This window comes from Aythya fuligula, chromosome 3 (assembly GCF_009819795.1).
Source record: "Aythya fuligula isolate bAytFul2 chromosome 3, bAytFul2.pri, whole genome shotgun sequence".
NCBI lineage: Eukaryota > Metazoa > Chordata > Aves > Anseriformes > Anatidae > Aythya > Aythya fuligula.
The window spans coordinates 21204954-21346540 of NC_045561.1; the positions used below are offsets into that span (position 1 = coordinate 21204954).

At 44.8% G+C, this 141587-nt stretch overlaps 4 protein-coding genes across 7 annotated transcripts; all 4 read left to right on the forward strand.

Annotated features, from left to right (window-relative positions):
* Positions 1–18632: 18632 nt before the first annotated feature.
* MARK1 (microtubule affinity regulating kinase 1) lies at positions 18633–74093 on the forward strand. Of its 4 annotated transcripts, none has more exons than XM_032184074.1 (18): positions 18633–18751; positions 39012–39215; positions 39913–39966; positions 47656–47704; positions 48823–48888; positions 49871–49941; positions 50954–51010; positions 54704–54940; positions 55031–55150; positions 58327–58426; positions 59007–59119; positions 60371–60524; positions 61479–61672; positions 64856–64956; positions 67100–67261; positions 68062–68316; positions 71122–71166; positions 73278–74093. In XM_032184074.1, exons 1-18 carry the CDS (start codon positions 18701–18703, stop codon positions 73630–73632), a joined length of 2388 nt encoding a protein of 795 aa, XP_032039965.1. In that variant the 5' UTR covers positions 18633–18700; the 3' UTR covers positions 73633–74093. The 4 variants fall into 4 exon arrangements, with proteins under 4 accessions (XP_032039965.1, XP_032039966.1, XP_032039967.1 ...); XM_032184075.1 differs by having other exon boundaries at positions 68065–68316; XM_032184076.1 differs by lacking the exon at positions 71122–71166.
* Positions 74094–78536: 4443 nt separating this feature from the next.
* C3H1orf115 (chromosome 3 C1orf115 homolog) lies at positions 78537–81776 on the forward strand. The gene is made up of 2 exons (XM_032183745.1): positions 78537–78812; positions 80567–81776. The coding sequence occupies exons 1-2, from the start codon at positions 78537–78539 to the stop codon at positions 80684–80686; spliced, it is 396 nt and encodes a 131-aa protein (XP_032039636.1). The 3' UTR covers positions 80687–81776.
* A 7974-nt stretch (positions 81777–89750) lies between these two features.
* On the forward strand, positions 89751–98118 carry LOC116487131 (mitochondrial amidoxime reducing component 2-like). The gene is made up of 7 exons (XM_032183753.1): positions 89751–90028; positions 90111–90284; positions 92926–93088; positions 94452–94592; positions 95597–95658; positions 95747–95818; positions 96346–98118. The coding sequence occupies exons 1-7, from the start codon at positions 89751–89753 to the stop codon at positions 96470–96472; spliced, it is 1017 nt and encodes a 338-aa protein (XP_032039644.1). The 3' UTR covers positions 96473–98118.
* A 30394-nt stretch (positions 98119–128512) lies between these two features.
* On the forward strand, positions 128513–131469 carry HLX (H2.0 like homeobox). Its single transcript, XM_032183754.1, has 4 exons — positions 128513–129098; positions 129569–129748; positions 130189–130373; positions 131131–131469. Exons 1-4 carry the CDS (start codon positions 128513–128515, stop codon positions 131467–131469), a joined length of 1290 nt encoding a protein of 429 aa, XP_032039645.1.
* The last annotated feature ends 10118 nt before the right edge of the window (positions 131470–141587 follow it).

The window sequence follows — 141587 nt, forward strand, 5'->3', positions numbered from 1 at the left end:
TCTATAAATGAATGATTATTTTTTTTAAAGAATGGTAAAGGGAAGCAGATTTAATCCAGAAAATCCACAATGGAATACCTTTTGAACCCAACTTTTCTACTTTTATAGGTAGTAGTTATAGAACTTTACATTACTTGGAGTACCCTGCAGAATTCTGACATATTATAAAGATCTTAACTTTTGAGCTTACAGGGGACTTAGATACCTGAAATACATCATAGAATGTCAGGGGTTGCCTTGCCTTGCCTTGCCTTGCCTTGCCTTGCCTTGCCTTGCCTTGCCTTGCCTTGCCTTGCCTTGCCTTGCCTTGCCTTGCCTTGCCTTGCCTTGCCTTGCCTTGCCTTGCCTTGCCTTGCCTTGCCTTGCCTTGCCTTGCCTTGCCTTGCCTTGCCTTGCCTTGCCTTGCCTTGCCTTGCCTTGCCTTGCCTTGCCTTGCCTTGCCTTGCCTTGCCTTGCCTTGCCTTGCCTTGCCTTGCCTTGCCTTGCCTTGCCTTGCCTTGCCTTGCCTTGCCTTGCCTTGCCTTGCCTTGCCTTGCCTTGCCTTGCCTTGCCTTGCCTTGCCTTGCCTTGCCTTGCCTTGCCTTGCCTTGCCTTGCCTTGCCTTGCCTTGCCTTGCCTTGCCTTGCCTTGCCTTGCCTTGCCTTGCCTTGCCTTGCCTTGCCTTGCCTTGCCTTGCCTTGCCTTGCCTTGCCTTGCCTTGCCTTGCCTTGCCTTGCCTTGCCTTGCCTTGCCTTGCCTTGCCTTGCCTTGCCTTGCCTTGCCTTGCCTTGCCTTGCCTTGCCTTGCCTTGCCTTGCCTTGCCTTGCCTTGCCTTGCCTTGCCTTGCCTTGCCTTGCCTTGCCTTGCCTTGCCTTGCCTTGCCTTGCCTTGCCTTGCCTTGCCTTGCCTTGCCTTGCCTTGCCTTGCCTTGCCTTGCCTTGCCTTGCCTTGCCTTGCCTTGCCTTGCCTTGCCTTGCCTTGCCTTGCCTTGCCTTGCCTTGCCTTGCCTTGCCTTGCCTTGCCTTGCCTTGCCTTGCCTTGCCTTGCCTTGCCTTGCCTTGCCTTGCCTTGCCTTGCCTTGCCTTGCCTTGCCTTGCCTTGCCTTGCCTTGCCTTGCCTTGCCTTGCCTTGCCTTGCCTTGCCTTGCCTTGCCTTGCCTTGCCTTGCCTTGCCTTGCCTTGCCTTGCCTTGCCTTGCCTTGCCTTGCCTTGCCTTGCCTTGCCTTGCCTTGCCTTGCCTTGCCTTGCCTTGCCTTGCCTTGCCTTGCCTTGCCTTGCCTTGCCTTGCCTTGCCTTGCCTTGCCTTGCCTTGCCTTGCCTTGCCTTGCCTTGCCTTGCCTTGCCTTGCCTTGCCTTGCCTTGCCTTGCCTTGCCTTGCCTTGCCTTGCCTTGCCTTGCCTTGCCTTGCCTTGCCTTGCCTTGCCTTGCCTTGCCTTGCCTTGCCTTGCCTTGCCTTGCCTTGCCTTGCCTTGCCTTGCCTTGCCTTGCCTTGCCTTGCCTTGCCTTGCCTTGCCTTGCCTTGCCTTGCCTTGCCTTGCCTTGCCTTGCCTTGCCTTGCCTTGCCTTGCCTTGCCTTGCCTTGCCTTGCCTTGCCTTGCCTTGCCTTGCCTTGCCTTGCCTTGCCTTGCCTTGCCTTGCCTTGCCTTGCCTTGCCTTGCCTTGCCTTGCCTTGCCTTGCCTTGCCTTGCCTTGCCTTGCCTTGCCTTGCCTTGCCTTGCCTTGCCTTGCCTTGCCTTGCCTTGCCTTGCCTTGCCTTGCCTTGCCTTGCCTTGCCTTGCCTTGCCTTGCCTTGCCTTGCCTTGCCTTGCCTTGCCTTGCCTTGCCTTGCCTTGCCTTGCCTTGCCTTGCCTTGCCTTGCCTTGCCTTGCCTTGCCTTGCCTTGCCTTGCCTTGCCTTGCCTTGCCTTGCCTTGCCTTGCCTTGCCTTGCCTTGCCTTGCCTTGCCTTGCCTTGCCTTGCCTTGCCTTGCCTTGCCTTGCCTTGCCTTGCCTTGCCTTGCCTTGCCTTGCCTTGCCTTGCCTTGCCTTGCCTTGCCTTGCCTTGCCTTGCCTTGCCTTGCCTTGCCTTGCCTTGCCTTGCCTTGCCTTGCCTTGCCTTGCCTTGCCTTGCCTTGCCTTGCCTTGCCTTGCCTTGCCTTGCCTTGCCTTGCCTTGCCTTGCCTTGCCTTGCCTTGCCTTGCCTTGCCTTGCCTTGCCTTGCCTTGCCTTGCCTTGCCTTGCCTTGCCTTGCCTTGCCTTGCCTTGCCTTGCCTTGCCTTGCCTTGCCTTGCCTTGCCTTGCCTTGCCTTGCCTTGCCTTGCCTTGCCTTGCCTTGCCTTGCCTTGCCTTGCCTTGCCTTGCCTTGCCTTGCCTTGCCTTGCCTTGCCTTGCCTTGCCTTGCCTTGCCTTGCCTTGCCTTGCCTTGCCTTGCCTTGCCTTGCCTTGCCTTGCCTTGCCTTGCCTTGCCTTGCCTTGCCTTGCCTTGCCTTGCCTTGCCTTGCCTTGCCTTGCCTTGCCTTGCCTTGCCTTGCCTTGCCTTGCCTTGCCTTGCCTTGCCTTGCCTTGCCTTGCCTTGCCTTGCCTTGCCTTGCCTTGCCTTGCCTTGCCTTGCCTTGCCTTGCCTTGCCTTGCCTTGCCTTGCCTTGCCTTGCCTTGCCTTGCCTTGCCTTGCCTTGCCTTGCCTTGCCTTGCCTTGCCTTGCCTTGCCTTGCCTTGCCTTGCCTTGCCTTGCCTTGCCTTGCCTTGCCTTGCCTTGCCTTGCCTTGCCTTGCCTTGCCTTGCCTTGCCTTGCCTTGCCTTGCCTTGCCTTGCCTTGCCTTGCCTTGCCTTGCCTTGCCTTGCCTTGCCTTGCCTTGCCTTGCCTTGCCTTGCCTTGCCTTGCCTTGCCTTGCCTTGCCTTGCCTTGCCTTGCCTTGCCTTGCCTTGCCTTGCCTTGCCTTGCCTTGCCTTGCCTTGCCTTGCCTTGCCTTGCCTTGCCTTGCCTTGCCTTGCCTTGCCTTGCCTTGCCTTGCCTTGCCTTGCCTTGCCTTGCCTTGCCTTGCCTTGCCTTGCCTTGCCTTGCCTTGCCTTGCCTTGCCTTGCCTTGCCTTGCCTTGCCTTGCCTTGCCTTGCCTTGCCTTGCCTTGCCTTGCCTTGCCTTGCCTTGCCTTGCCTTGCCTTGCCTTGCCTTGCCTTGCCTTGCCTTGCCTTGCCTTGCCTTGCCTTGCCTTGCCTTGCCTTGCCTTGCCTTGCCTTGCCTTGCCTTGCCTTGCCTTGCCTTGCCTTGCCTTGCCTTGCCTTGCCTTGCCTTGCCTTGCCTTGCCTTGCCTTGCCTTGCCTTGCCTTGCCTTGCCTTGCCTTGCCTTGCCTTGCCTTGCCTTGCCTTGCCTTGCCTTGCCTTGCCTTGCCTTGCCTTGCCTTGCCTTGCCTTGCCTTGCCTTGCCTTGCCTTGCCTTGCCTTGCCTTGCCTTGCCTTGCCTTGCCTTGCCTTGCCTTGCCTTGCCTTGCCTTGCCTTGCCTTGCCTTGCCTTGCCTTGCCTTGCCTTGCCTTGCCTTGCCTTGCCTTGCCTTGCCTTGCCTTGCCTTGCCTTGCCTTGCCTTGCCTTGCCTTGCCTTGCCTTGCCTTGCCTTGCCTTGCCTTGCCTTGCCTTGCCTTGCCTTGCCTTGCCTTGCCTTGCCTTGCCTTGCCTTGCCTTGCCTTGCCTTGCCTTGCCTTGCCTTGCCTTGCCTTGCCTTGCCTTGCCTTGCCTTGCCTTGCCTTGCCTTGCCTTGCCTTGCCTTGCCTTGCCTTGCCTTGCCTTGCCTTGCCTTGCCTTGCCTTGCCTTGCCTTGCCTTGCCTTGCCTTGCCTTGCCTTGCCTTGCCTTGCCTTGCCTTGCCTTGCCTTGCCTTGCCTTGCCTTGCCTTGCCTTGCCTTGCCTTGCCTTGCCTTGCCTTGCCTTGCCTTGCCTTGCCTTGCCTTGCCTTGCCTTGCCTTGCCTTGCCTTGCCTTGCCTTGCCTTGCCTTGCCTTGCCTTGCCTTGCCTTGCCTTGCCTTGCCTTGCCTTGCCTTGCCTTGCCTTGCCTTGCCTTGCCTTGCCTTGCCTTGCCTTGCCTTGCCTTGCCTTGCCTTGCCTTGCCTTGCCTTGCCTTGCCTTGCCTTGCCTTGCCTTGCCTTGCCTTGCCTTGCCTTGCCTTGCCTTGCCTTGCCTTGCCTTGCCTTGCCTTGCCTTGCCTTGCCTTGCCTTGCCTTGCCTTGCCTTGCCTTGCCTTGCCTTGCCTTGCCTTGCCTTGCCTTGCCTTGCCTTGCCTTGCCTTGCCTTGCCTTGCCTTGCCTTGCCTTGCCTTGCCTTGCCTTGCCTTGCCTTGCCTTGCCTTGCCTTGCCTTGCCTTGCCTTGCCTTGCCTTGCCTTGCCTTGCCTTGCCTTGCCTTGCCTTGCCTTGCCTTGCCTTGCCTTGCCTTGCCTTGCCTTGCCTTGCCTTGCCTTGCCTTGCCTTGCCTTGCCTTGCCTTGCCTTGCCTTGCCTTGCCTTGCCTTGCCTTGCCTTGCCTTGCCTTGCCTTGCCTTGCCTTGCCTTGCCTTGCCTTGCCTTGCCTTGCCTTGCCTTGCCTTGCCTTGCCTTGCCTTGCCTTGCCTTGCCTTGCCTTGCCTTGCCTTGCCTTGCCTTGCCTTGCCTTGCCTTGCCTTGCCTTGCCTTGCCTTGCCTTGCCTTGCCTTGCCTTGCCTTGCCTTGCCTTGCCTTGCCTTGCCTTGCCTTGCCTTGCCTTGCCTTGCCTTGCCTTGCCTTGCCTTGCCTTGCCTTGCCTTGCCTTGCCTTGCCTTGCCTTGCCTTGCCTTGCCTTGCCTTGCCTTGCCTTGCCTTGCCTTGCCTTGCCTTGCCTTGCCTTGCCTTGCCTTGCCTTGCCTTGCCTTGCCTTGCCTTGCCTTGCCTTGCCTTGCCTTGCCTTGCCTTGCCTTGCCTTGCCTTGCCTTGCCTTGCCTTGCCTTGCCTTGCCTTGCCTTGCCTTGCCTTGCCTTGCCTTGCCTTGCCTTGCCTTGCCTTGCCTTGCCTTGCCTTGCCTTGCCTTGCCTTGCCTTGCCTTGCCTTGCCTTGCCTTGCCTTGCCTTGCCTTGCCTTGCCTTGCCTTGCCTTGCCTTGCCTTGCCTTGCCTTGCCTTGCCTTGCCTTGCCTTGCCTTGCCTTGCCTTGCCTTGCCTTGCCTTGCCTTGCCTTGCCTTGCCTTGCCTTGCCTTGCCTTGCCTTGCCTTGCCTTGCCTTGCCTTGCCTTGCCTTGCCTTGCCTTGCCTTGCCTTGCCTTGCCTTGCCTTGCCTTGCCTTGCCTTGCCTTGCCTTGCCTTGCCTTGCCTTGCCTTGCCTTGCCTTGCCTTGCCTTGCCTTGCCTTGCCTTGCCTTGCCTTGCCTTGCCTTGCCTTGCCTTGCCTTGCCTTGCCTTGCCTTGCCTTGCCTTGCCTTGCCTTGCCTTGCCTTGCCTTGCCTTGCCTTGCCTTGCCTTGCCTTGCCTTGCCTTGCCTTGCCTTGCCTTGCCTTGCCTTGCCTTGCCTTGCCTTGCCTTGCCTTGCCTTGCCTTGCCTTGCCTTGCCTTGCCTTGCCTTGCCTTGCCTTGCCTTGCCTTGCCTTGCCTTGCCTTGCCTTGCCTTGCCTTGCCTTGCCTTGCCTTGCCTTGCCTTGCCTTGCCTTGCCTTGCCTTGCCTTGCCTTGCCTTGCCTTGCCTTGCCTTGCCTTGCCTTGCCTTGCCTTGCCTTGCCTTGCCTTGCCTTGCCTTGCCTTGCCTTGCCTTGCCTTGCCTTGCCTTGCCTTGCCTTGCCTTGCCTTGCCTTGCCTTGCCTTGCCTTGCCTTGCCTTGCCTTGCCTTGCCTTGCCTTGCCTTGCCTTGCCTTGCCTTGCCTTGCCTTGCCTTGCCTTGCCTTGCCTTGCCTTGCCTTGCCTTGCCTTGCCTTGCCTTGCCTTGCCTTGCCTTGCCTTGCCTTGCCTTGCCTTGCCTTGCCTTGCCTTGCCTTGCCTTGCCTTGCCTTGCCTTGCCTTGCCTTGCCTTGCCTTGCCTTGCCTTGCCTTGCCTTGCCTTGCCTTGCCTTGCCTTGCCTTGCCTTGCCTTGCCTTGCCTTGCCTTGCCTTGCCTTGCCTTGCCTTGCCTTGCCTTGCCTTGCCTTGCCTTGCCTTGCCTTGCCTTGCCTTGCCTTGCCTTGCCTTGCCTTGCCTTGCCTTGCCTTGCCTTGCCTTGCCTTGCCTTGCCTTGCCTTGCCTTGCCTTGCCTTGCCTTGCCTTGCCTTGCCTTGCCTTGCCTTGCCTTGCCTTGCCTTGCCTTGCCTTGCCTTGCCTTGCCTTGCCTTGCCTTGCCTTGCCTTGCCTTGCCTTGCCTTGCCTTGCCTTGCCTTGCCTTGCCTTGCCTTGCCTTGCCTTGCCTTGCCTTGCCTTGCCTTGCCTTGCCTTGCCTTGCCTTGCCTTGCCTTGCCTTGCCTTGCCTTGCCTTGCCTTGCCTTGCCTTGCCTTGCCTTGCCTTGCCTTGCCTTGCCTTGCCTTGCCTTGCCTTGCCTTGCCTTGCCTTGCCTTGCCTTGCCTTGCCTTGCCTTGCCTTGCCTTGCCTTGCCTTGCCTTGCCTTGCCTTGCCTTGCCTTGCCTTGCCTTGCCTTGCCTTGCCTTGCCTTGCCTTGCCTTGCCTTGCCTTGCCTTGCCTTGCCTTGCCTTGCCTTGCCTTGCCTTGCCTTGCCTTGCCTTGCCTTGCCTTGCCTTGCCTTGCCTTGCCTTGCCTTGCCTTGCCTTGCCTTGCCTTGCCTTGCCTTGCCTTGCCTTGCCTTGCCTTGCCTTGCCTTGCCTTGCCTTGCCTTGCCTTGCCTTGCCTTGCCTTGCCTTGCCTTGCCTTGCCTTGCCTTGCCTTGCCTTGCCTTGCCTTGCCTTGCCTTGCCTTGCCTTGCCTTGCCTTGCCTTGCCTTGCCTTGCCTTGCCTTGCCTTGCCTTGCCTTGCCTTGCCTTGCCTTGCCTTGCCTTGCCTTGCCTTGCCTTGCCTTGCCTTGCCTTGCCTTGCCTTGCCTTGCCTTGCCTTGCCTTGCCTTGCCTTGCCTTGCCTTGCCTTGCCTTGCCTTGCCTTGCCTTGCCTTGCCTTGCCTTGCCTTGCCTTGCCTTGCCTTGCCTTGCCTTGCCTTGCCTTGCCTTGCCTTGCCTTGCCTTGCCTTGCCTTGCCTTGCCTTGCCTTGCCTTGCCTTGCCTTGCCTTGCCTTGCCTTGCCTTGCCTTGCCTTGCCTTGCCTTGCCTTGCCTTGCCTTGCCTTGCCTTGCCTTGCCTTGCCTTGCCTTGCCTTGCCTTGCCTTGCCTTGCCTTGCCTTGCCTTGCCTTGCCTTGCCTTGCCTTGCCTTGCCTTGCCTTGCCTTGCCTTGCCTTGCCTTGCCTTGCCTTGCCTTGCCTTGCCTTGCCTTGCCTTGCCTTGCCTTGCCTTGCCTTGCCTTGCCTTGCCTTGCCTTGCCTTGCCTTGCCTTGCCTTGCCTTGCCTTGCCTTGCCTTGCCTTGCCTTGCCTTGCCTTGCCTTGCCTTGCCTTGCCTTGCCTTGCCTTGCCTTGCCTTGCCTTGCCTTGCCTTGCCTTGCCTTGCCTTGCCTTGCCTTGCCTTGCCTTGCCTTGCCTTGCCTTGCCTTGCCTTGCCTTGCCTTGCCTTGCCTTGCCTTGCCTTGCCTTGCCTTGCCTTGCCTTGCCTTGCCTTGCCTTGCCTTGCCTTGCCTTGCCTTGCCTTGCCTTGCCTTGCCTTGCCTTGCCTTGCCTTGCCTTGCCTTGCCTTGCCTTGCCTTGCCTTGCCTTGCCTTGCCTTGCCTTGCCTTGCCTTGCCTTGCCTTGCCTTGCCTTGCCTTGCCTTGCCTTGCCTTGCCTTGCCTTGCCTTGCCTTGCCTTGCCTTGCCTTGCCTTGCCTTGCCTTGCCTTGCCTTGCCTTGCCTTGCCTTGCCTTGCCTTGCCTTGCCTTGCCTTGCCTTGCCTTGCCTTGCCTTGCCTTGCCTTGCCTTGCCTTGCCTTGCCTTGCCTTGCCTTGCCTTGCCTTGCCTTGCCTTGCCTTGCCTTGCCTTGCCTTGCCTTGCCTTGCCTTGCCTTGCCTTGCCTTGCCTTGCCTTGCCTTGCCTTGCCTTGCCTTGCCTTGCCTTGCCTTGCCTTGCCTTGCCTTGCCTTGCCTTGCCTTGCCTTGCCTTGCCTTGCCTTGCCTTGCCTTGCCTTGCCTTGCCTTGCCTTGCCTTGCCTTGCCTTGCCTTGCCTTGCCTTGCCTTGCCTTGCCTTGCCTTGCCTTGCCTTGCCTTGCCTTGCCTTGCCTTGCCTTGCCTTGCCTTGCCTTGCCTTGCCTTGCCTTGCCTTGCCTTGCCTTGCCTTGCCTTGCCTTGCCTTGCCTTGCCTTGCCTTGCCTTGCCTTGCCTTGCCTTGCCTTGCCTTGCCTTGCCTTGCCTTGCCTTGCCTTGCCTTGCCTTGCCTTGCCTTGCCTTGCCTTGCCTTGCCTTGCCTTGCCTTGCCTTGCCTTGCCTTGCCTTGCCTTGCCTTGCCTTGCCTTGCCTTGCCTTGCCTTGCCTTGCCTTGCCTTGCCTTGCCTTGCCTTGCCTTGCCTTGCCTTGCCTTGCCTTGCCTTGCCTTGCCTTGCCTTGCCTTGCCTTGCCTTGCCTTGAGAATGCAACCATAAACCACCCAGTCTTCAGTAATCCATGAGGGCTGTGCCAGCCACAGCAGCCTTTCTCCCCAGGGGTTACTGCTGCTCTGGGCCTGATCTAAAGCATGAGACCTGAGGACTGTTACAGAGAAAACAGTCAGGTACCAATGTAAAAGTAGTTGTGTAAGTCCTTGGACAGGATTATATGTTTTCTCACCTCACTAGGGCATTTCCATATTCTTTGATAACATTATTCTGAACCTAAATTAAGGAATAGCCATTTTCCAGTCATTAACATTTTTCTTGTTGCTGGCCACAGTAAATGAGCCTACAGGAAGCAAGTGATTGTTAAATATTAGTTCATGTTGTTGGATCATCCTCCCTAAACTGAACAACCTTTTATTTGGCTTTGTGCCTTTGTATTTCATCTTCTCCCTGTTACTTGCTATGCCCATTTATTGCATCATTTGCATTTTAGACTGTCCTTCCCTTTGTCCTTCACTTCTTGGCATGCTGTGTACTGGTGATAATAATAACCAAGATCTAGATTCTGAGCCTGTTAGCAGAAGAATAAATCCGAAGCATCTGTGTTGGCCTCAGCTAAGGTTTACAGAGCTTGCAAGGACCAAGATCTTGACACTGAAGTTGCAAACATATAGTGCTGTAGCATCAAAGCTTTTGTTTGTACGCAACCTTAAAAACACTAGGCTCCTGATCTCTAAGTGTTAAAACTAATGAGTGTTATAAAGAATTATCAGCACTCCTAATTAGTAACATAGCTACAATGAGAGTGGAACCTATCACCATGCACCACTTTATTATTATTACTGGGAATTAATGCTTGCTTTGGCCTGTAAAATGAGTCACACCAAGGTCTGTCTGCATTAGGGATGACGGGGAGCAGATTGCCTTCTGGTATATACTGGGACAGCCCCACTGGGGTCAACAGAGAGGAGCTGTCTCACAGCCCCAGGGGTGATTGCCTTAGGGACTCTGCCATCAGCCTCACTGGGAGCAGGCTGAAGTCTCCAGCGTGTTTTTCCAAGAGTGAAACAAAATGAATAGCTAACTAGGAACGAAAACTAGGGCAAGAAAAAAAAACACTTCCACAAATGTGCGGTTCACTTTCAGTGATTCAAGTTTACTGTACATGCTACATCAAAACAAACCTTTGCAATTAAATTTTTCTTGGGGGAAGGGAGGTAGTTTTTTCTGAACTCCTACACCCTTGTTAAAAGCTTAAAACAGGCCAAGTTGTGCAAGGATCTGTTGAGACTGATGCGGCAGGAAAGTGCGCTGTGACCACTCCCATCCGTGTGAAAGAAGAAAGGACCAGCTCCTGAAGTGAAGTCTGCCCTTGCGCAGCTTCATCTTCCTCCCACATGCTCGTGTCAGCAGTCCTGATGCGGGAGCAGGAGCCCTATCCAGCCCTTACTCAGCAACAACTGCTATGGAAATCAGAGGGAAGGGCGCGTGCTCAGCTGCTTTTTATCCATCAGGATTAAACTACAGCGAGTTTTGTTTCCAGTAAGAGCTCTGTAACAAATGACCAGAAGGCCTTAAGATTTGGTCGGGTGGACTTGTAATGTGCTGCTGTGGGGCAAAATCAGCAATGCAGTAAAAATGCCAAACATTAGGCTTGAGACACAAATCTAACCTGAAAAATGTGTATACCTTTTTTGCAGCTGGAACAAACTCTGGTGTTCTCAAAGCTGGGCTTGCAGACCTTACCGGAAAATTGGTTTAGCACTCCAGTGAGATCTTCTGACCCATGCTTCATGCCAAGCATATCAGATCTCTGTTAAACAAACAAACAAACAAAACTATTTTCTTAGGCAAACCATTAGTTTACTAAACTTACTCTCTTCTATTTTAGTTATTTTTTTTAGCGCTCATAAGATGTGCTGGACTTTATGATACTTCAGCTGGGTGTCTTTCATTTATTTTACATCACTATCACTAGCACTGCTTAGCTGTGTTTTGAACAGGATATTCCAGAACAAAGACTGGCATTTTCCTCCACCCGTGTGATCACTGGCATCACCCCACAGCATTTTCCTGGGGTCTGAATGGAGCTGATGAGTTACAGAGGGGACAACTTCTTCTGTAGCAGCAGGGGCATACTGGGTGTCAGATAGTAATGACTGGCCATGCTCAACCCTGACGGATTTGAGTCGTGACCTAGATGTGGGAAGCAGCAGATCACCTAACAACATGAAATACAAACATAATCCATTACCTTTATTAAATACAGTGTTGCATTTCTTCCTACTACAGATATATAATGACCGTGCTGTGGGCAAAGATGAAAATAGAATGCTTGACATTATGCATTTATATAATACATAATAATGCTTAGCATACATATAGCACTGTTCATTTTCAAAACCCACAAAATCATTGAAAATTAAAAAAAAAAAAAAGCAAGATATATCAGTATATTGGTTCATAATTAATTTCCCTCCCCCCTCCCCCCCACTAAAACTCACATGTAAATGCATCACATGAAGGAGTAATAGATCTATGGCCAGATTCTGATCAAATTTTTTTGGTGAAAGTATTAAGCATCTTTGAAGTCAATGGAAAACTCCCAGCAATATAACCAAAATCTGAATCTGGATCCTATTTCTACATGCCATAAAGCTGAGCTGTTATTGGATAGCATGGCACATCTAAAAATAAACTTTTAGGTTTATTTTTAGCTCATTCTGGAATTGTGTTGACATTCTTTCTTTCTTTCTTCTCTGGCTAATTTAAAATGTTAAATCCAATGCTGTGCTTCTTTTCTTGCCTTTCATGTTCTTGTATATGTTTCCATACAGCCTCCCTTCCGAGACTGGGTGAGCAAGATGATGTGTCTGTGCAAGACGATGGCACTGGTTGCAGACTAAAGCCCTGCAGGGTCACTTATCACATCTCAGGGGGGACATTTTAATATGATATTTAATGCACCCTGAAAATGCACAAGATGAGACCTTAAAGTACTTCTGGGCAACAAGGCTCAAGCTAGCAGTACGGTTGCTCGCTAAATGTTGTAAGCTCTTTGAAGGAGACCTCTGGAACCTTTCCTCCTTTATAACCATCACTAAAGCCATGACAGGCAAGGATATTACCAGCTCCGGCTCAGCTGCTGCTACAGGATGTCTGATGGCCTTTCTCTACTCCCGATAACCTCAGAGAAGACTGTACAAATTTCAGTCCAGCCTTCAGTCTGCTGTGAGACGCACTCAGTACAGTTCATGGCAGTAAGCAGTTGTTTGCCATTTTGTTCCCCAATCAAGTTCTGGGAGGGATAAAATTTACTTTCTCTTGTGGGAGTACCTCATTCATTTCAACAGGCCATTGTGGTTTAACTGTTAAAAAGTCCAAGAATGCCTGAGTCAGATATTTCCTTCCAACATTTTATTCCATCCTGTCATTTTGTCAATTATCTTTACAGCTATTCTGCCAATTTAATGCCGTCAGCATAAAACAAAACAGGAGCACTGCAATTTTTTCAGGGGGAGGTAGAAAAAAAAGTACCCAACTTCCCAAGACATTTGAAAATGGCAGAATGACTCAGTAAAAAATTAAACCCAGTCCACTCAGCAAGGTATCTTAACCAAATAAGATATTATAAAAATAAGTAATAATAGTAAAATAAAAGTTCTCCTGAATAGGTAAATAAATAAATTCACTCATGCAGACACACATGCTTAAATCTTTCAGTCAGAAGTTTAGCTAAAACCTTAAAGCAAGAAATAATCTTAAAATCTTCACCTGTGGCACCTCCTTTGGTCAGCTTATAATGGGAGAGAAAAGACTGCTGGAAGTGACACCGGACTCACTGGAGATTGTATAGGGTTTTTGCAGTAGTTAAAGACTTCCCTGCATCAGAATAATTCATTAGATTAATTCTTCCCAAACCCTGAAATTATTCGTAGATAATAATCCATTCTAGTTTGGATCTGAATACACAATGCTACTGCAGGATAGTTTTACACCTTTCTGCATCAACAAGCTCTCGTTGCACTACCACAACATGCATCTTTGGAAAAATCAGATCCTGACAGGGACAGCAGCTCCATTTAGCAGAGTTTCTGTTTCCACAGAAACCACACCACTGATGTCTGCAAAGGGCAGATGCAGAGTGAGAACATCTGTGACCACTTAGGTTAATTGCCTTTCCCAACTCTTCCCCCACTTTCGGTCTCTGATGGCCCTCTGAAGATCAATGGCAGATCACAAGGCTTCTTGTTGCAGGCATTCTGCCATCCTGCCCCATCTCCTGGGGTTATCTAAATCTGGTTTTAAATCTGTATCCTGAGGGTCTCAGAGGACTACTTATAGTCTGCTGTCTCCTTTGTCCCTGGCTTCCTCTCTGCTTGTCAGACCTACAGCTGTAGCAACAGCTAGAGAAGCTTCCCTGATTCACAAGACTAATGCACATTATGTCATATGTGGCAGGCTCAGGCACAGCTTTGATACGAATCACGCAAGTACCTGCTTTAAATAGTTATTTTACTCTTTAACTTACTTTCGTAGCAAATAAATATTTTTAAGATAAAGACACAACAAAGTGTTGCCTTATGTTACAGATGTTTCAAATGCACTATATTACCTAAATTTATCTTTTCATTGTTATTACTTGCTAGATTATGTTGTAGTTTTTTCAAAGAATGTTTAAAAAAAAAGAAAAAAGATATAGACAGTGATGATGCATGGAAATGATTCAAGCTTTACCTCCTCTACCATTATACTTAATCTAAATCCAAGCTACTAAAAGAAAAGAAAATGAAACTTCTAAGAAGTGAGTTTGAAACCACCATTGAAACCCACAACAGTCAAAAAAGGGAGAGGAAAATGAAAACAAGTGCTTACATTCGTGCAGTTGTCATTGCCCCGGGTTTTGTTGTGGTTCTACCTCAGTGCTATGGTGGCTTGCTAGCTTCCTTTTTGAAACTCTTCAGATGTGGTAAGAAGTTGGCTGTGGCTGTAGAGACTGGGGGAGTCAAAAGAAAGATGAGATATCAAAGCTGAAGAAAACAATTTCAACTACTTACTTTTAGCAATGATTATTAAGACCCAGTACAAAGCTCTTTAGCAATGCAGGACCCATTTACAACCCTTTTCTGTTTTTCAGAGAAAACTGTTTTTCTGTTCATCAGAGGCACGCCCAGGGACAAGGGGAACCTCTTTACTAATGGTAGGTCCTTCAGACCATTGGCAATGAACTAGGACTGCCCTCACGGCTTGTTCCTCAAGGGTGCAGCTCATTTTTAGGTGCTCTTCCTTCTGTGAAACAGATTTGGTAACACTGTTTTAGAAGCTTTGGAGACTTACAAGTGCAAGAAAGCTCTGTAAATACAAAGTGCTTTTAGGATGTTATTGTATTCCTCACAGCAATCCAGAGCAACCTGTGATAAATGCTGTTTTTATTTACTGTTTTCACATTAAGTTCTTACATGGACATTCTTATAGCAGTTCCTTATAATGGTATGGAAACAATAAAATCTTCAGTTACCTAGAAAATGTGAAGAGACAAACTTAACTATAGTCAAATTTCAGTACAATTGACCTTGAGATGAGTTTTGGCCTGTTAAATCTGTGTAAACTTCTATTTGCATACACACAACAAAATATTTACAATAGGTATGTATTCCTATTAAACTCAAAACTAATCTTTTTTTTTTTTTTTTTTTTTTTTAATTTAATTTATATATACATATTTAAGATTTGTTTGGAGGCTTAAAGTATTAGGGGCAAGTTAAAGTATAACTTTTCACCAACACTGTACTTCCTAATGATTCTTGTGGCAAAAACAGAATCTTGACTGCAACTAATAATGTATTTACAAAGCCTACGTACATATAATTGTCGTCTTTCATGAAAGTAAACAATCCATGGAGCCTTGTATCTGTACTTGGTAAATGACCTCAGGAGTTAATCCTATTGCAGACTTATTACATAAAGATAGAAATATATTACTTCTTACAAATTTTATCATAGAATGATTTGGGTTGGAATAGATCTTTAAAGATGATCTAGTCCAACCCCCCTGCCATGGGCAGGGACACCTCCTACTAGACCAGGTTGCTCAAAGCCCCATCCAACCTGGTCTTGAGCACTTACATGGATGGGGCATCCACAGCTTCTATGCGTAACCTGTGCCAGTGCCTCAACATCCTCATAAGCAAGATTTTCTTCCTCATATCTAATCTAAACCTACTTTCTTTTAGTTTAAAACCATTGTCCCTTGTATTAACTCTACACTCCCTCATAAAAAGTCCCTCCCCAGCTTTAATGTAGGTCCCCTTTCAATACTGGAAAGCCACTATAAGGTCCCCCAGAACCTTCCCTTCTCTAGGCTAAATTAACCCAGCTCTCTCAGCTGTCTTCATAGGAGAGGTGCTCCAGCCCTCTGATCACCCTCATGGCCTTTCTCTGGACTTGCTCCAACAGGTCTGTCTTTCTTGTGCTGGGGGCTCTGGAGTTGAATGCAGAACTCCAGGTGGGGTCTCACAAGATCGGAGTAGAGGGGGAGAATCACTTCAATATCTACCTGGATATTGAGCCTTCAAGCATGACTGTAAGAAAGTGCGACCATCCAGCTAATTCCTTACCCACCAAGCGGTCCATCCATCAAATCCATGTCTCTCCAAGTTAGAGGCAACAATGTCGTGCAGGACAGTGTCAAATGCTTTGCACAAGTCCACATAGCTGGACTATGTATGTCAGTTGCTCTTCCCCTATTCACCAATGCTGTAACCCCATCATAGAAGACCTCCAGGCATGATCTGCCCTTAGTGAAGCCATGTTGGCTGTCACCAATCACCTCCTTATTTTCTGTGTGCTTTTGTACAGTTTCCTAGAGGAACTGTTTCATGCTCTTGCTGGGCACAGAGGTGACACTGACTGGCCTGTATAGTTCGCTGGGTCTTCCTTTTTTCCCTTTTTAAAAATGGGGGCAATGTTTCCCCTCTTCCACTCAATGGGAACTTCACTGGACTGCCATGACGTCTCAGATACGATGGACAGTGACTTAGCAACTTCACCTGACAATTCCCTCAGGACCTTCCTTTTTCAGGTCTTTCATTTTATTTTTCACTATATAGTAGATGTTCCGGTATAATGAAAGGCAATAAAGACCAAGATTTAGGTCTATTTTGTTCACATTCAAGCGGTCACACAATCACTGTGTTATTTCTGAGCCTCACCCACTTGATATTGAGAATCAGATTTGGAAAATTTGGGGGGAAAAAAAAGTTCATTCAGGTTAGTGCCTGAAATTGCTAGTACAGTTGTGGATAATACTCAGGGTTAAGGTGGTGGAACATCCACCCTCCAACCCTGAAGTTCAACCCAGTTACCTAATGCATTGTAAAAGGCTCCAGGCCATCCCAGGCAGATCCCAAGGCAGTAGGCTCATGCTGGGGAGACATTTCTGTGCTTGCGCTTGCCTGTACGTGGCTCCCAGCCGGCACATCCCTGAGAACACAAAGTAAAGTGGGCCTCAGAAGCAGCCAGCTGGCTTCTTGAAGGACAAGACATTTGGGCTTTGCTTCAACAAGACACAAGGCAATGAGTCCATTTGCCTATAAGCCAAGAAGCTGAAGCTGACTCACTGCTGGAGCTCCCCTTGGGATGGACAAGTGCCTACAGAGCCAACTGACACCTTAATTTCCTTACTAAACAAAGTTGTCTGGTCATAAATAAATGTGATATTTCTGGGAAAAATGTGGAGAATTAGCACTTTTCAGACTAATAACGGTGTAGGAGCTTACATCTTGTACTCTGCCTCCTCTCCCTTTGCCTAACAAGCAGCCAGGAATAAAACAAAAACAGGTACTCACCCAGGCTCGAGTAGGGGCCTATGCAAGTTTCTTAGAGCTTGGGCTAAAAGTTGAGATCCATCCCAAATCTGCCTATTTACACGAGTGTGTTCCTCTCACTTGTGATGAGAGAAGTAAAGACTTCCTCCAGCCTCTCAAAACACGGATCCTAAGAGCAACACTCCTGCTGCCTTCCCACCTTCTCCAAATGATAGCTTTGGGCTTGCAGCGTGCTGCTCGCAGCCCTCCGTCCCTGCAGAGGCTGAGTGCGGAGCTCTGCTGTTGCTGGCATCCCAGCCCTGCCTGCGCTTTGTGACTCACGCTGGGCATGGAGTGGGAGTTAATGCTGCTTGGAGCAGCAATAACTTTCTGCATATTTTAGGGCAGGTCTCTGACAGTTCAGAGCATCCTTCTTGCAGGCTATTTTTGTGCTCAGCCCATTGCCCATGTGGAGCTTTGTCTCTCCAGAGAGCAGGTGAGGGATGGCAGCATTACCTCTGTAGCTGCTTGCTCCTCCATACAGCTCCTCAGCTGCCCTCTCTGCATTTTCTCACTGGAGGGTGGAAAGGCCTGTAATAATAACCAAAAAAAATTAGACCAAGCTTTTAAACAAATGGGTGACCTTATTACTGTGAAAGACGCAGGTGATAAGAGTAACAACCATGGCCAAAACAACTGCAAAGCAGGTCTGCAGGTAACAGGAATTATTATGTATTTTTAATTTCTGATGAACCAACATGTTCATATGTCTTACTGGCTGAAACATTCAAGCTGCAAGGCAGGAAGTCTTTCGAAGCTTTCCCTTAGCCAGTGGTGCCATTAAATACATTTAGAAAACATTTGAGTTTACACTGCTTTCTTCGCTGACCACAAGCACACAGACAAATCCATACCACGGCGGGCTGGCATCGGGGGGAGCAGTGACCAAGGAAGGGTTGCAGAGCCAGGCCCCACACACAGCCCTAGACACAGCCTTGTACTTATTTGGGATAAAAGTGAGCGCATTTTGATGAGCTAAGCAACCAAACTGGGTTAATATCCAGTTTGTCAACAAACTTGTTTTGGCTTGCTGGTGAGACCACGGTTGTTTACCCCGAGTAAACCCAATCTTGGCTTATTTTGTTCCCATAAAAATGAAGGGTTGTGAAAGTCTCCTCGCAGTCAGTAGTGCCAGCAATGATCTAGGAGCTTGCTGAGGCGCTCACCAAGATTTCAGAGGCTTTGAGCTGAGGACCAGCTGGGAAGCTCTGCCTTTCCAGACAGACAAATCATGCATGCTCAGAGCAACGTGATGCTGAGTGTGCAAAGAAAGACTGGGCTAACACGGAGATGTCCTCTGTGTGTGCGTGTGTCAGCAGCAGAGGAAGGGCTGTTCTCCCAAACATCTGGAAAACTGGTGTCGGCTGAGCAGTTGCTGAGGCTGTTTTTAGGCTTGGGGTACCTCCTGAATGACACCAGAGGTAAATCAGCCAGAACTAAACACATTTATAGGTAAAAAATAACAAAGTACCTCCTTTCACAAGTGTGTAAGGGCTTCCTGGAGACAGGTGTGCAGTGTATCAAGTGCACTCTGGAATATTTTGTAAATAGTTTTTGAGACTAAGGATTGTTTGCTGAGTTTATTAACACGTTTACAAACTCGGCTATGAAAACCCTGAGTCGTCGCAATGGAAATTCAGGCACACTGTCTTCCTTTTGGTTCTGGCGGTGGGGCGCTTTTTCATTTTCCCGGATTATTTTTAGAGGGGGCTGGCCGGTTTCGTACCAAACGCTGTTGCCGCGTAAACACCACCAACTTCTCCAGGGACCAAAACAAAAACAAAAACAAAAACAAACAAAAAAAAAAAGCGTGCGTGTTTCTAATTTCAAGCCCATGAGCTCACCAGCTGAGCCTCCGAGGGCCCGGCCAGGAGCGGGTGGGCGGATGGCGGCCGGGGGGCACACACACGCCTAGATGCGGGCAGGTGCTGCCAGCCTCCTCGAGGCCGAGGCCGGGCAGCAGGAGGAGGAGGAGGAGGAGAAGGAGGAGGGACGGGGAAGGCCGCGGCGGGAGGAGGAGGAGGAGGAGGAGGAGCCGCTGCCGGATGCTGCGAGGAGGCGCCGTGGCCGCCCTGCGCTGCCGGCCGCTCACCTGAGCGGGCAGCGGGCGGGGAAGGAGGGGCCGTGCGGCCGAGCTGCGCGGAGCCCGGAGCCCGGAGCCCGGTGGCTGCGGCGGTGAAGGGGGCGGGAGGGCGGGCGCGGCCATGGCGCCGGGCGCCTAGCGGGGCCGGCGGGCGGCAGGAGGCCCGGCCCGCCCGGAGCGCCCGGCTGCCGGCGGGGCTGCGCGGCCTAAGCTGAGCGGGCGGCCCCACCGCCCCCTCCCGGCTCGCAAGATGTCCACCCGCACGCCGCTGCCCACCGTCAACGAGCGGGACGCGGAGAACGTGAGTCCACCCCCACCCCCCGGACCCTGCCCCTGCCCCTGCCCCCAGCCGCACCGGGGAGAGGCCTCCCCGCCCGGCTGCGCTGCGCCGCCCTTTGTTTGGGGCGCACCTTGGCGGTGGGCTGCTGCCGGCCTGTTGCTGCCGGCCTGCCGCTGCCTGGCTTTGTGTGGCGCCGTGGGGAGGCCGTGTGCCGTGTGCCCGGCCCCGCTCCCTGCCCGCCGGCTTGTTTGGTGCCTGCCTTTGTGCTCGGCTGCACCGTCCCTGCGCCCTCTCTCCGCGCCGCGGTGGGGTGGCGGGCGCTTTGTGGCGGGGTTCCTGCGGGGAACGGCCCCGCTGCCTCGGAGCAGAGCGCCCGAGAAATCCCCCAAAGTCCCGGACTTTGTCTGGCCCTGGCCGCCCGGTGCGATCGCTTACCCAGGCGGTGGGATGGGAGGTGTGAAATGTTCCTCTTAGGTGAGGGAACCGAGATTAAACGAGGTATGCTCGGCATGCGCCCTCGATATCGTTAGTTGCCTTCGGGAAAAGTGGCAGGAGCAGTCATATGAAATTTCACGCAGGCAATTTTACCCGGCCTGTAGGTTGACGGAAAGCGATCGGTGAGGAGCGCGGGGAGGCGGGCAGGTGGGTCGCAGCAGAGCGGTCCTGCCAGGGCTGCGGGCTCCAGCCAGCGCCAGGGCCTGGTTGTGTGCAAGGCGAAGAGGCAGCGTCTGCTGAGTAGGTCACTGAATTAGGAGAAATGAAGAGTAAATAGGAGCAGAGACATTAGGAGGTGAAGGTACCAGGAATATAGTTAAAGGAACGAAGGCTTCAGTTTCAGTTGCTCAGTTTAAGTGTAATTGACGAGGCCGTGGCTGTGTGGTTCCCAGTTAAAGCTTAAAGCGAGCAGATAGATCCATTTGGTCTGTCCTTTCTATTCATTCATGGACTGATGAGTCCTCTATTAGTGTCAGAATGGAAGCAAGTCCTTGAGATGAAAATGAATATTTAGATTTAATTAAATGACAAGGCCCAAGTTTGAGTGATGCGTGTTACTTAGGAGTTTCCATTTCAAATGTATATAGGAATGTAGACAAGGGGTAGATGACAGGAAGAGATAAGAAATATTTATGCATGTATCCAGTAATACAGTGCATAAGACTTGCAAAGTGCGTTTACAGAAGGCAAATGGAAATATTTTCAAACATCATCAACTTCTGTAGAATGAAAACTTCAATTAAACTGTTGGTAGTTCATTTAGAAAATGTGCCGGTTTTGAATGCTCTATTTTGACAACCAGATGTAAGTAAGGATATTTTTTTTATTTATTTTAGAGAAGGCAAGGGTGTCTAAAAATCAGGTGTGTACAGGATATCAAAGTCCACAAAATTACACATTTGCTACTGAAAATCTTGCTGTAAGTCTGTAACCTAATACTAACAAATATAATACTCGGTCAGACAGACTGTAAAGAGCTGTGCAGCAGTATGTTCCCAAATCTGCACAAAGTGATTCTTGTGCTGCTGTTAGCAGGGTGTCTGCTGGGTTTTGGGGCAGGGTTCCTCAAGGCTTTTGTCACCTCTGCCCTCTGGGCATTGGGGAAGCCCCCTTGGGTACTGCTGGTTGCCCTTGCCCAAGAGCTTTGGCTAAAGTGGCAGGTGTGGGAAGAAGGAGCTGGCCTGTTGTTGACTTCGGGGACAGCATAATTCCTTGGTTTAAAATGGACTCTGTCAGGGTGAGGTGAGACGCTTAATTTACTCTTAATGTGCTTCCTCCTGTTAATAAGCACTAATGGACGGGCAGAGTGTTTGTGCTGATGGGCCTTGATGCTCAGAGGTTAGCTGGTGAGCTCTGGTAGCTGGGGTGGCAAGGCACTGCATCTGCCGGGAGAAGTTACTTAAAAGAGAGGGGCTGGGAAAGCAGGAGTTAAATTAGAGCAGGGTAAGTCTGAGTGTTCTTGGCCTGGTGAACTGACTCCCTCTTTGTAGTGCATATCTGCAATTCCCAAGCACATATATTAGCGAAGCTCTCAGAAGTTGTGCAGTTAATGGTGATCTTCTGGGTAGCAATCTTTTCTTCCTTCCTTGTGGCCATCTCTCAGAAATGTTGCTCCATTGTGTGACTCTCAAGGGATAGATTGTAGCTCTGCATCCCGGAGAGAGCTGATTGATGGGTCTGAGTACAAATCTACGTCCGCGTCCAGCTGTGCTTTGCACATGGTGTGAGATCGTTGCATGAAATCATTGGGAGCTACCCTACCACTGCCACCCCCGGGCTCTTGGCAGCTGCTTTCCCTGTTCTGTTTTTTTTTTCTTGTTCTTAAGAAGAAAAGAAAAAGTTATGTGTATTTTTGTATATATTTCAATGTAAACTGTTCTCAATAAGTATGCAAGCGTGTGTTCTGTCATTTGAACGAAATAATAAAATTGGACAGAGCACCTGTCATAAGAATATACTCCCCTTGAAGAATTATGAGAGTTCCTGGCTGGATGTGTGAAAACAGCGCACGGTTCCGTAACTGGTTGTGCCTTTTACACCGCAGTGCCCTTTGACAGTAGTCCAGAAGGGGTAGGGTCATGCAGCAGGTTACCTGATAAATTCTTATCAGCCAGCTTGAGTGAAAGGAAGGAGGACCAATGACAATGGACAAACAACAGGTGGAGGGGAGCAGTCATCATGAAACAGTCAGTATGTGTATAACTGATAGGCCTGCATTATACAAATTCACACCCAATCTTTTTTTCCTTTTTGCTGTTCTTTTCATCTCCCAGTGCGATGTTTAATTTTTCTAACGCATGTGCCCCTCAGTGTTTTGCGCTGGAAATTTTACTTCTCTTTCACCATAGCTATGTTTAAGGAAACAAAATATGGTATGATTGTCAAACATTTTTTCTTATTGAATGGTTTATTGGGAAAGCTGAGGAAAATTGATGGGTAGAGGCAGTGCATTAAACATTATTTTCATGCCTATTACCGGTTTTTTTTTTTTTTGAAAGGAGGGGTAAGAGTAGTATTGAAAGTAAACACTTTCCTGCGATTTGATTTCGTATGTGTAACTATGGTTTCCTCTTGATAGTGATGTGTAGGCTGCTGTAGGTAATGTTTCAGGGCATTCAGACAGTTGGAGTTGGGGTTAGTTTGGGTGAATGGAGCTTCCCATCTCTGCTGAGGCTGGAGGAGGAGAGGGATAAGAATCTAAAGCTCTGAGCTTGTTGTAGCTCTTTTGTTTTCATTGAGTTCCTATTGAGGCTTTTGTGTTTTCTCCTTCATATTGTACTGTATGAAGTGCTTAAATTGGGGAACATTCTTCATGAATTACAGTAAGAGAAAAGAAGGGTGCAGGTAATACATGATCTTGAATGCTTTCTGAGAGTTCTGTATAAGGAAAGACACGTGGAATTGCAGTGGTAGGCTGTATGCCACTTGCTTTTTAAAATTAATAAAAATGAGAAGGCTGTATTTTGCTTCTTCTGACATAAAGGCCTTGTAGGCTGGTGTATTATTTTTTTTATTTATTTAAATTTGTTGATAAATGTCATTCAATCTTTTGAAGCTCTTACTCTTACTTGTGGAAGTGTGCCGGGACTCTCTTTGTGCTGTGGCGTCACCACTCCCAGCGAAGGCCCAGGGAACTGTTTTGCCTTGTACTTTTCAGGCACGCAGAAGTTGGTACATCCTGCTCCGGAGATGGCGCGTGTTTACTGGAGGAGAAGGAACAAACAAGGCGGGAGAGCCAGCTGATAAGGCTGGCTGGAGCTGAGGAGGAACGTAGGAACTGCAGCGTGCCTTACCCAGCCAGTGCCCTGTCGGAGTGATTCAGAGATGTCATGGCAGGGGGGGGTTAAGGCATGATAACACAGCGACTTACAGTCATGCGATCAACTACATTATCATAGAACTAATTGTGATAATTCTGACACACGCACACCCCGCTGCAGGCTAGCGAGGGCAGGGTGATGTCTGAGATGCCAGCTAAAGCAGGTGTGGTGAAGGATGGCTCGCTGATAGCGGAGGCTGGGAGACAGCTGCATTTTTAGAGGGAAACAAATTGAACGGGGCAAGAGATAAGAGGATGGAATGAAGTGGTGAGGTCAGGGAAATAATAATTATACCATGTTTAATTTTTTTTTTGCCTGGATTTGCTTTTGCACAATAAGAACACATGGTTTTGATTTGGACGGAGGGGGCGTGGGAGAAAGTATCTGACAAGAATTCTTTCTTTCAGTGCCTTAAGCAGAAGAATGGCCTAATTTCCAGGCCTTGTGGGTTCAAGAGTACAGCTGTATCTTTCTTATCCACAAGAGATGGGCTTTAGCAAAGTGGAGAATGTCTGTGTTTTTTCCATGCAAGATGAGTTTTCTTGATCATAAGAACTCCATTAGGCCATATGTTTGTTTGAATGGTAAGAACAGGGCATGCTCTCCTAATCTCACTTTGAAGGTTTGTGTTTTCTTTCTGCTTTTATTTTTTTTTTTTGGTTCAAGTCTTGAGCAAGCTCCTACGTTGTGGGGGAAAACACATGTTTAGCTCCAGCAGTAAGCACAAAGGAGAGAGCAAGGTTCATTTTGTTACAAAGTGTGTTAACCGCTTCGCATTTAACCTTCTGCAGGAATCGCAGCTGGGACAGGTGGTGCACGTGTTTAGTGTCCTTCTTCTCCCTTCCTGTAAAGGCACATATTTTGGAACAGATCGGCCTGTGTACAATCTCATTTCATGCTTCAGTGTTCTTCCTAGGTGTCATAACAGAACGTGCTGTTGCAGTTTAGAAAGAGTTAATGCAGTTTGATTGTACTGCTGATGTCATTTCATACTTCATGGGTTTTTGGAGGTTCATAGGTAAACATAACATTGGATTGTTTGTGGCTGGTCTTCTGAAAGCTGGACTTACATGGGCAGGGGAGTGAAATGCGTAACAAGAACAATGAGGTTAAGATCCCCGTAGCCTTGGGAAGGGTGCCTCTGCCATCATCCTTTCTTCATCCTGCAGACTTACTGTGTGTTAGTACAGCTTTTTATTTTCCATCTCTGCACTTAAAATGTTTTAATGATCAGTAAAGACAGGATTTTTTTTTTAATAGTACACAATTCTGTTTGGAAATTAATGTTTTTACTATATATGTGGTACACTGCAACTACATGACAGTTGCTGCTATCGAGCTGAAGGAGCTCCTGCTACATCCTGATACCAATAGCTTAAACCCAAGAAAAGTAGTATTTCATTTTTATTTTAAGTGCATGTTCTTGATCAGTGACTTTTATTTGCACTTGCAGGTTTCTTGTTCTCAGAATTTAGTGTAGATCTACTCTTGAAATCTTACTGATATTTGAGAGAACTTCTAAAACTTTTTCAGCAGAGCAGATTTAATGAGAAACTATTGTGTAATTAGGACAGAGATTACTGTTAACGTGGAGCTAGAAATCTGTTTCAGGACTTTATTTGCACCACAAATTGCACTGCTAACAACTTGAGAGGTTGAGCAAACCTTTCAAATGTTTAGTGATATCACAGAGAAAGCATTTTATCACTGGTGTTTAGATATTATCTATTAGTAGCTATGACTCTTTTTCCCCTCTTTTTAAATATACGTTTATGCTCTATGCTGCCCTCCAGGTTAAATATGCTGCGACTAAGTTGCTGCAGACAGTGGTGTGTTTCAAACTTTGCTTATTTGTATTGTGGTCATGATGTGATCTGTTGATTTCTGTTGTTGGAAACAATGCTTGCTTTTTGTATATGATTTTTATCTTTCTGGAATTTCATAATCACCATTTTTTTTTAATGACTTCAGTAATTCTTGGTCTTTAGTCTTGAATGTTTGCTCCTCTTTAGGTAGTGGTAAATTAAGAAGAAATGGTGTCCAGTCGAATATTTTTGAAAACAACAAAGAAAGCAGGAAAGTTCCATCGAAACATTCATATCCCGCAGCATAATGAACATAATGCAACTGAATCTGAATCTTAATAATAAGCTCTTTCTCCACAGTTACTAGCAAGCCTTTGCTTGTTAACATTTTTTCACTTTTTTCAGATTGTAAATCAACATTTTTATGTTCTTTCTGCTCAGTTCTGAACTGTGAATTTTAAATGCAGAAGGTAATATTTCATCTAAGAAAGAAGTTTCCTTGCTTTTTTTTTTTTTTCTGTGACTTAATAGAATAAATAGCTAAAAAAAAAAAAAAAGTGACATTGAAGGATTGCTGAGATCTGTGTCAGTTTACAGCTCATTGGTGATGATGCAGTTTAGGCAAAGTTCCGGTGGGCATCCTAGTGAAGCTATGGGTAAAAATTCCAATTTCATTTCCAAATTTCATCTTGTTTTACCCAAGTAGTGACCAAACTTGCTTTAACAATCATGGTAAAATAGTTTAAGGCAGGAGCATTGGCAAGTACTCTCTCTGCTTCTTTGTGAACTGACATGATAGTAGAAAAACACACTTTTTTCAGGTGAGCATTTAGTCAGGGGTTTCTTTATGTAAGCTTTCATGGGAAACACCCACTTAGGCTGAAAAATGTGTGTTTACATTCGTAGTAAGGCATCCGCACAGTTAAAAATCAGCCGGGTTACAATTAATCTTTAAGGCAATGGGCTGGACGTGCTCGTGGAGCAGTGCCATGGGTTAGATTGTAATGAGCGATCAATAGAGTGTACTTATGTAAAACCCCAAAGTGCAGGTTTTCTGTGCATCTGTGGAGAACATAGGATCATTGTTATTCTAAAATTCTTCATTTTAACAGGACAGCTGATCTACCAGCACTTCTACATTCACTTAAATCGTTGGTAAGCAGGCTTTCTGTTCTGCTGAAATAAAGGTGGTGTCTGTGTGTTCACGTCTCTTTTGTTTTTTCTTTGCTGTTTTATTTGGATCCAGTAAAAGTCATTTTGCTTCTTTTATCTTGCCATTCCTGTGCTTGTGGAACACTTTAGGTGTAGGCTGTGGGTGAAACCATCAGAAGTGGCCTGCGCTCTGCTTACCTTGTTGGCGTTAATGTGGTTTTCCATCAAAATGACTTCTGTGAAGACTCCTGAGCAGATCAAGATACAAGGGCTCAGTATCCCTGTCTCCTGACCCTTTGTGTGCCAGCTGTTTCAAGTTCATGACATTTTGCAAAAAATGGAGGATGTTACAGAAACCTGTACTCATAATAAAACAATCCAATGTGCCAATGTGCTTTGGAAAACAAAAAGGAGGGGGGCTATGTTTTCAGTTCCAAGGTGTATATCAAATCCAAAGAAGCACATACAAAAATGAGCAGTAAACCTTTCTTTAAATTAAGTCGTTTTACATGTCCAGTAGCTATATTAGCTGGATACGTGTAGTCACAGTCCCGAGGATTTCTCAGGTAAAGATAGATCAGCAAGGTTGACTTGCACTGAGGAGAGAAGGGAAACCCTTCCACAAAACATATTATAGATTCAGCATGAGGAGCTTTTCCTAGTTGTGTTGCAGTACTGTATTTTAAACAAATATAGTTGTAAGGTCGATGGCTTGAAAAATTAGAGGTTACAACTTCTTCGCCTCTGACGGAAAGCGCTGTTGAGCTTACGGAGTTACTGGGTAGCCTATGGCAGTCCTTTGCGAGAGCAGATAATGCTGATATCACTGGTGACAGCCTAATTGTTTTTGTATTATAAAGTAATAGCAGTGCATGATAACTTTAAAATCTCAAGTAGAGACAAAATTAGTCGAGGTTGTTAGGTGCTATCTTGTATTAGCTAGATGTGGTTGGAGAAACCAGATGAGCTTTTGGATAGACGGGGCTCCAGCAGGGCTTGCAGGAAAGGCTCCTGCCCCAGGCTAACCTCGTGGCAGAACCTGTAGTGCTGCTGCCCTTCTGGGGGAGGACCCACGCCTTGCTGGTGGTGCACTGAACACACACACACACACACACCTTCAGAGTGAAGACGCAGCCTGAGTCACAGTGGTTGAGGGCTATTTTCAGCTGCCGTGGAGCCTTTCCTCCTGGCTTCCTCCTTTTGGTAATGTTGGGTCGCATCTTTTCCATCTCAGCCGTGTACTTAGCAAGAGAGTGAAATAAAAATAAAGAAAAATGCTTTTTACTTGCATTTAAGCAGCTACCTTTTTCAGAGTGGAGAAGGCCTCTTAATTGTCTTCTTAAGGGTTATTACTTGGAGCAGTTTTATTATTTAGTCCCTCAAATATTTGATCAGGGTCATTTTAAACCTAGTGATAGTTGCTAACCTGCTGTCACAGCCCCTTTTTCATGACATATTTCCCAATATCCATCTTTCTGAGATTCCGTCAATCCGTGTTCATTAAGCTGCTGGCCACTTAATACCTGTAATTTCCTATTTTTATCACCTTTTCCCCTCCCCTCTTTGTTTTTCCCTACATTTTGCTTACTTAAGTGCTTTTGTGCTGGAGCTTGCATAGCTGTTGCCAACTTCCTTGTGCTTCTCACTCTGGGACCTTTTCCAGTTTTGCTCGTGACATAACCAAAATCAATAGAGCTTTACTAAAGCCGTGTAGTGTATCTCCTGGTTATTCTTTGAGCAGCGTCCTTTTGTTTGGATCTCAAGGAGTATGGGAGTGATCTGAGTCGCAAAGTTAAAGGGAGTGAAGAAATGCTTTGCCTTGGGTTGGTTGGGGGGAGTTGGCTTTGTTTTGGGGGCAATTTCTGAAGGTACTAGCAAAACAGATTGTTACAGCTTTAAATATTTGCCTCTTAGAGGTACTGTATGTTTCCCACTTTACATTTCCTTTTGCCCCCCAGTAGAGTTACTGTGCTTTATTCTCTTAGGTGACAGCTGAGAGTAACCAAGGTTTTGTAATGATAAGTCAGGAAGGATGTACAATTTTATAATGTCCTCTGTGGAGGGAGGTTTCCATTGTGAACTCAGATGATATGTCAGGAATGTATTGTGAGAGAAGTGCAGAGCTAGGGGAGCTAAGTGTAGGAGATACTGCACTATGTGTAGCAGCAGCGTAAATTACTTGCGCTTAAACAGTAAATATCTGAAATTCCTTTCGAGAGTGCATGCTTGGCCTCAGTTGTATATAAGTATCTTTCTAATTCTTAGATGTTTCTGTCATTACTTAAAATAAGCAGAGGCATAGTTCAAAAACTCAGAGACCCTTGCACATTAAGAAGAGTCTGATTTGTGCCATGGAAATTACGGGACTGTGTTAAATGCTATGTTGAGTTTTTACAGAGGATATGGTAGTTTTCCTCAAATGGATTGCATGTGCAATGTACATGTATTTGCTCGTCTCTATTTCAGATAGTAGTATTGATTGAAGGCAATAGAATTCTCTACAGCACTTGGGTTTTTATTTAGAATTATTTATTTTTTTTTCTAACAGTAATCAGGTTTTCTTCCTCATGCAATTACTGTAGTAGGGACTGTCTACTGGTGGTTAAAAAAAAAAAATCAGGAAAATATTGTTACTTGATGGAGTTAAAATAACATTTTCTCCATAAGATCAGACTCTAGAAGGAGCGGCAATTGTAGTCATTAAACACAATGAAATTTATACAAAAATTATTAGCAATACTGTCTCCGAGCAGTCTTAACCATGTGTACATACATACAGTAGCTTTTCAAATTTGTTTCTCTTAATTCGGTATTAAACAAGGCTGCCTTCTTTTTAGAGTTCTGTCTTCCAGTGATGGACCATAAGATGCATATAGAAAGTATACAAGAGCACTTCACAATGAAACTCTTGCTCCGTCTGCTGCATAGTCCAGAGCAATCTTATCGATAGAAAGTTGGTATGAGCAATGAGGATCGATCTAATATAGATGCTGGAATTGGCAATTCAAGACCTTGTTATCAGAGTGGCTGCAGTGGTGTTTGTGAACAGGATGAGAGAAACCTGGTGGCTCAACCTCTGCGAAGAAAAGACGGCTGATGAAATAAACTGCATTTAAAGGTCCTTTTTAATAAAGTTATTCTCACTTATCTGATGGCTGCAGAAATATAGTGCTTATATCAAAATCAAGTTACACATTTTTGAAATGCTAGAGGATTTTATTTATTTTTGGTTGTGTGACCTTTTGGGGAAATTCATGTTTTGGTATTGTCTACCAGCTTTTTCAACATTGCTCACTAAATCCTTTTCCTACTGGCATGTAATATCTTGTTTAAAAAGAATTATTTTCAAAGTGAGTGGTGTCAGGAGTAGCACAGAAGAGACAAACGGCACTTCTGTATCCATCTGTTTGTTCTTTTCCCTTTCATATAATAGTTCTTAATCTGGAGAGGCTAAACTAAATGGAACAGTTGACTATCAGACTAAAGTTATGTATAATAAAGTGAAACATGAATGGTGCATGAGCTGTTTTCCTAATATTATCTTGGTTTCATTGGAGGTATTTCCAAGACTAGCTCAGTGGGAGAGCAGCAGAACAAAGAAGGAAGTGAATTGGGAGACTGGAAAGTACATTGACAGGTTGTAGTAAAGTTTTTACCTCCAGATAATTTTTGAGAAAGGACAGAAAGCTCTGCCTAGCTTCATGTCAGGTGGAACATGAACAGCTTCTTTGTTGTCTGCTTGGTGAAAAGAGAAAGATACCTAACATGAGAGCTCACATCCCTGGAAATGGAAGGCTTAGTAGTTAATTCGGTAAATTGAAGGAAGAAAATACAGACTGAGTTCAGTTAGCTTGCAATGATTCAGGCATTGCAACATTGTGATTGCATCTCCCTAGAGGCAAGGAGCATCTTAGGACTGCTGGTGGTAAGAGAGAGCATTACTGACTGACCCATCCCGAGGCTTGGAACAACGCAGTGATAGCCATCTCCAATGTGTGTAAGGACAGCTCTCCTTATAAAGTTTTGAGGATGGATTCCCAGACCCTGAAAGGGGGATTGGTAGTTTCTGTGACCTGCTGACACTGTCCTCAGGTTCCCGGGATTTCTGCTTTCCTCACTTGCCCTTCCTTATGACTGAATTAAATTAATTCCTGCTTTAATATGAGACACCATCTGATCAAGCAAGCCACTTAAACTGGAGAGTCCCAAACTGTAAAATGCAGTGCTGTACTGCTTGCCAAGCTGGTTCAAAGCATGACCAGTTCCAGAGATTGCCAAGAGCTGCCTCTGCTTACAGCGAGCTGGAAGCTGCCATTGCTGCTGCCAGCTATTTGCTGTCCCTCACTGTCCTGATAAAGGAGTCTGGAAATGCCTGACCTTGACATCTTGCAGGCAGGGAGTTAGTGTCAGAAGGCCGTGGCTGGGGATCTGCGATTCCTCACACACAGACTGTCAAGGACTGGAGAGAGAAAGCCATAGCAATTTTTTTGTAAAATATTTTTTTCTGTTGTTGGATTGGGTGTTTCTTTTTATGTCTGCATTTGCTTTGAATAAGTGTTAGTTTTTGTTTGACCCTTTAATCATAAATTCTTTATATATGGATGAAGCTTAAGAATATATATATATATATATATATATATATATATATATATATAAACACGCACACATATAACATTTCTTCCAAATTTTCTTACCTATTTATTTTAATGGACAGTAAATCCAGCATATGTTGTTTTCAGTATTTTCTTTGCATCCTGCAGTGTTTTTTCTTTCCCGTCTTTTGGTGAGTTTTGTAACCTGGACTATTTCATTAGTTATGCTCGGTCTTTCTCTTGGGCTTGGCTTTTGCATTTCTTTTCAGTGCTTGCACGTAACTTCTGTTCATGGCTTGAATTCAATACATTGACAGATGTCTGCAGTATATGTGTGCCTGTTAATATTCATAATCTACTGTATTACTGTGTCAGCCTGTTTAAAACATATAAGGAAATACTATTTTTAGCTATAGTACGTACTTTGCAAAATCTTTGTGGTATATTGCTGTTGGCTGCTTTTTTCCTTTTTTTTTTTTCCTTCCCTAAATTGTGGTAGCCTGTAATGTTAAATAACTGAAGCCCAAAGGTTAAAAGATGCATGATTGCATGAGTGTAGAAACAAGAGGCTCTGAGGAGATTGTTGTCTGAGCACTGCTCAGAGCACGCTCTTGGGTTGTAAGATATAAGCTGGTCCAAGGGGCAGACTGTGTTTGGACAGCTTAAAGTTAAGCGTAAATCTGTGCAAGTCTGGGAAGATATTTGCTAAGCTGAAATATGCTGTAGCATTACCCACATGTAGGTAAATTGTTACTACAGTCCAACTAAGTCCATGTTTTCTGATCTGATATTAACACTGCTATTAAAACAGACTAAATCATCTATCAGGGGAGCCTTCTTTTAGAAGGCAGCTGATTTTCCTGAGCCAAAGATACATTATTTGCTCTCCTCAGAAAGTCAAACTTTGTATCAATGCTTACGAAAAAAATGTGTCTGCAGAATGCTGAGTCTGATAAAATCCTGTCTTAAAACTGCATCTTGGTGGCTGAGGGTGTCCAGGAGACACTTTGCACTTCAGTCCTCTGAGGCAAGACTTGCTACTGACATCAGAAGGCCTTGCTGCAGCGAGGTGCACCAGGAAATACTGGCAAGCCTGATGTGTAATGAAGTTAAGCTGGTAACCTCTAGCACAAAGGTCCATGAACATGCTCTCCTGATAAGGAAGGATCCTTTGCCAGTGCCCCGAAAGGCATAAAATACGCCCTATTAGTCCATGCAATGTTTTTCCTCTTCTAACTGTCAAAATTAACAGGTTGCCTAACTACTTTTGGATACGTTTGTATTGTGTTGTTTGAAGGGAAATATTAAGATCAGTCTCTGTACCCTTTAAACTGGATTTTCAAGCTCCTTAAAAGGAATGACAGAATGGTTCAGGTTGGAAGGGGCCTTAAAGATCCCCTAATTCCAACATCCTGCCATGGGTAGGAACACTTCCCACCAGGCCAGGCTGCCCAAAGCCCATCCCGCATGTCCTTGAACACCTCCAGGGATGGGGCATCCACAGCTTCTCTGGGCAACCTGTGCCAGTGCCTTACCTCTCCTTTGAATATCTCAAAGGTGTATTCCGAAATTATTCTAACATCCTCCTCAGTATTGGAGAACTGCAATTGAAATGCTGTGGGACGTGTGCATCAATCACAGAATCACAGAACTGTAGGGGTTGGAAGGGACCTCCACAGGTCATCAGGTCCAACCCCCTGCCAAAGCAGGTTCCTCAGAGCAGGCTGCCCAGGTAGGCGTCCAGACGGGCCTTGAATATCTCCAGAGAAGGAGACCCCACAACATCCCTGGGCAGCCTGTCCCAGGGCTCTGTCACCCTCACCGTGAAGAAGTTCCTTTGCGTGTTTGTGCAGAACTTCTGTGCTCCATTTTGTGTCCATTGCCCCTTGTCCTGTCCTCACAAACCACTGAAAAGAGGTTGGCCAAATCCCTCTGTCTCCCACACTTAAAATATTTGGAAATATTAATAAGATCACCTCTCAGTCTTCTCAAGGATGAACAGACCCAGGTCGTCTCTCAGCCTTTCATCATAGGGGAGATGCTACAGGCCCCATATCATCTTTGTGGCCATCCTCTAAATTAGCTTATATTGCTTTCAGTTTGGATACTGTAATTGGTCATCTTGTCGCTTTTTAGCAGCAGCCTTTATTTTAGAAAGTTAATAAAACCTTGAGGTAAAATGGTCTTTTCATAAAAAGATGGCAACCTGTCTTGATAGATTCATCATTGGTGAATCCAGTAATGGGAGTGTAACGACTAAGGCCTACTGTCCAGCTTGCTGAAGGAATAACTTAATTTTCTCTTTTATGAAATAGAAAAGTGATATGATAGGTTTTATTTTCCTGTTGTTCCTGCCCAGACAGTGTGATTCCACAAGAGGTTAAAATGGTGCTGGTGTGGTCCCAGGTTGGTGGTGGTGCTGCCTGGGGATTTCTGCGCTCAGGGGCTGGAGGTCACCCCACGTGAGCCTCCTGTGGCACGGATATGTCTTAGGTATCCAATAGACGAGAAAAAAAAATCACATTTTATAAACTCGGAGAGAAAGAGGTGGGATTTGGAGCCTGGCGCTAGTTAGCCGTGCGGATGTTCTTCTGCCTTCTGTCGAAGAAACCTCAGGTGGCTCAGAGGGCTGCTGTTTGATCGTGATCGAGGGAGATGCTTAGCTCTATGAACTGGTCACTCTTTTGTGAGTAAACCTTGCATCTTGCTGTTCTTCTCATCATTTGGAGGCAAGCCTTGGGTTTCCAGACTGTAGTCTGCAGGCTGCAGGAACAGCCCTTTCCCCTCAGTTTTGAAGTTGGATATTCAAGCTTTTTCCATTTCTCGTACTACTGCAAACACTTTGAGAAGCTCCATGTGCTTGACACGATCCTGAACTGTAAGTTGTTTCATGTTTCTTTTCGCCTGCCTTTCATCAGGCCAGCTGAAAAATGACCTGGCTGTGTCCTTTATAAGCACAATAAAAGCTCCTGCCGGCTTCCTTTGCCAGAAGTTTCTCTTTCTGGGTGTGTTCTTGTTTGGTTGGTTCAAATTAACTATCAGCATTAGCTTTTCATTCCTTTTTGTCCAACTGAATGTTTTTGAGCTACCTGTGGGTGCCATGCCACTGAGCAGTAGTGCCCCGTACCTGAGGATGTCTCTGGGCGCTGGCAGGGAGCTGCGAGTGCTCATCTGGAGCTCAGCACTGGCAGGCTTGAAGATCTCATAAGGTAGGTCAGAAAACACTGGCAAAGCTAAACTGATCACCTCCTGAGGAAAGCTTGCAAGAGGCACTGAATGTTTTAAATGTGTCTAGTAGGCTGCAGCAGCAGCAATAACCTTTCTGCTTCCTTCCCCTTTTCACTTTTGATAAACCCTTTCTGTCAAAAATACGGAAGTCGTGTTAGGTTTCACATGTGAGGAACATTAACCATTTTATTTGAATTTTAAAAGAAAAGGTTTGCTCTTTTGCTTGGTAGGGCCTGATTGTAGCATCTAGGACTACACTGAATGATAAATAATTAGAAACTAGGAAGATTTGAAGAAAAATGTTTTTTTCCTCCCCTCAGCTTTTAGCAGGCTTGTCTTGATTTTCTTTGTGTTTAAGGTGGTGGGCTCTCAGCTGATTTGCTGTAGCAATTAATGGAGGTGATAACGGGCTGACTGTCCTAAATTAGCCCTGGAAAACATTGTTTGTGTGTTCGAGATGAGTCAGGAATGAAAGTGCCAGGTTGAAGTAACTGTGCCAATTCTGAGTGAACTAAAACAAACGCAGGAAGGTGCTGCTCTTCGGCACCTGCATGCCAGGCCGGGGGGTGGCTTCCTGAGGGGGAACGATAAGCTGAGGAAACATGTTAGCTGTTTGCGGGTTATGAGACCTGCTTTGCTGCCACGAAGATAATTGTTTTTCTGCAATGTTTTGACTGGCGTCTTTCCTCAGAGGGGGATGTGTGCATTTTTATTTTTTTTTTTAAACCTTTGAGTAGAAAGTATCTGTGATTGCATTTGATAATAAAGTCCACCCTTCTATATAACACCGTTGTGTTTAGAGAAAAAAAAGGGGAGAAAGCCTGCTGTAACATGGACAGGGTTTGTTAGTGTCACTGTATAAAATTACACGTGTTCTTCAGAGCTCCGTGTGCGCATCAGAAACGTGTTGGGTAGCTGTGCATGGCACCGTGCTCTGTCTGAGGCTGCTTGAAGCGCAGACCTGTAAACACTGCATCCTGTGACTAGAAAAACAACTCAGTCTCAGAGCTGGCAAACGTATTTCTGTCTCATGAAGCTATCTTGAGCATTTAAGACTAAAAAAAAACTGCTGTGGGACTCCGACACCTTCATAATGAGCATAGTGTAAGATGTGTTCTGTGCTCAGCACAAGCTTGCCTGTCACCAGCATATGTGAATGCTTCCAGAAAGCAATCCTTATAGTGTGTGGACATTAATGTATTGTACTTTATCTCACAACAGAAATAAGTTTTCGTATTTTCTTTGAACCTGTGTTTCCGAAATTGAGAAAATTACAATTAGGGAGAAGAGGAAAGATACCCCATCAGTTAATAAAATGCTTGCATATGCTTGACTTATCAGATGAGCTTTATCCAAACTTGTTTCTTATTGCTGATAGCTGCGAGCTCTTTTAAAAGTTCATGCCTGGAATTCCTACGTGTTATGTAAATCAGATATAAACAGAAAGATGCACACGCATGTGTTTGATTATTTTCTTTGTGCACTGCTGGAAAGCCTGTGTGAGCAGGGGGTTTTGTCTGACCCCCTTCTGTCTCTGCCATCCATCGGTCTTGGTCTCCAGTTAAAAACCTGTGTATTCCATTCCCTCACTATGTTTTTATTTGTTTGTTTTGAGCCCAGTCCTGCATATTGTCCTGTTTCAGTGAAATAGGTTGATTGCTTCATTTCTTTTAGTAACAAAATTTCTATACTGCATTCCCAGTCTAGTTTAATTGCTGGTAAGGAATGATGAAAAGAATCACGTGTGCGTACACACATTCTGTCTTTCTAATTGCTCCATCCAAAGTACTTTATGTGTGCCATATGAAAAGTTAGGGTAGAGAGTAGTAATCTTTTGATTGAGATTGGAGGTGGTGCTGTCATTTTGCTGCTGATTTGATTTTTTTCTGCAGCAGAAGGAAAGAGAGGCAGTTTGTGAGAAGCTCTTCGCTACTGAAGAAATAGTGACAGACAGCAAGCAGTTAAAGATGAAAAGAACTGGGCATACAGGACATGACTTCTAATCTTTCTCCCCTTTTCCTCCCTGCCCTGGTGTTGTGAATTAAAGCTGTTACTAATCAAAGCTGTATAGAAGGTCTTCTAAACCATTTAGACTCCTCTATCTGGGCTAGTTATTTTGATTACCTTGCAAAATATGACAGGTGTTACAAATGCTCATGTGTATGGCAGGTGCTTGAAAATGTTTGGGGTTATGAATATTAAAAACTTCTGCAAGGAACTTGAATTCAGAGCAGGAGATAACACGGAGCGAGGAAATGGGATGCTGTGCCTTATCCAGCAATGAGTGTACTTTGATTCTGAGGGTTGGCTGTACCGAGGGGTTGACTTGCAGTAATGTGAGAAGGGGCAATTCAGGACTAAGAAGTTTGCTTAATCAAATGAGGCGTGAGGGTAGGCACCTTGATATGTCAAAGTTACCATGTAACTCAGAAGGACTTTCAAGCCTTACGTGTTTGCTTGAAAGAGAGTGTGGTTTGGTGGCCAGAGTATAGTTCTGGGGACTTCTTAAGACTAAGCTATAAGAACAGGTAATATAGCTGATGATATTTATGTTTATATTTGAAGATTAATTCAAGCGTGCAATTAGTGAGAATACCACCCCAGTGGCTAGCGAAGTGGCTAAAAGATGCTGAGTAGGTAAAGCAGAGGAGCACCCATTTGGCAGCTGCTTCGTGGTGTTAGCTCTTCGGCACTGCCCCAGAGGTGGTGTTGCTGAGCGTGGCATCGTCTTGCCTTTGCAAAGCTGCCTTGGGTAGAGAAGGGCAACGACAGCTTTGGGTCTTGGCAGCGGGACGTGGGGAGCAAGGGATGGGACTCGTGCAATGTGAGTTAAGATTGGCTTGCTGCAGTAATCCTAATGTGACTTGTCAGAAACAAACCCAGCTAGGAGCAGTAAGAGTTAATCATCTCTCTTCAGTAGTAATGATCTAAAATTGAATGCCAGAATTACTACTTTTCTGCTTATATTTCTGAAAAGGTTGTTTTTAAATACTTGGCTAATGCCAAATACCTAAATGGCTACCTTACTCTGTACCGTTTCAGCTCTCAACATTTAGTACTGCCACAACTTTTTGTTTAAAATTGTTGTATGAAACATCTAATTTTGTGTTGATTTTTAGACATTTTACTGAACACTGACATAAACTGAACGTACAGGGAGCCTTGTTTGTGATATACTGGGAAACAGTGCATTACTAGTACATGATACACGTCAAGGCAAATTAAAAGATATCTCCAGAAATGTGAGAACCCCTAATTAAAGCCCTGTGCAGGAAGCGCAGGTTATTAGCTAGAATTGTTATTAGGTGGCAGGTGTATCTTAAAGGGGAGTGGTGGTGTGGTGGATTTTTTTTTTTTTTTTTACAGCCCATTTGTTTCCACCATCCTAAAATTCTCAGAATTTAGTGGTGGTTCTTCTGAAATAGCGTTTTAAAATAGCCTCCTAGTACCTGATGCATAATGAATGAACGTGTAATGGACCAGCAAGGGCTTAAAACGATGTAGGCTCCCTTAGTCTGCCCAGTACCGTAGTCTGCCACAAAAAGCCCAGCATCCAGACTCATCATGGCCATGAACCTGTGGTTGTTGTTTTTTTCTTCTTCAGACAGGTTATGTTGTGTTGTCTTCATGATTAAATATGATTAAATAAGTGATTTTGATGTTAAATGATCTCTGTGGGAAGCTGCCTTTATCAACGCCAGTGGCGTTGGTTTTCCTTGCCTGTCCAACTGCTTGGCTAAAAGATCCTTTCCAGTGCCCAGTGGAAGTAGGCTAACCCTATGAAACTGGCGATTGGTACTACGGGTAAATGCTTTTGGGAGGCATTATATTTCATGTCGGGGAGGTCTAATTGTGTGCAGAAATAGGCTTGGAGGCTTCTTAAAACTTGCTTGTCTAATACAGTGCGGGAGCTCTGGATGGGCTTCTACGTACAGCTCTAATATTCATGGTCAGCGTCGTACAAATATTATTAATAAAATATAAATTACCTTGCAGGGTGTTTTCTTAGGCAAGATTTTCATTTGGGCTCTGTTTTATCGCGTGTAGGGCTGGTGTCCTACCTTGAAGGAATGTTTCAAAGCCTCTTAGCCTGGAGCTGTCCTTCTGATCCTCTGAGTCCACAGAAAGTATTTTAATTACGCGCTTCTAAGGGATAAACACTACTGGCAGCGTGGTGCTTCGTGGCTGAACATATTCATCCGATACACAGCACCCGAACACGCCTGACTTCCTTGGTTCTGTGACAACTTGGGAAATGCTTTAGCTCTATATTAAGCAGCGGGGGAAAAGTAGTGTTTTGCAGAGACGCTCAGGTAATGAAAAGAGAAGCAGGAAATGATATTTAGGAGCGCTGTCCTGGCCACGGTGAATCATTACTGCTGATGGAGGTGATGTAAGCAGAGCTGTGCTGCCTTTTGGGAGGAACATTTGGGCTGTGCTGTGCTCCCTGCTTGTGCCGGCTTCATTGCAGCTCTTTGCTGGTTTTCCCAGTCCTCGTGGTGACCAAAGCGCTGCCTCCTGGCTCCGCGCTCAGCCCTTGGTCTGTGTCGGGCTCAGTGCTCTGCTCAGAGGAATGGAGACACCACTTCTTGATTGAAGCAGTGAATAACAGAGACAATACTAATGGATGTGGAGTTGTGCTGTGCTTTATGCTTACTGAAAACTTGAGTCTTGGGAGGAGGCGGCATGCCTTGCTGTCGCAGATCTACACGTTCTTCTGGGAAGACGCTGTTTCTGCCTGCAGTACTTGCCATCCTTAAAATCTGTATCTTAAAAGATTGGAGGCTAAATTTCACGTGTTAAAAGTCTGTGCCCGTTTGCTGCCAATACTATAATGCACCTGAAATACAGAAACTTTTACCCCACTTTGACACCTTCTGTTCTTTTGCTTTCTACTGGGAAGGTTTCCAGGACTCCTCTGTACCTTGCCCCATGTCCTTGGAAGTTGAGGAGTACAGAAGCAGTGCAAACTTCAGTTACTAACATTGAACGTTGGGTGCTGTATTGTATTAAATCTTGTATTAAAAATAACATCCTTTTAGTTCTTCAGACCTTTGAAGTTTAAAATATATTTATGAGCTTTATGGAGGTTTGTTTTTTCTTTGATAATAGATGACTTTTTAAATAAATACGTGGACTGTTAATGACTTGACTAAGAAATCCTATGGCTTACAGAAAGATGCAAACAGGTTTTGGGAACAAAGCTTGCTTGAAAAATACATATTTTCTCCTACTGTTACTTGAGATGAAGGAAGTTGGGGAAAAAATGAGTGAAATCTTGTTTCCTGATATGCCAAAATACATTTCTTTTGGTATTATGTATTTATAAGAGATTAAATTTGGTTATGATTGTACCAATGTATCCGCAACAGTGGTGCGTAGTATGTAGCTTGGCATAGTTTCACATTAGAAAACAAATCTGTAATGGCTTAATGATTAGCATGTAGATGTCTGCAGTTTTACTTCTGGAGCTAGTAAAATCTTTGTGCAGACCTTTTTCTTGAGACATGCATCAAACCCCATGCAAAGGCAGCATGCTCTGCTTAGACTACTATCTAAAATTATCACTTATACTTGTGAAAAGCAAGTAAGTTACTCCTCTTCACACTTACTTTGTTTTTAGTCTATTCAGCTGCAACAGTCTAAAATCCAAGTGAGTTAATTACTAAATATTTTATTTGCCTTACAGCATACCTCTGTGGATGGATACACTGAACCACACGTCCAGCCTATCAAGTCCAGTAGCAGACAGAACATCCCCCGATGTAGAAACTCAATTACATCTACCAATGAAGAGCATCCTCACATTGGAAACTATCGCTTACTGAAAACAATAGGAAAAGGAAATTTTGCCAAAGTGAAACTGGCAAGGCATGTTCTTACTGGAAGAGAGGTAAGCCTTTGCAAAAACTAAGATAATAAAAGGCTGACATAATATTTTATATTCTCTTTGGCTATCTTTATATTAAGTATCTCTGCTCTTTTTTTACTTTTCTCTTCTGAATATAAAAATCCCAGTTTCTGTCATCGCAAAGGAAGATGCAGAGAGGCTGTTGCAGGCTGTATGAAAAATTATCCAGTGTACCTAAACTTTTTCTCCTAACCACACTCCTCTTTTGAGAATGTAAATTCTTGGAGAAGAGATGAGAAAGTCTGCCCATCAGAGAGGGTATTTTAGGTTTGGGAGGAAGTCCATTTCATCCCTCTATTTCCAAAGCCAAATTCAGAGAAATTGATAAAGTACCTCTGGGATGGGGTGGCTTTCTAGTGGACAAGATAACATTGTTCTGTCCAAATGCTGACAGAGGTATAAAATGATTCCTTTGTGATACCATCCAGTGGCAAAGTCCTGAACTCCTGCTGGTAGATCCTGATAGGTGAGAAATTTTGCTTGCAGAAATGCATAAAAGCAGACATGCGCTTGTATGTGGCTTATAGGCACTTATGACATATATATGTTTTATACGTAGACATATATGTGTCTTAGGCACATATATGGCTTTGCTCATAGATGTGCAATATACTGTTGTTCAGACTTTTTTTTTCTGAGATTAGTAATCCATGATTGCTGTTTTGTTTTTTTCCTGAAGGTTGCTGTGAAAATAATAGATAAAACCCAGCTAAACCCTACTAGTCTGCAAAAGGTAAGCAAACCATAATGTCTGAAACTCTGTAAACAGTTGAACTATGATCTTTTATTTCCTTTGCGAAAATATTTGGTCCCTTTATCTTGCTAAACAAGCATCTCTGTGTATCTGTGACCTTGGGGGACAGTGGTATCCTACTGTCTTTGCTATAACACGCGTGTGTGATTTGTTTGCTGGCAGTTACTCTATATGGTTCCTAACTAAGCACTGCTTCTTTGCTCTTCCTTCTTCCTCCAGCTTTAGATTCTGCTGACAATAAAGTTCAAGTCTAATTATATACACAAATAACTTGTCTACATACTAAATCAAAATGAAATGCTATAAAGGACAGTGTTTTTCTTGGATTTTTCTTTAATGTAGTAATTGGTTTTTGTGGAGCTGTAAGAGTGCCAATTTCTGCTGCTCTAATGTTTTTTTTACCTTTGTCTTTGTTCTTTCAACTTTAATAAAATATTTGTTAACTCAAGGGACCTTAGACAATTACTTTTTGTGTATAGAATTGAAGAAATGGCTGAAGGTAATCAGAACATTCTGATTGGGTTTATTGCACTGTTGGTACCTGTAGATTGAAATTCAGAATCCCTTTATAGGCATTGTGATGTTGTGTTCAATGTTTTTACCAAAACCCTGGATTGTATTTTTGTTTGTTTGTATGATTTAACCATGCATATGTTTGGTTGTCAGCTGAAGCATGGAAATCTTGTATTGTCCTGCTGGAGGTTACTTGTTTACAAACAAAAATATATTTATTTTTTTTAAGTACTTGACTCCTGTTTGTAGCTGTAGAATAAGAGAAGCTCAGGCTTATTACTGCTCTTTTATCTCTGGCTGCTGTTACATTAATTTTATTGTGTAGCTTTGGTTATGGGGAGTTATGAACAGCTTTGTTTTATCTTCCTTTATCTTTAATTTCTTTGAGCTCTTTAATTTGTTTACTTTAATTTCTCTTCCGTGGTAGTTTTGTTTGTGTGTGGGTTCTTGAGGATTTTCTTTAATTCAACCTGTTGTGCAGGGTCCATGCAAAAGCTTTGCTGTCCTTGAGTCCTGTCCTGTATTAAGCAAATCTCTTTGCTAACAATGAGCTGGTGGAAAGGGACCCACTGAGGCTGACAGAGCATATTGGGGAAATCCTGTGCTGCTTGTGTAGCTTCCTACATAGCCTGGAATTTGTGCTGGGAGAGTTAGATGACCTTGTCTCATTGTTCAGCAATAAGAGGGTGAAAGACATACTTTCCCAGTGTGTTTTAATTGAGTTGCCTTTTAGGGTTGGGTGGTTCATCAGCATGCTCCAAATTACTAATTCTACTACTGGTTTGATATGTCATCTGTGTGTATATATGAAAGGTATGAGTTCTGTTCTATGAAGTCTCCAAGTTTCACAGGACAAAAATAAAAATACAAAAGTTTGTTTCTTTGTGCATTATGTAGTGTCAGTGTAATGGGAATTTTCAGAATTCTATCATTGGAGTTGTACTGTGCATAAGACTTCAGCAGTCAATTTTTCTTCAAGATATGTTAGAAATGGGGAATGGTGATGAGTGCTATGGTTTTAATTGGAACAGGCACTTTTCTAATGAATATTCATTGATGAATGCTGAAGTAAGTTATAAGTAGGGTACAGAACTACCACTCCTGAGTTTTTACTCACTTAAGGTAGTGGTTGAGACTACCATCTCTAGAACCTTAATGCTGATGAACGGTATGCAGGTCGGCAAAACTGGTAGGCCGTCAATAACTTTTTGACATGCATTATTCATCAGACATTACAAATACATGGTGATGTTTTTAGGTTTTGTGAATGACCCTGTGCCTTTCTATTTCCATTCGCTACAGTAAAAGGGATACAAAGGGGAAGTAGGTCTCACATGTCCTGTTCTGTTATAAACAGAAATATTTGAGCATATAACCTCAGTTGCTAACCTCAGTCACAAAAGCTGGGTCTGTTGTTAGTGATGGGTATGAAAGCAGAGAAAGTTTACAGTGTCCTTAGCCACTTTCTGATGTTATTTATGCTATATAGTATGGACAGGCTACTTTGCAGGCATAGTAGCTACTTGAACTTAAAACATCAGATGTTAGGAGATGACAAAAAAAAATGAATCTTTTGTTTGGCATCACTGAACATACAATGTGAAAATTTGTCTTAAACTATAATATCCTTCCATCTTCAGGACCTCTCCTTCATTAAATAGATAAGCAATATTGAATTACGGGCACTGCCTTTTACTTGGTTTTCTAGTTGTTCAGTGTGTGGTTCCCATCTTACTCTATGAGCACCTGGTTAAGAGTTAGAACTGTGTTTTTTTTGTTGTTGTTTTTTTTTTTGATTGTTTTTTTTTTTTTTGTTTGTTTGTTTGTTTGTTTTTGGTAGACTTTTGTCCTGATGGTAGTGTATTGTACTGACAGCTTTTTCCACTGTCATGATGGTAATTTTTTCCCAAATGTAAGAAATAACTCTTCTATTTTCTGCATGTCTACTACATAAAGGTGTCTTCTTGTATTGACTTCACTGATGACGTTTCTGAAATAGCATTGTGCTGCTCTTATCTAAAAACACTGATGAAACAGAAGGTGCTCTTTTTTTTAATTGGTTTGATTACTGAGTGACATTTCCATGTTTTCAGGATGGTCAGTGGGGCCTTTTTTCTTTTTTTTTTTTTTTTTTTACTCGCCAAGCATATCCTAGGCCTAGAACTTAGGTTGTGTTATTATTAAAACTAGAACAAAAGTAGTAGAAGTGGAACAATTTCAGTGTTTTACCTATTCAAAGCTCTGGGTTGTTGTTGTTGGTTTTTTTTTTCTTTTTTTTGTGCATGCAACATCTCAGTAGTTAATTAGGGACTAGATTGACTCAATTAACTTAAGATTTCTAGTGATTTTTTTAGTGACTTATGGTAATAAATGTAGACGTCAACCTTACATCAAGCAGATGTGGTAGCAATAGTGTGACAGAAGATCTTTTGTATTTTCTGCAGCCTGTACCCTGAAAAATGAAACTGCAAAAGCAGGAGTCAAATTTTCAGGCCTTCTTCCTTTTCCACAGGTACAAGTACTACAAATTGAGTTTGATGTTGGCTGTCCTCTTCTATAAGTAAAGCCATTGAGGCTATAACCCGTATGCAACAAGGAGATGCTTGTTTGAGAGCTTTTTTAATGGTAACACTCTAAGACTGAAGAGCAGTTTTATACATGTGTGGCAAGCAGGGGAAAGGAAGTCAGAAAGCACTCTCACCTTTTGAGACAGTAGTATGCTGGTGCTCAAGAAAATCTGGTTATGCTTGAATTCTGAAAGAGTTTTTTTTCTTTTGACAGTAAAATAGATCATTGTATAATCCTGTAACTCAGTTTATAAGTGAAAGGAGACTTAATTGCATTATTTTGTCCAAATTTCTGTAAAATCAACAAACGTAGCTTTGTAGAAAATAATTATGGTCTGGTTGCTTTAACACATCTCTTTGTGTATACAAGAATGCTAGGTATTACTGAGGGGTGTGGTGGCTGTTGTTCAAAGATATATCTGTTTGTAAATACTTCAGTATTGACGTAAGTAATGCTAATGACCAACATACTTCTGCAAGGGGAGGTGAGAAAAATACAAGATTATACTCCGTGGAGCACTAATTTGGGATAAGATTTGCAATATAAATTAATCTACCCTAATACGTGTTTACAGTTTTATTCAGCTGTTATTTATTGTTCAAAGATTTTCTAGATTGTTTACTTCTTGGGAGAGAAAGCTGGAGGGTGGAGGAGTACGTGTTGGCATTTTCTTAGTTTGTATAAATGTTCATTTATACTGGACCACATCGAATCCTGAATATACACCAGGAATGTAGGAACAGGGTTGTGGTTTTTTTTTTTGCATGACTTCCATCCCACTCCCCTCTGTTTTTTTTTTTTTGAATATCTGTATTCAAATAAGGTTCTCTGCTCTTCCTTCCAAGTTCTTGAGACACCTTCCCATGTCCACTTGGGTCATATGGGCCAGGAACTATGCAAGCTGTAGCGTGGCTGTGTTTGTTGTCCTTTGTGTAGTACTCTTCCCTGATTTCAGTTGTTTGTCCTGGTTGGAAGGTATCTGTCAGGCCAAGCAACTTTAACAAAGCCATGTGGCTTAGTTGTCTGGCAGTATTACAGAATAATAAATATGGTGATCTGAGGTTCTGTAGTTTCAGTAGTGGACAGTTGTTTAGGTGGGAAGTCTTAGGAGAAGTACAACCACCAAGGTGTTCTTCATCTTTTCTCAGAGTGAAGAATTTAGTTATTAGATACCTGCAGATAGGTTCCAAGATCTGAGTTGCATATTTCTAATAATAAATGTTTTTAATTTTATCAATGATGTGACTCATGTTTCCTAAGAAATGTGAAGCATTTCTAGCTTCCCTCTCTAGGACTCTGCCGGTAATACTACAAATGACTTACATTCTAGTGAAACTGTCCTGGTTCACAAGATTCCTTTTCCTTTTGTTTATTCAGTAGCTGCCAACTTGACATTACTTACATTATTTTCTTTTCGAGCTAGTTAGATTATTTTCTTAACTAAGTTTTTCACATTATAACTGTGACCAGAAAGAATGAATGGATGCAGGTAGCTAGAGCCATGCACAGAAGATGATGTCAAGTTGTTGGTCAGAGAGATAAGCAGTGGTTTTGTTTCAACAGCAGGTTAACCTTTTCCATTTTTTTTCAGCCATAAAAAAATTGTTTTCGAGGTAGCTTTATAAATATCAGCAGCAAAGTGAGGCAGAAGAACATCAGAAACTGTACACACAAGTTTGAAAACTTGTCCCTTTCTGTTGTGTGCAGGCAGGCCCTAATTTTGGCCAGGTCAGAGTGGTGCAACGGGGAATATGATTATAAGGAAAAGTCATGAAAATAATTGAAAATAAATAGTTTAACAGAAGGGAAATTAGTTGCATGTGCAACAAGAGGATTAGTATGCAAGTACCATGTTGGGAAAATGTCTGTGTAGCAGCAGTGGGCTGAAGATAAAAGCAGAACAGAATTTCCTTAGCCTAAGAAAATGTCAGTAACTGAGACACCATCATTTCCCATGGGTCATGGAAATCTCATGGCCAATAAATTACCCTTTTTCAATTCTTACTCTGCTGATTTCTCGCTTTACCTGCTTTCATACAATTGTAGGGTGGCAGACACCATCCCAACTGTGAAATAAAATATCCAGTTTCTCTTCAGCTTGTGCTTGGCCTAATTTGTGTGAATGAGTATCATCCAAGATAACTTCTGCTGTTTCAGCCTCATCTAGTTATTGCTGTAAGCATGCACACACATCTCAACCAGCAGGAGAAATGCTTTTGAGTCACAAAAACAAACAATGAAAGCACCAAAACAAAACAACAACAACAAACCCACCCAGAAGTGCCCTCCCTGCCAAAACCCAACTCAGAGACATTCTCCAAGAAGGCATTACTCAAATTCACTTTGAGTTCATTCAGTTCATTTAGAATTTGCCTTAGAACAGCTCATTACTTTTAAAAGGATTGAAACTATACTATCCCTACTTCTTGACGTGTTCTTGGTGACTACCAGGCTTGCTTACCAGCTTTGATATGAGAACATTTGCTTTAGTTTTCTGAAAAATGTCTGTCAACAGGATATCTAATGCATGAAGTTGGGGGTGGTGGTGGTGAATCTGTTGGAGTTTGTATGGAATAAACGTAGGCCCATACTTTGGGTCTTGGTGATGTCTTCTAATCAGAACCTGAGCAAGTCAGTGTTTCACATGACAAAGTGTATGCATCAGGCTAGTTGTCAGTAATGTTCTGTATAGAGGAAAACAGACTTTTATGTCCATTTCCTTTCTGGATGAAAAAATTACATATGTAGAATGAAAGCTGTCGTCGCTATGAAATCAATTTGAATCTTAAACCAATTAGTAAACTTTTAAATCCAGTGAAAGTATTGAATAGAATAATTCCATGTAAAATTGTGTTTCTTTAATGGTGTTTTTTGTAGATCTGAAATTATTTATAGAAATTTAATATTTTAATCCTACTTATTAAGACGTGTTCATTGCTATAACTTTTATATCAACTGTAGCACTGCTAAGGTGCAAAATAAGTCTTCTGGCAGGGATTGCAATTTTGCATATATCTGCTTAGTATTTCTTCTGAAGCTGTCGTATTGTGCAGTCTGTCGGTTTAGATTTGTTAGCTTCTGATGAATTCATTTACCTGAAGAACCTTTTTATTTTTTGTGCAACAAATTCAAGTACTTAGAAAAAAATAATGCTCAAAGATCAGCCTGATGTGATGTTTTTTTAACTGGCTTTGTGAACAGGGAAGAATATTTGCTAAGGTTCGTTCTAGTGCATTGCATTACATTTTGAACATGAGTGAACTGCATCATATTGCTCGTGTTGTCCCAGAGGAGTGCCTTTGTAGGCATTACAATATACAAACTAAAGTGCTACTCTTTCAGGAGGTGTTCGGTCTGCAGCTTGCATCATCGTGCCCTTTTGCAAAGGTAGCATCTGAATCAACGAGACTAGTCTTGAAACCGAGAGGTGTCCTCTGAGACATCAGACGAGCATAACAGCCACAACACACTTCTCCGTTGAGCCAAGTTTCTGTGTAAGAAGAACTGTAGTGCTAATACGTTTGCAAAATAGCTAAACATTATGCTGAAGACAGTGAGCTTTTGTCCCTGCATTTCAGCATCCTACTGGGATTAGAGAGCGTGCAGCATAGTGAGTGACTTAGACAGTGGGGATATGCTGTTCACTGAAGTAAAACAGTGCAGAGTCGCCAGTGTTTACAGCTTCAAATACAGGGTAGCAGAAATATGTTGCTGCTTTCGGGTTGCTTCTGTCTTCCCTTTGAGCCCCTCGGTTACTCTTGCTCCGTGTCTTCTTTAATTGGTAAAACCAAACTCAAAAATGCTAAAAATGCAAGAGCAGAAACCTCTTAATGCTCTATCTTCTTTCTGGTCTTAAATGTATATATTCAGGGCTGTAAGTTTTTTTCCAGTTGTTTTTAATTATGTGACTCAAGATCATCAAGCAGACTTCAATAAAAAAAAACCTTCCTGCCTTGGCAGGAAAGAGAAGGGAAAGGAAAGATGTCTGTGACCCAGTGTAGGATCGGGCACTTGTGAGGAAACGGAATTTGCTCGCTTCACCTCTGGAGCGTAAGGACTGGGATGTCAGGGTTCCCAGTCTATAATTCTGTTGTAACATTGATGTATGAGACTTCGTAGCAGTAGTAGTACACCTTGTACGTGCACCCACACTTATGTATGTACTCAGGGTAGTTAACTGGGCTTGCCAGCAACCAAAACTATCGGTGCAAAATTCAGTTATTTTTGGTCAATGGAAACTCTAAAAATTGTTACTCCAGGAAGGGCTATAAAATTTATCTGTGTCTGTGTAAAGCTTAAAAATTAGTGTGGCTTTGGTATAGATCTGGTAGTAATTTATGGTCCTAGCTATTACTGGTTATTACATAATTTATAATATGTGGATTTCATTTTTTGGACTTCAGTGCATTATATTTATGTACCCATTGGAATAGAACATTTTATGCTAATGTTAATCCCTATGGTTTATGCTTTTTCTTTTTAACATATGGAACATATGGTTTATGCCGTTCCTTATAAAATTGCTTATCTTGAGTAACTTTTCCCTAATAAACACTCTTTAAGAATGTTGTCTTGCTTCCTTAACAGTTGTTTCGAGAAGTACGAATAATGAAGATACTGAATCATCCCAATATTGGTAGGAGTCCTGCATTTCTGCAGACTTTTTTATTCTTACGCTGTTTATACTTTACTCTTTTGGCTTTATTTTGAGTATACTTCACAGCTATGCTTTTTTTTTTTTCCTTAAAGTTTTTTGAGATAATAGGACAGTAAGTGTTCATTGCCTCACCTACCTCATTGTCCCTGTTTGAAACAAGAGTTTTGATGTGAGGAGATAAGTTGTTCAGTCAAGGGAAACAGCATCACAGAGCACTCTGGTCCACTGAGGGCCCAAATTCCCCTCTTTACACTGAAATCACATGAGTTCCTTAGGTGAAACAAGGAAAGCTCCACTATTTCAGCCTAGGAAAGACTCCTACCGCCTGATATTTCCAGAAAATTAGAATTGCCAAGTATGTAATTTTCCCTTTCTGCTTTAGTTCTTTCACCTGCCCCACAGCTTCAGGGCCTTACTTTGTGATGACAATTCTTCTGGCTGAGGAGGGCTAGACAGTCTTGTTCCAGAGACACTTAATGCTCCTGAATCGGCCAGAGGGCTTGTTGCATACAAGGTATGGACAAGGCATACAAGTTCCTACATGCTAGGCACTCCCCTTTCATCCCTTGAGTCGTTTGTTGCTTTTCCAGCATTCTCAGCTTCTGCTGGTTTTTGTGTTTTTGTGGGGGGTGGTGATGAGGTTGTGTTTGTTTTAAAAGAGTGGTTACTGGTTGGCATCTGAGGAGAGACTGAGAACTCCTAACAGTTCTGGTACCTATTCAGCTTTTAGTTGGTCAGCATCTCAAGTTTCTAACTGGGAGCAGTTTACTAGTGGAACAGAGAAGGCTTGTATGATCTTGCAGAAGTCTGTCAAATTAAACACTAATTCCAGCATGAACTTGTTTGTATAGTGTGCATAAACTTCTGAGGAAATTGTAAATTAATATGCTTTATTATCAACCCTGAAATTAATTTTGCTTTTTTTTTTTTTTTTTTCCCTCAAAAGAATGCTAACCTAAAGGTTATAAAGTTTTCTTATAGTGCAGTGTTCTCACTGGCAATAAATTATACTCACTTCATGAATAAGGCTTTTTTGTTTGTTTGCATTGTGCGTTTACTCCCTGCTGCAATCTCTCTCTCATTCATTTTTCTTGCAGTAAAATTATTTGAAGTTATTGAAACAGAAAAGACATTGTATTTGGTAATGGAATATGCCAGTGGGGGTAAGTGGATTCTTAATTCTGCTTTAAGGATAAACTGAAATACAGAAAGCCATGCCGGTTGCATGCCTAGGAACAATTTAAGGATTTTATGATTAATGGGCTATTCCAGTTTGCCCTTCACAACGATCCTAGCAGACCTCCCAGGGCAAAATCTTTTTTGCTTGCATAATGTTCTGTAAAGCAGCCTGTTAGTTTTGTGCTTAAGGGTAGTTACTGATCTGAGGTTTACTGCAGAAAACTTGGTGCCTATTCTGGGTGAAAACTTGACTTGGTACTGATGTGCTATATTTAGGCAAGCAGTAGTCCTCATTTTACCTTGAAAATGCATGCTAAAGCATTTGGAGAGGCAGGTCCAGGGGATGGAAATAAGGAACGAGAGAAAGGGATCATAGATAGCATTATGGACAGTGGGTGCATGCTTGGGAAGCTGCTTATCATCTGAATGGGAATTGTTTGAATGTGCGGAGGGAGTCCAGCACAAGACTAGTGACATTAGGAAAAGCTGTGTTGGTCACATAGTGCAAAGATGAGGATCTGAAAGGAATTTGAGCAGCTTTATTGGAAAGAGAACAATGAGGAAGAAAAAAAGGAAGTAATATGTACACTGTGAAGTGAGATGGCTAGAGACAGGTGAAACAAATCTGATATATAAGAAGTGATTTGTTTCCTGGATTATTTTATATCTGACAAATATTTTTCATGATCACTTTTTTATGTTTTGCAGTGTTTTTAAAATAAATTAATTTTGAAAAGTTGAGGAAGTTTTAGTATGAAATTTTCAATTTTTGTATTTCTTGACTCATACATGTGTGAAAAAAGCAAATGAATGCAAACAGTAAAAAGGATTTTTTTCCTGGCTGCTTCCATTTCTCTCCTCTCTGGAAAAGGGAAGGGTTTGTTTTCAAGCATTGCTTGATTGTGCTTGACAGTCAAAAATAAAACCCGAGCACTAGAACTGATGTTTTGTCCTTCTCATGTTTAGGAGAAGTGTTTGACTACTTAGTTGCACATGGAAGAATGAAAGAGAAAGAGGCTCGTGCAAAATTCAGGCAGGTATGAAATTAACATTCACTCTTTCTTTTGTTTCTATTTATGGTATTTTTAGATAGACATGAGTGTGTGCGTACTTCTTTTGCTTAAAGAGACGTTCATTGTTGTGGTAATGTTTATTAAAGCTGGAGTGGAAAAAATCCCTGAAGAGAAAAAATATCTGCTTCCTACGTAGTATCTAAAAATAGTAATAGACTGTTTTACATTCTTTTTAGTGGATGTTCCTAGGAGCCACATCTTTTATTGTGACTCATTTGAGGCTTTAATTCTTTTCTGAATATTTTAGTATTTAACAGACACTTTATCTAGAGGTGTTGATATTATTGCACGTATATTGCTGTATTATGTCACATTGTTTTGTATGACAGATATTCCATAACAAGGTTTTAGATTCTTACTTCCAAACGTTCTCATCCTAATCTTTTTTCTTGAACTGTTTTTAGTGATTAAAACACTTTTTGTGAAAAGCTTTAAGAAAGAAACAAACAAAATTTGGTATTTTTCAGAATTAACGTATATGGTTTACATGTAAAGAACCTGCTTTTAACTTGCTGTTTCAGACTTGTTTATATTATACATGTGTAAATATATATATATATGTACACATATATGTATGCAAAAGATATGTATGAAAATGTGTAACAAACTATTTTGCTAACAGTTTAATGCACAGGTATGCTGCTATTTTGGAGTACAAAATGTAAGGTGGAATATACATCTCTCGTATTTCAGAAAAGAGAATTTTGATTTCCCTTTATAGCTATTGGTATGGTGTGATCAGCGTTTAAAATAGATGTTTTTCTTGTTACTTTGACGAGTATATATGGAACTTTTTAATAACAAGATGAGCTGCTCTTAGGGATTTTCTAGTCTTTATATTTGAACTGTAAAGAAACTTTATGTATTAACTTTATTATGTTTTGCTGAATCATATCAGGAGCTAAAATTACTTGCTGATACTTAAAAACTGATGCTGAGGTTGAGCTAAAATATTTCACTGATCATCTTGTTTCAGATTGTATCTGCTGTGCAGTACTGTCATCAGAAATGCATAGTTCATCGTGATCTTAAGGTAGGCTGTTATTCATTCTTAGTTTTACTGATTGACAGTGTAGACTTAATTTCATCCTATATGCTTCTCCTTGCCATAGACTCTGAACATGTGAATGTTCTATCGCTTGTTTGTGTTTTATTCCTGATTTTCTAAAGCACAAATGTAATGTAGTTTGCCTGCTGAAACAGGCAATACAAGAATAGAACATGTGTTACTTTCATCCCAGTTTTGGCTCTAGGAGAAAAACGTGTTCTCTAAAGTATTATACCTGCTGGCGTAGATATCTACACATTGAAGCTGCAGAATTTCAATGACAGCAGTCAACACCACTTAATTAAAATATTTTCAATTAAAAAATATATCGCAAGATATGTAGACCATACATTTCTTAGTGATTAATAAGAAATATATTAGGTTTTTAATCAAAATCAATTTGAACTTCTGGTTTATACTTTATTGCTTAATTCAGGCCAAAAAATAAATTGAAGGTAAACCAAAATTACTGCTACTGCATGTGCAACCTAAGCCTTTAGTCTGAAGTTGTCTTCATGCCAAACTTAGATATGATAGGACTTGGACACAAGATCTTCGCCCATTTAAAAGTTTGTTTGTACTCTTGCTTTAATGACTCTGTGTTTAAAAAGAAAACACTGGTATAGTTGGTTTTTGTTTTTTTGTTTGTTTTTGCTAATAAATCTAAATATTTGTGAAAAGCTGAGCTTGAGTTATTCCTAAGTTTTTATTTCACCAGTGTATTTTCTCTAAATTCCTTACAGTACACTGCAGCATGCTTTCAACCTCTTTCTTACAAATCTCTTGTTGAGTTGTCTTCTTCTGCATGTGCATATGGTGCTGGGTAATGCATCGCTTTCTGCTGAGTCCTCCTTTCCCGGGACTGTTAGTATGTGGCATTGGAGGTACTATTGAATGGCCAGTGCTTCTAAGTGAGAATGGAAGGAAAGGGATGGATCTTATTAAAAGTGTTTTTTTTTTTTTTTTTAATTAATTAAAAAACATCAAAGTTTTTAATTAATTAAAAAAAAAAAAAAAAGTACTCTTCTTGCATGGGGGTTTAGCATCTGCAAATATTTTGTCAGCTCTCTGGAGCTTGCTGCCACCATTGCTTTTGGGCTTTCTAGAAGACTGTACTTGGAGATGTGTTGGTTGAGCTGAAGAAGCCCCTTTTCGCTGGCGATCTCTTACTACTTGTGACTGTGGGTAGGAGGGAGGAACCGGCCATCTCCTCGCCCTTATGTGGCACTTGTTTGTTCTGCCCAGCTATGTAATTAACTCTTGCTGCATTTATTTAGCATCCTGCATCTTGCTCTTTCTCATAGAGCCCGTTACAGCTTCCACTCTTCATTCATTTCTTAGTTGCACAGCACGCATACGCTTCTCTGCAGAGCTCACAAGACTATAGAAAACTGCTCTGCAGTATTCACATGATATCCCGTTTACCATCTGTCCTAAGTGCCCTGCTGCTGGTCTTCCTTGTTGCAGAGCAGGCAGGCAGACTCCAAAATAATTTCTTTGTTTGCTTTCCTCTCTCCACTTTCTCTTGGATGGAGTTATGCTAGACTCATTTGAAAAGTTCAGCGCTAGGTGTGATTAAGAGCTAGTCAGCCTAGCCAACGGAAAATACATTATCCAGAGTAAAAGAACTACACGTATGGTTTTGAGGATGTGCTCTCACTTCCTCTCTCCTTTCCAAACATTGTGTGTCATGTCTGTCTCACTTAAAACTCTTTGCATAGAGCTGGAGAGAAGGAGGAGGCAACTTTAAAGTTATCTGCTTCTGTTGCTTTTCTCCAAGTTACAAGCATGATTGACCAGTTTACTTCATTAGCACCGTCATGACTGAGGTCTAGTACCATGCTGGAGATTTGATAAGCTTTTTTTTTCGTTTTTATAAGAGAAGGGGTAAACTCTAATAAATGTAAGTTACTTCAGACTAAAGTGGGAAGAAGCATAAGAAAATCTGCAATTTTGTCCAGCCTATTCCGGCAGAAGAGGAGTGCAAGGCCCCTTGCTACTTAACCTGTCTCCCTTCAATTTGTTTCAGTGATCCTAAACAGCTTGCGTAGAAAGTGCTATAAATGAACCCAGCTTTGCTCGTACTGTGACGGACAAAGCTTATTGTGCCCTTTCTGTGTTAACGCTTTTGCTCTGAACATGTAACCAACAAGAGCATAGTCTTGTTATTTGGCATATTAATAAGGGTTCTTTTTGGCTGGTTGTTTTTGATGTTTTTGTTTAAGAAAGAAACCTAAAAGTGCAGGGTGTTTGAGTAACAGACTACTGTTGAACTAGGAGGGCTATTGTAATCGCAGAGCAGCTGCACTGACAGTAATGTTTTCACCACAAGGAAAATGAAGTCTTTGTGCAGTAATGTAGAAGGCTGTCAAATCTGGAAAATAGCTCTGTGGGTCTGTCTGCAGGCATATCAGCTGGAACCAGCTGAGATTACAGGTCATGAATTGGGAAAATAAAATATTTTTTAGGAAAGTTGGTTGGAATTTAACCTTTTACAGGAATAAAATATAACTTGTTCTGTTTCATGTCTACTGGCTTGATATGCTGGTTGTTGATTCTCCTTTCCTTTTTATTTTTAGTAAAGTAAGCAACAAATTGTCTGCTGCTTCAGTGATCCTAAACTAAGATATTTGCGGAATTTGTTTTCTTGTCTTTGTTTTGTTTGTTTGTTTTTCCCTTCTCTGAGTAGAATGAAAGAACAGTTTTCCATCTGTTTCAAAGAGGGCTCAACTCTGAACACAATATCCAATGAGAGACTTCCGTGTTTGCTATAAAGCTGATGTTTGCCAATTAAGAGAATCCTGCACTTTGGCTAATGTCTGTCCTCCTATTGAAAGAGAAGGATTCTTGCACTTCTCAGTTACTGAGAAGTAATTGTGCTGTTGATATGTACATCTGGAGCCTGGACACGTCAGGAGCCTGGATACAGTTAGATGAACAAACATTATCCAGTTCTGCTGTGCACGTTGCATTCTTGTATCTTAAGAAATGCACTTTATTCTTTTCCAGTAAAGTATTAGTACGTCTCTAACCACGCTCTTTTTTATCTTCTGATGTTAAGTATAAGATGCGGTTCACTGATTGTCCAGGTTCTTGAGTGATTGCATAGATGTATATGTGATGCATTCCATGCACATGGTGGTTGCTGAATAGCCATTAATATGACGAGATGTATAATACATGAATTTTTCATATGCAATGTAATAGAGTATTAAATACCTTGGTGATGTTATTGCTAAAGCAAATGCTAGCAATAAAGGAGGGAGAATTTTTTTGGCACAGGATGCTAAGTTAAGGCATGTGGTGTGAAGTGTTTCATCTTGCAAGCAGAAGAGATCTTCTTTTAAATGCCTTTTATCATTTATCCCACCAAAATGGAAGAGATCTGAAATTTAGTACATGCTTCTTGGTGTCAGAAGTTGGCATGAACCTTTCAAAAGCTGAAATTGCTGTTCTGAGATGTCTAGATGCTTCAGTCTTAAACTGAACAGTTCTATTTTCCTGGGTAAATATAGTCAATTTTCAGTCTTAGCCGTGTATTAAGGAGGATTAGTTCCTTTCTTTCTGCAGGAAAGATACAGAAAATGAAACACTTTTGCATTTATTGATTAAATGATGTACTGTAGTGTATTGATCTTATACATAGCTTGTCCTTTTCCTCTTTCATTTTCCTTTTAGGCAGAAAACCTTCTACTTGATGCAGATATGAACATTAAGATTGCAGACTTTGGTTTTAGTAATGAATTTACAGTTGGTAATAAACTGGACACATTTTGTGGAAGCCCGCCTTATGCTGCTCCTGAACTTTTCCAAGGAAAGAAATACGATGGTCCTGAAGTGGACGTATGGAGCCTTGGGGTGATTTTGTACACACTAGTAAGCGGATCATTGCCGTTTGATGGTCAGAACCTAAAGGTAGGGTTACAATATGAAATCTTGACTTTTATTGTCTTTAAAATCTTCAATATCGTTTATAAGTTCATCTTTTAAAACTTTATTTTACAGGAATTGAGGGAGCGAGTACTGAGGGGGAAGTACCGTATTCCGTTCTATATGTCCACAGACTGTGAAAATCTACTTAAGAAGCTACTAGTACTGAATCCAATAAAACGAGGCAGCTTGGAAGTAAGTAATTTCGTCTTTAAGAAAAAAAGGTTTTGAAATTTAATAATGAGCAAAATGCAGTAATTGCTTAATGTTTCTATATTTACTCATGATCGGTATTTCCTGTTTTAAGGGCTGAAAGTTTTGTTTGTGTTAACAAAACAAACAAACAAACACAAAACTTAGGAAACATCCCAGAAACAATGCAGCTTGAATATAAAGGTGTCAATTAAGGTATCTTTATTGCAGCTGACTAAAGACTGTCATTTCAGAGTGTTTCAAAGCGCAAAGTGCTCACGCTTGTTTGGATCAGATAATAGACTCGAAATGTGGGGAAAACAGGACAAGATTGTAAATATCTTTATCTTTGAGGAGTTTTTCAGAAACAGAAAAATAGCACCCAGCTGTACCATAAGCATTTCTGAGAATAACACCTACTTACCATAGAGATGAAAGTAGAGCAGGAGATAAACAGAATGCTTTTAAAATAGTATTTGCATGAGTTAATCACCAGTGACCTTTGTTTCTTCTTTCTGAGTACAGTTGTGCAGCAGTGGATAGTGTTCCAGAGATTAAATCCCATTTAAGCAGCTTTATATTTGTTTTGGTGTGACTTCTGCTTCCTGGCATGGATGCTACCTACCTGTTCAAGGAAGCATGCATTTACTGAGCTCTGTCTGCATGCAACTTTGAAGCTGACAACTCTTTTGTGACTTGATATAAATAGTTTTAAATTGAAAATAATCTGTATTGAAGAGAGTAGAGTTATGACGTCTGTTTGATGGATATTTATTAATTATGCTGTACTTATTACCGTCTAGAGGACAGAGTGATAAGAGTTAGATCACTGCAAGATGGTGAAATATTTTATTTTTTTTCCCCATGTTGTTTTTCAGTTTTAGGAAAGAAATTTTCTTTTTCTCAAACTTCTCTGGACTTTCAGCTGTTTTTCTTCGGCTCTAATTTCACGTTCATTCTGGATACTATGGTGTCTTCCAATTCTTTTAAATTTCCCTTTTATCCCTGGAGAGAGGTGTTACACAGCAGCCTTACATGAAACTATAGTTGTCAGATTGTATGGAAGAGAGTAAGTAAATATTATGTGGCTCAAGGGTATCTTGAGTCAGCACTGGAAGTAGTGATGATAATTGTCAGTACACTAATGCAAGGGAAAGAGATATCACAAACTTGTTTTAAATGAGTGCTCATGAACTCACATTTGTTAAAGTAGAAAGCTATGGTACATGGTTTAGAAAGAAATGGTTATTCCTTCTGTATAAGCACTTTTAAAAATACATAGAATGTATTATATATATTTATTTGAAACTTTTGAGATAGAACAGGCAAGATTTTTATTAGCCTTGAAAGTCAAGGAAATCTTCATCAATGACATCTAGTTGGATGGAATACGGTTTGGTTTGATGATAGTCAGATCTTTAAATACCCTGACCAAGGCTGCTGTTCTGTAATCAGCTAACTAGAAGCCAAGTTGAACTTACATAGATGTAATATTGATCCCAGAATGGGATCATTTGTGTAATTTCCAAATGCTTGCTTGTAAGAACCTGTTTGAACAGTTGCACAATAACTCGGAATGTCTGTGAAATCTTGTGTTTCAAAGACAGAAGATAGCAAGAAGATAATGTTTAAGAAATGTAAACCTAGAGTAGCTTACACTGAACTGTAGAACCATATACCTGAGACATGAAATACAGTAAATGGGAATTGCTGGGTTTGCCTACTCAAGAAGGATGAAGAAAAGGAAGTAGGATTTGAGCAGTGTGATTTGTCATCCAAAAATCCCATTGTGCTTCACTCTAGATTTAATTAACAGTATTTAAAAACAAATAAAAATTGCCAATCGTGTAGTATTACTCTGGGAGCTTATCATGTTGCCACAAGGCTACAAGTAAATAACAGAATCTATTGTCAAGTAAGCTCGTGATATATGTACCAGAAATGCAATATAGCAATAAACATTCACAGTCCCTTCCCTCTGGCCCCCTCAAAAGCCCCCAAATCAGTTCTGTGGCAGAACTTTGAACAAATCTTTGTCATCTTGTAAGCAAAACGCTAACTGGCTCCAGTACAAAGTTTTGTATTGTACTTGTAAGGATACAGCTATTTGGGTCTGTAATTTGGCAGCAGCACTGCATACAAAGAATTTGGTTATATCAGTGGAAAATTGAGTCTTTCTCTCTTTGTGAGAGATAACTTAATTCGGTGTTTGCGAGGCATATTTGGAGCCTGTGGGAAACTTGACTTGTTGGCACTTGTTTCTCTCTTCTGTCAGTCTGGTGAGTGATATTAGCATCCGTCCCTGAAGAGACATGTATGCCTGTTGCTGTAGGAGGAAAATTGTTTTTAGCTGTGTGGTTTTTTTTTGGTTTTTTTTTTTTTTTTTAAGAAAAAAAAAAAAGATGAATATGTTCTTAAGGAGAAATTGTAGTGGTGGTTAGATGTTCCAGCTGCTCAATGTTGCAGGCATACAAAAGGTCCAGGCCACAGTAGGAAATTTTCCAAGGAATGCAGGAGAAATTTTTAAAGTAAATATCTGCGTGGCACAGAGAGAGTTAAGAGGCATTTTCCCCACAGGCTGAACTGTGAAAGTCTTTAGTTCAAGTGCAGTGAGAAGATGCATAAGAAAAACACGAGCAGTTGGGATCAGGGTCTTGAAATGAATGACTCTGGGAAGCGTAGGCGTGCTTCTGAAATAGTCCTTAGTTTCTAAAATCTCAAAATCTCACTTTGTTATTACTTGAAGAAATTATTTATTGTGATATAGTTTGTATTGTAGTAATGTCCAGAGGCCTTAACCACGATTAGGGCATAAGTGTGTCAGTCTCTAAACTAGGCAAGATTAAGGGACCAATGGAAGTGAAATGAACAAAATGAAAGACTTGTGTTTGTTGGAAGTGCAGTCTTCTCATCGTTTTTTCTGATGTTTCAGCTGGTTGCTTCTGTTTTAAATGGTAAACAAACAGTATAGAGAATGAATTAATGGGGAAAAAAAAAAAAAAAAAGAATGTGAAAGATCAAAGGAGAGACTGTAAGATGTTAAGGGGGAAAAGGTGGGAGGGAAAGAGCAGCACTCAAATTATTATGAATTTCAAGTTATCTTATTTCTCATTGTCTAGCACAGTTTTAATTGGGTACAGTAAATGGCATATTGAACCGATGCTTATTTCTTTACTTAGCAAATTATGAAGGATCGGTGGATGAATGTTGGCCACGAAGAAGAAGAGTTAAAGCCATATACTGAGCCTGAACCAGACTTCAATGACACCAAGAGAATAGGTAAGACTTCATCAAGGATGTTATGCATGGCTTACATAGGCAATTTTATCTTGTAAGTCAAGCTAAATTCTTATACAGAATTTCAGATACAAGCTCATCATACAAGTAATATGTTTTCTTTTTATTTAAATGATAAACTTTATTATAACGCCTTCCTTATAGCTAGTCTTGTGACTGAGCTGACATGAATTTATATGCTCAGGAAAGAACAAATAAGATTACAGAATTCAAAAGGCAAAAGCAAACAGGCTCTTTTATGAGGGCAACAATTTTTTATCTGCCATGGTCAGAGAAAGATACTTTGGCACTATAGCTGTCATGGTTTCTATTTGCCAGTGCTTTATTTGTTGAATTACATTTAATAATGTTGAGATTTTTCAAGAAGCAGAAAAAAAAAACAAAAAACAAGGAGTTGTAACTTTTTTGATTTTGCACAGCAAAGATGCTCAATGATTTGAATTTTAGTTACCTTTTACGTCATAAGTTTGTTGATTTACTGTTTGTTTATTTTTAATGTTCTTAAAACTGAAATGTAATCCCAAATGCATAATTCTGCTAATGTCCCTAACTCTCTTTCTAGACATTATGGTCACTATGGGTTTTTCAAGAGAAGAAATCCATGAATCTTTAGTAAATCAAAAGTACGATGAAGTCATGGCTACTTACTTGCTTCTGGGTAGAAAACCACCTGAAGTAAGTGCTTGCATTTTGCATCTTAGCCTTAAAATATGTCTGGTTTGAATATTCTGATTGTCAATTATTTCATCAACTATTGTGGAAAAATATATATAAAAATAGTAATTTGGCATTGGTAACTTCAGTAATTTGTTTACCTTGTTTTTAATATCCTCTTGGATATCTAGTTAGTTCCCATCTGAAGGAACATAGTATAGTCTGAACATAGTATCTTGGCATTTGCTTTTAAACATGTTGAACTGCTTTTTAAGGAAGTTAGCTGTTAATCTGGAGTGGTGTGACTTTTAAGTGCTGAGCCTTCCTGTTATGTCATAGTTTACAGTTAAAATCTGAAATAGTTAAGAATATGACTAAATCACTTATTTTTCTAAGTTGTGTCATCCTTTTTTCTCAGAAATGTACTCATCCTTTCTCACTTTTTTATATATATATATATATATATATTGCAACAGTATATAATTTCATTATAGCAATTAATACATAAGCGATAGAAAATCATTTGGCTTTTTGGAACTAGAGGTATCTGCAGATCTTTTTGGACCACAGGTATATTCAAGGAATCCAAGCTGAGACCAAGGGTTTCTTTTTTTTGAAGGATTTTTCTTTCTGCTGCTTCATTGACCTTCCTTCATTTCTAAGATAGTGTAGTTATGATATGAGTACGTTTTTCCCACAACATCTGTGAACCGGAATTCCCTTGTGATAGCAGAGCATGGGGAGAATAGGTCTAAAATGATTTTAACTTTAACTGCGTGGAAGAAGAGATTTCTTTTCCACTGCTCTTACAATTTATACTTCTTAGGTATCATCAAACCAGCACCTGAGTTATGTACCCTATAAAGACATTTCAAAGGCTATAAAGAATCCCTGGATCGATAATACTGGCTTTTTTAGACGCTGTGACTCAGTCCTACAAATTCTCTTTGAACTTATTAAAAAAAAAAAGTGGGGGGGGAGGGCAGGGAGAGCAATACTTTGGCTTAAGTTTTGAAGCAACACAACTTTTGCTACTGTCAAGATTCTTCTAATTATTTATTTAGACCATTTATTAACTTAGCTTTAGATACGTTTTCTAAAATACACAAAACACTGAAGTGATGAAATTCATCTTGAAGAAAGCTGAACTCCAAATACAATTTTAAATTTAAAAGATAGCATTTTTGATTGGAACTCTTCAACTTATTATGCTGTAAAAGTACTGGTAACGATGAATTCTGTTTATGCTTTGAAAAAATGTTTTTGTCGTAGTTTGAAGGAGGTGATTCCCTCTCCAGCAGCAACTTGGGTCAAAGGTCTCGTCCCAGCAGTGACCTCAACAACAGTTCTGTGCAGTCTCCTGCTCACTTGAAGGTCCAACGGAGCATATCGACTAATCAGAAACAACGGCGGTTCAGTGATCATGGTGGGGATGACATTCCAACAAGTAAAGTAACATACACAATTTAAGTCTGAATGTGCAGTGTTTTGTGAACCTGGCAGGTCCACCACTCTGTGCATTTGTTGTCTTCTTGTCATGCTCCGCTGTGATGCTTTTATCTGTATGAACGTTTCTATGGTAAATCTAGGTCAATGTAATTTATGGATTTAGTTTTTTTGGATTTGTAATTCGGTTGACTCACTAAATAAGAGTTTGAGGATGTTTCCTGTTTAGTAGGTAGTGGCAAAATACTGATCTGAACCAACTCAAACTTGAAAACCACTATGTTTAGCAGTACATTTGGAGTTTGTTTGTTACTCAAGACAACAATTTGACCAAGTGTTCAGGAAGCATTTTCAGATGAAAGTGGTTACATCAAAAGTGAGTGCATTATATATAAAACATTAAATGAAAATTTTCTTTCTCATAGAGAGAACTGTCAGATACTAGAAACATTTTAAAATTGTTTGGCCCTTCTTTTTGCCTAATTTATATTGTTCTAATTTTTCCAGTATTTTCCCTCTGCGTTAGTGTGGCATTTAAAAAAAAAAAAAAAAAAGTAAAATAACCAATATTGTGGAAGAGATCATCAGCTGATGTGAAAGTACTAATGCAAAATCAATTTCCTCTGATTTCTCTTTAAAAATGATACTGCAGGAATTGCATTGGTTTAAGGTTGAGAATTAAAACTATTCTAAGTTTTACATATTGATATGAAATGTGAACTAATTCTGAACTGCACATCAGTAATGTAGAGAGTGGATAAAAAGAACTTAGACTGTCAAAGCTCAGTCTAATAGGTTGGCATATGTTCTGAGTTTACAGTCATGGTTGTTCAGATAGGGGATTATATTTAGACTGAATCAAAAAAAAAAAAAAAAAACTATTTTGGGCAAGAGATTATTTTTAGGTATTATTAATATTGTTTTTCTTTGGCAGTTGGTCCATCAATTCCTCCTGCTGTGTCATACACAAAAAGGGCTCAGGCAAACAGTGTGGAAAGTGAACAGAAAGAAGACTGGGACAAAGATGTGTCACGCAAACTTAGCAGCACTACAGTGGGATCCAAAGGAGAGATGGCTGCAAGTCCACTTGTGGGTCCAGAAAGAAAGAAATCAACCACGGTTCCCAGTGTGAGTGTGTGCACGTTTGGTTTGTTGTGTTTATTTTTCTCTATTTAAACAGAATCTGCAGCATAATGTTACTATAGACATAATGGTTACTGAATAAGCTACTAAGCCTATTTCTGGTAACTTCTGGCAGACAGAAGTAGGCTACAGTGAATGTGTCTTAAAATAAACCTTTCCCTTCCCCCCTGCAACTTTTTGTAATGCTAACATAACAGTAAGCATGAGAACGTCTGGATTTGGGTAAAATGAAGGTCTGTCAAGACAAACTGTGAATATTTAGGAAAATAATGTAAGATCAGAGCCAATATTGAGTGTCCCTGGTTTCTAATGCTTGTGTTATCCACAAGGAAGGGACTTTCTGAATTGGAGATTTCATCTGAATGATCTTTTCTAATAATATGCCTGTTTGTCTTTGTGAAACCACTTTATTTTGGACTTCAGAAATGAGATGAGGTGAGGGGGAACAACGCATTTGTTCCCTTATTTGTGTGCCTGCTGATGTCATAGAATCATAGAATATCCCAAAATAGAAGGGACCCAGAAGGATCATCACATGCAACGTCTGGCTCCACGCAGGACTACATTAAACCAAATATATGAGAGCGTTGTCCAAACGCTTCTTGAACTCCAGCAGGCTTGGTGCCGCTTTTCTCGGGAGTCTGTCCCAGTGCCCGACCACCCTCTGGGTGCAGACCCTTTCCCTAACCCCCAGCCTGACCCTCCCCTGTCCCAGCTCCATGCCGTCCCCTCGGGTCCTGTCGCTGTCCCCAGAGAGCAGAGCTCAGCACCTGCCCTTCCACTCCCCTCGTGAGGGCCTTGAGGCCTCCTCTCAGCCTGCTCTGCTCTGGGCTGAGCAAACCCAGGGACATCAGCTGCTCCTCGTACATCTTCCCCTCCTGACCCTTCACCATCTTTGTAGCCGTCCTTTGGACATGGTCTAATAGTTTTATGTCCTCCTTATCTATTGTGGCACCCAAAACTGCACACAGTACTTGTGGTGAGGCTGCACCAGTGCAGAGCCGAGCAGGACAATCCCTGCCCCTGACCGACCAGCAATGCTGTGTCTGATGCACCCCACGGTACACCTGGCCCTTTTGGCTGCCAGGGCACACTGCTCGCTCATATTCAACTTGCTGTCAACCAGAACCCCTAGATTCCTTTTGGTGCGGCTGCTCTGATGTCTTGTTCTTTTCTTTATACTTTTATTAGGAAATGATCAATTTGCTAATTCAGAAGTTATCGTATCGTGTGTTGTTTCATAAACCACTGTCATATAGTTGCCTTAGACATCTTTGTTCTAAGTAGGAGAGTCTCTCTCTCCTAATGTGAAAGCATTTACTTTGTCTTTTGGAAGTTCATACATAGTATTATAAGTGTTTGGAATGCAAATGATGAAATGCTGCATAGGAGCAGGTATTCATGTTCAAAAAAAAAAAAGGATGCACGGGCTATAATGTTAAGTAAGATTGAAGTACAGCTTTTGCTATTTAAGACAAGTTCTACTAAATACAAAAGTTTTGGCCACCTTTTAGTACAGTAGGCAGGAAGCAGGAATTCTCATTACCTTTGGGATTGTACTTGCTGTCTTCTATCTTGGATATTCTGTGAAGATCATACGCATTTCTACTAGGATTCTCTTTAAACAAAACAAATACTGAAGTTCATTTGATATCCTGCAGGCTTTGTATTCAGTGCATCCAGAGATGCTTTAAGTATTTTTTTACAAATTTTTACCATTTTTTTCCTGCACAGAGCCTTTGACATAAAGGCTGCATAGATTGCGTGCAGAAATTTTGCATCTTCTAAGTTTAGATTTCATATCTGAACTTTCCCAAAACTATATTGCCCCAAAGCTTATTAGTCATGTTTGTTACAACTTGGTATGTCAAAAGCATTTCTCTCCTTTGTGAGATCTGGTTAAATAGAATATCTTTGCTATGAAGATTGAGAAATTGATTTTCTTACAAATACTGAAATTTATATTAGTATAATTTACATCTATTACTATTTTGAGGGCTTTGTGCTAAGCTTTGTGATGGGCAAGATTAAGGAATAAAGATGTTTGATTTTGCAACAGTAGTTACGGTTGAGCAGCTTACACAGAAAGAAGTTATTTTATTCTTTGAAAAATGCTTAAAGTTAACATATAGTTATTATAACATGGAAAATCTGTACTCTTTTGTGTGCAGCTTTGAGGGTAGTATAGTGTAGGGAAGGCAAGCTTTCTCAACATATTTATCACCTTCAGTCATATTAACAGTCATATTAGTCTATGATTCTAGTCTGACTTCAATTTCAAAAATATTTATTGTCTTTGTTAATTTTCCTTATGAAATGGCTTTGAAACAGTTTATTCAAGAATCTCTGTGGGAAGATACTAAAGCAGAAAAGCTGTTGATGAGGGTGTCATAAATCCACAATAGATCTTGCAGTTTTTGATGTTCTATCAAAACTAGTGTATTTTGGAATCACACGAGTCTTCAGCAGCTATTTTGTGATTAACAGGAGGAGGAGGAGAATGTTTGCAGGTATTTTATGAAATACACACGAACTAAAATTAGTAGTGGAGGGAGAGAAGGTCCCATCATTGTTCATTACTACAAGACATTTACCACATCTTATGTAAATTCTTACAGTAAAATTCCTCTGTGTTCTGCATGATAATTTCAGGGTTGACTGACATAGATTAATATTATTTTATTTTTTCTCTTGAAAACCCTTTTGACAGAGTAACAACAAACCATAAGAGTAGAGCTCTAGTTAGCAACTTAATTTGCACAGGAAAGCCTTGAAAAGAGCCAGGTGCACGTGTTCTCAAGGATTTCAGTTAGTTGCTTCAGCTCTTGATCGCAGAGTGGAATAATTCAGCAGTGCAGGATGTGGGAATTGGATAGTAATACTCAGAGAAACTTAGTTGTGTTGACATTTGTTTCACTATGCTTTCTCTTAGTGTTCTTTCAATGGCATAGTAAGGAGGTGGTGAATGAGGTATGGGGTGGGGAGGAATACCTGTTGATGCAACTGATTTGTGTTGACAGATTAGTACATTTGAAAGCATTAGAGGTGGCTGAAATTCTGTTTTAATTTCGGAGGCTCAGGTTTGTTGTTTTTGTATTTTTTTTTTTTAACATAATACGTAGTAGAAGACAACAAAGTAATTTAATTTTGGTCTTAATTTTCTTCTAGAACAATGTATTTTCTGGCAGTGGAATGACAAGAAGGAACACTTATGTTTGTGAACGTTCTTCAGATCGCTATTCTGCAATACAGAATGGGAAGGACAACAGGTATTCCTCAACTTTTCTTGCATTGTTAATTGGGATATGCAGACTAAGGCATAGAAGTAGGTTATATAATAAATCAACACAAGTGTGAAGCATGGTGTAAAATACAAAGTTTACTGTGTGTTTTCATCTTTGCTTCCACCACAGCTTCTAGATTTGTGATGAAATTTAAAATTGTAAGTGTAGATCTGCCTTTGTCTTGTTTTTTTCTGGATCCTCTTTCAGTTCCCCATTTAATTGCTCAAAAAGTGCTTTTTTTTTTTTTTTTTTTTTTTTTAAAAAAAAAAAAAGACTGCAGTGCTTTCCACTGTGGGTTTTTTTGTTTTGTTTTGTTTTGTTGTTGTTGTTTTTCTTTTCATCAGTGGAATGAATATACTCAGTTCTTTTTGAAAAATGAGGAAGAATTTTTGTTTCAGTTGTTTGGTGTAGCTGAACATCTTGTGCCATCATCAGAATAGTCTGAATCTGAAACCTTTACTTGTTTGCTACAGATATGGTTTAGCTTTGGGACTGTTGTTGCTAATACATTATTCATGCAACTTCACTTATGTTTATGGAGGCAAAGCTGTAGTTTGGCTGAAGTCATTTGACTTTGTTTTTAAAAATTCATAACAGAAGAGTTCTGCTACTTTCATCCTTTCCTTGCCACTTAGGCAAAGCAGAAATAAAAATACTGATGGAAGGAACTGTTATTGTGAAAGGTTCAGCTCAGTTTAGCAGTGGCTGGGGGAAAGAGCTGATGCAGAAGGTGAATATTTTGCTTGAAGCAGAGTAGCCTGTTCTGTTCTCTGTGGAAGGCAGCTGCAGGTGCTGCTCTGTGAGACTTGGGAAGAGCCTTTCTGTGCCTGAGGGATTCTGCAGCCCCAGGGGGCAATGCAGCTTTCTTCATGGGGATTTAAACTAGCATACTCAGATCTTGTTTCAGTCAGACCAGTAAGCTCCCAAGTGAGCTTTTACAGCTTTTTAAAATTTTATTTCACTTACAATACTTATTTAACGGTAGGTTTGGGGGTTTTAGTTATCATTTGTCTGTAGGGTTTTCATCTCTTGGAAGATAGCCAGCACAGCAGCCCTGGTACTGATCACCAGAGGGTTTTGCAAATTCCAGTGCTGTCGTTGTCAGAGGCGTTTTCGTGGCATATTGATATTCTCCAAGGTATTGAAGATGTCTTTCAGAAATAATACATTTTTGTGTTGCTTGAGAAGTGTAGTACCAAACATTATGGTACGCATAATTCCAAATGCATAGCTTTCCAGAGTGTGTTACCATGACAGAAAGCAAAGTGATAAAAAATATGGACATGAGGCTAACAGTGTCTTAATTGCTCCATACAAATGTAATGCCTTTGTTTAATGGCTAAAGACATTTTGGCTAAAGACACTTTCGAATACTTAATCAGAGTTAAAGGGAACAACTTTCTCTCCTGAGAAAGTTGCAGAAAATTTTTTGCATTTTTGCAGAAAATGCAAAATTTGGAACTTTTTGGTAAACAAGTTGGGGGGGGGGGGGGGTGCATAATTCAGAATTGCTTTCATGGCTGCTGGGTGGTTGCTGCAGGTTGCTGTGAGTTGATTTCTTCCATAGGTCACCTTTTCCTTAATGCGCCATGCAGAAGTCCAGAGGAAAAGTAAACTTGGAAGTGACTGTGTTTTTAAAGAACCAAGTGACAATGTGACAGCAATTCCAAGTAAAACATGCTTTGAGTTTTAGGTTTTTGAGTTTTAACCGAAAATAAGGTATTCACTTGGCAAAAGAGATTCCATTTAAGCCTTTTATGATATTTTTTCAGCATTTTTTGACTATTTCCATGTAGCTGGCATAGTCTTTCTTCATCACTTCAAATAACACGTGTGTAAAGCTTTAATTGCGGGAGGAATGAAAAGGCCCAATTTAACATACACAGTAGCTTGATTTACACTTTCTTGTGTACAATACTGATGAACATTTAATGGTTTACTCACAATTCCATATTCTTTACTACAGCTGAAGGAGGCAGCTTAGTCACGCTGTCTTATGATTACTTAAACAGCACTTGCTATGTTTTAAATGAAAAAAATGACTAATCACTTTCCATAGGGTTTTACTCTAACTATTCTTTTCCCCTTTCGTTTATCTGGCCCTCCTGCCTTGCTGCTGTGATAAAAGTCTAACAGAAATGTCTGCAAGTAGCACATCTTCTGCAGGCTCTGCAGTAGCTTCGTCTGTATCAACACGGCCTCGACATCAAAAGTCTATGTCTGCCTCTGGTCATCCTATAAAAGTTACACTGCCAACCATCAAAGATGGCACTGAAGCTTACCGGCCAAGGTAACAGATTGTTATTTCTTTAATGCTTAAAAAATTGTGTTCCTCAGTTCATTATATACTCCCAATATGTTTGTAATCAATTTAAACCTGCCTTGTTGCATTCTGTTTTGAAACAGTAGGTTTCTTAAGTAATATGGTGTGTTACAGATGATTTAAAACTGATTTTGATCATCACACTGTTTGTGTACATTTAAAGAAGTTCCTTGACTGCCTCCCTCTGGAAGCTCCTGGAAAACTTTTCTAGTTTTAAATTTAGCTAATTTGGACAGGACCATACAACATAGACCACTGTAAATTCGTATGAAATACTGAAATGTTAACCATTTGGTTTTGGAGATTACTAAGCTTATTTCTATCTGAAAGCACCATAATGTAGCTGCTCTTGCTATTAACTGCCCAAATAGCTTTAAAAATTTATTTGTGCCAGCTGGTTACTTCTTCAGAAATATTGAAGTTTTTGGAATACTTGTATGTTAAAGGTTTTGATTAACATGTTTTTCAGGAAGAGGGCTGGGAAATAGTTTCAAATCTCACTAAAGACTTTAACCTTTCTCCTTTGTACTATTACTTGTGTGTACTTTTCTAATTGCTCTCAATACATGAGATAGGTGGATTCTACACTGAAAATCTCTCTTGATTTTTTTTCCAAGCATGAATCTTAACAATCAATAGTGGGTTCAGTTTTGAAAAAAGGGGAAAAAATTGAGAGCAGGTTTTTTTTTCTATCTTTGAGAAATGGTTGTCATGTAGGAGGGTTTCTAGCATAGTCTTTCTCTTTATTTATGCTTCTGTTTTCCCAGCAGTGCAACTCAAAGAGTGCCTGCTGCTTCCCCGTCTGCTCATAGTATTAGCACTACTACTCCAGACCGAACCCGCTTTCCTCGGGGGAGTTCAAGTCGAAGCACTTTCCATGGTGAGCAGCTAAGGGAGCGGCGTAATGCCACTTACAATGGACCACCTGCCTCACCATCACATGAAACCGGTGCTTTTGCACATGCTAGAAGAGGGACATCAACTGGTATAATAAGCAAGATAACTTCCAAGTTTGTTCGCAGGTTAGTACCTCGATTTCTAAGAAAAAAAAGTGCCCAGCCTATAACTAGGGCCATATTTGCAAAGTCATTGAGAATTTCCAGTTTAACAGTCTGAATTAAATGTAAATTTAGTCAGAATACTGCTTGTTTTGTGTTCCTTCCAGAACCTGCCTTGTACTTCTGTGTCTACAGTTACCATTCATGTTTGACCAGCTATTCTCCTGTTCCTTTATATTAAAAGAGCAAGAGAATGCTTCTCAAATGTTTTTTTTTCTTCATGTTTTATAGATAAAAGATGCTACTTTTAAGTTAAAATGAAATGAACTTAAATACTGAAAGCAGTGACTTAAAAATGAGTCATTAATGTTAATGATGCTTTACTTTTTAATGATTAACTAGTGAGTCTGGGTGCAGTTTGCTGCAAGGGCTGTATTTGCAATGAATTTATTGCTGTGCTTAGAGGGATTTAGTGTTTACAAATTATTTCAGGGAATTACATTTCTGTGAATAAATGAGAAGCTTAGAAGTGGGCAGAAATCTGGATATCTGGAAATACCAATATTTCAGTATCATGCAGCCTCTCATATCATGTTATTGTGATGCAATAAGAAGTCTTCGAAACTAAGTTCAGGATTCTGAAAGAAGAAAAAGGACACATGCAGTGGAGGCTCCTGGAACCACATTCATTCCAGTGATGATGCTGACAGTAATAATAATGTGAGGAGAGGTGCTGGGGAAGATTTCTAAATACACTGTTTGATTTCAAGTGACTGTTCACTTAGCAGTCATAATAGCTTTCCCAAAAGAAGATTTAATTTTCAGTTTTCCTGTGACAGCAATTTACCTATAATTCTTAAGCCTATTCATGGATGTGTCCTTACTGCTCTGCTGTCAGTTTTGCAACAGAATTGTGTTTTGGAAGCATCTGTTTTCTTTGCAGAATCATACTGCTATGTACTGAATTCTCTAGTTTGTGCATAAAAGAAGGATAAATTCAAAGCTAGTTTAAGCTTGTAGTTGCAAATCCATACGTACAAGAACATGAATTGCTTAAGGTGATGTTACACAGGGAAAAAAAGAAGAGCAAAAGCTAGGAATGCAGAGATGTTCCTTGTAAAAGTAACTTAACCTGGTCTGCAGAAATCATGTCAATTACGTCTGAAGTAATACCTCCTATGATGACGCTTCCCCTCCCCCCCCCCAAAAAAAAAAAAAAAAAAGATAAAAACAGTATGTGAATAATTTTCTTGTTTCAGAAACCTGAAGATACAGAACTATGATTCTCCACTGTTGGTATCTCCAGCACTCACATAGTTGCTGGGAGAGGGTCTGTTCTATGAAAGATGCAGTAAAGTTACTTAACTGCGTTATCAGTTGTAGATTTCCAAATATGAAGAAAGGTATTTTCTGATAAGTAACTCATCAGTTTCATGAGCAGAGGCTGGTTTTTATGTTAGACTTCATTGCTTTCTTGTGAAGAATAATATCTTAATTTTTTTTTTGAAGAGGGATGGAAGGATTAACACAGTCATTACGTTAAACTGCAACATTGCAATATTATTGTAAACTGCATATTTAAAATTAGCATAAAATTAGCATACGATAAATTGTGTTTTTTGATTGAAACAATCTGTTCTATAGAACTCTATGCAATTTACTGGTGTGCTACTGCTAAAAATGTCAAATGACAAATATGTTTGCTTATAGTGAAGGCCTCAGTATTCTGCTTTGTTTTTAAATTTGCTGTTTGAGACTTACAATGTCTGGGATTACATACATGGAGGTTTTGTTCTTTCAGTTGGCATCACGTAACTTGCATGCCTTTAACATCTGTACTGTTTAGGAAATAATGATTTAAAGCATATTTTGATTAGAAAGTGTCATGAAATATTTTTTTTACTTTATTTTTTGACAAATGTAAATGTGTTTTCTGGTAAGTATGTAAAATAAATGCATAATGGGGATGTTTAATGGATATTGAAAATATTTTGTATCAGTGTTTTATAACAAATGATACTTCTCTGATGTTAGTTCCTAAGGTATTTGTTTTGAAGGTATTAAATTAATAAGCTAATTATAATTGTGTTCTCAAAATGTTTGCACTGCAGCATTAGGAGCGTACCTAGGTTGCTTGTACAGCCTGTGAATGTTTTTCAAGCTGCTCCAGACTAAAAAGGCACAATACAAAGTAGTTCCTTTATAAAGTACAACCTGTAATTCAACAAGATGGAAAAGATATGTTTAACTTACAGCTCACCAGTAATCCTACTGAAATCAGTATAACAGCTGATGTGCTTAAAGTTGAGCAGATATTGAAGTAACCTTTCTGAACTGGGCCCCAAACATTTGGTCTTGCAAACTCTTAGGCATGCCTTATCTTTAATGATGTGAGTCTATTTAAGCGTGGGCATGCACCTAAGTGCTTTCAGGACTGAAAAGCCTGGCTCAAAAGGGTACAGAGCGGAGCCCCCCTGGACCACCCTGGCTGACTGCTGTTCGTGCTTGCTGGACTTACGTGTGGCAATTGCTCTGTCTGCAGTAGGTTGAGAACAACATGTTAATTTTACCACAAGTTTAAAAAAAAAAAAAGGAAAATTAAAATCTTAACTATTATGTGTCAGAGCTGAAAGAGGTGAAGGTATCATAAAGGGAAATTAAAATTACAGATGTGAAAAAATACTATTAAACAGTATTAGGTTTGACATTATTATGCTGATTTTTTTTTTTTTGTTCAGTAGCTATTTAACATTGTACTAGATGTAGGTTATTCTTAACTTTTTATTTTTCACCTTTATCATTGAATCTCAACCTTAACTTTGTTTTGAGGGATCCAAGTGAAGGCGAAGCCAGTGGCAGAACTGACACCTCAAGGTGAGGAGCCACTATTAATACTTCGCTCCTAGATCTTTTGCATCAAGCTTTAAGTGATTTCTTAAAGATTTTAAATCAGGATGTAAAATAGAATAGAACTCAAGTAATCTGCATTTTAAAAATGTTATGGATTGGGGTGGGAGGGGTTTTGGTGAGGGCCTTTACCCATCATTCTTGCTTTTTTGCAAAGTACGTTAATATTAAACCTAATTTAAGTATATTCTTTTGAATAATAATGCCCCCTGTAAGAGTAAACTAATTATTTAGGCACTTAAAATCATGCTTTGGCTTATAAATATTTCATGGTGTTTACTTCTGGTTTCAGTAGAAAACATAGTATAATTTGTGTGTGTGTTTGTATATATGTGTATATTAAATTTTTACTGTAGTTACATATTTTGTTTATTACTAAAGCTGCTGGTTGCCAGAAGTAAAGATCCTACAGTGCCTGAGAAATGAATGCCACTTTGCACTGAGAAACTAAGTGACATTCAGACAAAAAAGGGTGGTGGTTGCTAAACATTGAATTTGTATGGCAACTGCCTAACACAAATCTGTAGGTGATTCCTTCATATGCTCATTTTCCAATATATCTGCTCCTTTGCCATCTTTCAGCATTTTATTCTGCATTTTTGGTGTGCTTAGCATAGTGCGTAACCTTTTTCTTTTTATGCTATCTGAAGAACAGGCATTGCAGTTCGCATTCTAAACTGGTCAAGTACGCAAAGTCGTTGACTTAATTTTCAAAACAGAGCCAGTAAATGTTTATTTAAAAAAATAAAAGCAGATTGTTAATGGGATACATTATTTAATGCACAGCATGTTTTACCTACATTAAAGTCTACTAGCTGTATAGTCTTGAAATAGAAAGGGAAAAGAGATCAATCAAATGTTGAAATGAAATTAAGTGTGAAGTTGCTTTCAGTTCTTGCTTTCATTCTCTAGCTTCCTCTACTTTTTCTCATCCTACATTGTCTGTTTTGGGCTAAAAGTTGTTTGAGATCCTATCCCTATCATGCTCTATCCCATAGTGTTGATGTGGTTCTCAGGGGTTCACGATGAAAGTTAAATTAAAAATGTTTATTTTGGCTCCTCTCTGAATAGCAACAGCTTATAGACAAAATGAGAGCAGCACCTTTCCCCCCTCACTTTTCCCAGTGATGGATGGGGAGGTATCAGGCATCTGAAATACCTGGGACAAGAACAGAAATAGTTGGCTGTAGAATAACTTGAAACTCTAAAATAATTAGTGCTGTTTCTCAAAATACTTTTTACAATGGTAAGGAAGTGTTATTGCAAGAACACTTACTGGGAGTTACGTACTTGGAATTTTGTCCAAGTCATTTTATCAGCTAAAAAACTGTCTACAAGCCACTGTTCCTTCTGCGGGGGTGGAAAAAAAAAAAAAAAGCTGTTGGCTGGGTTTCTCAGTCGGTGACAAGCAAAGTGTGTTTGTGGTGAAGCACAAAATTCTGCTTCATCAGTTGAAATAAAGCACATCATGATAAGGTTTCTGAACCAGAGAGAGGTCAAAAATAGACAAATGAGAAAAGGGGGAAGAGTGAAAAAAGGTGAGGGGAAATTAAGTGAAGACTTGTGAATTGCAGGGTGGGGTTATTTCCTCTGCTGCTTTTACAGTATGATTTATGCCTCGGGATTGTGTCCCTCAACTTCAGTTTTGTTGGTGTATGGCATGCTGCAGATCATGAAATCAGCAGAACTTCAGTCATGCTTTACATAGATTCCACTTTCTTTGGAGCAGTATGGAGTAATGTTTGTCTGCAGTTATCATTACATATGTTGTCATCAGAATGCTTTAGAGCAGGGGTTTCCAAACTCGTGTGTGTGCCATTTGCTCGCGTGCCACCACTGGTAGCTGAACCAGTGCTGGCAGCAGCTCCCAGTGCTGTGCCAAATTGCACTTGAGTGCAGGAGATGGTGCACAACTCTTCCAATAGTACCCATTTAATGCTTTGGATTAGCTTGCATGTGACTAGTGTAGTGGTGTGTCAGTTGCAGTTTAGAAACCCCTGTTCAAGAACTGTTTTTCTCTTCTTTCTCTTTGTTGTACTGCTTTCACTTTTGACTGTTCTATATGTCACTTCTTCCAGGAGTGTTTCTGGAGAGCCAAAAGACAGGGAAAAGGAGGATAGCAAAGATTCGAAGCCACGTTCCTTGCGGTTCACGTGGAGTATGAAGACCACTAGTTCTATGGACCCGAACGATATGATGAGAGAGATTCGGAAAGTGTTAGATGCTAATAACTGTGATTATGAACAAAAAGAGAGGTTCTTGCTCTTCTGCGTTCATGGTGATGCACGACAAGATAGCCTTGTTCAGTGGGAGATGGAGGTCTGCAAACTGCCACGATTGTCACTCAATGGAGTTCGTTTCAAGAGAATATCTGGGACTTCTATTGCATTTAAGAACATTGCATCCAAGATAGCAAACGAGCTTAAGCTGTAAAGAGAAACTAAATTTTCTGGGATCAGGGAAGATTCATACATGATCTACACTTTGAATGTACTGGTTACGCCTAATGTGATTGGCCTGTGAAACTCCCCATGTAGAAATTGCCCTTATTGCAATAAGGTTATACATAGTTATTCAGAATTGTAAAGTTAAATCCAGTATGACCTATATTAAAAAACTGTAGCTGAAGAAGTTATGTTCACATGTACAGGTAAGTATATAGAGCATTCTGTTCATTTTATGTTCATAGAGTTGTATAATAAAAAGATGACTGCTTAAATTCAGATCTTGTATAGTTGTCTAGATTTCTGCACAGAAATGTATGTTTGATGCTTTGAGTTGGAAAAGTTCTTCTCTATCATTTACATTTTTGGTGGTTTTATAAGTCTTACCTTTATCATGCGTTTGTTTTTTTAAAAAGAAAACAACAAAAAAAGAAAACAAAAAAACAAACTTGTGTCCTGAGTCAAATGCACAAAAATAGTTTTCACAACTGTAGCATGACCATTTTTAATTATTTAAAGATTGTTCGTGATTTGAACCAAAAGTCGATGAATAAATCGGCTTTTGTTCTACACAAGACTGTTCCTGCTTATCTTTGGCTCTTATCCTTGTTATTGGACAGTGTTTAGTTGAAATACAAACGTTTACAGTGTTGGCACTTACAGTTTAAAAACTTTGGTTTGCCTTGGGCCAGCTCAGAGCTCTGGGGGAACAGAAACCAGGCGTAAGTGATGTTCTGTCTGCAAATTACAGTGCTTACTCCCATGGCCCATTAACAAATGTAGCACCAAAATGCAGAACCGTAATAATTTCATTTGAATATCATGGTGTAAAATATCACTTGTTTGCTGCCTTCAGAATACTATAAATTCCATTTTATGGAAGTATATTAATATTGGGACTGTTTAATAGCACAAGATAATCTGAAATGTTGACCAATTGTATAAGTTAATAATACCACCTCAGGAATTAGCTTGGCTTTTGGAATATGTGCCCCCAAAGAGTACATGCAATTCCACATAATATTTTACAGCTAAACATACATTGTTTATAATGATAAATTGTTGATTTATGCTTTTGTGGTTGTACAGTTTGTTCCCATGTAACCTGTTTGTGTTTAATATTTTACCAGATTTCTTGTATTTATTCCACATCATTATGCCTGTAATGTGCAGCTTTGTAATTAGGCATTTGCCTACAGAAAAGAGAAAAAAAAAAACACATTTTTTTCCTTCATAATTAACGATTATAAACTATGTAAAACCACTAGTACTGGTACATTTTAATACTTGTTATTTTGTACTGAATTAACCATAGAGGTTGGTTGTGCAATGTTATTTAATGTCGTAATTACTGTAATATCAACATATGGGCCCCATCTGCACACTCTTGTGAAGAATAGAAAGTTCATTAAGAAATTGTCACTTTAAAAAATAAAAATTAAAAAAAAACTGTGGTAAACTCTGTAACCCTAAGTTAGAAGGCTGTAAGTGTAGTAAGTGTGCCATTCAGTAATGGCTTCTTGACCGAGATGGACTTTACATACTGTACTGTGATGTAGCTTTCCTCTGTAACAGTTATGTTCTGAAATGGACGTGTATTGTTGCCTTAGAAAAAGGGTGATGTTTGGAAAGAAAGAACTGTAGCCCCCTTTTTTTATTTTATCTGATGTTCATTGAAACAAAATCCAATGCAAGTCATCTTGATTCACTGGTGCACTCTATTAAAACTTACTTGAACAGTTCTCATACTAAAGTACTTGGTGTTGGCCCTTTATAAAAGTGCAATATTTACTACAGTTAGCCAGTGTAGTCTAAAGGTTTCTGATTGCAGGTGCGCATTATGTCTGCGAGCGTTTTAGTGTGAAGACTGCCTACCCTCCATGGTATTAGTGCCTGACGTGATGGAGGAGGTGAGCCCGAGCCTCAGGGCTTCCTACCGAGCTCAGACTTCCTACCCTCCATGGTAATTCAGGATTAGCATTGCCTCAGTTCTGTGCTTCTGCAGTCTCCTGAAAATGTCAGTGGCTTACTGCTGCTTAGAAAGGGATGTCTGGGAGCCTTTCCAGAAATTCATCAGAAGTCGGTCTCAGGAAGGGTTTATGTATCTGCTCAGTTGACCCGCAAATGTCCATTTATCCTTGAAAATACACCACTAGGGTATAACCATGAAATGAATCAGAGATCATGCCTGGACTTAGTAATGAAACAAAACCCTCTGCCTTTTCAGAAGGTTCAGTGGAAAAAAAATGTAGGTCATACTCTGAGACGGTAGATTAAGTGCTTACGACAGCTTCCTGCTTTGCAGGCTGTGTTTTCACCAGGCTGACTTGGCCCCAGATTGTTACTGGCGTTCATTGCTTCATGTAACAGGAGATGGATTGATGTTCCTTACAATACAGGTAGCACTTCAAGAGGACAGGGATTACAGATCTTAGTTCTGCTCTCCCGTGAAACGCTTACAGCATCCCACTGCCAATTTAATATTTCTGTATGGAAAGGGACAGTTTTGCAAATAGTGTTATAGCCAGTAACTGCCAGCAGCATGAAATTGTGCTGATTCCCAAATCCCGTTAAATACCATCTTTTTTTTTTTGTGCCTTGTTGGAAGTTACTACTTTGGTCGTGAGCCAAGTTATGTTCTCTACAGCATTTTGTCATGAAATGCCTCAGCAAGGGCACAATCTGAGTGCAGAAGTTGTGGCTGTGCTGCACCCAGACGCGTCATTCAGCTTGTCCTGTTACTGGCAGGAATGAGATGCAAAGGTCCAAGGAAGAGAATTATCAGAACCGCTGGTTTTATTGGCAAGCAGCGTGTACTTAAGTGTGGAAATCAGTAAGGCACTGCATATTGTGTCCTCAGTGCCTGATTTTTGAGCCCCTCTACAGCTGCTTTGTTACGTAGCTACTACACGAGTTACTCTTTGGGTGTGGGAGGGGGGCTAAGACCACCGGGATCTGAAATGTAGCTTGACTTTCCTGGGAGAGAGGATCAGTGTGGCATTTTATCAGCGTGGCTTTGACTTGAGAAATCTGGAAGTTAAATGCCACCTTGTTCTGCAGATCTAGGAGGGTGTTGCGAGTAGATACTGCACACACAACTTTCATTTACTGTCAATTTATTAATATTTTATGGTAAATCACAAGATTAGATTACACTTAATCATTAGTCAATTTAACACAATGATTCAACATAAGTAACAATTGGAAGAGTAACTTAGTTAAAGATGGGAGAATGGCAAGGTTCACATGAGACTTACTGGAGGGTATTGGGGGGGGGTTCAAAATTTGATTACACACTTTCGGCTTCCCTCACATTCTGGTGAATTCCTCACCCCGCTTCCTCTGTGTTTGTAAGCAGATGATCCTGATCCTCACGAAATATACCCTGAGAGGCATCCCAGCTCAGGGGGAGACCGAGGGTCACAGCCTACTGTGATCCCTGGAGAGCTCAAGGGGCTCTTTGCTTAGCACCACTATTTATAGGACCGCAAGACGATTGCTGGTCAGTACTTTTCCGCCCTGGCCATGGTTCAGATAAGGCAATTTTGCTGTTTTCCTCCAACTGCGCCATTCCCCTACCTTCCAGAATGTACGGTTCTGGTACTTCCCAGACCCCTGGCTGCAAAGGGAGATCGGGGAGCCCCTGTTTGTACTCACCTGTTATGGCTGTTGCCCACTGGTGATAGAAGGGGGATGTGGTATCAGTTAATCTTGGACCACAGCCGAGCTGGGGTAAGAGCCACTCCACCACAGAGGGGATAGGGATCTCTCAGCTCCTCAGATGTCTTTGATTGTACTTGTGTTTTGGGGGGCAGGTTTGGCTTGGGGGGAGTATGGGGATTTGAGCAGTTAGACTACAGTGTGGTTCCACTCTTCTGTTTTGGGGTTGCTTTTTTGCTTGCTTTCTTGATGTAAGGCATGCAGATACTTTCAAACTGCATATGTCCTTTTTCATGCAGCCCAGTTGAAAACATCAAAATTTCTGCAGGTCCATAAAAGGACTCCTGCTTCTGTGGACAAAAAATAATGCTTGAGAACTAAGTGCCATCAGTAACGCCACCTAGTTACAATGAAACCCTAGGAGCTGTTGGATAGGAGACTGGATACCCAGTGGCCTACACCCAAGAGGTGCCTTGGAGCTCCTAATCTTGGAGAACATGATGTTGGGTTTCCTCTGCTGCCAAGCAACCTGAGACAGCAGACCCTCATTGAGAGGTGATCATTCTCTGAGTTTTTGATGCCTGAATTCAGGATAATGAAACAAACACGTTGGGTGCAGATGTGTGGAAGGGCCTTCCCCTCTTGAGAAAGTAGGTGATCTTTTGCTATCTTTGCTCAGTAACAGGTCTATGAATAATAATAGATGCAAACACTTTTAAAATCCCCAGAAATATAATCAATGCTTTTTTAATTTGTTTGTTTTTCCCTGGAGAATATTCAAGGTAGCTTGAGGTTAGCAAGACGACAGATCCCGTTCAACAGCTGCTTCTGGGTTTTTGATATTTTATTTCTCAGCGCTGGCACTTCAGCATCAAACCTTACTTCATCCTTCAAGCTACGTCAGGATGCCCAGAAGCACATTAAACGCTAAAGTGCTGCATCAAAGCATGCAGTAGCCAAGTTTCAGGCTCTCTGCCACGTGAAAGCTGTTGAAGCTGGCACTCGGGAGGGAAGCTGCGGTGCCACTGTGCCTCACTGCCCGCAGCGCCGGGGCTGTCCGGGCACACACACAACCCCAGCACCTGGCTGCAGGCCCGGCGGGGAGCGAGGTGGCCTCACCACGGGCCCTGGTGGCACCGACACGGGGCCGGGGCCGGGTCCTGGGCCGGGTCCCGCCCCGGGAGGGGCAGCGGCCGCCTCGGGCCACACCTGCGCGGCGGCAGCGGCAGCACCATGACGGTGGGGGCGCGGGGCCGCTTCTCCCGGCGGGGGCCCGGCGATGACCGGGTCCGCATCCTGAGCGGCCCGGAGGAGAACGAGGAGCCGGCGGGGGTGGCAGCGGGGCCCCCGCGGGACCCGGAGCGGGACCCGGAGCGGGACGCGGAGCTGGCCGGGGCGGGCGGCAGGACGGTGCGCTTCGCCCTCCTGCCCGACGCCTACCAGCCGCTGCGGCCGCCGGCCCCCGCGGGGAAGCGGCCCTACAGCAAGCGGCTGAAGAAGTACGGCAAGGTGAGGGCGGTCTGGGGAGCCTGGGGGCCGGGGGAGGGCAAATCCAAGCCAAAAACACGCGAGGTGTTGCCGTCTCCCGGCCGCCGTTTGGTCGGGGTTGTTGCTGCCTTCCTGCGTGGAAGGGCGGCCGGCGGCCCCGCAGCCTCCGCTCCGCAGGCTGTGGTTAGGAAAGGGCTGATCAGAAGAGCTTGTTTTGATTATTAATTTGGTTATTTTCCCTTGTTCGTGTTACTTGAATACTTCTATGTCTTGTGCAGTTGTAGCAACAAATAGTTTCAGTGTGCGCAGGAAGGTCCTGTCCCGGTGTCTGGGACCATTTCCCACCTGAGGGAGCGCAGATGTCTGTCTGACAACAGGCTTTCTGCCCCATTCTTAAAAAAAAACACACGATTTTGTTAAAGATATGCTTGTGAAGTGTGGCATCCAAAGCACTCCAGTCAGCTTGGCAAAGTTACTTAGCTCTGAATCTCCTCAGACTTTACAGACGGCAGCATAGTAGCGAGCTGCTCTGCAAGTATTTCAGCTTCACGGAGCGGGGACGGATGGGAACCGCTTACTTCAGCCTCTGGTGATGGATTTGCTGCTCCAAGTTTGGCTTCCCAGTTGCAGGAAGCACGCTTCGAGAAGCAGCCTTAGCTCAGGAGGGCTCACAGCACGCACCTGGTTCCCGCAGAGGGGCTTTGGGAGCGTGCGGCCGTGCTGCGGTGCTCTGGTGTGAAGGAGCTGGTAAAAGTGCTCAGGGCACACGGCAGCTCTGGGGTGCTGCCTCTGTACTGCCCAGGCTCCAGCTTTGCCGGGAGGGTTTGCAGGGCTTGGCTTTGCCAGGAAAGAACAAGTTGTGTAAGCACGGGTGAGGCCGGGGTAAGTCAGTTGTGTGCGGTGTGGGAAGGAGGAAAGGAGCCTGCGGTGCGACACAGCAGGGCAGGGGCGGGTGGAGATGGGAACAGCCCCACGTCTCCTCCTCCAGTCCCCTCCATTTTGCTGTCTTGACTCCCAGTAAGTTTCCAGAGGTGCAAATACAATGGCATTTGGCATTGCGGAAGGCTTTCCTGTGTCAGTACCATTGTACAAGCTTCAAGAAATCTTGGGGACATAACAGATACTGAGTGGATTTCACTGATTTCATGATGTGTGAAAATAATCCCCCATTGCAGTGTTTTTCAGGTTACAAGAGGCAATTCTGATCTAGTCCCAGGCAACCACAAAGTGGAACTGACTAACAGTTAGATTGGATTTCTCCCCAAACTGACTCAGCTTGTATTAATTCCCCAGTCATGAGTAAAAAACATTGAAAGTGAAACTTAAATTAATCAGGTTTATAGTTTTAATAATCCGTTGCAAGTTTTCTCTCAGGCACACATGACTTTTTAAACACAGAGGTGAAGGTGGGTCAAAACATTCTTGTTTTGGCACATTGTTTGTAACTTAAAGCATACAAAGTTACTCAGGGCATGTGTTTGTGGGACACACGTACTAGGTAGGAACTTAAACTTTTTATATTCCTGAATAGAAATCCACATAAAAGCCTCACTTCCTGTGGAGGCTGCATCCGCTCTGCTCTGTGGGTGTGTATTTATATGTAAAAATAGATGGTAAAACATTGCTCCATGCTGAAGCCCTCATCAGCTGTGAGAGAAGTCTATTTTGGGGTTGGGGACACTGTGTGAAGGAGGCTGTTGCAACAATTTTATGGCAAGCTATTTTCCATTACCTGTCCTTTTTTTCCCCCCCTGTTCCCACACCTCTCCCTGCAGAACGTCGGCAAAGCCCTGCAGAAAGGATGTCGCTACTTGGTGGTCGGCTTGCAAGGACTGGCAGCAGCCTACTCCGCTCCCTTCGGGGTGGCCGTGCAGGTGGCATCGCTCGTCCGCTAGAGCACAGGGTGAGCACGAGCCTTTTCCAGAAGACTGCGGCTGTTTTGGCTTTTTTAGGATTAAATCATCTAAGACTGTATCTGAGAAACCTCTTGGACATGCACAGCCCCGACCCCCTCCTGCAACCCAATTCCCTGGACCCGGTGCTCTTTCCTGCAAAAATCTCCAGCGCTTTTCAACCTTTAAAATTGGATGGGGTCAAAGAAATGCAAGGACACGGAAGTAATTGTGGACTAACTGAGCTGAAGAGTGGTGACAGACATGCACTGGTTGTCTAAAGTTACGTGTGAAAAGGAGCCGAGGATGGATGGAAAAGCAGGTAGATGAGGGACAGAGAAGTGAAGAGAAGTAGAGGATGAGGGTGGTGGTTGGGGGGTGCATGAGAGTTGAGTCTGACAGGGGGAGCTGAGTTGAATCTCAACATGAGAGTTGAGTCTGACAGTCAAAGCTGTGGGGGAAACAGGTAAGGAAGGATCAGTAAGAGGTAGCCTTTGGCTTCTTGTGTCTTTTTCTGAGATGGTTAAAATTGAGTGAATTTATATGTGAATATAAATGGGCTGTGATCTGAGACATGGTGAGCTTTGCTGCATCACTGTTGTTCATCTCAAACACTGGCAATCATGAGCCCTTAAGTCTTAGCACTGCTGTAAAAATCCAGAAAGGAAACAAGGTGTGTTTGTCTTCTGATTTTGGGGCATTAGAGGTTCACTGTGATTAATATGTTAAAACTTCCCTCTGCTGCTGTGAAATACACATAGTGTTTTTTTAGACATGGTTTATATCTAATGTACCTGACTCTAGAAACTGAGGCTTTAAGAACACCCAGCTCTGTGGTGTTCATTGGGAGGGGAAAAAAAAAATAAATCACAAGCTGCATCTGAAAAAACTACACGTGCCGTTTAGGGCAGCGTGTTTTGTATAAGAGTGGGGCCAAGTAACCTGCTGGCTCCGTTTCCATATGTGGAAGTTGTAGCCAGAGGATGTCAGCGCTGGATGGAACAGCTTCCATGTCACACCCCGAGGGATATAAATCTCCTGTTGATGATACAGGAACAAGTATTTTTAAGGGCCTTCAGGATTCTGTGAATTGTTGTTGTGTTTTTTTTTTTTTTTTTTTTTTTTTTTTAATTCCCTCCCACATCAGTCTTTCATGGTAGCAGTAAATGATTTCCCCGCTAGCACTTTCTCTGTATTATAGATCTTTGTAGTCTTGATAGTGTTTTTGTAATCAAGGAATTGAGATGTAACAAATGCTGCTCGGTTGATTTCTTTGCCTTTTCTGAATGGAGGGGAACTGCATGTCTTAGCACACTGGACTGTATTTCTTTTAAATGTAGCAAATGGAATGGATTTGGAAAAGAAGGATGGAAAAGTATTTTTTTAGTGCTCTTTTCTAACTGGACTGTAAATAAAAGTATGTGATCCTTGTGCTGTGATTAACTAGGCACATAAGCGTGCACACAAGCAAGGAGCTTCTCAGCCGTGGCCCAAGCAGAGAGGGGAAGCTGCCGTGTAAACTTCCCTGCATTGTTCTGCTTGTGGCCTCAGCCCTCTCCTAGGGGGACAGGGCTGGAGTCCAGGCTATGAGGAAACAAACGCTCAGGAAAGACAAGGTATAGAAAGCTGACTGCAGAGGACAGTGGTGGCTTCTAGTTGCAACTTTCTTGAGCTTCCCTGTGTGGGCAGACCTGTGCCTTTGATCTGCCCCACCAGTGTGCCAGAGGGTATGGATAACTGCTCCATATTCTGCAGTGGGAACAGAGCGGTCCTAAAACCCACAGGTAACAACAGTCAGCATGTTTGGGGATTAATTTTGAACTTTGTTATACCACTATATGTTTTGTAGTGGTCTTTAAAAAAAATATAACTGATTCATATTTTATGAATAAAGCAATGTTGGAGGGATCACAGAATGCTTTGAGTTGTAAGGAGCCTTAAAGATCCCATAATTCCAACCCCCTGCCATGGGCAGGGACACCTCCCACTAGACCAAGTTGCTCAGAGGCCCATCCAGCCTGGTCTTGAGCACCTCCAGGGATGGGGCATCCACAGCTTCTCTGAACAACCTGTTCCAGCACCTTACCCCCCCTCTGAATAAAGATTTTCACCCTAATATCTCTCCAGCCTGACAAGGTCGCTCTGGATGCCATCCTTTCGCTCCAGTATCCAGCTTGGTGTCATCAGCAAACTTGCTGAGAGTGCACTTGATCCCACTGTCTGTGACATTACTAAAGATACTAAACAGCGTCAGTCCCAGTACGGACCCCTGAGGAACACCACTCATCACTGGGCTCCACCTGAACACTGAGCTGTTGTCTGCAACTCTCTGGATGCACCCATACATCCAGGATGCATCTCCATTTTCTTTGTGATGTGCATGCCCACCTATTCGTCCACATGTCATCACAGAATCATAGAATGACAGAATGGCTTGGGGTGGAAGGGACCTTAAAGATCATCTAGTTCCACCCCCCCTGCCATGGGCATGGATACTTTCTACTAGACTGGGCTGCCCAAAGCCCCATCCAGCCTGGCCTTGAACACCTGCAGGGATGGGGCATCCACAGCTTCTCTGGGCAGCCTGTGCCAGTGCCTCACCACCTTCTGAACAGAGATTTTCTTCCTAGTACCTAATCTAAATCTACACTCTCAGTTTAAAGCCATTCACCCTTGTCTTATCCCTATGCTCCCTGGCATGAGTCCCTCCCCAGCTTTTCTGCAGGCCCCCTTCAGATACTGGAACGCCGTTATAAGGTCTCCCTGGAGCCTTCTTCAGGCTGAGCAGCCCCAACTCAGCTTGTCTTCATAGGAGAGGTGCTCCAGCACTTTGTGGCCCTCCTCTGGACTCACTCCAACAGGTCCCTGTCCTTGTGCTGGAGGCCCCAGAGCTGAGCGCAGTGCTCCATGTGCCCTCTACACAGAAAGAACCCCCCCTCACTGCCCCATGCAGGGTCCAACCCATTCAGGGCAGGGACTTTCCACAAAGGTAAACATGAACTTTAGCTCGTAAATTGCTCAGCACAGAGCTTACCACTGACTTTTTTTCTGCTGACGTATGGCCTCTGCTCACATGGTGCAACTTTAAGGGAATAGTTTTGTTGCCATCCATGCAGGCCCAGAATGATAGGTAAAAGTAGTGAGCCTGAGGAAAGGAAAACTTGGTGCATATTGGTGAGCCACCTGCAGAACACTGTCTCTAAAATAGATCAAAAACGAAGAAAGAGAATCACAGAATTAGAGAATCATTAAGGTTGGAAAAGCCCTCCAAGGTCATCTGGTCCAATAATCCCCTTACCACAAATGTCACCCACCAAACCATTTCCCTAAGCACCACGTCCAACCTTTCCTTGAACACCCCCAGGGACGGTGACTCCACCTCCTCCTCAGGCAACCTGTCCCAGTGCCTGACTGCACTTTCTGAGGAGAAATGTCTCCTCATTCCCAACCTGAACCTCCCCTGCTTCAACTTGAGGCCATTCCCTCTAGTCCTATCACTAGTTACCTGTGAGATGAGGCCAACCCCCAGCTCCCCACTCCTTCCTTTCAGGCAGTTGTAGAGAGCAATGAGGTCTCCCCTGAGCCTCCTTTTCTTCAGACCAAACAACCCCAGTTCCCTCAGCCGCTCCTCACAGGACTTGTGCTCCAGGCCCTTCACCAGCTTCGTAGCCCTTCTCTGGACACACTCCACTCCAGGGCCTCGATGTCCTTCTTGTAGTGAGGGGCCCAAAACTGAACACAGCACTCGAGGTGCGGCCTCACCAGAGCAGAGTACAGGGGGACGATCACCTCCCTGTTCCTGCTGGCTGCACCATTCCTGACACAGCCAGGATGCTGTTGGCCTTCTTGGCCACCTGGGCACACTGCTGGCTCATGTTCAGGTGGGCATCAATCAGCACCTCCAGATCCTTTTCCTCTGCACAGCTTTCCAGCCACTCTGCCCCAAGCCTGTAGCACTGCATGGGGTTGTTGTGGCCAAAGTGCAGGACCCGGCACTTGGCCATGTTGAACCTCATCCCATTGGCCTCTGCCCCTTGACCCATCCTGTCCAGGTCTCTCTGAAGGGCCTTCCTACCCTCTGGCAGATTGATACTTCCCCACAACTTGGTATTGTCTGCAAACTTACTGAGGGTACACTGAAGAGAAAGAAAAAGAAAAAGTAAGCTGTGGCAATAAAACATGGTGATTCATGCAAGACTATTTTCTTCCTCAAAGTGAACTCTGTCTCACTGAGGCTACCAATTACTGCTGCTTATCGGTGCTGCTTAATCAGTAATTCACTCCTCAGTGAGTGCAGTGCATTTGTGAAGCCAAGCTGAGGCCTGAGGGCTTGCTACTCCCTTCACCAGCCCAGCTCCAACAGCAGAACCCAGAAAATCTGTCTCACCAAGGAGCTTTTGGGCATAGGCAGGCTATTTTATTAATGGGGGTTGCCCTCAGCCTTGTTCTCCAAGATCCTTTTAGCCTCTCAAATGGGTGTTGGACCCTCTCATAGAAAAAGGTGGGACGTGGTGGCTCTGGGGAAGATTTGCTTTGACGCTGGAGCTGGATGAAGTGCATGCCTACCTTTAGGCCCTCGCTTTGCAACTCTACCCATTGCTGCACCAAGCAGGTGTAGGTTTTCAGGGGTATGGTATGGTATGGTGCTATCTGGTTCCCTTCACATTTCTACCCCTTTCACCATGTTTTATAATGCATGGCAACATAAATAAGTTCAGGAAGTTGGATATATATATACAGGAGTGGCAAGGAGCACCCACCTCTCCCAAGTTTCTCTCAGAAATGGACTCCACTTCCCGACAGCCCAGCAGGTCGCTTGTAAAATGAAAATCCCCAGCGCTGCTCAGTGAGTCACGGAGCAGAACAAAGCTCATTTCTGCTGTTTTTTTTTTGCCAGAGCATTTAATTACTGCTTCAGCTTACCATAGGTTCTGAGGAAATGGCAGAGGCCTAACAGCTATTGTCCTTTGTCCCGCAATGCTAGCAGTGAGGAAGTGCTCTGGCATGGCCTGCTTTTGAAGTGCCATGACCAGGGAAATCTGTACCACACAGCACCACCTCACTCAGGTGCTCCCAGGACTTTGCCAGCCACAAGCCAAGGTTCACTGCAGGGATGAATGGCCTTTCTGTCCTACACTCTTCCATGGGACTGGCAGGGGGGCAGGTTTTGTCAGCCACCTCTTTTCTTTGCATCCCAAGCCCCCTTCCTCTCATGAGGTAAGACTGGTCTTAAAATCTGTGCAAAGCTGCTGCAGTTACCTGTACATGGAGAGCTTTGGAAATTTTTTTTCTTCAAGGAGCAATAGAGAGCCTAGATAGCACGTAGAATAATGGAGATGATTAAAAGAAGAAAATGAAAGAAAAATCTCCCTTTCCTTGTCCTTGCAGGAGGTGGTATCAGGCTGCCAGAGCTGTTTTGGAGTAAAGTGCAGGCTGAGCTCAGCAAGGGTGATACTCCTTCCTGGATCCTGCATCTCTGATGAAAAGCTCAGGGCTCTGGGCTTGTCAAGCTGGAGGAGAGAAGGCTCAGGAGAGACTCACCAGCATCAATACCAAACCCCATCAATACCAAAGATGGGGTTGCACACAAGATGGAGCCAGGGTCTTTACTGAGGTGCATAGCTGGACAACAAGGGACAATGGTCATCAGCTGGATAAAAGAAAACAAATTAACGAATATGATAATTAAGCATGAGAAGAGGCTGTCCTGGGAGGCTCGGGGGTCTCTATCTCATGAGACTTTCTAGGCATGACTACAAAGAGCAGAGCAACCCAGTCTAAATTCCATGTTGACCCCGCTGTGAGCAGGTTGGACTAGAGGAGACCTGGCACCTCTCACAGCTTATATTTACCTCCTGTATGGAGATGTAGAGGAAAGGTATCCTCACCCTTCACTATCCCTTCCTAAAAACGCAGAATGAAATTTTGCTTCGGATAACAGGGAGGAACTCGCAAAGATGTCAGCACAAACTGCACGAAAGTTTGGCCCTCAGCAAGGTTTCCGCTGAACTGAACGCTGCTGGTTGAAAGGCAATTGTCCTTTAGTGCCATCTCCTGGGAAAAAAGAGATTTCCACCCTTGTTAGCCTCACTCATTGTTCTGCCTCACCTCCTCCCGGGGGGGGTTCCTGCTCTCCCCTAAGCAGGCCACACAGTTTGACAACAGCGATCATCAGGATTTTCGGTCCCAGCAGTGCAATGTGCATCTCTGCATATCAGCGTTTTCCACCCCGTTGAATACCGAGGCTCTGAGTCCCGTTTGCAACTGCTTCAAATGTAAAGACATGGGAACGTTGTTCTTGGGTTTTGTTTTGTTTTTCTTTCAAAACCCCCAAACACATTACATTTTCCTCTGTGATTCTTGCAGTACCTTAAAAACACTTATGAAAGATGCCTCACTGGAGGAAGGGGGATGAGCCCCAGCCACTTTTTGTTTCTGAATCTCATCCTCCACTGGAGAGATCCCAGCTGCTGAAGACAGGACATGTAATTTCAAACACAGGAGGAGCAAAGCCCAGCAGACTGGAAGGACCTGCCCCAGGAGTCGCCAGCTCCAGTATTCATGCATAAGTAGCCCACATTAGTGGGATTATCTTCCTATACAACTGGCCAGTGAACAAAGCACCCCACTGACCTGCCTGGTTTTATGTATTTATGATTCCTTGTGTAGGAAAAGCCTCACAAAAAAGCCCCCCTTACCTCATTGCTCTGAGTCCATTAAAAGGCATCTCTCATTAGTGAGACTATTTTTAATTCTATCATTGCCAATTATTCACCTGAGATTTTTCCCTACATTTGATTTCAGTGAGCTCATTTCTAGTGCATGACTCACCAAACTCTGATTTTCTTGATTATTGTAAGAGGAAACAGCAACACTTTTATCCTCCCCTCTTCTCTATGAAGGAATCTTCTGAATTTATTTATTTTTTGTTCTGACTTTGGAAAAAGGACACAATTTGTGTGTGGGTGTGAGTGTAACATCATTTTTATCGTATTTGGCTTAAACCATTGTTAGATGACTGCATACTCAGCTGTGTCACCCCCTCATCCCCACCTTTTGTGGAATTAGCAGTCACTGGAAAAATACCTGGCATGTCCCTGGTGTGGGACAGTTAACTCCTTCACTGGGACAAGCCTAGCTTCCACTTAGCTCTACCCTAACACCCTTTCTCCTCATCTAGGCCAATGTTTTGCTGTCTTTGTCATTACAAATTTATTTGTAATGTCCACCCAAATCTCCCAAGTTCAGCATTTCCAAATGTGTATGTCGGGTCTATGCCTTTCCATATACTGCACTGTTCACATATCTGAAGACCTACAGCATCCCCAGTCACTTGTAATTTTTCACTTGAAACAAGCAAAATCCTTTAAATATTTCCTCACAATTCACCTTTCTTAGACTTCTGACTGATCCATTGCTACAAAGAGTCTAGATTTGCCTCTAGAAGAACGGTTAGTGCATCTAAATGCACTTTTACTTTTTCATTTGACTTTATCAATTTGTCTCATGGATGCTTCTGAGCTGACCACACTCCTTTGCAAGATCCATTGCCTGCTTGTACAACCAAGAAAGCCCCAGTTTGCCATGGGATCGACACCACAAATCCTCCAACTGAGCAGTCACGTTTTAAGCAAATTCAGCCTGAGGCAAGGATCTGGTGCAGAGAATTTCAGCACAGACGTCCTGCAGTTTGAAGAAGTTATAAGCAACTGAAAACAAGGTTGTTTCCTGTTGAATACAGGCTTACAGTACCCACTCTGGCTATGACAATTCTGCTGCATGAAATGTTTGGATTTTAACAAAAACATATATATATATATTATTTATTTTTTGATTCTTTTATTCTTTATTCACAATGCTTTATAGCAGGAATTAGTTGCTCCTAGGTAAGCACAGGTGCACCTGATGTGGAAGATAAGACAAGCCTGCTGATAAAACAACTTACAAGAGGTTTTTGAGAGAGCCTGTTGTATGGGTGAAGAGAGCTTTTCTCAAAGGCTGCAGTCTTAGACCTGAAACACTATGCCATGACGATGCTCTCTGCAGCCAGATCTAAATTTACATCCCCTGCATCACAACAGGAGAGATTATGCAGATGCTGCCACCTTCTGTTATTCCTCCTTAAGCTCCTCCATGTCATAGTCTTCAGGAAGAGTCAGGGCTGAATGTGACAGCTGCTTGTCAGAGCTGGTCTGAACAAAATCTCTCTAGGGACCAGGTTGGCAGATTTAGAGAACAAGTTTAAAGTCCTTATTGGACTTAGACATATATATATATATATTTCAGATTCATATGCAACCTCTAGGAAAGGCTAGCTACATCTGCTGCTGCTGTTTCACGTGGGCACCAGTGATACAGCCCAGAGCAGTCTGAGGAGTATCAAGAACAGTTACAGTGGCAAGGGACTGGGGAGCAGGGGTAGTTTTTTCATCAGTCCTCACCGTTAAAGGGAAGGGGTTTGCAAGGACCATTTAAACCTGGCAAACCAACAAATGGCTACAGGACTGGTGCTGCAGCCGGGGTCTGACTACTTAGACCATGGGACTTGCTTTGAGAAACCCGGTCTGCTGGGGGCCACCTGTCAAGGAAGGGGAACAGCATTTTTGGTCACAGGCTTGGCAAGCTGGTGAAGAGGACTTTGCAGAAAAGCTGCCGGGGCAGGGCAACCTTTAACCATCCCACTCCTCACTGCCAGTGTCAGCGATAGGTGCCCAGAGCCTGGAGGAGGGTCACGGGTCAGCAGGACAGCACTGAAGAGCAGCACAAGGGAGCTCCATCGGTGGTCGGACTTTAAACGTCCCTATGGAGAACCAACATCCTCACAGAGGGTTCTGCAGGTACCAATTCCCTCAGCGAAGCACTGCGAGAAGGACTTTCAAGGGATTTGGCAGAGCCCTGGGAAGGGCACACACAGCAAGGGGACGCAGCCCCCAGCGGGAGCAGCGGGCCGGGGAGGCGCTGTGAGGGCTGAGCGGCCCCGTGGCGGAAGGGGGCGGCCCCGCGCCTCCCCTCACCGCCCCCATCCCGTCCCCGTCCCCGTCCCGTCCCTGCGTGCGGCCCGGGCGCCATGAGCGGGCCGTGGGGGGCTGCGGGCCCGGCGCTGCGGGGGCCCCGTGCGGGCTGGCTGTGGGCGGCGGCGGCGGCCCTGGCGCTGGGCGCCCTGCTGGGGGCTTGGCGCTGGGCCGCGGGGCGCAGCCGCCGCCGCCAGCGCCGCCCAGCTCGGCTGCAGCGTGTGGGGACGGTGTCGAGCCTCTTCGTGTACCCCGTGAAGTCGTGCCGGGGGGTGGCCGTGCCGAGGGCGCAGGTGACGCCGATGGGGCTGCAGAGCGGGGAGCTGCGGGACAGGTAGGGGGGAGCGGGGCGGTGCGGGGCAGGGAGCCGCCAGGGCAGCCCGGTCCTGAGGCTCTGCGCGCCCCCCGCGCTGCAGGTTCTGGCTGGTGACCAAGGAGGACGGGCACATGGTCACCGCCCGCCAGGAGCCCCGGCTCGTCCTCGTCTCGGTCGGCTGCGAGAATGGCTGCCTGGCCCTCAGCGCCCCCGGCATGGAGCCGCTGCGGCTGCCCGTCAGGCTCCCCAGGAAAAACCCGGTGCGGAACTGCAGGTACGGCGGGTAGGGAGGCTGGGGGGGCTCCTGCTTCGTCCCCTCTCCCTGGTTATAGCCTGCCCCTCTCTTGTACGCCTTGCTTTTCAAGTCTGGGGAGCAGCCGGTGTTTTCTTATTCAGGAATTTGCAGGTGCTGCGTGTTACACCAAAGGCTAACTGCTGTAACAAACGCTTTAATTTTAATCTGCTGCATGGCGGCACAAATAAATATTGGGAGAGATAACGCAGTAGCCACAGACCATAAATTGTGATCTCCAGTCTCCGCGCCGCGTCGTGTTTACTCACCGATGTTGACTTCCCGCTTGGGTGATTGCACCTCAGAGCCTCGGTCACGCGTTACCTCTGTAACATGCGTGTGCCAGGCGGTGACACGCATGTCAAACGCATACACAACTTTCTAAAACTTGTTAGGAAAAGATTTAAGTAGGCTAAATATATTTCAGCAAGGAAAAACTGCCAGGCCTTGGTATGGGTGCTGGCTCGTGCCCAGGAGTTTGGAGCTGGGGCAACGCGACAGGGCGTCCGGCTGCAAAAGGCTGTGTAGGCTTTATCTGTAGCCTGTAAGTCCAGCTGCAGGTTTTACTTGGGTGTTTAAAAGCCCTGTGTTTGGGGGAGTCGAGTGTAGGACTGAATCCACTGAGTAGGCACAGTTTTTATTCATGGAGATAACGCGTTAGGGATATTTTTCAGCTCTCTTGTTAAGAAGCCTCTGTGTTCTTCATCCGTGCCTGTTGGTATGTGGCGTTATACTTAAAGCTGTGATCGCACAGTGTTCCCATGGATCCCTAAACCCCTGAGTTAATCAGTATAGATCTGCTTCTGAGGTGGAAAACAGTGCTGTTGGAAGCTGCTTCGTGCCAGCGCCCAGGCAGGCAGTGACTGAGAGAAGGGAGGGCAGCGAAAGGCAGCCAGGTGCTCTCTTGGGCAGTGGCATTTCACCGCCACCTGTGTCACGGAGCCCGTGTGAGGATTCCAGCAAACAGAGCAGGGATGTGGCTGTTGGAGTTAGTGGGTGAGAACAGATGTCATGCAGACACTGCTGAGTGACAGGGCTGCCTTACAGCACTGTGCTGAGAGTTTGTGACAGCCACAGGAGTACCCCAAAGAGCTGGGGGCTTGGCTGAGCAGGGCACAGCCACTTCAAGTGTTTGGGTGCATGCACACACCTGGGTGTTTCTGAAAAGACAGAAAATAACTAGGAGAGAGCTGTCAGTAGCTCCTTTTGCAGGGGCAGTTATACTGTGCGTGAAATAAAATTAATCTTTCTGGCAGCAGGAGCCCACTGCTAGCTGTCACTGCATGAAGCCTGCAGCCTGCCCATGGGCGAGGAGGGCATTCCCAATAGATGCGAGCAGAGAGAAGATGTACCCTAGGAGCTGGGCCAAGCTAGATGAGCTGCCTGGGCATCTACGTGCTTTAATCCATGCAGCACGTAGTCGCACAGGTAGAAGAAACTGCAGTGTAGTTGGGTCAAAATCACTACTGTGAAGACCGTATTAACTTATCCATAACTGTTGTGGAAGTTTAGTGGAAGATTGAGCTGAGGTTTACCTTGTGTGCCAGGAAAGTGTTCCTGGCGTAAACTTGTTTTGCATTGTGCTGCCAGTGGATTTTTGTGCACCATGGACTTTGCTTCCATTATAAATCTTTAACCTCTCCTAGTGTATAGCTCAGTGTCTTAGGCTTGAGCTTTGCTTGTTGGATTAGTTGCTTGTTGCCAGTTCTCACTGGGGTGAGGTCTTGCCAGCAGCCTTATGCAAAGCTGACATACATCCTTTTGTTATTCTTAACATAGATTTGTGTGGTGTGGGAAAAAAAAAAAAAAACAACACCTTCCAGAGACTTTTCAGGGGACAGCTAGTTTTTGGGGAAGCGTCTTGCTGAGAACAAGGGCTGAAATTTACATTGCTCTTTGTGCTCTGCCTCATGTGCTGACAGGCTGATCCTCAAGTGGTCTAGATGTAGTGTGTGATTTGGTTTGGTTGGATTTTTTTTGAGGAATGTGTGAACACCAGGTTTTAACATCCTATTTTGCAGCCTCAGCAATAAGGTGTTCATTGCTGCTTTATAGTAAAAAAATAATTACAGCACATGCAAATTTATTAATCGGTGTCAGAATGTAAGCCGAAGCGGTCTGTTAGGCAGCAGAGTTTCACTCAGCTCTGGGTAAATTTTTACAGCACTAAAATTTGAACAAAAGCTTCCTTAACAGTCAGGGACATCAGCAAGTGCTAATTACAGTGACTAACCGCACCACAGTGTTCATTTTTGCAAATTAATTACATTTCAGTTGATTTCTGGGCCAAGATCTTTTGTTGTTAGTCACACACAAATGCAAGAATAGACTTTTTTTTTTTTTAAGCTCTGAGCACCTAGTCTGTTCATGGCTCATTCTTTCACCAACTGTTGCTGTCTGGCCATGTCCACGCTACCTAGCTTCCAAAACAAGTTGCCACAAGATTGCACGCTGGAAATGATCCTTGTGCCAAATCCAGAAACCAGCTTCTGCCTCGCTAATTCAGGTGGTTTGTTAAATGTATTTAGCTTCTACTATTAAAATGAGATGCTTACTTTTAAATAATAAGCATGCTTGAGTCTTTGGTTTTACAACTAGATTGCTGATATGTCTTATCCTTCAGGTTGTTTGGACTGGATATTCAAGGCAGGGACTGTGGAGATGAAGTGGCTCGGTGGATCACCACTTTCCTGAATTCGGAGCCCTATCGACTGGTGCACTTTGAGCCTTCCATGGTGCCAAGAAAGTCAAAGGACGTAATAGACCTTTTCCGAACCACAGATGAGGTAAATGAACATTTTTGTTCTCAGAATTACTTTCTTCTCATTGTTTCTTTCCCCAGCCACCAAATCCGCACATTCAGTTGTTTGTGATGAGCCCATTTTAGGAAGGTTTATATCATGTACTTAAACCATGTGAATGTTTTCCTTTTTTATGATGAAATTACCTGCTTTAATTTTACCTTAGATTTGTTCTAAGCTGTTGACCACTCACAGCTAGAGTTTGACACCAACATTTAAAGAAGAGCTGCAGATTTAAATACCATTCCTTTTGTGACTCAGAGAATGGAAGAAAATTATGTTTTTAAAGGTGTTTTGGAGTTATAACCTGTATTGTATAGAAAACTTCCATTTAGTATCCCTTGTGAGATCTAGGAATTTACTGATACGAGTTGTATTACCTCATAGTTTATTTAAAGGGACAACATTCAATCCCGGTGTCTATAGTTACAGTCCTAGGAATTACCATCCAGAAAGGGTTACAGAGGTTTCATCTCCCTCTTTCTGTGGTAAGAAGCTTGAAGAAGTGATATTAGATAATGATAATATAGGAAGGGAAGGGAGTTGCCATGCTCAGATGTCTTTATATCATCGGAGCTACTGATGTCCTTCTTGTCTGAACACAGCTCCTGTATGAGGATGGAGTGAATTCTCCCTGATGAGTGCATACTTTTTAAGGAAGTACAATTTGTGAATGCCTTACATTATTCTCGTGATGTTTTTATCTATAGGACATTGGTGTAGTGCTTGTTGCACAAAGAACAGGAAGTATATAGTTTGTTCTGAATTCTCATGCATATGCATTTATCATGTAACTGAGACTGGTGCAAAGACTAATGGTTTCAGCATATGGTGTGTCAGGTTAGGAGGGGTGGCATTCAGGAATCCTAGCATGAAGAATAGAAGAAGCATAGAAGAATTCAGTTAGTCAATTATAGTCGACCATGTAAGTTTAGCAGATCCATAAACAAATCGGTATACTTCAAAGCTTGCCACAGCATGCTGTACTGATATATTTAGCTCTGTCTGTAACACCTAGCATAAATGTCTGGGGTGTGCATACAATATCAGTTTGTAAGAAGTTGCAGCAGCTTATATAATTTCAGCTTCATTCTATAAATAGAAGTTTAATTTTACAGTTTGAGCAAAGGAAAGTGGTGGCAGTTACTGAAATAGGAAAAGGGCAGGTGTTTTACTTGCTAATGTCCTTCCATCAAAATTAAAATCTGAATGCAGCAGCCTAACACTGCCAGGCTAATATGTGGTCACCAGTTCCAACATATCAGTCCTTTTGCTGTTCAGTATTTCTGCCAACTTCACACCCATGCTCTTACAGCAGCCTTACATTTTTTGGTGTTTATTTATGTAGGTTGCCTATCCTGACTGTAGCCCGGTCTTGATCATCTCAGAAGCTTCACTGGACGACTTAAATACCAGACTGGAGAAGAAAGTTAAGATACAGAACTTCAGACCGAATATTTTCGTGACAGGTTGCAGTGCGTTTGAGGAGGTAAAATAACTCTTAAATGTCTTTTTGAAGGCTTGTGTGTGTGTTTTTTTTTGTTTTTTTTTTAATGGTTTCCTTGGGGGATGGTGCCAACAAGGATGAGGAAAGCTGCTGTTTGGTGATATACAGCTGGATTCCAGAGAGATACTTCTGCTCACTTGCATGCGAAGCACAGAGGGAGGAAACAGGTCTGTGAATACTTAATTAGCTTAGCAAAGGAAGAAACAAGTGGCGGACTGCTAATGAAAGCTCACTTTCAAGTGTGAAGTAAGGAAAGCTATGCATGCTGTCATTAATCAGATTAAAGATACAAATGAACAGTTAGTAAATTGTGAGTGTGATGTCCGATAGTCTTTGGCACAAGAGTAAAACTAACCATTGTGATTCTGCAGCACCAACACTACAACTCTGACTATATTCTGGTAGTTCAAAAGGTACCATCTATGAAGGTATCTGGTGATGAAGTGAACAGATGACGATGGCATTTAAGTGTTTTGACATCATGTTCCCTTTTTCCAAAGAGCTTGCTCTGGATAGATCTGGTAATTCCCCAATCTGTGAAGTTCCTAAAAATGAAAATGGGTCTTCCAAGAAGGGTTACAATGTTAAGCTTGTGCAGAGAAGTGAAAACTTAATTTCACTAAAAAAATTTCTTACTGCCGAAGTAGTGACTTGCAGAAGTCACAGATCAGATTATCACATGCACAGTTTCAATAAACTTGCTTTAAGTTCAGGCAAGTGCATGCTGCAGAATGGGATTTGTTACCTACATATCTCTCTTTCCAGATGTAATTACTGGTGGGTCATGGATTGGATGAATGTAGGGACAATATTGTATGTAGATTTTCATTAAAATTGTACCATAATATAACAGCACTTCCTTGAAGATGCAAGTAAAGGTAACCATCTGGAATGGTACAGCCTCTTTAAGAATGACTGTGCCACTCCTAGAAGAATGGTTGTATGTGCATGTGTCTAATCTGTGCTTAATATTTTCCTTCCCTCAGGACACGTGGGAGGAAATTCTTATTGGCAGTGTGGAAATGAAGGGGACAGTGTGCTGTGCAAGGTAAATATTTGAGACCGTTACTTTATGTAGGTGGACAGAGATTTATAATCAGAAGCTGTTACTGATGTGGTGCTGTCTGTAATTGCAGGTGTATTTTAACAACTGTTAACCCAGACACTGGGGTCCTGGACAGGAAGGAGCCCCTGGAAACATTGAAAAGGTTGTAAAAATACCAGTGTGTCTCAGGCTGTGGGATTGGATTTAGGTTAGATCCAACAGATGCTGGGCTGATGTTTTAAAAGTGCTTTAAAGTATGTGCAGGATGTAATAATGCAGTGTAAAGTTATGTGTGTATTGGCTTCTGTTCTACTTTATGCAATTCTATATAGTAAGAACATTCAGGAAGTTATCTCTTCTTACTTGCAAACTTTACATTCTCTGCCTCTTTCGTCAATGCTAGTGAGAATGCTTGGTGTAACAGAAATTTAAGGTATTTAAAGGTCTAACTTAGCAACTTCAGCATTTCTTTTTAAAATATCTTCTGTATGTGTATTATATACGTGGACCCGTGAATTCAATGAGGTTCTTTCTCTCTATTTGAACTGCTTAGTTCTCTATAATTATAGTATTTATTTAGTTTGTAGTATAATATGGTGACTGTTCATATGTCCTCACTCTCAGCACTGATACCTTGATATTTAGGATTTGCTACCATTGATTCTAAAAACAAGTGTTCTCTCTCTGCAGTTACCGCTTATGTGATCCATCTGAGCGACACATTTACAAATCCAGCCCTCTCTTTGGAAGATACTTTGCTGTTGACAAAACTGGAACAATTCAAGTTGGAGACCCTGTGTACAAGATGGTCCAGTAGCGAGGGATGTTTTTATCAGAAGATGACTTTTCACTTCAACATATTTTTCTTTTTCTATGTGAACACAGTCACTGACATAACTTTTTCTTATCTCTTGCAATATTTTTAATACTATGTTCCTTTGTAAGGTGCGGGAGGTCTTTGAGGCTATGAGCTGTCAGGCACTTCAGATCATTATCATCTAATAGCACGCATGTAGCAAACAAATTTTTATTTTTTCTGCAGGATGTGTTAGAGAAGAGTCTAATCCAAGACAGACTTGACAGCACTACTTTATTACACCTCATAAAATTTTGTGTTAAGCTTGATGTCAGAATCCAAAGTTATTTACAAGGGCTTTGCATCATGTATTAGATACAATCAGTGCCTACAAAGAACCACAAAAACAGTCATGCCAAGCATAAAATGCATATGTTGATCATGGAGCTCCCTTGTCAATTGAACTGTAAGTGCTGATGGCAAGGCTGTGTCTTAAATTCTACCCTTCTTTGGTCCTAAGTATCTTTATCTTTGTATGGAGTTACTTTACTGCAGTGTTACTTACTCTGCAGTTGTTTCCAGAAGATTGCTTTTGTTTTTTGAGATTGGAGCAATATCAGAAGGAGAAGCTTTGTGAGCTGACTGAATGCTCCTCTTGTCTATAGGTGGGAAAACTGTAAGACTATAGGCTCATTTATTTTATGACTTGTGCTTGAAAGAATTTGAATGATTTTTTTTTTTTTTTCTCCTGTGAAGCATACTGTATCGGCTCAGCTGTAAAGTAGTGATTTGTTTGACTAAGTGAGCCACTTTCTATAGAAAGGTAGGCTGCTTCCGCAAGATTTAGACCAAAGGGATCTGGATGTGTAGAGAAGTAAAGCTTTATACATCAGGGGAGAGGAAAAAAATAGATTTCCAGTGCCAAATAGCACTGAGCAGACATTTGGGAAGCTGCAGTTTTAGACGGAGTGTGTTAACGTTATGCATAATGCATTTGGATTTCTCCCTCCCTGTTCTAACCAAATGTCAAATAATTATGTTTTTTTACAGTATTTTATGTTGCATAAAACAAATAGGGGTTGGTGAAGAGGGAAGAAACTAGTAGGGTGATGGCAGTAGGATCTTTTCTTTAAATATAATTATGAAGAAAAAAAAAATCCAAGCCTGCCGTTTTTCAAATGCTTGGATGCCTGTTGCTTTGTTATGGGTTGCTAGGTCTAGAAAGATTGTTGAACTAGCAAAAAAGAGGAATTTAATGGAGTGTGAAGGACAAATAATGACCTAATTTGGTGTTTAGAATCTTTGTTTTGTACTGTGAATATGAAATGGGAATTTTGCTGCATGTTCACAGCTCAGACCTGTAATAAAATGAAGAGTCCTTGTGCCTTTGAGCAAATTCAGATGGGTGTATGTGGTAAAAGCACGAAGCAAGCATATGGGGAAGGTACTTTTCTATTATTCGTGAACTCAGAGTTATTCCAAATAGCCTTTTATTAGCAGTGGACATACAAATGCCCAGCTAGGTCTACATGTTGCATACCTGTGTGTTGTTATGCCTAATGTAGCAGCTAATGGGAGAAGTAAGAGAACAAGCATCGTCTTATAAAAGGAAAGTAATCCTGAGGTTCATTTAAAAAAAAAAAAAAAAAGCATATATTGAAAATCATGAATATTAGAGGCTGAAACATTGTGGAATTCCAAATAATATTATTAAGCAAAGACAGCCTGCTGGCCTGCAATTAGTTAAGAATGTGTCTTTTTCATTAAGTCAAAAAAGTGGAAGGAACAAGAGCTGAATATAGCCTCTAGCCAAGGGTACTTCTTCGTTGTGGTTCTATCATCACTTCAGAAGTTATATAATGCATTTTGTGGTATAGATTGCGTTGCATCCTGTTGATTGGATTTTAATTGTTCATTGATTAGACTAATTTTCAAAGGGGGCTGTTTTTTTCAATGAGAAACTGCATCTGTGTTTCTGTTGACATTTAAATCCATTATGCGATGAAAGAGGGCCCTATATGGGAGCTGGAGAGGGTAACTAATTAATGTTGCAACATAAACATCTTCATATGAATGTTGTACTGTTGTAACTTTAGAAATTGTATTTGATTTCGCTAAAGCCATTTAGAAATTTGAAAAACATGTAAATCATAAAACTATTTTTTTTTAATTGTGCACTTAAAGATGTTTAATTATTTTTTAACTCTAGAGAAAAAAAACACAAGTATAAACTTCTATTGAATTGTAACCATTGTAAGGTGTGAAATTTGTGAATGTTTTTTCTGTGTTTTTCTTTTTCATATTTTATTTCTGGTGCTGTTTACCGGATCTCATACATAATTGTTTTTTCTTTCAATCTTTATTTTTTTAATCTTACTGCAAAGTTCAAGAAAATACCCAGTTAATCAGAGGAAGCCACCCCCATGCATAAGAAAGCAGAACCATGAGATGTGAGTAGTCAGCAGGCTCAGCTTCACAGCCCTGTGATTTTAGATGATGGAAAAGATGTTTACAGACCATCATCTTTTCTCCACAGACATACAAAAACAGGGCCAATTCATTTGAAAGCAGGAAAGTAGTATACTCAAGTCAAGAGATGTGAAATAGGAAATACGCCTGAAGCATGAAGTCAAGTCCTGGTTTACAGCATTTTTTGGGCTAGTGTAATTCTTGCAGAAAACTGAGATTGGAGAACATTCCTTGCAGGCAGAAATTTCATGGTTGCTTAGGATTCGATTTGGGTACATCTTAAGTTAAAACTTGACCAGGAAAAGAGAAAGAACTCTATTTCTGCATCTTAAGGAGGGAAAAAAAAGGTCCTTTAAAGAGGTTCCTGGCTTTTGCCACTCTTAAGTAGCAAAGGTTTTAAAAGGGATTGCCAGAAGGTGTTCATTCCTTATCTTTTCTAGCACCTTAAATTGTCTTATTCTCACTTGGAAATCTGTAAGAAGTTCCTTGTACTAGGCGGCTGCAGGGCTGAAGACTAACTTCAGACTTAGCTAAATGAATTTTCTCCTACCTGTTCAGACTATAGACTCAATGAAGGCTGTGGCATGTCTTTGTGAAGAGCTGGGGTAGGAATCAAATTTTTGTGACTATGTAAGGCTAGAGCATCTCTGCTTTTGGACCACATGCGTTAGGCTCCTAGCTGACTGAAATCTCGCTTTTCATACAGCATTGCAGAGCAGTGCTGGTACTGTGCTTCATCGAAGCACTAACCCTCATAGCCTCTTTGCTGTTGAACTCCAAAAACAATAGCTCTGTTTATTATTGATTGAGATACGTCTTCCAAAGCTTCTGAAGGATGATGCATGTTGTGGTTTAACCCAGCAGGCAGCTAAACACCACACAGCCGCTCTCTCTTCAGTCCCTGTCCATGCAGTGGGATGGGGGAAGGAATCAGGGAAAAGAACAGTGAAACTCACGGGTTGAGTTAAAAACAGTTTAATAGGACAGAAAAGAAAGGGAAAATAATGGTAATAAAGGATGATACAAAACAAGTGATGAATACCACAATTGCTAACCACTTGGCCAGTCCCCAAAAAGCAACTGCCCTTTGCTCCCATATTAATTGTTCAGCATGATATCATATGGTATGGAATACCCCTTGGGCCAGTTGGGGTCAGGTGTCCTGGTTCTGTTCCCTCACAGCTTCTTGTGCACCCCTGTTCTCTCTGACCAGGGCAGTATGAGAAGCTCAAAAGCCTTTGACTTAGTGTAAGCGCTGCTCTGTAACAACTAAAACACTGGTGTGTTAGCAATGTTATTTTTCTCCTAAACACAAAACACAGCACCATACCAGCCACTCCAAAGAAAATTATCTCAGCTGAAACCAGGATAACGCCTCAGTCACAGCGAGCACAATTATATGGACTGACTCATGGGTAGTTATTTTTGACAGACCTCCCTCTCCTGCCTCGGCATAAATCAAAAGTGATGGCTGAATCTCTTAACTTCATTTTACCAAGATTTCACTCATAGAAGTGTAGGGCTGAATTAAAATCAGCTGGGTCACAAAGTATATTTTTCTCTGTCAGAAACAAAGCAATAGGTATTAAATTCAGACTCGGGGAATGCGTGCTTCATCTGTGTCCACATACCACTGGGCACTGCCCATTATGCTATGAAAACTTCAGGTTTGTAGTAAAAGATCAAAGGCCACAATGAAAAAGATCATGGGAGAGATCAAGAGTGCCAACAGCATCCAAAGGTAAAGCTGGAGCTCCTGATCTGGTCCCAGAATAGGAATCTTTCACTGTGATTACACTTGTGTGGTTTGGTGGTCAATATTAACTCCATGCTCCTTGGACAGAGCAGAGTAAGGCAGAGCAGAATATCACTTTAATTCCAATTAGCTCAAGTGACAGGAGACATGAACTTTCTCTCAGCTCTCCTTTATTCCTACATTTGATAGGCCTAAAGCTGTCAGACAATGGTTTACCACATCGCAAGCCACCTGGCCTTTAGCAGAACTTACTCTCCAGCTCATGCTCTCATGTTCAGAAATGTACCCTGGTGAGTCACAAACACCCTAATGGGGTGGCGTGAGAGCTGCTATGTGAGAGCTACTCCTGGAAGAGTACCAGGAAGCCAGATAGGTCCATCAAGCTAAACTTCGCTGTAGAAAGTCTGGAAAAACATCTGATCCTTTCAGACTTCTGAGAAAAGTATCTGCACAGCCCCAGAAGTGATTGCTGGAAGAGGCTGCATTTGCTGTCTCCAGCTGCACCAGAGGACATTTAGGTTGGACATTACAAAAAAAATGATTCACAGGAAGGGTCAAGTACTGGAACAGGCTGCTCAGGGAGGTGGTGGAGTTCCCATCTCCAGAGGTGTTTAAGAGGTGTGCAGATACGGCACTAAGGGACATGGTTTAATGAAGGAACTCAAAAGGTCAGGTTGATGGTAGGACCTGGTGATCTTGAAGATTTTTTCCAACCTAGATGGTTCTGTGATTCTGTGATCTCCCTCCTTGCGAAGGAACCCTTCATCTGCTAAACAAGGTGGCAATGCTGGCTGCGCCTTTAGGGAGTACCTGTTCTGGGAGCAACTGTGTTTTGTTTGGTTTATTATGAAAAAATTCCTAATGCCTCCAAGCAGTAGAAAAGCCTCATTGCTGATCAAAAAGTTGAGACCTATCCTTAGTATATGTAATTATAACAGCCATATACCAGCATCTTTGTACCAAAATTATGCTTTCCTAAAAAGTTCTGAGCATCTTCTGCGGTCCTTGGGATACCAGTGCTTGTCTTGCATTCCTCTGACTGTCCCCCTCCACTGAACTTTCTACATAAATAAATATAGTTGATGCCAACTACTTCTAAAGGGAAGAGACTATATTTAAAGCTATTAGCTACTATAATAATTTCTGCCCTCACTGGTCCCAGTGGGATTGTTTGCCCTTTTTAAGTGCAGTACATTTGGATAAAGTATACATGTATGTCTCTGCCCTTTCTGAAGGGTGTTCTGACAGATGCTATTTAATATATCCTCCATAAATCCAAGTGGGAGAGGTCAGTGTATTTTAACCAGTCATCTAGAGGGATCTGTCAAAGTGGATTTGGAGCCAGATTAGAAGACATCAAGATGCATAAATTGGAAAGAGGGGTAAGCATGCCCAAAAGTGAGTCTGAATATAACTGCAGTTATACTAAGTGTGTTTATTCTAAATAAAAATAAAATAATAATAATAAAAGATTATATTGTAGTGTTTATAATAGGCCTCAGACAATGTTTTTGGATTTGTCTGGGGTTTACTTGCAAAGTGTCAATGTGTAGTCTACATGATCTCCCATAAGTGACAAAATCAAAAAATTCTCCACAAAATGCATTTTTGAAAAAGCAATTCGATTACCCCCCATCCTTTTTTCTTTCTTCGTCAGGGGTAATGTAATAGGGACACTGTATTTCCTTCACTCTTAAACCCTTGTTGTAGTTAGCTGTTTATACAGTATGTGCCTACTTACATACGTATGTATGCGTATTTAGCATTGCATGCACAAGCAATCAACTTTTATATCAAGATGGCATGGTTTGCATTTATAATCAGGTACTTTGTTTTTGTCAGGCTTGCCAGCCCCAAACAAATCTCAAGTTGGCAACATAATAATAATTTCTACTTTATTTCCATTCCTGATTGCTTACTTTTTCCCATGAGAAAATCCTTTTGAATGATGTTTAACTTGTGTAAGGACTGGAAGCTCCATTCCTGCAAAATGTGAAGGTTCCCTAGCTTGCTATTATTTGATTCTCACCACAACCTATTATAGATGCCTCCATGGATTTTTTATTTATTTATTTATTTATTTATTTATTTATTTATTTTAATCTTCCCTGGCAGATTTCCACTCAAAATGGAGTCATCACTTTTGGTCAGTCTCTGGGACTAAAAGTGTGCTGGCGTCAGTGAAATACAGCACAATGGTACGTTTTGTCCCAGCCCTGTATGAAGTTGTTTCCTTGTAATAATTAGCTTTTGAAACTTTAGAACAAGTCTTTTATTTTTCTTTCTTATATTTTTCTTGGCTTAATTTTCCCTTTAATTTGTTTCTCCGGCCTTAGTAACCAGAAAACATCTGGTGCAAAGGACCTTAAAAGAAGCTTTTTCTAAATGTCCAGCCTCAGACACACTAACGCATCCCTTAGTGCATCTGAGTATTCAGTCATCTTTTTTGCAGGTTGAATACATGCTTTGGACCTGTGGTGGCTCTCCATCCAGTTGCTTGTGTAGCTCCCAGGGCAGTGGGACGTCATGGGGACCCTCAGCTCTCCTGTGTGGCCCTTCTGCCCCAGCTGTGCTTCAGCTGCAGCTGCCTGAGCAGTCTGGGAGAGGAGCTGGAGATACAGTGCTGGTGCAGTTTTAGGCTGAGCATGCTAAAACAGCCAAACTTTTAGCATATATTATCACTGTTAAGACACCTGTTTCTCAACAAAGACCTTTGTGAACCAAAGGGTGAGGCCATGGTCATAAACGCAGCCCTGTCCTGAAATGCCAGCCACCAGTGGTTTTCCACCAGGCTCCTGCAGGGACCTCCCCTGGCATAACCTGAGACCACTGAATTTCATTGTTACAGTCTGTGGTCCAGGAGATCATTAACAAATGGGAAAGTGCTGCATGATGTACTCTTCAAGCAGACCTGTACATGCAGCAGCCTTGTATGTGGGTAGCCATTTGTCCAGGTTCAGCATCAGTCGGGAAAACCATTGAGTGGCAAAGACAGGGAAGAAGCTGGAACGGATTGCACAGGCTTTGGGAGAGGTTTTGCTGTTGGGGATATTTAAGGACAAGCTGGACAAGCCATGCTCTGAAACAACATATTCCCTTGCTGCAGGCAGTAAATTGGATGATTTATCATGGTCCTTTCCAGCCTCCTTGTTCTGTTCCTTTTGTTTGTTTGCTTGCTTGCTTGCTTGTTTGCTAATTTAGCCTATAAGCTTGCAGTGTGCAGCACCTCCTGTCATGATGTCCTTTCCCATGGGTGCTGGCAGAACAGACATGGGAGCCTCCTAGAGAACATCCCTCTTCCCTGATTATAAAAACATGTCATCCTGTGCTAATGCATCCACCCACATAGAAATGGTCTTCAGGGGATGTAAGTAAAATGCAAACATGGGTATTGCACAGTGGGCATGGCCTGGAACGGTGCTTAAAGCATTGTACCCTATAGGTTCAGCCATTTACATGATACATCTGACATTTTACATCATTAAAGCATGCTAATTCCTGCCTATGCTGGAATAGATAACTTTGGATACAACATTCTGTGCAAAGAATGGACAGGCAAAAGCAATTTAGATTGTTGTTGAAATCTTCTTTCACCTTCTGGAAACAACAAAACACAAACAAACAAACAAAGATACTAGGGCATTTGTGGTCTGTGGAAACAATGAAAAACTGAATTAGTCTGACATATTCAGAGAGCACAACAAACACATATTGATTCATTGCAGTTTTCATTTGTACTTGTCAAAACTCGCAGCACAATATGGTACATTTTCACCCTCAGTTTTCACTGGAAATTGCTTTTAGAGTGACTCACTCCTTGTTTGTGTTTTCTGTGATTCCTGAGATGTTCCACATTTCAGTAGCTCTTCATTTGTCTACTCTCTGCCTTAACCACTGGCATTTTTAGTTATCTTCTTTGAACCATGTCATTTAAAGTTTTGTTAGCCCTAAGAAACCCTATGTCTAATATATGCAAGAGACCTGGAACTAAAGAAACATTTCACTTGAATAAGGCGAGTAGAATTTGACTTGAGATCTCTGTGTGCTGCTACAGGTGTTCTTTGCCTTTCTCCTTTCTTCAGCATCTTTAATGTGAACACTGCAGGGATTTGTCACCTTAAGCCTGGTTGCTTCCTCTTCAGATCTCTGTTTTTTTTTTTTTTGTTGTTGTTGTTGTTGTTGTTGTTGTTGTTGTTGTAGTTTTTTTGTTTTTTTTTTTGTTTGTTTGTTTTTTAATATGAGCTGTTTAGTCTAAAATTTTATGATAAACTTTTCTTTCAGGAGCATCCCTGTTTTTATTAATATGTTGTGTATGTATGCAAATGCAGCACTGGAAGAAAAATTTGCTGCAAGACCTATTCCAGCTGAGGTCTGCATCCACAAAGCATCGCTATGGTCTGCTGCCACTTACTATAAGGGTCTTATACATGTCTTTGAGGGACTCTAATGCAAATCAGCTGAATTCTGCCCATTTTTGAACATCTTAAAAAAATCAAAAATTGAAAGAATTCAGCATGAACTCTCCAGCCAGTGTTAGGACTCTGTGCATGAAGTTCAAGCTACCATAAATATAACAAAATGTAGGTTTCCAGGAAAGGGAGTCATTAATTTGAGAGACGGGTGTCCTTTGTAGCATCCCAGAGGACAGATCCAGCTGAGCATCCTTCAGTCTTGCCTGGAGAGGCTTTGCATTTGGCAGCACTGGGTCCAAAATCTGTGCTAGCTCTACGGTTGTCAGCAAACTATTCTCCTACCCCTATGATTTTCCAGATGTTCAATAAGTAAAGCTGCATTTTATTCTTATTGTCAGCTGTTTGACAGTGCTTCTGCTTTTTAAATAAATACAAGAGTTAAGATCTTAAATCAGTGATGCAGTATAAATACACTTTAAAACCACATTTGAATAGAGTTGCTGTTGCTCACCTGTTAGGACTCTGGCCATTGCTGGAGCTCAGATCACCCTTGGCTGAATGTTTCAGGGAGCTTTGCCACCCTTGCTATTTAGGTGGAAGTACAACTCTTTCAGCTGGGATCCTGGGGGAGAACTCCCTCTCCCTTGTGTTTGGAGAATCTTTTACTGTGGAATTGCCTACCCCATGTATCAATGGAAGTTGTGCCATTGTTCTCTTTAGAAAGAGGACCAGACCTTGAATGGTTTAAGAATTTATGTACTTCTCCTATTTAAGAGCATTTTAGTCAACCATAGAAAAAACATACGAAATGTCTGTTGAAAGAGGCCACCCATACTAGGCAGCCTGTAGACATACAAAATTTCCCAAACACACCCCAAATATTCTGAAAGCACCCAGCTCTTTTGCTACCAAGTGTGTGGTTTCTAATGATGAGCTGCATATCCCCAAACAGGCATGGCACACACATTGTACTGCAACATATGTTGCCCTCCTTTGTTGCAGGGGGAAAAAAAAGGGCTGTCATAAATCTGTGTTTTCGAAACAGTACTTCTGCTTTTCTGATGGTGAGCCTAATTTTTGCTGGTGCTTGAGGCACAACTTAAATGATCCTGCTCTGATTCATTTCAACAAATGGGTTTTGCTTTCAGTGAGAGTTTTTCTTATAGCATCAGCTGAGACACAATCCTGAAAGCTTCATCCCTGGCTGCAGGCATCTAGCAGAGGATCCTGCTGTTTGCTGGGCCAAATCACCCCCAGGAGATGCTTCTGTCTTTCCCCTAGCTACGGAGGAAACTAAGGTAGACAATCTGGTACCGGGAGCTGGGAGAGAAGCATCCAGGATCCCATTCACAAACTGAGCAAGGGAATGCATTTTCTCATACAGCTGTCTGATTTATTTTTTTTTTTCCTGAATACAATTTTATGAAACAACTGCTGTATCCCCTTCTTATTTGGGTTATGCATGGCATAGATCTCCAGAAAAACATTATCTCTATAGAGATCTTAACAACTAGCCAAATTTTATTTATTCTTTCCTCTCGTGTCACCAGGTGATAGATTGAAGTTCAGCCTCAAAGTTTTCTTTACAGAATGAGTTTACTCCTCCTAATAGCAAAACAGTCCCAAAAGGAATATGAAGTATATTTTAGAACATATGTTTTATGTTGTCAGTAGAGTAGTGAGAGAGAAGGAATATGACATGCAAGACTGCTCTGTTGTACTGTATTTTTTCTAGCAGGCCAATGTAACTCACACAAAGTTAGTTTAGATGAGAGGGATAGGATGTCTTCTATTTCTTTTCTGTGCAATTACAGCTTAGGCAATGACCCTGAGAAACTAGTCTCAAGAAAAAGGAATGCTGTAAGATGGTAAAGGCAAGCCATCTACTAATGGGCATCACTAGCTGTATTGTGATAGTCTATATTCGTGTTCTTCCTTCACCTGTCTGCTCTCTCCAGTCCGTCCCTGTGGCTTTACTTGCCTTTGCTCACCGGTGCTCATGTGATTATTCCATGCCCTTGCTCTCTTTCCTAATCACACCCATGAGTTCTCATGCCTGGTGATGTATATAACTCCTGGTCAGACTCCCACTGGCTTCAACAAGACCTTGCTTTCACCTGTTTTTCCTAAAGGAACAGATCCACCATAAGTGCTAAGGTGATAGAGAGCAAACGCCGCACCACTGGGCTCTGCCGTGCTCTTAGCAGCACCGAGACACTTTGCCTGGTAGCTGCCCCTCTGCAAAACCCTAAAGCAATGAAAGTGCCTCTACCTGTGAGCATGACCATGTGAAGGTGACAGGAGGGAAAAGGCAGCGTGATTTATCAACAGGAATTTTAAATAGGCTGCACCCACATTTGAAATCTAGTTGTTCTGCTAGGAACAGCTTTTAGCAAAAAAGGGCTGCAAATTGTTCTGGGGAGGAAATTCAAAATTAGGGATCATGCATTTAGGATCTCCTAATTAAGATCTAGCACACAATGCAGTAACAGGTGCCAGAGTTGGTTTCCATAAATGAAGAAAATGTTGGCCAGCAACTGTCTGCTGCTGTATTACTGCTGTGCCGTGTATCACTGGCACTTTCTGACACTGGGCTGCAGGAAAAGAGTGCATTCAAAGTACCAGAGAAAGTTTAATACTATGGGGTTTATTTATCTAGGACAAACACTGGGTATAGGAAGGTGAAAGAAATCAAAATTCAATTTGCATTAAGTTTTAGTTGCATTAATTTGCAAAATTTAATTTGCGTTACTCTCAGTCAGCATTTTTGGGCAAAGATAGTGGAGGCAGCAACTTTACCTTCGTATTACTGTAGCTACATTGGTGTAGCACTATTAGTTTTCATTAACTTATTAGAATTGTATTAGAAATAATATTGTCCAGTCTTTATTACCCTTGAGAATGGATTAATATATGGGGCCAATTTTCCAGCTGCATGAAATGTTCTACTGTCTGTTGCAGATGGGACCGGGACAGTAAAAGAAGCAGGCATTGTTTTAGGATACATGGCCTTGGAAAGGTTCAACCTGTTGGGAGTGATAGCTCTTACTTTTTACTCACAGCTGCTTCATTCTTTCATTGGAATAAGCACTCAGAGCTTGTGCAAATGAACCATGCTTCCAATAAATCTGTATATTTACAGCACAGTTCATACTGGAGAGATTAAATCAACTGAAGTGCTAAAAAGTTTACTTAAAGCAGTTATATTTATTTTTCTGAAGGAGTCTAAATATATATGACTTCACGTTATGGGTTTTCATTTTGATAAGCTCCTGGACTTTATTTTGTGTATTTTGTGTACCTCTACCCTTAAACTCATGTGTGTAACCACACGCACACACATGCACAACATCAAAGATGTCAAAGCCATACACTTGAACGAAGAGATGATTGCTTTTAGAAGCAAGTATCAAGAGCAACATTGACTGGATTCCTTCTACAGACTTTTTTATTAGATGATTGAGTATCTTGAGAAGTAGCTCATGGTTATAGAAACAAAAGTAACATTGAAAGGTGGTGATACACTTTTTATTCATGCGTTTTGTGGCTGTAGATGAGTGATGGGAATCAGGATTTCCCTGTTATTCCAAATTTCCTCTTTGCAGCAGCTGTTGTAGGAGAGGTGATACTCTCAGTCACTTTTTGCTTTGTTAATGGTTATCTCTTCATTGGTCTGTCAGTGAAAGTACATAGGTGGGATTTCGCCTATAGGCAGCCTATAGCTTATAGGACTGGTATGATATTCAGAGGTGAACAGCGGAGTGAAATGGATGAGACTTTTGTTTAGATGGGGTCTGCTCCTAGCTGTGCCTGAAGTGACCCCACGCAGCCTTCCTGAGCCTCATGCATTTTATCTCTGAGATGAGTGATTGATATATGCTTTCCTCATAAAGGAGGAAGATGGAGCTGTACTTAGCAATAACCTTTCTGAAGAGTCAGCATTGTTCGATGAAGTCAGTGTCAGAAGTAAAGGAGGAAGTAAAGGGTCCCCTACCAGCCCTTCCCTGGCTGCCAAGGCATTGGAGCAAGCCCAGGTTTTCTTACACTGAGTGGAGGGGTTGGCTGCTGCTCATTTGGTTGTTTTTATAAACAACAGAGGAGGGACAGTGGGTTTAATAAACATGCTCAGAGTGGGTAGATAAAGCCTCTTTAGAAGTGCTAAAAAACATAAAAAGAGTGAGATACATTTTTTTCACGGTACATGGATTTCACAACGTTCCCCAACACCTCTCAAATCTTGTTGGGCTCTTTTCTTGTCAGAAAGTGAATTCTTATTACAAACCCTAGAAATAGCAAACCTTTAAAAAGCTTATGTTATTGTAAAACAATGTAGCTTTTACTGCCCTTATTTCTAGAAGTAGACACACTGCACTGTCTGAAAGAGAAAACAAAATTAAACCTAGGCTGATTGACTAGAGTAAGTGTCAAAACATTACTGTAGGGATTTTGATTTGCCCCTAATTGTGAAAAATTAAAATCTCTTTAACTCCATAATCACTTTTTTTTGGTATTGCAGATGGCATCTTGAGAATCTAGCCTGAACACAATGGGAATGTCAGCATGAAATATTTTACTGTTTCAGGTTTTTCTCAATTTTGTTTCATCTAAAAATATTAATGGAGTTCAGATGTAAATTGATGGATTCCCATGTATAAACATCTTTCTGCTGTCTGCATTTATTTTAAGCTTTAGTGTTCCTCTCCAGCTTTATCATGTAGAAGAAACTGTTTGAGAAACAAGTTTTTAGCTCCACTCAGATCAGCTCATTTTATGTGCTTGTTTTGCACTTGGTTGCACTGTGTTTATACACAGTCTTTCTCAGTTTCATTTGTGTGGTGATTTTCTCTAGTTTTAATGGATCTTTTAAAAAAACAAACAAACAAAAAAGGCAAAAAAAAAAAAAAAAAAAGAGCATAGGTTAAAGTGGGCTGGAGATGTGCTATTTAAACCTCTTTAAGTCTTATTCATTTATGGTTGAAGAAGATTTCAGTGCAACATCTTCATTAGGACCTAGGGTAATCCATCACTACAGAATGAGAAGAATGTAATTGAATCAGTTAGAGCAGATTATTTCCATGTATTAATATGCCCAAATGTGTATATGTATCTGCAGTAAGTCATGTACAGAAAAGCTTACTGGGGTTTTGGAATGTCATGTACTGAATTTTGAGCAAGAGCTGGCTCTTGGTTGCTTGATTGCCCTTTTCCCTGCCCCAGTATCCCATCTTATCATCACCCCAGCCCTGGGTCTTTGCTATTTTGACACCTGCTGGGTCTCAGGTTGAACCCAGTTAATTAGTCCATGTGTTGTTGTTTATTTCAATAAAAATACTAGATTATTTACGGAGAAATTAAGCAATCTTTTCAGCCTCTGAGCACAGCCTCATGGGACATCCTAGGACAGCTGTAAAGTTCTTCTTTTTAAGAAGTTCTGGTTAATGTCAGCTGAGAAAGCTCTTGGTAAACAAACGAATAATTGATTGCTCGGCTTTCACATAGCTACTGCGTTTCTGGGCTCACATGACTCATTTGTGAACCATTCCTGTCGTCCTAATGCCATAACATTGGAGAAATGATGATTGTTTCTTGGAGGATTCTTCTGTGGACATAGTTGCCAAGACCAAAGCTGTAATGGTTTGTTATTATGACCTTTGTTATTCCATTAGGCTCAATAGCTTTAAAAAAATGATGTGTGCATACTTTAGGAAAGTTTTTACCCTTTACATTGACCTGACATCATAGTTTATACTACAAAATGTATTAATGACAAAGTAGTGTTTTCATGTCAGGAGGACAAATTTTAACAACTATAATCTGCCCTTACTCATCATAAATATAAATGTATTGGTAAAACAGACCTTGTTAATGCAGCCAAGACAAATGCTAGACTATATTTCAACTCAATTGAAACACTAGTCTATACACTTCATGATTTTTTTGTGTGGCTTCAAATACATTATTGTCAAACTGAAGTTAACGTGCATTTTCCAGTGGGTATTGCAGAACAGTAATGACCCATCAGACGCAAACAATCTAGGTCATTTTTCTCTATTACTCAAAGATGTGTAAAAGTCTTTGAGGATATAGAAGGGCATAGGGAGCATTCAATTAATATTGTTTTGATGGGGTTTTAATACTTGAAAAAATCAACAGTAAAAAAACTTGTGAGCATGACAGTCTTTGCAAATTGCTTTGCACAGTAAACAGTTTAATTTGCAATAAATTCTGTGCATTATGGTTAACTGAAGCACGCCCTGCTCAGTACGCTCACAGCAGAGATGATATAAAGTAGGCTTGCTGTTTGTGATTGCTGTAGGTTGCTCTGTGTTCTTCTCATATGGATGAAGCTGCTCTGAGAGGTCCTGAGGAAACTGGCAAGACATTCTTGGTCTCTGTTTTTGCAGCATCTTTCTGGAGGGGACATGCCCATCACTGTAACTATCTCTGATGTCTGTGTGCTACCAATGCTATCTACTCTCTTCTCATGGAGACTTTGCTATAAGCAACTCCTGCAGAGGGAGAAAGTACTGAACTTTCAAGTCTTTCATGGGATTGGAAAGGAAGCTGAATTGAAACAAATCTGGCTCTTCTTATACGGGGTTTGGGTAAAGTTTCTTCACAGTTAAAATTTGTTTGCAGGAGATACTGAACTGATGAAGGAGATGCTTACAGGAGAAATGCACCAGAAGGTCTCACTTCAGCTAAAAATGGTACTGAAGAAATCCTTCTGCCACTTAAATATGACTGGGCATTAAGCAAATTTAAGAATTCTTGTCCTGTCCAGAACGTAAGCTGACAAGTAGGATCAGGTATTTACTGCTACAAAAACTGCTAAGTAATTTTTAATGTCAGAGAGCAAAGTAAGACTTTGCTCAGCTTATCTCCCTGAAGGAGAAAATGTGCAGTGCATGGTGTTACCCCATGCAAATGGATAAGCACATATTTAGAGACTCATCTTTCTGGTTTTAGACCTAAATCCTCATGGAAAACAGTATGCCTCTCAGGAATCCTGGATGCAAAGCTGTCGTGCTTCTGCTTGGTGCTGTTTAACTGCAGAGTTAATCAAGTACAATTGCTTAAGGCCCTGAAGGGAAGGATGTAATAAATCTTGGAGTATTTGTTCTGGTTTATGGCTGAGAGAAGCTGCATAACATTAAATCAGATGTTATAAACATTCGCAGTGGCACATTTTCCTTACTTAGGGCATTGTGGCATGAGTCTTGAGAAACTAGAGAGGGTATGTCCTAAGGGCTGGATGCATTTCTTTTCTTTCTTTCTTTCTTTCTTTTTATTTATTTATTTTTTAATAATTGAAGGCATTGGTTGCTGAGGGGAGGGATTGGGTCCCATCACACAGTGAGCTGCTGGCTGTGCATCCCGCTCTGTCGGGTAGAGGGCAGTCGGACACAGGGGACGGGCTGAGCCTGCTCCTGCTTCCCAGGCCTGCCTGCAAAGAAATGCTCGCTTCATCTGGGAGAAAAAGATGTGGATTTGTTGTACCTGGGCTTTGTATTCCTCTGGAATTGGAGGCATCCCATGTGCAGTTTGGAAGAGATTTGATGCTGCACGTGGTGCCTATATGGACAATGAGCAGACACGTGGTTAGCAGGATCAAAGCAACCACTGAAGCAGCCTTTCTGCAAAACACAAGTCTCTGATGATTAGATATCTTGCCAATATCACACAGCCCTTCTGAATCTGCAAAGCCTGCCTCAGATCAGAGGATGTATGTTGTCTCTCTCAAGATGTTCTACCCCTGGGGCTGAGAGGACTGAGGGTGGTTTTGCTGGTCTTATGTAGAGCTTCCCTTTTGAGGTGGAAGCAGAGAGATGAAACAGATGAAAAACCATCCTTAGATATGAATCCTCCTGGGTTTAAAATTGAGCTGCCCCAAGTTGCTTTGCTGCTGTATTTGGGGACAGTCCCAGCACACTGCCCTGCAGAGCCTGCACTACTCATACAGGTGGCACATTGTGCCCTTTGGGACTTTGGTTGCTGGAAGCAGAGCTAAGAGCTCAGTCATGTTCCCCCAGCAAGGACACGTGTCTGCCATTCCTGTTTTGCCTCCTCTAGGGGACAATGTCCTGATGCAGTTGAGTTGCTTTTCTCCTCATTTACAAGCACCTGAACTTTGGACCTTTGGAAAGTGTAAATGTTGTCAAACTTGATGAGGGGCCAAGACCAGACACTCTTGTTCCAGGGAGGGAAGGGTGTGCTTACAGCTGAAAGGCATCAGGCTTCAAGTGCTTCATTGTTTCATGGCCACGTTGTGAGCCGTGAGGCAGACAATGGGCTGAGCAGCCAGGGATGGGTGCTGCTGAGCAGGTACCTGTCACCCTTCCCCTCTAATTTAAAAATCCAGCAGGGGCTGCAGCCATACATATTGCCTCGCTGGTGCCAACCCTGCCTACTAGTGTGCCCTTGCACTGGCCTCAGCTTTCTGCTCGCTGGTGCCTGACCTCCCCATGCCGGGACGTTTGGGATGCCTGAAACATGTGGGGCCATGGGATTGGGCTCTGCCTGCCTCACACACAGTCCTGACAGCTCAAAGACACAGGTTGTTGGGTTTTCTTCCACAGTTGTAGAGAGCTACAAGGTGACACCAAGAAGTATAATCATTTGGGAAGATGGGAAGGAAAATAGTAATAGTCTAGAGAAAATAGATTGGCAGGACGGTGTCATATAATGATGGAACAAGAGGCATTCAAAGAAATTAAAAGGTGGCAAATCTGAAACAGGTTGGAGGAAACAGTTTTATATGATATGTGCTTGGGCAGAGGAGCTCCCTGCTGCAGGCAATAGGATCCAAAACAGGATGTTTACTTCAGTGTCTTGAGCTCTAGGAGCTGGTCTGAACATCCCAGAGAGAAACCAGTGATGGGGAGGTGGCCAGCAGCATGGAGAAACAGCAGAGAGCTTCTGCAGGGAGCTTTTGGCAGTGCCAAAACTTGAGCCCAGATCTCCTGCATGTCATCCTTCCTCCTGGAGCGGAGTTCCGGCTTTCTAAGGTGTCGTTCGTGGGAGCAAGGTGAGCAGGGCTTGGCTGCAGACCCTGGTGAGAAATTGTAATTTTGAGTGTCAAGAAAATTGGCTTTTATTCCTTTGCTCCAATGTTGTTATAAAAATAAATCTCTTTGGAGATATTCATAAAAGTTAATGGAAGTCTTGAATAGGGCTTTTTTCCTCCTACCAACCTAATAAAGTGTATTGCTTTTTCTCCTAAGTATTTTTATATTAGCAGGCGGTGGCTGCCGCTGGAGGAGAACCACTCCAATGCCATAAAATGACTCCAGATGGAGACCTTCTTGCCATCCGCTGACTTCAGGCCGAGCAAAGCTGAAACGTAATGCTTGTCCTGATGGTCACCATCCTCGACCAGGAAATATGGGAATGTGTTTGGCTCAGGGAGCGGCAGCGTGCTCCCCTTACAATATCTGATTTATGGCATGTCTGTTAAAACAATAGTTTTGGAATAATTTTTAGATTTTCTGGAAGCAAAAGCAGAAAATGAAGATGAATGAAATGGGACTGGTGCTCTGGGCTTGACAGAAATCGGTCCCCAAAGACCTGGCGCTAAAAGTCACACTAGCAGCCTGGACACAGGGCTCCTGGCAGATTGTTTTTCCAGCTGCTTGGGAAAGTCACCGCCGCCCTCTCCCAACAGCTGATGTGGGGATGCAGCCAAAGCCTCCTCCCTTGGGACCATGACCAGGCACTCCCCGACGGGGCCATCGCAGCCACCCCACCCCAGCCGGCAGCTCCGGCACTGGGGAAGACCTGGGGATGTGCATCCAGCCTGCTGCTGGGTTGCTGGAAGCTGGGAAGGGTGATCGAGCCCACCAACACTGGGACAAAACGATGTTCAAAATAGTTAAAAATAAGAAAGACTAGTGGTGCCCCCTGTTCAGGGAAGGAAAAGAAACCTTTTCACTGTTCTTGGAGGTACATCACTGCTATGGTAATGGCAAGGCAAGGCAGCTAAGCAAGCCCAGGGTGAGCTCAGCCCTGTTCAGGACATCTCTGCAGAGCACCCAGTGCCCGAACATGCTGTTGCAGCACCAGGAGGGCACCAAGGCTTGGACACGGTGCCACCGCCCAGAGGCATTAGGATTTGCTGTGTCTTCATGCTGAAATGTTTCAGGGTTTACCTGTTGCAGCCTCAAACCTCAAAAAAAGAAATTCTGGCTCTGTTGAGGCTCACGTTCCTCCTGTGAAGGCGAAGGAGGTTATCTATAAGGTGAGCTGAGCTAAGGCATGCAGTACAAAGGAGCTTTGCATCATCCAGGATTTTCACTCTTGTAGACAGAAGAAACACTGCCCTGTCTTGCCTAGCAGACAATGTATTTTCTTTTGAAATTATTTGTGTGATGCTAAATTTTGATTCTCTTTTTCTGTCTCCCGCCAGGTTTCCTTTGCCTAAGTGATCTGCACTGTAACACCTCCTACCTGCTGTGCCATTGTCCTGCACACTGGTGGCACCACTGCCCAACTGTTCACCTCATAATTATGTGGGGCTTTGATAATAAGACTCAGTGAGCCAGCACTGAGAGGATCTCACAAGTTTTCCCCTTCTGCAGTAGCACAACGCGGCAGGTGACCTGGGCATCGTGCAGTGCGTGGCTGCCTGCACACAGAGGAAGTTCATGGGAGAGGTTTTCCAAGCTTTCCTTTCCTGGCGAGTGATCCATGAACACGTTCTCCAAGCCAAGCACTCGACTTTCTGTTGTCTTTGTGGCAGCACACCGCAGATCAGCTGTGCACCACGTTTTTCCCCCTTCAGAAAACTCGGAGGCTTCAAGGAGGTGACTCGTAGTCCATTGTTGGATACCAGCTCTGGCGGGTTTCCTTCTCTGCTGAAAACAGCCAGCAGGAAAGTAATTACAGGAGCAGATGTGATTTGTGACGTAAATGTTCCTTCTGACTTTTTTTTTTTTTTTCTTTTGTCTTTTTTTTTTTTCTTTTCTTTTTTTTTTTTTTAATTTGAGGAAGTCCAACAGGGTGATTCCAAAGCAGCAGTCAGCTGGTACAGGAGATGTATGGGCCTGTGGTGGTGATTTCAAGCTTTCCCTTGACAGAATCAGGTCTGGGGACAATTTGCAATACTGTACAAGTCACTTTTTAAAAGGAAATGAGCAAGTAAGGCAATTTTTCAGAGCAGATTCAATACATGTATCCTGCATAACCCTGTGTGAATCCCAGTGCTCCATTTGCTGACTTACTGGTGTCTGTCCTGAGCAAGACGTAGGAGCATTGCCTGTAATTCCTCTGCAGTGATAAATCAGTCAGTATTTTGCATCTCACATTTCTCTTGCAGACAAGTTAATTCCACAGTTGGATTAACTTATTTAGGCCCTTAAATCACTTCATTTTCAGGATGCCATGTAATTTCAGCTGAATCAGATGCAGACATACAACGTATAGCTGTAACCTTTCTAGATGCTCGCTTGCCTAGTGTTTTGTAAGGATGAGGCCAGTGATTTACCATGTGTTTGGTCCTACAACACGGGGCTATGAATGGTACCCGGGTAAAGTCTGCAGTCCCAGTGCTTGCAGCTTCATACACAAACAGCTGACTGTGCCTCCGAGCCTCCTCAGAGTAAGTGTGGCAGCCTCTTGATGCTGGCCTCGAACTGTGTGCCAGAAATTGGTCACCATCACTGCTGGTGCCCAATGAGCAGCTCCAAGGATGCTCGACTCTCTGCGCATAAGGCTCACTCTTCCAAAACTCACCTGGCAACATTTGACCAAAGCAAGGTCTCAGGGACAGAGCTTTCCATGGCTCTGCAACCAAAGCCTAGTCAAGACTAAGATCCAAGGAAAAATGTGATTTTTGCTGACAGGGTCTAGTTTCCATCCAAACAGATACAACTTTGGTGATCCCAGACATCAGGAATAGCAAACATTATTCCTTCCCCTGAAGTGTGTCGCTGTTAAGCTTAATTTATTTCATGATCTTTGAGGGGTGGCAGAGAGCAGGGGGTGGCTAGCTGGCCTGGGGCACAAGACTGTTGGACCCGCAGGCAAGTGGCAAAGCTGGCCAAGTGGCACCTGTTTAAATGAGGGCTGGCTTCGTCTCATAGAAGTTATTTATATGCTCTTATTTCTGGCGAGAAAAGCGCTCCTCCAAACGGTGCCCTGCCTCATTACCGATCCCCACCCAGAGACCTCTTTTCAACTCGGCCAGGCTTCCCAGCAGCTCGCCGCAGGATCTGCTCAGACACAATAGCTCCAGCGGGTTTTATTGCATTTCACTTTTCCTCTCTGCTTGGCCAGCTGCCAGCAGAGATGTTCTATGCAAAGATAATGGCTTCGACTTAATCATTCACCTCTCATGTGTCTAAAAGGAGTTAAGGACACTGGAAGCTTCCAAGAAAAATAAATGAACAGTGCTTGTTCAAGGGGGCCTCTTTAAGGCTGTTTCACTGAATTTAAAAAAAAAAAAAAAAAAAAAAAAAAGAAAAAGAGAAGCAGCAAGCTATTCCTGCACATCACCCATGCCCTATTTATTTTTTAAATGTGTGTTTAAATTTGGCGGAGCAGACATGAATAGAAGGGTTATAAAGTGTTTCTCGTTTTCTTGTTACGGAGAGATTTGCAGTGTGTTTGGAGAGATGGGTCCAAAGTGAAATTCTAGTCAGGCTCATTTCTGGGGCTGTAAATCTAGATCCCAGCCTTGGGGGACTCCATCATATGCCTGCGTATGGGTGACATGCAAACAAACAAACAAAAAAAAACTGGACACCTCCCAGTTTTGCTGAAAACCCCCGAAATGGGATGTTCTCAGGGAAAATCTTTGTAGTGAAGAAGCAAAATAAATCCTTGCTTGCTTGTAGTTGGGGTGGATCAAGACACCAGCATTGATCCTGAACCTGAGGAACGAGCTCCTAAATTGTGCAATGTCAGGAGAATCTGACCTCATTTATCCATGTAACTAAAAGCAACATTATGGTTGATCATACATCATATGACTGCCCTGAGAAGTGGATGCTATTTAGAAGGGCATGGGGCTGCTTTTTTCCCTTCTCAGGTATCCTGGAGCAAGATACAGGTGGCTTCTCTGGAGCATCGCCTAGAGGGCGAGCTCTTGCCGTGACTGTTGCTTCCTCCAGAGATGGGAGAGTCCACAGTGGGATCTAGAGTAATCCACTCAAACAGGTAATGCAGACAGATCCCTTCTTCTGTATGGCATTGCTCTGTATTGTTCCCAACCTTCAAAGAAGCTCATTTCTGGAAAAGAGAAAAATATCTGAATCCATTCCTCCCTATTCCTTGTCCCCCTTCCGTTTTCCAGGCAGCGTGTGCATGCCTGTGTGGTGCTGCTTTGTGCCCACACGTGCATGTAGGTATGTGCATGTGCATGTACATATATGTGCACCTAGCCCACCCTCCCCACAGGTATGGGAGGGTCTCTGCCTGCACCCATCTTTGCAAAGCAACCTTTCTGTGAGTAGTACAGATTAGGACACTCACTTAAATCTCCTTAAAATTGTGGAAAAAGGAATAAAGTTGTAACTGTCATCACCTATTCAGAAAAATTCCTGCAGTGCAGACACCCATTTTCCAGCCTTTGAAGGCTAGGGGAAAAAATTATCTTGCCAGGTGGAGTGTGATGTCTAGTTCTTCCCTTCGGCAAATGCAGGGGTGAATTTAGCAAGTTTGGAGTGAGTTGGAGGTGAAATGTCCCTTCCTCTCCTCCCCTTATATTCCCTCTCCTCCTGGGCAAGCAGCACTCATCTCATTAGAGAACACATTTCCAAAGACATGCTAATTTTGATGAGGTTCTGATGAGACACTAGACGAGGAGCTTGTTTCCCCTCCCCAGCCATGAGTTCCCTGAGCTGAGCGCTCTCTGCATGACTCAGATTTTTTTTAAGAACTGGAGCCCAATAGACGTTGTCCTTACTGATACCACTGGGACCAGAAGGTCTTTTTTTTCCCACCAACCTTAAAAACATGCTGATATACTGCAGTTTTTTTCTCAATATTTTGTTTTTATTATTATTAAAACAGCACCAAGTCCCAAAGCACCAAAGGATGGGATCTCTCCTGCATTTTCTCCCTTCATCACTAGCTAAGAAAAAAAAATAGGGCAATTATGCATAGGAGAAAACATTAAAGGACACTTCAAGCATCCCTGGTTTCTGGCTGGCTGAGAAGTTGATGGTGATGATGAATTTGGGGTGCAGGATGGGGCCACATCATTGGTGTCCCACCACCACCACCATCCTGACAGTGGGCTGTGCTGGACACAACCTGCACTCCCCTTCGACCAGAGGTGTCCAGCCGAGGCCGTGTGTTTTCTCGTGTGAATCCTCCAGAGTTCAAAGGAGCAGGTTTGGGGCCAGGGTTCCTGCTTGCCCCCAATGGCACCGCCCTGCTCTGCGATATTATTCAACCCCGAATTCCTTCAATTGACAGCCGCACTATTTCCAGTCTCTTAGTCAGCATACACTGCTCTGCTTCCCAGTCTGATGAGACCTGGATTTTCCCACACTCCTCCGTAAATGGAAACACATTGTTCATCTTCACTTTATTTATTTATTTGGTACAGAAAAACAAGATACTGCTATAACTTTGAAGTGCTGTCTCTACAATGGTTGGTTCCTTTTCAGAGCAATGGGTTTTCCTAAAAGCCGCTCTCAGCAAGATCCTTATCAAAATTGCCTTAGCGGGAGACAATGAACATTTCACAGCATGAAGAGGAAAAAAATAAAAAGGTCGGTGAGAAGACAAATGCTCCATGTGAGGAGATAGCCAGGGTGCAGATGAGCTCCCCCAGCCTTGTAAACACAGATTATTTTCTGCCTGACCTCCGGTTTGTGAACATTTTGCTTGTTGAGTCAGCTCCGGAGCTTGTTGCGGGGTGGATGTTGTTGGAGCAGCTATGAAAACAGGGACCCGAGCTCCATCTGAACACCTCTCTCAGACACCCACAAGCCTCACCTCAACGTGCCCAGGGGGGCTGGCTGCTGGGGCTGGCAAAACCACGGGGTCTGGGGAGGTGCACGCTTTTCTGCAGGCTGCTGGGGTGGTTTTCCTGATGGAGCAGCTCCAGGCAGGCAGGTAGGGGAGCAGCTTTGTGTGGAGGAAGCATGTTGGCTGCTGTCTGCTGTATTTTTAATTATTCGGTGGATGGTTCGAAGCCAAGGCTCTGCAATCAGTCAGTGTTTGTGGGTTAAAATAGAAACAAACAATAGGTTAATGTAAACCAAAGAGCACTCTGGTTTAGAGCCCGATGATAACTCTGCATTGTGGAGTGGATCCTCGTCCAAAGGCTTTGAAGATTGTTCGCTGTAGTTATTTTCCTAAAGATGGGTAACTTTGTTCTACTTGCTCAGCTTCTTATGGGTTTGAATAGACAAGGGTCCGGTAAAGGTGGGTCTGGCTCTGAGCTCTGAAGGAGCCTGGAGGGAAAATGTGTTTTTGGATCCTGATCTCATCCAAAAAATGTACCGCATTTCACTACCCTTAGATAGCTTACAAGTTGGAAATGCCAAGTAACCGGAAACTTTTGCTCCAAAGTCAACTCTGCTTTCATTAATAATTATTTTAAGACTGCATTCATAGAACAAAACAGTACTATATGGAGGAAAAATAGACCTGGGGGGAGTTCAGGGCTGAGCAAGAGTTCACTCTGCCATCTCCACTCCCACACTGGTGTTCAAGGAGCGGCAGCCTGAGATGCAGGGGAGGTCATGGTGAGGGATCCAGAAGAGGAAAGGAAGGAGTGAAGGGGATGAAGGTTGCCTTGGTGGGGTGAAGACCCCAGCACCCACCATGACAGGGTACAGAGAGTGTGTTCTCCAAAATCCTTTGGGTAGCTGAGATGTGCTCTTGACCCCATTTTACAGATGAGAAAATGGAGCTGCAGGAGATGAAGATGCATATTATATTGATAAATGTGGTCTCAGCCTTTTTCTTTGGGATCTGATCTGGCACCCCTTGGCTTATTTTCCTGTCATAATGATGCAGCCTGTGCCTGTAAACCACTTCTCCAAGTCATGTAAATCATTATAAATATTATTAGACTTATCACCTCTGTGCCTAATATACCAATACTGGCAGCAATTTTTGAAAACACAAGAGCAACAAGAAACGTATGTTCTGAGAGTCAAGTTAGTGGGATTTTTTTTCTGCCAAGGACAATAATTTTTTTCCTTTTTTTTTTTTTTTTTTTTTTCAAAATAAACATCACGCTGGAATGTGCTGCAGCAAATGGCTTGGGCTCTATTATATTTCATGCAGCTTTCTAAACAATTTTCAACCCCACTGGCACGGTGTCAAACAGAAGGCAACCAACAATAGCAAAATCCCATTAAAGCTGAGAAGGTTCCTTCCTGAGGTGAACACGGCCAGAAATAGTAATCTTGGCTCTCTTTTCAATTTGGCATTGGGGACTAATAATGCATGTTCTACTAATGGAAATTATCTAATTTCATCCAAGTGCAGCTCCAGAGAGAGCTGGGCTGACGCACAAACAGTCAATATAACAACATTCTTCTTGAAGAGCTGAACAATAGGGCTTTGGTGGGACTGTGATTAACAACGTCAAACTAAGAACAAACAGAAGGTGTAAAAATAGGCATCTGAGGAGTCGACACAACGGACTATTTTTCATCTGTAAGGCCAGAGGAGAATAGCTTGTTAAATTGTATGCTCGGAGCACTTCATCAGATGTGTGGGGAAGGACAAAAAAAAAAAAAAAAAATAGAAAAGAATCCTATTTCCCATCTGGGTCTGAATGTACTAAGGAACTGCACATGCCTTATTAATATAAATCATGCTAGGAGCATAATTCCCATTAGCATTAAAGAACCATTTTTCAATGAAATACTCCTGCACCAGGAACACCTAACGGGAAATAATGGTGTTTGCTTCATTTGAAGAGAATAGTAAAACACAGTGTAGAGAGACCGAGAAGGTGGAGAGCTGTTTCTTCTCTCCAGCACTATGGGTTTGGGGGTTTTTACTTTTTACAGACACCGTAAGCCCTCCCCTTCCCACTCCAGCAGGGCCGTATCCAGATGTGGTGCAGAGAAAGGGCTGCCCAGCCCGTGGAGGTGGCAGGGAGCGGAGCTGGGCTGCTCCGCTGTGTTGGGGCAGTGCTACAGCCCTGGGCACAGCCTTGCTGCCTTATTCCCATGCTGCCATGGGTGTGCGAGGGATGGTGCCTGGTGCATTAAAGCACAGAAGCGTTAGGGGTAGGTGAAACCGCTGCATAGCTCATTAGCCCTGGTGCCTCGCCGGCTTTTCCCAAGGCTGTGGCTCTTGGCTGTTGCAGCGCATGGGGCCAGCGCTCTCACCCCAGGGTTTGCGTGGGCGCACGCTGGCTCCTCAGCCCCAGCGTCACCTTGGAGGGATTAATTCCCTTTCCTCGGCTAAGTGCCACAGCCCAGTCCGAGGTCTCAACGAAAGGAAGCACTAGCCTTGAAACGCTAGACAAAATTTCCACCTCTGGTTAAGCAGGTATGTTTATTTTTAATTTTTCCAAAATCTCAAGCAGCTGCTTACTCACGGTTATTTTTAGTGTGAGAGGGGAGCTCTGTGTTTTCATAAAATCCCTCGATGTACGTTTGGTCACTGGGATCTGGGGCATGACACAGCACTGCTACTTTGCCTCTGCATCCAGGAACGGACAAACCCCCTGCTGGGGGTCTGCCACAAGCGTGTCCTTCGTGTTCTCCCTCCTTCTAACACCCCCAAAAAAATGATGCGAACCATGGAAATTAATAATGAAAGAAAAGCCGCCTGGGTTTGCTGGGGACCCAGCTAACATCCAGCATCTCACGGGCACACGGAGGTGATCGTAGAGAAGGAAACCTGGGAAAGCTGGGAAGAGAAAACCCCTGCAGCTGATCTCCCCCCCAGCAGCCACACACGGAGGCTGATCGTAGCCCCAGGGTCTGCTGTTGTTGCAGATCTCGTTGTCGGCGTGCACTAGAGGGTGCTGCTCGGTTAGCGATGGGCAGGGCTCGCCGCCCGTGCTGGCGCTGCTCGGCTGGGCTGTGCGTGGCGGGGCTCGCGTTAGCGCTGGCCTCAGTGAAACGGATGGTTTAGCTGGGAAAAGGAGAATTTCTTGGCCTGGAAAAGCTTCTATACATCTGGGGTCAAGGGTAAACATTTGGGTTAGTCACGGTGACAAATGAAAGGAAAAACTGGCCAGACTTTCCTTTTTCTTTTTTCTTTTTTTTTTTTTTCTTCTTTTTTTCTTCACTCTCTGTTTCACAGTTGCAGGATGAGCGAGTGCTTTGAGAAGCCAGCTGAGACATGAGACAGCAAAACAAGAAGAGGACAGTGACCGTAGACGCCGAAGATAACAAACCTTTGGAATTCACCGCTGCAGGACAAATAGCCAAAACCCCGTGGCAATGTTTTTGTGCAGGAGTAAAAGCGAAGTATGCTTTATGACTGCTACAGTGTTTTGGCTAAGATAAGGCTAACCAGACCACAGGCATCGAGTTATAAAATGATGTGTTAGAGGTATCAGTAGGAAATGACTTCCCTCGTGTGCTGCCATGCTCCATCGACCATGCCTGCTCCGGTTTTGTTTCCATTCGCTGAATGTGCAGAGCAAGGGCTCTTTCTGCAGGCAGCATCCCAGGGCTATGGCGGTGCCTGCCATGGGAAAGAAAGCATCTCCCTTGGGCCAAAGGGATTAAATTGGGATTTTTGTTATTATTTTTTTAAGGGTTGTGACGGCTTTGTTCTGCTGGGATTTTATATATGCTCCTAATAAAGAATGAATTGGTTTTAAGCTCACCAGGCTGGTACCCACTGTGTTCAAGCCCACTCAGAACATGAAAGGAGGGCTGGAAGAAGCATAGTAACTATTCTCAGATCCAGGTGAATTTCACAGAGTTCTTCTAGAACATTGTGTTCCTTCATTAGTTGACTTTGCTTTTTATATGCCTGAATTCTGATAGCTTTATTTCCAGTTTCCCCACATTTTTGACCGATGTTGTCAGGAAGGTGGAAACTGTTTCTTATTTAAAGCATTTCTATGCAGTTATTAGTGTTTCCTTCTTAGATGCTGACTGGCTTTTCTGTACAGTGACTTTAAGGTACTGTTGCTGCAGGGGCCATCGGCCTAATGCATTACTGCACAACCCAGCTTGGGTCTGGGGAAAAATGAATGGGGTTCTTTCTGACAAAACCATCAGGGGATGACCCTCTATGGGAATGGAAATTCTCCGGTTAGACCTAGACATGGGTGTGCATGCAAACGCTTCTCTCCCCAGCAGCTGCACAGGAGCACAGTAAGTCAGCACTGCTGCACATTGTGTCACCTTTAATCAGCTACCAGAGGTTAATTGCAGAATGGCTCTCTTCAGACCTCTACGCTTGTGTGGCCTGGAAAATCGCTGTGAAAATCTTCAGGCAGTTTATGGTCTGGCTGCAGTGTAAAGGTGGAGAAACCTATGGTATCTGTGATGCCAAAGAAGAGAGTTTGGGAAATGTGACAGCAGAAGGCCTTTTCTTCCAGGTAGAGTTAATCTTCCGCAGATTGACATCCCCAGGGATGGGAGCAGGCAGGCAGGGATGAAGCAAGTGCAAGTGTTTGGCACTTCAACCTCAAGCAGCTTAAACCATTACAGCACTGCAAGCTCGCAGTGCCCAGCTGCCTGCCCAGCATCAGATGCCTAAAAATGGGCTTCCCAAAAAACAACAGACGGAGCAAGATCTGCCTGATCTAACCCCAAGGAAACCCCAAAGAAGGGACTGTCCTGACCCTGCTGCTCCTCAGAACACAGCCTCCTTTCCTGTGGCTGCAGAGTGATTCTGCTTTCCAGCTGCTATTTATTACCCTGGCTTTTTTTTTTTTTTTTTTTTCCCAAAGATTTATGTATCTGCAGCTTTTCATGGAAAAAAGGAAAAAAAGAAAAAAAAAAAAAAAAAAAAGGAAGGAAAGGAAAGGAAGGAAAGGTCACTCCTTTCCCTGTAAACATGGTTGTGGAAAGATGCAGTGCCCTCTTACATGTCAGGACTTTGAGCTAGGCAGATGGGGGGAGAGGGAAGTGAGGGTTTGTGAGTGCTCCCTCCATCTGAAGGGACCTTTGGGACTACACAGTGTTTTGGGCGAATGTGATTTTGCTTCAGAGCACCTCTATCATGCCCAATGGATTGAATTCCAACCAAGGATCCCTGCTGGTGCGCCCCGAGACCTCTCCCCGGTGCTGCAAGCGCTCAGGCCCAGCTGATCCCCCCCGTGGCCCTCCGGACGAAACCCGGCCACCGGTGCGAGGCTCCCGGCTGTCCCCGAAGTGCTGTCCGCCTCGGCAGGTGGCGACAGAGCCCGGCCTTTGGGGCCCGGGGCCCGCGGGCGCTCGGCGCTGCACAGAGCGGGGTCCCCGCAGCATCGGGGCGGCCGCACCGGGAACAGCGCTACAACGAGATGGAGGCGATTAAAAAAAGCTCCTACGTATAGGGAGAGTGGTGTTTTATATATTAGAGATGCGCATAAATATACTTTAATATAAAATGTATAGGTAGAGGTAGAAACAGAACGACCTCTATGAACATAAAAGCTGTATGGGGAGAGCCAGGGAGAGCCAGGGATGGGCCGAGGAGCTCCGAGGGGCAGGAGCAGCCCGTGGGCAGCCTAGCCAGGCCCCTCCGCAGCCGCCCCCCTCTCCGGGATGCTCCCGGCCCGGGGCCGGCGGGCTGCAGCAGCGCCTCGGGGTTAGCCCGTCTATCTCCGCAAGAAACTCGAATAACTCTTTTCCACCTCTCCTTTGTCGGCCTCGTAGGGAGAGAAAAAAAAAAAAAAAAAAAAAAAAAAAAAAAGTCCTTCGAGACTCTATTCAAAAAAAAAAAAAAGCATCTCTCCAGCCTGCACAGTTCATTCGCCTCCTTCTCGAGTCCCTCGGAAAGCAAGATTAAAGGGGAAAGTCGCAGCTGTATATTTATGTTTTCATTGCTAGAAGGGAATTGATTTCCTTGCATTTATTTTTGTAGTTGCAATACACAAGGGCGGATTTGCGTCACCAAAGCAACTTGCTGGTCGAGATAAAGTTGCACAAATATTGAAAAGGGAAGTGCTCGCGCTCATTATGAAGTTTTTCTCCGGAAGAAATAAGGATTTCTGCTGTATCCTAAAATACTGAAGCCGCTTCTATTTTAGGACAAATCTCGCAGGCACATCCGCTCATTTAGTCCGGGTTGGAACCTCTCAAAAAAAACAGGAGATGACCTGGGCTGCAGCGAGCCCCGGGTTTCCTGCAGCCTTCTCGCTCCTTGCTCGGGGAGGAGGCGCCGCCGTTGTCATTGCCGCGGAGCCCTGCGAGCCCCGGGCCCGGGGAAGGGAGCGGGGAGGCCCTCGGGGCCTCCGGGGAGAAGGCTCGGCCCTGCCCGGGGAGGCCGCGGGGGGAGCAAGACGGGGCCGCGGAAGATGCGCGGGTCCCGAGGCGGCGCGCACCTGCCCGCGGGGGGCTCTGAAATAAACTCTTGGGAAAAAAAACGAGGGGAAAAATATAAAAATACCACCCGAACACCTTTTTTTTCCCGCCCTGGAGAGCATCCCCGGGGTGGTGTGACAGCGACAGCAGCAGCGGTGGCACCGGCAATGGGAATTTGGCGAGGCGCAGCTGGGGCGCGGTGGGAACGGCGCAGTTCGTTGCCCTTCCGTGCAGCGGGCCGGTGGCACGGCTTCGCCTCGCCGTGGAAACGCAAGTGAAAGCGGAGTCGTTTGATCCGGTTTGAAACCAGCAGAGCCGCTTTGGGGTCATCTGCACAAGGGGAGTAAGGGGAGATGGGATGGGAGACGCAAGGAAAAGTGGCTTCCCCTGTCGAGGCAGGAAAAGTTCAAAGCTAACCTACCCTTTCTTTCACCTTGTTTTCGGACACGTCTTGGCAAGCCGTCGCCTCGTTATTTTTCGGTTTAATATTGCTAACAAAAAACAAACCAAACCAAAGCCGTGCCTAGGCTTTCCTGAGGGACGGGCTTCGCCTTTACACGTGCCCACGGACACGCTGGCATTTGGCTTAGAAATGTGCTCACGCTCGATTACAGGTGGTTTCAATATCCCCCCAAAATCTACATCTTCATACCTGGCGAAAGGAAAATAGTTTGGCTTTCTGGCGGTTCCTTGGAAAAGGCTCCGAATTTTAGAAGCCATGTAAAAAAAAAAAAAAGTATTTTTTGAAACAAAACCAAAACAAACCTGCAATCTTCTGACCCAGGAGCTTGTTCACAACGGCAGCAATGGGCTTACACGGCCCCAGCTGGGGAAACTACGACTTAAAAAAAAGGTTTTGATGTGTTTTGTTTTGTTTTGTTTTCTTCTTCTTTTCCCGGAGTCAGGTAGGGACAGATATGGATGTTGGAGGGAAGAAAAAGCACGAAATAAGCATTGATATGTTTGTCCCTAAAACATTCTAGCGAATATAGTTCATGGTCGTATTCTTAAAAAATATATATATAAATAAATAAAAATAAAAAATTGGGGTAATTCGGTTGTCAAAGTTGCACAAAATTACGAACTGGTCTTTACGGTGGAAGGGGTGTGCGAACAGATCGGGTGGAGAGCATAGAAAAAAATCAATAAAAGGTGGTTGCCGACACGACACAATTTATTAGCCACTGCTAACGCAGGACCCAACGCGCCCTGGGCCCCGAGCAGCCCAGGAGCTCCCCCAAATCCGTCCGTTGCGAGCATGATCACTGCACACCCACTTCGCTGCCGCCCGGCCGAGGCTCATTTATGCCGGGAGGAAACGTGGTGCACCGGGAAGCATTTCCAGCCTCCGGCTGCGGCTCCGTTTCTCCGCGCTGGGAACCACGGCGCGGGGGGCAGGCGCTGCGCGGAGCAGCGGGGGGGCTCCCCCTCGGGGCGCTCCCCGACGGGCGCACACCTTGCGGGCCGGGGGCACACGGAGCGCGGCACTTGCGGGAGTCGGCCCGGCTCGGCCCGGCTCGGCACGGCCCAGCAGGGCTCGGCACGGCTCGGCCCGGCCCGGCCCGGCCCGGGGCGTGTCTGCGGGCGGCGCGTCTCGGCCCCGCGGAGCGCGGATTGGGCGCGTTGTGCCGGGGGGCGGCGGGAGCGAGGGCTGCGGCGCGGCCGGGAGCGGCTGCCAGAGAAAGTTTGGGGAGGGGTGGATTTTTTCCCCAGTGCGAGGAAGGGGGTTTGTTTTGTTTTGTTTGCGCCGCTCCTCTCCCGCGCTCGCCCGCTCGCTCTCCCTCTCGCCGTTGGTTTTGGGGACTTCTTCCTTTTTTTTTTTTTTTCAGCTCTTTCTGACTTTTTTATTTTTTTAGATTTTTTTTTTTTTCTCCTGCCCCTTCGGCAAGTGCTCCGGCCGCCGCCGCCGCCTCCCGCCCCGCCATCCCTCCCCATGCTCCCGGGGCGGCGGGCAGCTCCGCGCCGCGCTCCCGGCAGCTGAGCGGCGTCCCCCGGCGGGGAGAAGAGCCCGTGCTCGGCGGCCGCCAGGATGTACACGGCCGGCCTGGCCCCCTTCTACGCCTCCAACTTCAGCCTCTGGTCAGCGGCGTACTGCTCGGCGTCGGGGCCCGGCGCGGGCGGCTGCTTCCCTCTGGACGCCGCCGCGGCCAAGAAGCCGTCCTTCTGCATCGCCGACATCCTCCACGCCGGCGGCGAGGCGGCGGCCGGCCCTGCCGAGAGCCTGCCCGGCGGCCCCGGGGCCGGGCTGCCGGCGGCGCTGGGCGCCGTCCACCACGGCGGCCCCTTCCACGCCGCCGCCTCGCCGCTGCGGCCCACGCCCGTCGTGGCCCCCGACGCCCCATCCGCCGCCGCCTTCCCGCAGCGCCTCTCGCCGCTCTCGGCCGCCTTCCACCCCCCGCACCACCACCACCGGCCCCCGCAGCACCGCTCCCCGGCGGCGGCGGCGGCGGCGGCGGCGGCGGGGGGCGGCGGGGCTCCGGCCCCTGGCCGGGTGCCGGGGGGCCACACGCACGGCTCGGCGCCGGCGCCCGCCAGCAAGGACCTGAAATTCGGCATCGACCGCATCTTGTCGGCGGAGTTCGACCCCAAAGTGAAGGAAGGCAACACGCTGAGAGGTAGAGAAATCGGCTCGGCGCGGCTTTTGGGGGGGCTTTAAGCGGCCGCGGGGCCCCGTGGCTCGCCCCCCTTTGCGAACCGGCCGAGAGAATCGTCAGCGGTGTGAGGACGAGTTTTTAATGCCCCCCCCAAACCCCCCGAAACAGCCCCCGGCCCCGCGCTGCGCCGCTCCGCAAAATAGCGATAGCGTAAAAATAGCTGAACCGGCGGGTGCCGGCCTCCCCGGCCCGGCCGGGGCTTTTCGTGGGCCGCCAGGGCCGGTTTTAAAGGCTTTCGCTGCCATCCATCTCCCCTCGCAGCGCGTAAACATCCTGACAGAGCAGCCACCGGAGGGGAGGATGTCCGAGCGCCGGGGCCCCGCCGCGCCCCCCGAGCCGAGGCAGGGCGAGCCCCGCCGGGGTCCCGCGGCGTGCCGGGCTGGGGGGCTCGACCGCGGTGTAACGGAGCTGTGCTTGTTCTGTGCTCGCAGATCTCACCTCCTTATTAACCGCCAGCCGCCAAAGCGGGGTTCATCTCCCCAGCTTGCAGCCTTCCGCCAGCCAGTTCTTCGCGTCTCTAGACCCCATTAACGAGGCCTCTGCTCTTCTGGGTCCCTTAAACACAACCCCAAGGAGCTCAGTTCAGCACCAGTTTCAAGACACTTTTCCAGGTACATCCCGTCCCCCCCCGTCCGTCCCGGAGCGGCCCCCGGGCCCGAAGGGACTCGCCGGGCGCTTGGAAACGCCAGGACTTTTTCTTTTTTTCTTTTTCTTTTTCTTTTTTTATTTTTTTTTCCACGATTTTATTTTTTCTAGCGAGGCTCAGGCTTGGTGCATTTCGTGGGGGGAGGCAGAGCGGCTAGGGCCTGACACAGAGGTTCCCCCCGGCCAGTCAGAAAAAATACCTGGGCCTGGAGAGAAGGGGCTGGGGAGGGGGGAGGGGGAAGGAAACACGGACTAAAATCCGTGCTGTTCGTGTCGGAGGGACCACAGGCCTGCTTGTAGGACTCGTAGGCTCGGGCCTTCCCTGCCCCTGTCTCCTTCGAGCCCCTCGTCCCGGCGTCGGTGCTAACCGGGCCTCCCCCCGGCCCGTGTCTCCTTGCCCCCGCAGGTCCGTACGCGGTGCTAACCAAGGACACGCTGCCTCAGACCTACAAGAGGAAGCGCTCCTGGTCCAGGGCTGTTTTTTCCAACCTGCAGAGGAAAGGTTTAGAAAAGCGCTTCGAAATCCAGAAGTACGTCACCAAACCCGACAGAAAGCAACTGGCGGCGATGCTGGGGCTGACGGATGCTCAAGTAAGGGCGGCTTCGCTTGTGTTTCGTGCGTTCCCCGGTTCCTAACTTCCAGTTTTGTTCAGGGGAACACTGTGGGGGCGGGGGGGGGGTGTGTGTGCAGAAAAGCTTTTTGCCTTCCTTGCTCTTTTACGGGCCTGCTCGGGGGCAGGTCCCGGGGCCGAGCATCAGGATGCGCTTTGGTGCAGTGCAACTCGCGGCAGGAGGCAGCTTGGGTCAAAGGAAGTAGAGGCGAACACACTATTTTTAATGCCTCTCGCTCTTGTTTTTTTTTTTTTTTTTTTTTTTTTTTCTCTCTCTAAATCTCTCCCCGCATTGTGAAATCCTCGGTTCAGGGGAAGTGAAAACTCTTCTTCAAACGGAATCATTAAACGCCACTCTGCGATGATTCCACTATTGAGGGCCGGCAGCGCACGGAGTTGTATAACGCTGTGGTTTCTTGAGCAAGATTTGGTTTCCTGGAAGAAGAAGTAGAAGGGGAGAGAGAGAGAAAAAAAAAATATATCAAAGCAAAAAGGGGGGCCCTTTTGTATTGAAACACGCAAATAATAAGGAAAAAGCCACCTTAGTCACCTAAGGGCGGGGGCAGAGGAGGACGAGGAGGGCCGGGTGGACCTTTTTTTTTTTTTCTTTTTCTATCTCGGGCCGGCCTGCGGGGAGGACGAGAGGGCCGGGCGGTGCGGTGCGGGGTTGTGCGGGGTTGTGCGGGGCGGTGCGGGGCGCGTCCCGTACTGCCCGTCTGAGGGCGGCCTGGCCGCAGGTGAAGGTGTGGTTCCAGAACCGCCGGATGAAGTGGCGGCACTCCAAGGAGGCGCAGGCCCAGAAGGACAAGGAGCCGCCGCCGGAGCCGGAGCCGGCGGCCCCGCGCTCCGCCCCGCCGCCCGCCGCCGCGGGGGAGCCCGAGCGCAGCCCCAGCCGCTCCGACGGCGACAGCGACAGCAGCGACGCCGACTCCCTCGACATGGCCCCCAGCGACACGGAAAGGACTGAGGGCGCCGAGCAGAGCCTGCCCCCCGCCGGGGCCGCCAAGCCCCCCGGCAGCCCCGGCCTCCCGTCCCCGCCGCCCGCCGCCAGCCCCGAGCCGCGGGGCGCGCTATAGACGGGGCGGCCCGGCCCCGCCGCCGGCCCCCCGCGCTAATTTATGTCCTCCTCCTCCTCCTCCTCCTCTCCGCCGCCCGGCCGCGGCGCCGCAGCGCTGCACGGGGGCCCGCCGGGCCCCGCACCCGCACCCGGAGCGGCTGCGGAGCGGGAGCTCCGGCCCCGGGACGATGGGCGAGAGGCGAGCTGCGGCGCTGCTGCTCGCAGGAGAGCGGGACTCATTTTTTTTTTTTTTTTTTAATTTTTATTATTTTTTTAATTTTATTCTCCGTCTCCCGCCCCTCGCCCTCTCCAGGAAGGTCCGAGCGAGGGACTCCGAGAACGTGGCTCTGAACTCCCTCCTCCCTCTCCCCCCGACCAATTTACAATGTGAAGTATTTTGCCAGCATCCTCGTGGGTTGCGACGTGTTGCTTCGAATAATCCGGCCAAGAAATACTGCACTGACAAAATATATAAATATATATATATATATCTCCTGTAAATAAAATGTTTGCTATGGTTTGTAACCACGTCAGTCTGTTGACCAGGGGAGAGGGCTGGTGAAGCTGACCCAGCTTCCTACGCCTTGCTCAAAGGCAGCCACTGTCTGCTCCTCACCGGGAAGGACTCCCGGTGCAGTCTTCGCCTTTTTTTTTTTTTTTTAATTATTTTTTCACCTTCTTTTTCGAACGGAGGCGAGGACGAGAACAGGATTTGACTACGCAAAATAGCAACTGGGCAAGAAAGCAGCCGATCGCACTTTATCGATGTATTGTGTATTTACCTATGGGCGGCTCTTGGTTTTAACGCACGATCGGACGGGGCTGCCCAGCTGCCCGCGAGGGTCGGGGCTGCGGGGCGCGGCTTTGCGCCGATTTCGCTCCGCTTCGCCTCCAGTGGCCAAACCCCCCCCAGGCCCGAAGGGGTGGAGGGGGGACGACAGTGCCCCGTGACGTCACGGGGGAGCCCACGGTGACGTCATACCCGCGGGGGTGGGGGGGACGGCATGAGCGCAGCCCCTGAGGGGCGACGTGCTGGTGGGGCGGGCGAAAAGGGGCCGATAGGAGTGGAAACCGAGGGGTAAAGGAGTGCGCAGAGCCACAGCGGGCAGGGCGATTTTCAGAAGCCTGTGCACAAAACTCTGCTGCGCCCGCGAAGGGGAGCGCGCTCGGGGAGCCCTGATGCGGCAGGGAAGCGGGCGGCATCGGGGAAAGGAGCTGGAGGGGATTTGTAGCTTGAGTCCCCCTTGAAGGCTTTTCAGGGGGTATCATGACCTTTTGGGGGGCCGCGAGGCGCGCAGTGGGCCCTGCTGCTTGCCTCCAGCCCCAGCAAACGGCTGTTCGTGGGGCCGCTGCCGTGCACATCAGTGCAGGGTTTGCTGCAAGGGATTTGTAACTTCCGCCAAGAGCGAGGGAAGCCGTGGGACAGATGTCCAGCGAAAGGCTGCTATTTCTGTCCCGTCACACCAGCGCGATGCGCCTCACGGACGCGCGGGGCTTTGTTTCCTCGAGGCTCAGCCGTGCGGAGCGGGCACGGGGCAAATCACGGCTCGGGAGTCGGGGAGAGAGGGGCTGGGGTGGCTCTGCTCACACGGGGAAGGAAAGGCGAGTCGGGAGAGTTTCTCTTCCCTTGGGCTAGGGGAGTCTGCGCCTCCTCTTCGCTGGCTGTGCGAAGGCCGCCTCCAAATAACGCCCTGGTCTCCCCAAATGACGGGAGGGACCCCCTTCCTGGACCCCGCGGCCGGGAGAGAGCAGGGAGAGTCATTCTACGATAACACGGCAAAAAGGGGGGAAAAATAACACTATAACAACTAAGTAACGGGGAAAGATGCTCAGATCCAAATGAACGAGCTAAAAATCCCTCCGGCTCGGGCCGGAGGACTGGAGGTGAAGGCGAGTGGGGCTCCCCTGCCCCTCCAGGCTTAGGGCCCCGCGGCCAAATGGCAAGGCTGGGAGCAATTTTGTTCCTCTCCCCCCCTGCAAAAGGAAAAAGACATAAAAAAATCTCTGTCCCGCATTGCTTCCGTTGTACATGTCCTCGGGCAAAAACCATGACAACGAGCTGTGGGAAAGATGCGCTGCTGGGGAGATTTGTGCCCATCTCGATTGGGAAGGGAGCTCGCCTGGTCCCGCGGGGCTGCTGGTAAAGAAGCTGAACCTCCGCGGAAAAAGGCGAACCAGCAACGGAACTGCAGCCAGCTCCACTGCTAGCCATCGCCGAAGTCGACCTGTCCGTACCTCCATACAATAACCACCCAAAATCAGGTCCGAAAAAGGCCGGGGAGTCCCTTTTTTGTTTGCTTTATTTCTTCCACGTCTGATAACACGAAAGAATTTTGATGCTGGTTATTTCTGAATGAGAAATGCCGAGCATCACGCTGTGAGAGTCTCCCATTACCCCACTGACCCGATTCTTAAAATCGGTGGTCACCGCCTTCGAGCCGATTCCTTTCTCCCACCTAAATCCCTTGTGACTTTGCAGACCTGTGCCTGCCGATCCCAAATCCCTGGGGCTGCGCCCACCCGCCGCAACGGGGCCGTCTCGGAGCGGCTCTCCCCTGCCCGGGTTGGGGCCGGACACCCCCATGTCCCCCGGGAGGGGTCGGATGGGGCTTCCCTTGGCACTGCCCAGTGCTGTCCCGGCCGGGCTCTCGGGATTTTCACTTCCGAGTGCTCAGCGGAACTTCTTCGGGCTTATTTCGGATATGCGATTGTAGGGAGAGCAAGGAACGGGAGCGGTACACTCTGCCGAACGGAGAACAGAGGTTTCCCTGCCTCCTCCCTGCCTCGCATGTGTGGGAAATCGAATAAATAACGAACCGGGAGGCCTTTTCGGGCCGCCTCGTCATCTGAGCCCCTTCTGCGAGCTTTGGGTCCACAGCCGCACAGATGCGCAGCCGGGCTCGTCTGAGTCAGGTCCTGCCGACTCCTTCTCGGGGAGAAGCTTCCCAATAATCCCACATTTCCCACATTACCAAGTGCAACGACATCTTGTTCTTCTTGCCCTATTTCTTACCAGAAACCTCCCACCTTCGAAAAGACTCGAGGCAGCCTCGGAAATAAGAATAGTCACGTTAACAGGAAAAAAGAAAAAAAAAAAAAAAAGATGCAATATTTTAAGCAAGAGATTTACTGGAAGGGTGAAGAAAGGGCCAGGCGGGGCCGGACAACGAGCTGGCGTTGGGGTCCCACTCGGAAAGGAGGGGTCCCACCGTGCCCCCAGGTGGGGGCCGCTTCCCCCCCCCCCGCCCCAGAGCCCCACGGGCTCGGGGCTGGCGGCGGCGGCAGCGAAACCTGAGTTCGGCTCCCTCCTCGTTAGCTCGGCGAGAGCAGCCCCGCTCCTTAGGAAAATATTTTTATTTTATTTTAACGTCGGGCTTAAGCTGATGTCTTAAAAAATAATTGTTTTCAGACCCCGGTTCGCTCGGCATCGCCGTTTCACACTCACACGCACACACAGCTTTCCCTGCAGTTCATGCCTCGGGACTGCCTGGCGTCGGCAAGACAAACTGCAATCTCCGAAATGTCAACTTTTGCCACAATCTCGACTAAAAAAACCACCCCCTTCTTATTGCTGTTGAGCGCTCATCAGAAATAATGGCTGTTTACACAAAACCTTTATTCACTTTCTTAAATAAACACCAGTGAATTCAAATAAAGCAAACCCTCAGCTATAATTCAAGCACAACGTTTGCTGTGTGTATTCTCGGCTGCGGACCTGGAGAGACTCCTAGGAGAGAAATATGAAGTCTCCTTTCACAGTCCACCTCCATTAGCTAAATATTCTAGCTCACCTCGGCCGGGCTTATCCCACCCCAGCTTTTCTTTTTTTGCTTTTTGCTTTTTTTCCTAGCTGAAGCGGAAATAGTTCCTCCCCTGTCGCATTACAGAGGTGAGGACCGGGCGCTTTTATTTTTACATCAATTTGCAAAAAAAAAATCCCCCAAACAACCCTTCACTCCCGTCCCGGAGCCCTGCCTCGGGGGCGCGCTTCGGGTCGGACCGGGACCGCACTTCTCCGCCGCCCCCCTGCGACCCCCGGCCGCACACAGACGGTGATGCTCCGGGCTCGGCGGGCCGGGGGCGCTCGGGTCCGGGCACACACAGGCGCTGGGGAGGGGGGGTCGAGGCTGGGGGAGCTGAGCCCGGCGAGGCGATGCCATGGTCCCCTCGATTGGAAAGCAACACAAGCAAGTTTGTGCAAAACCAAGCGCTTGCAAGTGCAGCGCGAAGCGGCGAGCTCGGCCGGGGAGCGGGGAGCGCTTGGTACCTGCGCGGGGAGCGGCGGCAGAGCCCCCCCTCGGGGCGGGGAGGGCAGCCGGGGAGCCCCGAGACCCGGGGAGGGCGCTGGGCACCGGGCATCGCTCCCCAGAGTGGGAGGGGAGCCCTTGGTCCGCGGCGGGGCTGGGGGGCTCGGGCCGTGCGCTGCCCCCCGCTCCCCTCGCCGCCCCTGCTCCTAGGCCGGGACTCGCGGCCCCGGCCCTAATGAGATCCATTAAGCGTATTATTGATGTGGAGGTTTGCTGTGAGGTCCTGGCTGGAGGGAAGCGGAGCTCTGCTCTGCAGATACAGGCGCTCTGATCTGCACCACCTGGCTGAAACCAGAGAGCCGCCACTTCATTAATGGGTTTAGCCTTTGCTAATTGGTGTCTTTAGGAGCCCTGCCAAATTCTGCTCTGGGAGCCTTGGAGGCAGCTTTTGTTTTTCCTTCTGCCGGTGACATTCGTTGACGGCAATTAGACCCCATTCCACTCCTGCGCCGGCGGGCCGCCAGGCAGCGCCAAGCCCCCGAGGGGGCGGGCTGCGTCCCCGGCCCGGGCACCCCCTACCCACCGCCGGCAGCACCAGCAGAGCTCGAAGCGCCACACGTAACCCCGGCGGTGGGGTTAGCGAGTCCCCCGACCCCCACTGCCGCGGCTGCAGCAGGTGACACGGGCGGAGGGGGACCGAGGGGCCCGGGTGCCGCGGACCCCGCCGAGAGCGAGCGCAGGGGCCGGGCACGATCCGGCCTCTCCTCCTGCGGGCCGGTGGCCTGCGGGCTGCGAGGGGAGCCGAGCCCCGGCCGTCCCGGAGCAGCCCCCGCGGCCGTGCCAGCCCCGCGGCCGCCGCAGCCCGGAGCCGCCGGCGCCTCCGCCGAGCCCCTTTCGCCGCCCGCCCTCGGGGTCAGCTTCGTCCCCGGCCCCGCGGGCCCAAGCGGGTTTTCCGGGACTCAAACGGTCGTAGTTAATGAAATCCGCTCACCGCAAATCACAGAGCTCTGCCGTACGCTATAATCAAATTTCTGCTTGCCTTAAAAAACCCAGGCCACCCTCCTCCACCCCCCCCCCTTCTCCAGGCAAACCCCAAATCAAAGGTTTCCAGCCATCACACCCCTCCAGCTACGCCTGGTCCCAGGCCGCCTCTCCGTTACCGTCGGCTCTTCTTCCCCAGCACCGCCGTGCCCAGCCCCTGCCTGCCCTCGGCGGCCCGAACCGGGACGGGTCTGTCCGGCCGGGTCACCCGTGCGGGGATGGGGGCGAGGGGATGGGGGCGCTGGGGGTGCGGAGGGGGTGTTGGAGGGGGTGTGGAGGGGCTGATGGAGGGGATGGAGGGCTTCCTGAGCCAAGCAGTCAAAAAGAGGGGTCGGGGGGACAAACAGGCTCCACAAATCACGCTAGCCCCGTTTCTCCGCTAATGTGTCACCAGCCGCGGAAGTCAGCTATTCACGGGTCAGAGAAAGCTGGTAAATCACACCGAGCTGGGGTTTTACCCTCCTCACGGCCCCGTTGTCACCGGGCTCTGCTGTCCCGCCTGGCGGGCCCTGCCCCGGTACCGGGCCGTGCCGGGCCGTGCGGGCGGCGAGGCGGCGGCGCAGACGCGCTTCGGTGCGTGCCAAATGAAGAAGCACTTTCTGCCCCCCCCCCCCCCCCCCCCTCTTTTCCTCTCCTCTTTACGTTTGCTGACTTGAGCGGCAGCCGAGAGCAGTTTCCCCTGGAAAAACTGCTCCACACCGGAGCCCGCCGGGGCCCGGCGCTGCCCAGCTGCCCCGGGCGGGGAGGCGAGGGCTGGGGCTCTCCTTGCTGTTCTCTGCCCTTCTCGCCTTGGCTCCCGCACTCCCTCCCTTAATCCTTCGGCGGGAGAGCTGCGTGCTCTGACCCGTGCGGGACCGGGACAGCCCCGCCGGGAGCCCCGAGCCTCCAGCCGGTGCCTGACCCCGGTGCCGGGAAGCGGGAGAGGAAGAAGAGCTGCGGCACGGAACCAGCCCCTTCTCCCCGAAGGCATCCCGGTGCCATTCCCCTCGCCACCCTGCTTTGCAAGGGCAGATCCCCGTGGGGAGGAGTTGGCCTGGGTGGCCCCCTCTACAGCTCCGGAGAGCCCCTCTCCGCCCCCACCCACTGGTGTCCGTGACCGTCCGAGCCGTGGCCGGTCACCAGCCGGCGGGTGAGGGGGGTCTCCTCTTTCTGGGGACAGCACCCCCTGGGGACAGGGCCGGGTGGGACGGGAAGGGCACGGCCCCGGGGGGTGCGAGGTGCCCCGGTCCCGGGAGCGGCCCCGGCCGGATCGGGCCCCTCGCTCCGGCTACAGTAGACGTGTTTATTTGTGAGCGCACCCCTCGCCGTAAATCCCGCCATCTATAATCATTATCTACATGGAAACTTTTGCCCCCTGCAGCCCCCAGCACTCTCTCCCCCTCTAGTTAGCGGTGATGATTTTAAAAGCATGCGATGATCTAAGCCCTAATACTAATATTATGCATCATTTGGACAGGATAACCATGCCACCTTGTCAAACGCTGCCTCTTTACACAACCCATTTGCTGCATCGCAGAGTCATAACGGCGGTGATGGATGGGCCGGGAGCCCCCCCGGCGCCCCCCGGCGCGGGGAGGAATGCGGGCGGGCGGAGCCCCCGCGCCCGCGCCCGGCCCGCACCCCGCCGGCGACAATTTATAGTCTGTATATGTTTGCTGGCTCCAGATATCGGCAACGTAATGGATGGTTATATTTTATGAACCCGAGCCTCAGATCTAGGGGATCGGGAGTCCCTTCCTTGTATGGTGCACTCCTGTCTCTCCCTTAATCCGCCCGGCAGGCAATAAACCTCCCCGCTAAATGCGCCGGGAGATAACGGCCAACTTTTATTGATTGCGAGAAAATGTTTGAAACTAAATAAAGGGCTTTTATGAGGATCCCTGCGAAGAGCCTTATTCTCCGCGACCATTAGCGCGATATTGACGTTTTACTGCGTGTAAACTGTGAACTTGTTGGGCTATAAACGGCGCAGGGAGGCGACTGGGAGCGGAGCGCAGGGGCAGTGATTGCGGGAGGCGGAGGTGCCGCCGAGCTGCGGCCACCCCCGGGCTTCTCCCTTCGCCCCTCTCCTCTCCCAGTATAAACTTAGGGAGCCCTGGGGCTCCTCCACAGAGATGCTGAGCACAGCGGGGCCGAAAGGAAACGCAGACGAGCGTTGGAAGGGGGGACACTGGGGAAGGACCTGGGGACTGCCCCCGGGATGGCTGGGGAAGGGTGAAGTTTGGAGCTGGAAAAGGGACGATGTCGAGGGGTCCAGCCCGGGGGGGCTGCGCCGCAACCCGCTCCCCTCCCGGGGCAGGGAGCCCTCGGAGGGACCTTTCTGCTGCGGCCGTAGCACGGAGCGGCGCTCGGCAGAGCTCTGTCAAAAGCACCACGAAAAATAACCCCTTCCAGGATCGAGCCGGAATTTGAAACAGCAGAGAGATCACTTTTTTTTTTTTTTTTTTTTTTTTTTTTTTTGGTGTGTGTGTTTGTGTGGCGGCGCCTTAATATTTCGAGCACGATCCTCTCGTAAATTGCTCAAGATGCTCCGTGGTTTCATGATGGTTGTTGCTGGCTGCAGGCGGCCGGCTCGGGAATCTCAGCCACGTTATTTTCTCCTGCAACCTTCTGGGCAACTTTCGAGAGAGAGGCGCAAGCGTTTTTTAGTTGCTTCTTGTTGTTGTTCTGTTTGCCACGCTTTGGAAAGGTAACTGTAAAATCACTCAATGCCTGCGAGTTGTATCGCATTTTACTAGAAAGCTATAAAACTGTCTTATTCCCTGATGCTCCTTGATTAACTTATGAGCATAAAGGAAATGCTTGAATGGTGTTCCCTCTGTGGTTTTCTTTCGGCAAGGGGAAGCCAAGGGAAGATGCTAATATTGTCATCTTATTTTACAATTTATGCCGTCTGCCCAAACGCTATGTATATACAAACGAAGGCTCAGCGGGGTTCAGTTTCTTAAATACAGCCCATATATTTCCGAGACCGTACTTGCCTTGATAGCCGGACCGGCAAATTATTTAGCCTGCCTCCTTAATGCTGTTAACATGTTGGCTCCCATTTAAACAAACAAAGCGACCCGGAGCAATCCATCAGCTGGGCAGAGGTGCAGCCAGCGGCGTGCCCCGGTGGGGTGTGCTGAGCCCCTCGGCTCGCACCAGGCAGGATCCCCCCTCGCTAATAACCTGCACATGGTCCCTTGGCTTCTCCACGCAAACGCCATGTGCTTGCACTTAGCTTTATCTCTAATACATGTGGATCTCTATGCACACATATATGCTGGAAACACATGGCCGGCCTTTTTTTTAATTAAGATTTTTTTTTTTTTTTTTCCAAGCCCACAGCCGGTGAAGCGTTGTGAGGAATATTTAGCCCGTTAGCTGAACTAGTTGGTGAGAAGCAAAGTCGAACAGAAAGGATACGAGCACTGCTGCTCACGGAACTGGAAAGCATTTGGAGAGTTGTTATATACACTTCAGGTCATAAATTAATAGTTGATTTATTCTTCAATCAGGAAAAAGCCATTAAGGTTTTCTCAGCCCTGGTCTGTGGGAAAATAATTTCTTTGATTGAGTTCCCCCTAAAGACCCCCAGAAGTTTTCTCTCCTCTGTCATGAACAGTCTGCTCTTTCCTGTCTTCCGGATGGAGGGAAGAGTAGGACCTCCGGAGAAATGCAGCTTTCCAGCATCTTGAATTTCACTTTGCATCTTTCTTCCTACCTGCTGATTTAATTTTTCTTTGCATTCGGGACCTTTCTAAATCCATCGAGAGAAAACTATGGAATAATGAGAGCGGTGCATCATCTTTTATCAGCTTTTTCTGCCTTGCTGGTGGCCAATATTGCAGCTCTGAAGGAAACGGATGGGGGGGGAAGGTGGAGGGGGGGTGCTGAGCAGTGGGAAAGCATGGCATGGAAAGAAATTCAATCTAAGGAATGAGAGGAATGGATAAAAAAAAGCAAGGCTGATGACTTTTTCATTGCATAGATTTCCTATTGGAGTGGTGGTTACCAGTCCCTCGTCCGCATGTTTATTTAGTGTGTTTCTGAAGTGCTGGAGCTCCTCAGCCAGCCCGTGTCACTGCAGCAGCACTCCACGTTTCCATGGCCCATCCCCAGACCTAGCCACCCCTTTGGCACGACAAAAAGGAACCTCTCCAGCCTGTCCTCCCCATGGCAGCGATGCCAGGTTGCTGTGCATGGCTTAGTGACTTGCTGCCCCCCTGTCTGGTGTCACACTGAACCCAGAGACTGTCAGGCTGCCACTGCAAGGTAGGGAGTTGGATATCACATGGCCATTTGCCTTGACATAATCAGGTTTTCTCCTTCCCTCTCCCCATCCAATTTACAGGGAGCTGTTTTAGGGTTTCCCATGCTTCATTTGACACTGACACAGGTTGGAGGACCCTCTGCTGTACAGGAACTGGCAGTGCACAGACGGGGACCCATACTGGTGGATGTTGATCCCCATGAAGCTGGGGGGAGGGTGAGCTGGATGATGCCAGGAGCAGATATGCTGCTGCAACGTTGAGCCCTGCCAGGATCTTGTTCAGTAAGTACTCCATGGACTGCTCCAAACTCAACCCTCACTGACTGAATTCCTATAGAGCCCCAAACTCCAGTCAGTCTTGTTAGTTTAGGACTGGGGTTGGGTTACAGTACAACGTGGTCAAGCGCAAGCTCACAAAGTTCCCACTGATAAAACCAGGCACTGTCCTGAGAGATACAGAGCACTCTTCCCTTCTGTCTTTTGCTTTTTGTAAAGGTTGAGGCAAGTCCACCAGATGGGATTTGTGCTTTTGTGTAGACCCCTGCCCTTGTGATGAGACTTACCAAAGCCAACAGCCCAGGAATCTGCAGTAAT

Bases quoted from the DNA above. Each gene is read 5' to 3' on its own strand.
- LOC116487131 (XM_032183753.1), top strand. From the start codon at position 89,751: ATGAGCGGGCCGTGGGGGGCTGCGGGCCCGGCGCTGCGGGGGCCCCGT. The intron at 93,089-94,451 runs GTAAATGAACAT...TTATTTATGTAG, and splicing joins TTTTCCGAACCACAGATGAG to GTTGCCTATCCTGACTGTAG. The intron at 94,593-95,596 runs GTAAAATAACTC...TCCTTCCCTCAG, and splicing joins GTTGCAGTGCGTTTGAGGAG to GACACGTGGGAGGAAATTCT.
- C3H1orf115 (XM_032183745.1), top strand. From the start codon at position 78,537: ATGACGGTGGGGGCGCGGGGCCGCTTCTCCCGGCGGGGGCCCGGCGAT. The intron at 78,813-80,566 runs GTGAGGGCGGTC...CTCTCCCTGCAG, and splicing joins GGCTGAAGAAGTACGGCAAG to AACGTCGGCAAAGCCCTGCA.
- MARK1 (XM_032184074.1), top strand. From the start codon at position 18,701: ATGTCCACCCGCACGCCGCTGCCCACCGTCAACGAGCGGGACGCGGAG. The intron at 49,942-50,953 runs GTATGAAATTAA...ATCTTGTTTCAG, and splicing joins CTCGTGCAAAATTCAGGCAG to ATTGTATCTGCTGTGCAGTA. The intron at 67,262-68,061 runs GTAACAGATTGT...CTGTTTTCCCAG, and splicing joins ACTGAAGCTTACCGGCCAAG to CAGTGCAACTCAAAGAGTGC.
- HLX (XM_032183754.1), top strand. From the start codon at position 128,513: ATGTACACGGCCGGCCTGGCCCCCTTCTACGCCTCCAACTTCAGCCTC. The intron at 129,099-129,568 runs GTAGAGAAATCG...CTGTGCTCGCAG, and splicing joins GGAAGGCAACACGCTGAGAG to ATCTCACCTCCTTATTAACC. The intron at 129,749-130,188 runs GTACATCCCGTC...TTGCCCCCGCAG, and splicing joins GTTTCAAGACACTTTTCCAG to GTCCGTACGCGGTGCTAACC.